At 46.6% G+C, this 144,179-nt stretch overlaps 4 protein-coding genes across 5 annotated transcripts in view; 2 read left to right on the top strand and 2 right to left on the bottom strand.

Annotated features, from left to right (window-relative positions):
* LOC135827614 (fibulin-1-like) overlaps positions 1-17,300 on the bottom strand; it is a 41,501-nt gene extending 24,201 nt beyond the window's left edge. The window contains exons 1-3 of the mRNA XM_065340080.1: positions 17,039-17,300; positions 9,197-9,282; positions 5,412-5,543 (exon numbers count right to left, since the gene is read on the bottom strand). Of these exons, the coding sequence (XP_065196152.1) occupies positions 5,412-5,543; positions 9,197-9,275 (211 nt within the window). The 5' untranslated portion in view covers positions 9,276-9,282; positions 17,039-17,300. The remainder of the gene's footprint in view (positions 1-5,411; positions 5,544-9,196; positions 9,283-17,038) is intronic.
* Positions 17,301-45,672: 28,372 nt separating this feature from the next.
* Positions 45,673-102,046, bottom strand: LOC135827417 (fibulin-1-like). 2 transcript variants are annotated; one of them, XM_065339905.1, is made up of 12 exons: positions 101,796-102,046; positions 101,393-101,478; positions 98,334-98,438; positions 94,015-94,284; positions 87,812-88,102; positions 80,983-81,144; positions 78,708-78,836; positions 74,134-74,277; positions 71,555-71,683; positions 63,926-64,051; positions 54,428-54,544; positions 45,673-46,371 (listed from the first exon to the last, which is right to left on the bottom strand). In XM_065339905.1, exons 2-12 carry the CDS (start codon positions 101,469-101,471, stop codon positions 46,244-46,246), a joined length of 1,680 nt encoding a protein of 559 aa, XP_065195977.1. In that variant the 5' UTR covers positions 101,472-101,478; positions 101,796-102,046; the 3' UTR covers positions 45,673-46,243. The 2 variants fall into 2 exon arrangements, with proteins under 2 accessions (XP_065195977.1, XP_065195975.1); XM_065339903.1 differs by having other exon boundaries at positions 101,393-101,481.
* Positions 102,047-105,631: 3,585 nt separating this feature from the next.
* LOC135827545 (uncharacterized) lies at positions 105,632-111,091 on the top strand. The gene is made up of 7 exons (XM_065340024.1): positions 105,632-106,492; positions 106,665-107,310; positions 107,502-107,746; positions 107,954-108,471; positions 108,690-108,834; positions 108,995-109,668; positions 109,838-111,091. The coding sequence occupies exons 1-7, from the start codon at positions 106,066-106,068 to the stop codon at positions 110,597-110,599; spliced, it is 3,417 nt and encodes a 1,138-aa protein (XP_065196096.1). The 5' UTR covers positions 105,632-106,065; the 3' UTR covers positions 110,600-111,091.
* A 12,601-nt stretch (positions 111,092-123,692) lies between these two features.
* Positions 123,693-144,179, top strand: part of LOC135827712 (uncharacterized) — a 35,437-nt gene continuing 14,950 nt past the window's right edge. The window contains exons 1-9 of the mRNA XM_065340166.1: positions 123,693-124,336; positions 128,681-128,841; positions 131,157-131,228; positions 133,039-133,110; positions 133,986-134,057; positions 137,679-137,750; positions 138,280-138,392; positions 138,801-139,145; positions 143,398-143,643. Coding sequence (XP_065196238.1) covers positions 124,274-124,336; positions 128,681-128,841; positions 131,157-131,228; positions 133,039-133,110; positions 133,986-134,057; positions 137,679-137,750; positions 138,280-138,392; positions 138,801-139,145; positions 143,398-143,643 — 1,216 coding nt within the window. The 5' untranslated portion in view covers positions 123,693-124,273. The remainder of the gene's footprint in view (positions 124,337-128,680; positions 128,842-131,156; positions 131,229-133,038; positions 133,111-133,985; positions 134,058-137,678; positions 137,751-138,279; positions 138,393-138,800; positions 139,146-143,397; positions 143,644-144,179) is intronic.

A 144,179-nucleotide genomic window follows, 5' to 3' on the forward strand; every position in this document is an offset into this window, starting at 1 on the left:
TAATCGCCACGTGCACGAGTACATTTACACCAAAAAGCGCGAAACAAGACTTGATTTTTTACGCGGCTCTTTAGAGCATCATAATAACATCGTATGTGTGTTTTGAAAATTTGAAATACCCATGGCTACTGGTCGGTGAAGCATTCAAAAATGCAAAACGTGCCTGTCGTCGAGTGCAGCTGTGTGAATCCACACAGTCACTTTTCTTGTATGTCACTCCCTGTAGACCGTGCAAGTCCCTGTCGTGTGAATACCCCATAAGAACCAGGTCTCACAGTATTTGCGTAGAACTGTCGGTGCACGAAAAAAAAAACGGTCGTTAAGAGCAGGTGGTCGTTAAACGCAGAGGTCGCTTACACCACGTACTACTTACGGTAATGCGTAGATATGACAGAAAGGAGAGAGATATGAAAAGTGAAGAGTTAAAAACAGCATGCAAACCACCAGGTGACAAACAAATGAAAAAAAGAAGAGAAAACGTCAAGAATTCAGGGAACCTAGGGCACCGTTAGGCGCTGCATCTGTCGCTAGGGTTTATCGGGTGTTAGCGGCCGTCGTGAGTTCCCTTCGGGAACGCGAGTTCCCTTCGGGAATGGATACGATAATTTACTTTTTACTTTTCTATTGAATGAACCTGCAGAAGCTTGTCCGTACTAGATAAACCTTGTGTTGTAGAAACTCGTGTTTAGTTTGACAGCATAATTACAAGCTTTGTGCAAGCATTGTACGTCCGCAAGTTAGATCCAGACCTTTGTGTTCATAAGGAAGTTGTTGTTGTCTTTCTTGTTGTTGTTTCAAATCTGTATTCTCACGATAGCCAGTGGCCAATAAGAGATAATAGTGTCAGAGAGGAGAAAGAGTGAGGAAGAATCGGGTGGGCAGGGCCTAGGGATTAATGACTACTTAAGGTGGCTCCTACCCCTCGGGTCCAAATTTTTTTTGTTTGAAACGTGGCTACAAACGATTGCACTTTGTTCCGTTGGATATCTAGTGTACGGAGACAAATTTTTATCAAGTTCTACCGGCCGGTTTCACTCGAGGGAGGGGCCAAACATAGCATACTCACAATTGCCAATTTAGGCCAAAAAATACCGGAAAACCACTTTTTTGGCCGTAGCACCGGTAGTTACCCCCTTTTTCTTGATGTCCAACATCAGGACAGTAGTATACTTGCTAAATATCAGCATAAGCTGTAGAAGTGGGTAGAATTCTGCGAGAAGGTGACCTTTTTTCTCTTTTCGGAATCATCCCATTTCAGCGCACACGTCCCACATATTAGCCCCGCCCACAAGTATTTGACACTGGACTTGCCCTGTATTCGATGGTTATGCTATCATAACCTAATAATGGTACTGTGTAACAAGTTTGAGCAGGTTCTACCGAAGGTAACTCGTGAAATAAAACTTTGAAGTTTCAAGTGATGCCGTATTTCAAGAATCAGCACATTGCACTGGGACATTGTCCAACGCCTTAGAACCCCTGACTCCACCATATGACAGATACGTGTCTTACAATAATTGATTGCAACATCTTCCGAACATAGTAGTAGAGCTTTGGATCATGTTTTAGCAGTTTCCACCGAAGCTAACTACCAAAATAGTACTTTGAAGTCGCCCACATACTAAATGCCATAGCTGAGCTTGTGCATTGAGTGTATGGTCTAAAGGTTTTCACAACTGGCTCCAATGCGGCAGATACGTGTCTTACATTACTTGATTGCAACATCTTCAGAACATAGTAGTAGAGCTTTGGATCAAGTTTTAGCAGTTTCCACCGAAGCTAACTACCAAAATAGAACTTTGAAGTCGCCCACATACTTAATGCCATAGCTGAGCATGTGCATTGAGTGTATGGTCTAAAGGTTTTCACAACTAGCTCCAATGCGGCAGATACGTGTCTTACATTACTTGATTGCAACATCTTCAGAACATAGTAGTAGAGCTTTGGATCAAGTTTAGACAGTTTCTACTGAAGCAAACTACCAAAATAGAACTTTGAAGTCGCCCACATACTAAATGCCATACATGTAGCTGAGCATGTGTATTGAGTGTACATGTATGCTCTAGTGTTTTTCACAACTTTCTCCAACATGAAGCCGATAGTGATGTGGAATTTGTTGACTGCTTTGTCCAAAACATAGTGCTAAAGCAATGCACATTGGGCACTTTCTACTGGTAATGTAATTATTATAATACAGTGTTTGCTGCCAACATAGCAAGACATACTTCTATACTAAATGCGTATTCCACGGGGTACGGTCCAATGGCTTTTCACTTCACATCTAGCCACTGTTCTTCGTGCATTACTTGAATGCTTAGCCGGTCTCCGTGGTAATGAAGCTAAGAGCCACACTGGAGAAGTTTCTACTGAAGCTAACTATCAAAAATATAAAATTTCCAAGATGCTACTATTACATCAAGTAGCTGTGTGCAATGCCACTCTGTTGAACACAGTAAGCAAAATCGAGTCACTAAAACCCTATTTGCCAGATACAAGCTGTTGAGACTGATAGCAGCTGTATGATCTGATATGGATGGCGGTTCCACACTGACCAGCACATGTACACGCGCACAGGCAGAAGAACACACAAGTAATACACCTAACGTTACTTCGAAGTACACTGTGTACATCATGTAAATACAAGCGTATATACAAGCATAACTCCTGTTCTCCACAACTGGCAGTCCTGGGCCACTCCAGCTGGTCAGAGTGCAATACTTTCTGCAGCAGGCTTGACTTGGAAAGCTACTCACAACTGCCATGGCTGCAACATAAGACTTAGTATTACCAGCGCTTTTACAGTGCTACTTGTATTATATTATTGTCAATCCATTGTGGTGCGGCATGGCACTCGTTTTCAACAACCGAGTTTATGTCATTAGTTGCATATCCAACACCAGCAGAAAAAAAGAGGGGTGGGGGGCAAATTACCACAGTTCAACACTAGTCATACTGAACGGCGTTATGCCATGCCAGGCGCGCACACAAAACGCCCGCGCGAGCGCGCATGCATGTACACACCCGGGTGACACACATTGATGCGACTTTACATAGCCTGCACTGTCGTTCTATGTCATAGGAGTGAGTGCACACACATATATGTACATATAGATTGCCTAATTTTGCATACGTAATAAAATTGTATATGTATAGTATACACTGTCACACATGTGCGTGCACATATAGATAAACTCAACGGCATACGCATGAGTGTGTGCCAGTAGGGCCACATGCCAATTATCGGATTAGTCTGTGAAAGTTGCACGGCACGACAAACTTTCGGACAGTCTAAAGATATGACACAATGAATGTGGAATACCCTCCAGCGTGTAAGACCATTTCATATCTATTTCGCAGCGTTTGTGATTTTCGGAGCGTCCCTGTTGATATTTGATGTCCTCACTTGGTTGATGACACAGTCACAAATTATCAAATTCACCTCCAATGCCATCCAATCTGCCGCACGGTTCCGCGATACATGTACAGCGAACGGTGTTGAGGAAAGCCATGCAGCAATAAAACAGTCGAGACTCCCAAGCAGAGGATACAATTCTCGCAACAGCGTATTGAAGTACGAATTGTTCTAAACAATTTTCAAGACACAATTACAAAAATTGAAGTGCGTCTTGAAACGTGTTTGAAGTGCTTCGATGTATTTACCTTCGATCTCCCTGAATCGATCCATCCACAGCTACCTGACGAATTTGCTAGTCAGTGCGGGAGATGATCGAGCAAGTTATAATTATTTGAAGGTCGCGAGATGTCAGTGGCACTGGCAGGAAATCTACACAAGCGTGTTCTGAAATAATTTTCTAATACTCAGGCATGATTCAAGAGCGGACTTTGATTTCTCCCTTCTTATGGTACGAGCACCAGTCGACATTGCATTCTTGGAAAATCTTCTGCGAGTGCTGCCTTCCCCTTTCAGAGAAAGAACGAGTGAAGAGGGACACTAGCAGCAGGTTCTAGCTAGGTCGCCAGAATTGCAGAAAAGCGAGAAGACGTTTCCTACAACGATTGATCGCACAAAAATCATCGCTACCGAAAAATTTACTGAAAATCTACACTTTTCAAACGATGCGCGCGCAGAGGGTGTGAGCCACCTTAAGTGTACGGGAAGGGGTGGTCGCTACACGAGCATACAGAGTTGTGCAACAGCAGAGATATCTGTTGTTGTTGGTGTTTGGCATCGTTGGTAGTGAAGGTGTACAACTAGGTTCCTTGAGCTCTTGACATTTTTTAACTTTCTTTTCTTTTCAAGTGTTTCTCTCCTAGCCAAGGGCTTTCTTTGAACTTTTATCTCTATAGTTGTAGTCCCTTACTTCTCTCCATCATTCCCTGGTATGTAGTATTTTGAGAAAAACGGAACGAAAGCGTTCAGTACTTATGAGACACACACACACACACACAAACACACATGCATACACACACATGCAAATACACACACATGCACACACACCAACACACACACACACAAACACACACACAAACACACACACACACACACACACACACGCATACACACTTGTTGCTTACTGCCGAAACGGGTCACCTGGGTCTCCCCGGGAGAGGGGAGAGAGACTCAAAAGGAATCTTCAAAAGATGACTCAATTGGCTATTGAACCGCCCAACGGCCGACACCCCTGAAATGTCCAAAACTCTGAGTGGACTTGAAAATGATCCCACTTATGGGCTCACCAAACCTCAGTAAGGGGTGAGGATGAGGTGCAGAAAAAAAAAGGATTGACGGCATCAGGGTATCCGTCCCGGGATCCAACTGCAGTTAACCCTGCCCCCTGTGAAGGTAATACTTGCTACTAGGGTGGGTGGCTAAATCAGAGTGGATGTGATAAAGGCTTCACTAGCACCGTTGATTACACAAGAGTTAATCTAGCCAGAGCAGTTCATGGTTAACAGGTATGTAAACTTCAAAAAGACCGTTTATGAACACTGGAACCAACGAAGGTGGCAGGTACAACATTACACCTTCAAGCAGCCGAGCCCGTTGCCAACAGACCCAACAAAACCAGGCATAAGTGACCCACCAACCGAACTAGCTGACACACATACACACACACACACACACACACACACACACACGCAAACACACACACACATGCAAACACACACACACACACACATACACATACACACACACACACACACACACACACACACACACACACGCACACTCAGACATGCCCATCGCGGAAGCGATGATGGCGAATGTTAGACACTGCAACTTGTGCTGGGATTACACCATTCAACAGCTTGCACACATACACACACACAAACAAAAACACACACACACACACACATGCACACATTCTCAGCATGAACACTCAATCATTAAGTGCCGGCCATGGGATTGGCATGACGACAACACAGATTCATCATGGTACACCACTGACCTTGACATTCATATCTCGTTCGGTTGAAAGCATACCCATTTAGGCAGCTACATAAGTAGGAATCACCATTGCTTAAACACATCGTTTTAAAACCACAGGGATATGGGTTGCATTTATTCGGGGTAGCCTGAACTGAGCACATAAGATACAACCAAAAATCAGAAGAACACAAAATATCAGTGTATTGCATTTCTTCAAGTTTCAAACGATCCGTCGGGGAAGTGGACGACTGCGTGAAAAGAGAAGAAAAAATGCCAGGCCCACCAGGACCGTCAGGCGAAATAGCACGTCATCGTATATTTGAGACCAGCGGGAAGAAGATGACGACATCCACTCATTTAGTATCTGTGTACACAAATGTGCTGTGGGTGTGACTTTGTTTGTCAGTTTTGACATCAAACCCTGTGGTTCCATGCCTAGCATGTAGGTCAGAAACATCCTGCAAAGTTTGAATGATGTAGGTAGAACGATCGCGCCGCCAACCGTACATTTTGAAATACTGTTCGTAGTATACCTTCCACCATTGAAATTTCGAATTTCTTGCTGAGAGGGGTAGCTTGGAACCTCGATATGGCTTGTTCCAGGCATGCTGTGAAGCGAAACCCTGTTGAAGTAGTGGTGGGGATCTGCCCTGCAACTGCTACAAAAAAAATGATTTGACCTGAAAAAGCGTGAGACCGCGAATCTCGGTTGAATATTAAGTATTTCAAACCTTTTTAGATGAAGATGGAGTTCTTTTTGGACATGGATGTCGCGGCAAAGACATGGTTTCCGACTTCTGGCGTCTGGTGAAGCCAGGGATCATTAACGACCTGACTGGACAAAATTTGTCCAGACAAAATTTGTCCAGTCAGGTAAGCTTGTGTTTGGATCGCGTTCTGCTCGATGTGGTAGATCACAAACAATTTTGATATCGCACAAAATGAACTCTGCATCGCACGTACGGTATTTATATTCAGAAAATCGCAAAAAGTGTCTCTGACTCTCTGTGTGGCCATCCTATGCCACAAGAAACTCCAATCAGGCTCCTATGTCTTCTGCCTTTTTGATTGAATGTCCACTTTGTTTGAACAACGAACACAACAATCGAGGACGGCTTTGCAATGAAAAATACAGCTATACTGGAGCTGAAAAAAAGAAAAGAAAAAACGTCCCCAGGATGAGATTCGAGTACACGAGTCTCTCCCGGCAGGTTCTGTGGATGTCGTTCATAGATGCGTAATTTCGCGTGACGTCGATCCCGGGACCTCGCTTGCCAAGAGCAATGCTCTAACCAACTGAGCTATGGGACCAGGCCGAACCTAGAAGACGCCCTTTTTTTTGTGTTTCTTTATTTGAATTCGCTAGTACACACCATGTGGCATCATTTATGATCCACAGCAAGAAGGCAGCAATGCCTGTACCTATGGTGAAGTAAAATAAAAGGCAACATAACATAACACCGGCTACAAAACCAATTACATGGAAAGCGAATGTGAGGATGGAATGGGGAGATGGAGGAGAGGGGTCAATGCTCTAAATAACTTGTTCAGCAGTGTGCACAGTGTACAGTACCTCCCACACAAAGGACAAGAATCACACAAGTTATTTTGCCTTGTCAAAGTCAATCGTCGAAAAAAATACGTTTTGGCGGTCCGAATACGTCCTGCTTTCATGTGCCATTACGGGCTAAACAATTCTTTTTTTACAAGGAACGCTCTTTGCATGATTCACAATTACAAGCTGATTTTAAGAGTACATATCCAGGAGATATAGAGCGGGCAGGACCTGTGAAGCTGCTCAGCCGACCTGGAGGTCTCGGCGTCATGGCTCGCCAGATGCACAGGAGATATAGAGCGGGCAGGACCTGTGAAGCTGCTCAGCCGACCTGGAGGTCTCGGCGTCATGGCTCGCCAGATGCACAGGAGATATAGAGCGGGCAGGACCTGTGAAGCTGCTCAGCCGACCTGGAGGTCTCGGCGTCATGGCTCGCCAGATGCACAGGAGATATAGAGCGGGCAGGACCTGTGAAGCTGCTCAGCCGACCTGGAGGTCTCGGCGTCATGGCTCGCCAGATGCACAGGAGATATAGAGCGGGCAGGACCTGTGAAGCTGCTCAGCCGACCTGGAGGTCTCGGCGTCATGGCTCGCCAGATGCACAGGAGATATAGAGCGGGCAGGACCTGTGAAGCTGCTCAGCCGACCTGGAGGTCTCGGCGTCATGGCTCGCCAGATGCACAGGAGATATAGAGCGGGCAGGACCTGTGAAGCTGCTCAGCCGACCTGGAGGTCTCGGCGTCATGGCTCGCCAGATGCACAGGAGATATAGAGCGGGCAGGACCTGTGAAGCTGCTCAGCCGACCTGGAGGTCTCGGCGTCATGGCTCGCCAGATGCACAGGAGATATAGAGCGGGCAGGACCTGTGAAGCTGCTCAGCCGACCTGGAGGTCTCGGCGTCATGGCTCGCCAGATGCACAGGAGATATAGAGCGGGCAGGACCTGTGAAGCTGCTCAGCCGACCTGGAGGTCTCGGCGTCATGGCTCGCCAGATGCACAGGAGATATAGAGCGGGCAGGACCTGTGAAGCTGCTCAGCCGACCTGGAGGTCTCGGCGTCATGGCTCGCCAGATGCACAGGAGATATAGAGCGGGCAGGACCTGTGAAGCTGCTCAGCCGACCTGGAGGTCTCGGCGTCATGGCTCGCCAGATGCACCTTGGTGTGCATGTGCCGGGATGGGGGTGCTGAAGGACGTTCTACCAACCCTTCAACAGAGCCGCTTGGTTTGCCAACTCGAATGCCGGAATTGGGCCAGCCGGTATGTCGGTCAACCTGCTCAGCACCTGAGCGCACGCATCCAGCAACATGTCCCGCTGTGGATTTTGTCGGCGTCATCTAAACACTCGGGGCATGTTCGTTTGCGCGAATCCGTGGGCCCCGGATCCGAATTCGCCAAATTTCTACACGTTCGATAGTACGAATCCGGATCCCGGTCCCACTGAATCGGATCCAGTCAACCCAGCACACAGATCCAGGTTCGACGGGTTCATTTGCATTGTTCCTACCATAGTGTCTTGCATTAAAGCCTATCTCGAATAGAATCCTGTTTTGAATAGAAACCTGATTTCAAGATGCGCTCTCAGCATGTAAGCTTGGTTTTAGTGTTGACACATATAGAAATACCTGGTTTTAGTGTTGACACGCATAGAAATACCTGGTTTGAATAGAAGCCTGATGTGAATAGAAGCCTAGCCCTGGCATCGGTTTCTACAGGAATACGCCCGGCTTTAAGCAAGAGTATGTCTCATTGGAGTATGTGCTGAGCAAGAGTACCGTAGAATCCCGCCAGGCCAGAGCGCCCCGTCTCTCCCATGCGCCCCTTATCCCCGACTTCCTGCCGGGGAAGTGAGAATCCTCGTATGGCTCCGTGAAGTAAACAACATGTGTGAGGCCGTACAACACTGCAGAACCGTGCTCAACCTGGTTGGAAATGTCCGCAGTACTTCACACAATCTTGACCAGGGATCGCACACACCCTGAGTTTTGACGGGTCTGTACGACCCCGGGGCTCTTAAACCTTTGGTCAGTGTACGAGATGCACGAACAGTTTTCGCACGGTGAGTACGTTTTCATGTGGTACAGAATGCGGCAGGTAGGACACTCCCATCCGCCCCTCCCCACCTAAACCTACTCGAAGGGTGGCGGAGGTGGGGGCACTCTGGCGCGATTCTACGGTATGTGTCATCGGAGTATTGTATCATTATTAAAAGCGAGTTGCACTGTGAAAGCAAAAACCACATGTGCTTACCCAGTGTCGTTGTCATCGCCAACGCCTCGACGAGGACAATAACGGCGAAGAGTGCACGTCGTGCCATGGCCTGCACCATCGGTGAGCTGCAGAGGGTGCAAAAGAAAACACGGGAAGCAAAACGACTCGCCAACGGCTTCCCACGCGGAATAAACACTGATTGAGCCCATTGCGCATTGCCAAATATGGGAGGTACGAGTAATGCATGTGAGTACACTGGGATCAGGAATGTACTGGAGTGGTAAACACCCCAGACGACCATGCCCAGGTTGCTGTGTGGGGTGTTGATGGTACAAATTACGTCATTGCAAAATGGGCTTATTGCTCAGCAAAGAAAGCCATAAATAGGTACATGTAGTTTAGAGCAGAGCTCTATGATTGAACAAATGTTATAGGGTGTTCACACGACGTGAAAATGAACGAAAACATGTTTTGTGTAAAAGTGGACAAGCTGCCCATCGGATTCACACGGACAACAGACCCGTGCAAATCTCGCATGCGTCTGCAGATCTGTGTACTCATGTACTTGAGTACCATACTCAAGTACGTTAGCTGTTTTTACACGCGTGCAAAGGACAAACGTGGGCCTAGGACCCACGAGCAAGTTTATCAAGATTTTGCACGCGCTTGGGTCACACGAGTAAAAAGAGCACCACACACGTGAGTTTGCGCATCGTGTGAATCCCCTATAAGCTTGCAGAACTGGGTTAATAAATTATGGAAAGTGTGTCAGAGATGAAAGAAAGACTCTCCCCTAGTGAAATGTTATCGGTGCTCTGTGCACGCACTAGAACTTCGGACTTGGGTCCGGTTCATGATTCATTCAGCGGGGCGTAGCTTGTCCCCTGTTAAGGGGGTGCACGGCCGCATATGTGCAGGATGGCTGCATGTTATTCATGGTCATCATGCGCATTCTAAACCTAGGTCGAAATTCTTGGGGGGGGGGGGGGGGGGGGCGGCATGTGCCCCCCCCCCCCCCCCCCCCCCGTGCCCCATGCGGGCGACACGCCTGCTCATCATTCTCAATAACCCTGCCAGGATGTTTTGCTTTTCATCAGTGCGTGACCCGCCTAGCATTCTCCCCTCCCCCCCCCCTTTCCTCTTCTTTATAAAAAAAAATAGACGATACGCATGCATGTGGGTGCGTGTGTGTGGCTGTGTCATGGAGGCTTAGTTTTCCGCATCGGTAGGAAAGCCACCACCCTTCAAGGATCAATTCACAATGAGTGAGTAAGTTGTGTTATATTTTGAAGTGCACCCGTAGGTTGGGATTTAGGGGTTGTCAGCCGTTGGGCACCAAATGAGTTACCGTATTATCTTCAACAAAAGCCCAGGTCTCCAATAATAGCTCAGTCTCCAATAATGACTCGGGTTGAGTGTTGTTTGAAATATTAAAAGGGAACTTCTCCCAAAAATCAAAACGTCATGGTCCGTAGAGTTTTGGACGCTGAGTCGAATGGTGAAGGTCCCACTTCGATCCGAGCAAGCGTTCCCGAGATGTCTTCGGTTGAAATTGTACTTAACAACCATATGTTTGGTTATTTGAAGAAACATTATCTCGAACCCAGTTTGAAATGTCTGTGTAAAGATGCGCATACAGGTGGGTGGCCAGGTAGCCATCGTTAAACTTTCTGCACGTTATCATGCCAAAATTACAAAAACGTTTTGGTTGTTAGACTTTCCGGTTTTACAGTGCTTCGAAGTACGCAACAAGTATATTGATTGCATATGTAAACGCAGCACAACATGCCGCCGCCCGCGCGCGCATTTGTAACGGTGTTTATCGGTCTACTGCTTCCTTCCTGGTGCCCATGCTATTGCAAAACATCAGTCATGACAATATTACCGAGGTCGGGGTTTCGAAAATCAGTGTTGGTATGGTCAGTTTATGCCTACATTGCATATAAACTGGAATTGGCTGGATAGTGGGGCATTGAAAACATAGAACCACAGCCTCGAATAATAGCACAGTCTCTAATAGTAGCGCGGGTAGAGCTGTCACTGAAATAATAAGAACCCTGGGCTCTTATTAGAGAAAAAATGTGTCTTTCCAAGATTTCTTTTGGATTTCTCTCCTGTCATCGCGGGGAAAATCACGATTCCGTGGGTGCAACGTTTTCTGCAATTTTGACGACTTCTTATATAAGTCCCACGATTTTCGCAAATTCTCTGCAATTTAAAAAGTTCTGTTGCATTAAAAACAAACGTCGAAAGCCTTTGCTTGTGTCACATGATCTTGGTCTTGCTACTCCATAGTCTGTACATGTGATTAGCAAGCACAATTACTTGAGGACTGAAGGGCATGTGTAGTATCCCTGCCCGACCACTACGGAAGCAGTACGGAACTAATACGGAGCTTGCCTGATGTATATTTAGTGTATCTCCGTATGTAAGCGTACGTCGTCTGCTGCATAAAAGCGGCTGCGCATTTCTGTTTTGATAAAGAGAAGATTAGATTAGATTAGATTGGATAGCAATGAAAGCTAACTCGAAGAATAAGGATTCAGCCTCTAGGTGAGCACCGGAGAGAAAGTTAGTTATTTTGCCGCTTCTTCTTTCACGAACGATTATATCTCAGGTGTGTACCTGAAAGTAGAATAAAAGTACTTCGAAGTAATTCTTCTTGATTTCACCGCGCCTACCACTCGGCGACCTATTACATTGTTGGCAGCGGTGTAGTTTTAAATAGAACAACGTGATTCGACCCCAGACCCCCACGGCTCAACCCGCTGCAGCTCCCTGCGACGAATCAAGATGAGAATCATGTTTCGTGCCGTCCTGGGCTTGGCCCTACTTATTAGCCTGCAGCTCAGTCAGGGTGCTAGCGTGGATCACCCTTCTCTCCGCACGGCACTCACTGGAGACTCCGATGGCGATTCCAAGCGACCCGCTACCTACATGTATACTACCGGTGGTGATGGCGAAGCTGATGAGGACGACGACATGCAGGCTGCTGACCAAGACAAGGAGGGTATTCCCCAAGACCAGCAGCGTTTGATTTTCGCCGGCACGCAGTTGGCAGACGGCCGAACCCTGAGTGACTACAACGTTCAGCAGGAGTCCACTATTCACTTGGTACTTCGTCTCCGTGGTGGGATGCAGATTTTCGTCAACACTCTTCCTGGCTAGACCATCACTCTTTACGTCGCGCAAAGCGATGTTCTCGACAATGTGAAGACCATGATTCAAGACGAGGAGGGAGGTCATTTGTCTGACGCCGAGCTAGCCGCTCTGGGTGACCGGCTCAACCAAGATGAAGATAAAACCTGGCTCGCCCTCCGCCATAGCTCCAGCCGCCGCCGTGGTTACTAACGCTGATTCCAGGTATGGCATTTTCTTTCCTGTCTTCCTTCAGTCTACCTGTTCTCTTCAGTCTTCCTTTATGCGAGTGTGTGAATCCAGTTTAGTTTGGTAGGCGTCTGATCATGGTGAGCCACGGCTTACCCAGCTAACGTGGGACAATGTGTGTGACAACGCCCCTTATAGTTATAGTGTATTCAGTTCGGTTTTTGAACTGCGATGTTCCTGGCGGGTTGTGCCAGCGTAGTGCAGCAAGAGTGCTGTGGTTTCAGGTCCTATTTGGAGAACAGTTCTTTCCCTTTTGACCCCGTGAGATCGTGTGAACCTGGTGTGCTTTTACTTCTATTTTATGATTTGTTATCAGTTCATTTCTTCTGTCTACTCTAAACGTTATCATTTCCGATATAATTTGCCATCTTCCGGTTGACGCTGTTGTTCGTAACTCCTCACTAATTTTTGAAAATCACGAGGGCGTGATTATCTGTAGGAAGGGAGGGTGTAGTATCCCTGCCCGACCACTACGGAAGCAGTACGGAACTAATACGGAGCTTGCCTGATGTATATTTAGTGTATCTCCGTATGTAAGCGTACGTCGTCTGCTGCATAAAAGCGGCTGCGCATTTCTGTTTTGATAAAGAGAAGATTAGATTAGATTAGATTGGATAGCAATGAAAGCTAACTCGAAGAATAAGGATTCAGCCTCTAGGTGAGCACCGGAGAGAAAGTTAGTTATTTTGCCGCTTCTTCTTTCACGAACGATTATATCTCAGGTGTGTACCTGAAAGTAGAATAAAAGTACTTCGAAGTAATTCTTCTTGATTTCACCGCGCCTACCACTCGGCGACCTATTACACATGCATTTCATGATGTAAATTTCCTCGCTCAGTACTGTTTGATAAACCAAACATGGATACGTTGAACGAGGAATTTGTCTAATAATTCAATCCGTCACTGAACGAATCAGGAGCGTCGGACACGGCACGATCACTACGGTATTGACAGTACTACTTTGTGCCCCCAGCTACCCCGTCAATAAAATAAAATACACTGACTTGGGCAGGGAAATTTCAAAAATTTCAAAAATTTCAAAAATTTCCCTCACCCCTGTAGCGACCTCGCCGCATGACGTCAACTCCCTCACTACTTGTACGCATGCGCATGAAACATTTCATCCTCTTTGTTCTAAACTAAACAACAACTATTAGACAAAGTTGCCCTCTCCTCGGAGTTGTAATTATTAGGCCCCAGGGTGGTATGTCCCTGTATTCATCTGTCTCCCCCGTGAACAGATCCGACCTCTGTCACCTTTTGGTTACCTAACCCCCCCCCCCCCCCCACGAGTAAATTGTATTATTTTCAGGTGGCTCACCGTACCACACTAAAAACCCTTTGAGTTTCCGACGCCCCTGTGAATATTCTATAAATCCAACACAATCAAGTCACACAGGCATGCATGTTGCAGCGAGCGGAAGCTGACAAGTCGCGAGCTTAGGGCTATCCGACGTTATCGATAATTTTAACGAAACGAAAAAGTGTAGTTAGGACCCCCCCCCCCTGAACGAAAAATAGATTGACTTGACAGCAAGAATGTCTTTAAGTCTTACATATCAATATTTTCCAAAACGAAACTCCCCTTGACCCACCCACCCATATACGAAATTTTTTCTCTTCATGTGAAAGATAGATAATTATGGACGGCCCCTTACAGCTAGCCACCCACCTAAGCAGTGCAGTACACAAATGGCACTACAAGTGCTGCAGAGACACACCGGATGCGAGCGAGATCTTGTACAGATACCGTACGGGCAGAAATTTTCGTCGGTCAATAATTTCGTTCAACTCCAAGCTATGAATTTGAGCGAGGTTTGACCGAGTTATGACCTGTTGAAGTTTCACAAACAAATGTGCAGAATTCTACACATTCAAGTATGGGTCGGCTTGCTGTTGTAAATTCCCTGCATTTTTGGGGTTTTTCTTTCGGGATTTCCCCACAGTCAGGGACAGTCTCTCCATTCTTCGGGGATACTCACTTGGCCAGTTTATGGTAGTGAGCAATTACAAACATGGCAGTGAGCGCTCGCGTAGATGGATGTGTGCGCGCGTGTGTGTGTGTGTGTGTGTGTGTGTGTGTGTGTGTGTGTGTGTGTGTGTGTGTGTGTGCGCATGTGTGCGTGTGTGTGTATGTGTGTGTGTGGGTGTGTATGTGTGGGTGTGGGGGGGGGGGGGGGGGGCGTGTGTGTGTGTATGTGTGTGTGTGTGTGTTTGTGTGTGTGTGCGTTTGTGTGTGTGTGTGTGTGTGCGTGTGCGTGTGTGTGTGTGCTTCATCCCAGGTTTTCACAGCGTCAATACCCAAGCAAATGTTCCGCTACAGTAGGCACGCAACCCTACAGTGCTCTAGAAGTGGACTTTTGTCGGCACATCAGTAATCTACTCGGGTCAAACATTTTTCATGTAAATTTGTATTTTTTTGTATTTTAGTATATTTAAGGATTTCCCAAAGGCTTTGGGCCTGTCGAGGGGATCTCCTGCAAGAAGAATGAAATGACAACTTTATGTAGAGGGAGCAGTTAATCGAGGATAGGCTAAGGAAATAGATCGAGGCATACAAAATCTGGTAATTAAGGAGTTGGGATACCGTCAGTGTAATGAATATATCGGCGAAAATGCTGATAGAGAGAATGCTTGAATTCGGGGAGGCTGGTTATAGCGGTAAGAGAAGGCGGTAGGCAATTCCATAGCATTGCAGCTTTGTTGGAAAAGAGGGAAGAAAAACGCACACCGTGATAATTGATGTTAAGTTTGTTTGGTCTTCTTGGACTTGAAGACAATGAAAGGTGAACATGTTGGAGGTGTTCTGGAGATATATGTATAAGTTTAAATAGAGTAACAAGAGCTGATACTTGCGTAAATGCTCACCTTTTTCATCATTTACAGAGGCTGTGCGTCTTCTAGAGTGCTCAATTCACAATCCATCATTTACTTGGACACGGATAGAGAGCCAAGGATACATTTAAAGCAAAGAAAAAAGAAGTCTGAAGAAAATGTTGAACGGCCTCTGCTGGGATGACGACTACACCATAGCTCAGTGGTTAGAGCATCGCTGGCTACAAGCGAGGGTCCCTGGTTCGAGTCCTGGTGGTGACAGTCAATTTTTTCTTCAGACTTTTCCCGTTTGTCTCTTTCCCTCAAACCAGTTAATATTTTAAAGAAAAAAGGACCAAGAAACTACAAGTTACACTATTAAGTCCACAGATGTGCTAGAGCTGTTAGCCAGCTACCGTAAAATCCCTCCAGAGCGCTCCGCCGCTCTCATCCGCCCCTCCCTGACTTCTTGTCAGGGAAGTGATTGATTGTATCCTCGTATGACTCTGTGTTACCGCGCTCTACTGCAGACGCGTCCTCGACCCGGTTGGAAATGTACGCAACAGTGCCCACCCTCTTGACCAGGGATCGCACAAACCTTGAGTTTTGACGGGTCTGTACTACTCCTGGCTCTTGACCTTCGGTCGGTGTACGAGATGCACGACCAGTTTTCGTAGGGGGAGTACTTTTTCATGTAGTACTGAATGCGGCAAGTAGGACTCGCCCATCCGCCCCTCCCCACCTGAAGCGTCGAGGAGGTAGGGGCGCTCTGGCGGGATTTTACGGTAGTTTTAGAACGTCAGTACCGTCGGTCAGTGCCGTGCAATGTTTTCGGATGAGCTGATTGTTTAGTAACGGGTGGTGTTAGTGGACATTATAGGGTAACTTGTAGTTTCTTGGTCCTTTTCTTTATTAGGGCGATAAATAGTATAAGCGAAGCAGACATTACGAAATGATCAATGAGAATACATGTATGTTAAAATTGATTTTCCCCTGATGATAGTCTCAAGAAAATCGATTAGGAACATCAATTTTTACATACATGTATTCTCATTGATCATTTCGTAATGTCCGCTTCGCTTATACTATTTATCGCCTTAATAAAGTTATTGTCTCCTCGTCGCCTATTCATTTTTTCTTTATCATAATTATTATTATTCTAGACTTTCAACCTAGGTTGATTTGAGAGTGCCCATGCAAACGCAACCTTGCAGTTACCGCATAATAATTATGTACTTTTGCTGATGGCGGACACTCACATCATAACTATGTTCCAATTACAATCGAAACGTAGTACGACTGAAATGCAACGATTACACTCTGTGGGGTCATACTACGTGCCATCCGGACCAGGGGCAGGCCAGCTCGCGCCCACTTCGGATGTCTACTGTTGTCATCCGATAGGCGATAAGGCCACTGATTCGCATAACAGCTGCTTGTGATATTGTTCAGCTGAGTAGGGCTCTTTCAGTGAACGCAGGTTTACCACTCACAGCACAATATGTCATAGAGTCATACTACGTGATACTACGTGACCTTACTTGAACTGCACGGAGCGAGGCGATGCGAGTCTTCGCCGACGCCCTCGCCAATCCATGCTGCAGCACACGCTGGGCGAGCCTATGCTCTCCCGACACCTGCCCACGGGCCATTTATGATTAACACAGCCAATACACTTACACAGAAATCCAGTTACTGAGGGGGCACAAGTACGCCGGATGTCGTCAACCTGGTCGTCAGGAGTCTTTTCGCCAATCCCACGATCCAAAATAAATTCAGCGAGCCGCCTCCGAGATTACGGCAGATACCGGGCTTCGTCCACACCGCCAGCGGCCAGAACGTTCTTACAGGCAACTAATACTTCCACGAAATTCGCCAGCTAATGGTTGCTGCAGTTAGTTTGCTTAGACGATTCTAAAAACAAGAAAGCACATCTCCTTTATCAAAGACCAACTATTCGATTCCTCGGTCACCGAATCAAAATATCAAAATCTAGTCAGTCGTGCCACAGATAGCTATTGCTTGATTTATACACTGGTTTCGTATTAGAGAAATTCGTCGGCATATGCTGCCAAATAAGTCACTCGATCCCCATAGTATTGCGTTCGATGTCGACGGAAGTGGACGAGCAACAATGTTACATTGCAATAGACGGCTTGCAGCGCCTCTCGGGGGATGCCGTACAGGTACGCACGACTGGCGAGTCGCAAAATAGCGCAGTACATGATTGCACCTGACGTATTTCGAAGACTCTCTGACTCTGGCCTAGCCCTGTGCCATACCTGTGTGCCTGTGAATGTGTGTGGTGCATGCATGTGCATGCGCATATGCACCCAGTCGATCCAAGAACGCGAATTTCCCGTGGGATGTTGACTGACATGACCTACTTTATACTCTAATAATACGCTGCGATCAACCACTCTGTGTTTTGTATTCGTATTTTTAGATCCACCACGGGCCTTAGCCTAAATCCAGGGAGTCTCCGTCAACAGCAGAAGAAGAAGCTGAGGAGAGAAATAAAAATAAAAGATAGAATGATGCGGGCGGGGTGGTGGTAATTTTAAAACACGGACCACAGTGCACTAGTGCTCTATGCCATCGCTACTCTACGAGGAATGAATCGGTCGTACAGTCTTCGACTACTACGTGCATGTTACATGCAACTATGAATGACTATGACTTGTATCTAGTAGTACTGAGTAGACTACCTCACGTACACCTCTCCCCCTGACCTCGTGTACTACTACTACTACTACTACTACTACTACTAATAAAGCACCTCATCAGTGCAATGATTACGTCAAGGTGTGTTGTTGGTGTAGAGGTGAAATTCTCACATGCCGGTATATCCCACTTCCCAGGCCAAGGATAGTAACAGTTACGTGCTACTTTCACAGTTTAAAAGTTGCGTTTTCATTCCTTTCGCTCGCTCCCCCCCCCCCCCCCCCCCCACACACACAGCAAGCAATCCCTTCACTGTCTGGCTTCAGGCAACATTGCGCAGACCTACTAGACGTGAGCAGGAGAAGCGGCGACGATGACCGAAGAGGGCTTTGCCGGCAAGGCAGCTGGTGTTTCGTACTTCCGGTAGCCTCAGTAGAGAGGTTTTGCATTCCGAATTTCGGAATTATTTTCGGAATGTGGCGGCAGGAGTCGAAAAAGTAGTCGAACTTTCGGAAGTGTGGTGGCGAAAGTGCATGGTTTTCCGAAAATAGATTTTCGGCTCTTTCATGTTTGGGAGTGCATATTTGAATACAAAAAAGTGTATTTTTCATGTTTGTATTTTTGCTTTCTGCTGCTCTCGATTATTTGAAAAATTTCCACGTATGTAGTTTTGATTTTTGCTGGTTTTGCTGCTCTCGCTGATCTCGCCATGTTGTTGTCTTCTCACACTTCATCACACTCTATCTTCCTTTGCCCTGGAGCCTACTAACAGTACAAGACAGTAGTTCGCCAACCTCGTCTTCAGCTGTTGGATCACTTGGTCCACCATCAGTCCGTCCTCGTCTTCGAACCGCACCCAAATAAATTTTAATTCAGTTTGACCTGCGCACATGGATTTGATCCTGCTCAACCCCTTCGACGCTCTCCATTTTGGAAAACGAAGTCGAATCAGATTTTCGGAATGCAAAACACTGAAAATACCGTTTTTCGGAACGCGCTTTTTTCGGAAAAGCACAGTCGAAAATCATTCCGAAATTCGGAATGCAATGTTCGCGGAGAAGTGGTCCTGTGGAGCGAACCGCACAGAATGATAGTGCATGTATTGTACTGGGTTGGGATTTTATTTATAGTGGTGACTATAACAGACAACTGCCTAATAACAATAGACCCACTGGAGGGAAAGATGTAAAAAGATAAGAATAATTAATATATGTAGAAGAGAAAAGGACATATGGATACGAGTTAAGAGTAACTCTCCATCACTGTAACATGTAGTAGTAGTAGTAGTATTTTTTTATTTTCCATCGGAAGCCTCAACAGTGATGAACACAACTCTTGAGAGGGCCCATAACAGAGTAGAGGGGTGTGGGGTGAGAAAAAATAATAAAAATAATAAGAGATATTTAAACTAAACTAAACTGATACTTGGAACAATAAAGCAGCAGTAAGCAGTAAGCAGTAAACACAGGTATACAATACAAGCGATGCAGATCAATGAGGCCGTTTGCTGAAAAGAAGATCAAAATACTTCTGAAAAGACGCTGCGTCTTTAAGCATGGTCATAATGGGATAATGCAAGAATTAAAGAGATGTTTTTAAAAACGAATTTAAACTAGGAACGCAGTAAACACAGTTATACAATACAGGCGGTCATGATACTATATACAGTCAGAAAGTGCAATAACTAGGCACAAAACTGACAGAGTACTGAAACATTCAATTAATAATGCAAGGAAAAAATTGAAGGCGTATCCGATTTCGAAAGAAAAGGTGACAGCACCGACGCAATCCACACAGTCAAGTTAAAGCCAATTTCCTAACCGAACGTTTTCAGCAATCGGCGATCAAGAGTCATCTGTCGGTTAGTGATAGTTGTCGTGAGTTGTACAGAGATGATGTTTTCTCAGTTTTGGCCCGTGGCACATCTGTATTACATTTGTCTGTTTTGGAAGCGTTATAATTATTATATTCGCAAGTTGTCCACTGAACTGTGCGTCGAGAAGGAAAATGTTTTGTCGCTTCAGTTGTTTGGCGCTAATCCTCGTGAAAGTGTCAGGAATGCTTCTTCTCATTGATGTTTTCATTATGTTTTAGTCATTTCTTCCCCTTCACCCTGTTGTTGACTTGTTCAGCTGAATTTTATTTTTCTACACGTATAGCGTGGGTTCTCAATCTATGCTTTTTCTCTATAAGTTGCTGTATTTGACATTTTTCCATTATTCCCTGTATTTACCCATGATGAGAAGGGAACGAAAACGTTCGGTTACGAAATTGGCTTACTTGACTGTGTGGATTGCGTCGGTGCTGTCACCTTTTCTTTCGAAATTATAATAGACTATTGGATAGGTGATCATGTCCGCGATAGAACGAATGGTTGAGGCAACAGAAGATGGGCGCCCAACCTTTGCATACATTTTGCATAGCTGAATGTCATAAGTACTAGCGTGAACAAGCAAGGCATTGGGGTAACAATTTCTTAAAACGGGCGGAGTTATCCACACAGTGAGCTAGAGGGTGTAAATCATTCCACAGCAGGGAGTCGTAAAATACGTATTTTACGACTCCCTGTTCCACAGCTTAGCACATTGGAAGGAAGCGCCATGCATGACGGGCAAAGGCAGTTTTTTAAAATATTTTTTTACTATTGAACACTCACTGCATGATTTATTATTATTATTTTAAAAAATTATTATTCTTTTTAATACTAGGGAATTCCCAACAGGCGTCAACGCCTTTTTACAGGGAACCCTAGGTATGATTTGATGGATGAGCGAAATTCAGCTGGTGAACTAGACATACGGCAAGCCGGTGGAAGTGTATTTCACCTGGCAGCGCCCAAATAAGAAATTGCACGAAAGCCATGTCGGGTGTTAGCGGGGGGCAGAACAAGAGCAGCAGAGACTTGGCCACGGGTGGTGGCTGCAGTGCGAGCACCATGGGCGCGCAAGGTAAAGCGATATCGCAGAAGAGGACTAGCAAGTAGGCCTTGACGGATTATGCTAGCATAATTTTTCGCATAATTCCTACCAAAATCGAATAATCGCATAATTCGAGGCTAATTGCATACGAATCGCATACATTGGAATAATCCGCGTGTTCGCATCAAATTCCATACAGTTGTACATGTTCTACAAGTACAAGGACAAGTAGATGCACCAGGAAGTCGGAGGTTTACGACTCCCTTGATAATATGTCCAGTCCATTACAATCAGTGACGTTCGTAGCTAGGTCGGACGGTGCGATGACCTCGTTGAACTTTTGCTACTGCAGTACAACGCCCTCTACAAAAGACTCCCCTGTTATTTTGCACAGAACCATCATGTACATTAGCAGCATATGTGAGCATAATGCGGCATAACATGATAACTTTTAGCATAAAAATAGCATAATTCGGGAATTTTTTCAGCAATGCGAAAAGCATAATTTCACGAAAATATTAGCATAATCCGTCAAGGCCTACTAGCAAGTCCATTCAGGCAGCGGTAAACAAATACAATCATAGGTTTTGAAGTTCAGGCGTTTCTCAAGGGCGTACAAGTTAGTATGACTGTATAGAAGAGTGGTGGGAGTCATTCTATCCAACGAAAATATTCTCTTTAATGCTACGCGGCTGGTAGTAAGAAGCTTGTCATAATTATAGAGTTTGTGATAAGCAATGAATATATGCAGTGCTGCCAAACTCAAATGTGGACTGAATGATCGATAAATAGAAAAGTCGTTTTCCAAAAATGCTGATATTCTGCTTTGCATGGACAAAATGCTCCGACCTTCCTATTGACATTTGCACATACTGCATCCACTTGGGTTGAGAAAGACAGATGTTCGTCAACCAGTATTCCTAAGTACCGAGCGTAAGCAGATGGGACTATGGAAGTGCCCCGGCAGTTGACTGCGGTGCCAGGTGGCAGCTCCGTGCCCGGTCGCCGGAGCAGAACTGAGTCTTGGACGGGTTTAACACCAGTCCCTTCCGATCTAGGTAGCGATCCAGAGCGGCAAGGTCATCACTCAGCTGGGTTGTGATGATCTGGATGGACTTGTGCCTGATATAGAGTGTGATATCATCGGCATAAAGTTGACTCAATCCATGTTGGAAGCACTGCGGTGCATCACGGGTGTAAATGCAAAATAGCAATTGGGCGAGCACGGAGCCTTGTGGGACGCCTCTTGTGCAAGGGCGGGCCCCACCTAGCTGTGTCCTACTCTTAATCGCTGGACGCGTCTGGTTAGGTAGCTTGCAAACCAAGCCAGTGCAGTGTCAGCAATGCCAAGCATCTTCAACTCGTCGATGAGTTCTTGATCAAAAGCTTTGCTCATATCTGCAAACACTATGCCACAGTACTCGTTGTTATCAAGGGCTTTGAGCCATTCGTCACGAGCGCTAGGCAGTCCTTACACGAGCTGTTGGTACGGTAGGCAAATTGATTGTCAGGCACGTACATGATGTTGTGTAACTTAAAGAATGCAATCAGCTGCTCCAAGACAACTCGTTCTAATATCTTGCTGCATATGGGCAATAATGAGACTGGTCTGTAATTAGTAGAGCTTTCTGCATCGCCTGATTTGAAAACTGGGCTGACTGTGGCATTCTTGAAAATATCTGGTATGCACCCTGTGCTCAGAGATTTATTGATAATATCAGTGAGAGAAACTGCTATGGAATCACGACCATGCTTCAGTACGGCTGGTAAGACGTTGTCAAAGCCAGGTGACTTACTTGTGTTTGTTGCTTTGAGCAGTGTGGTGATGTGCGCCACAGTTACGAGTCTAAAATGGGACAGTCGAGCAGCAGTATTTGGCTGTTGGGTGTCTGGGCGTAAACAAATGTCAGCAGGCCGGCTTGGATCGTGCACTATGTTAGCAAATGTCTCTGTCCTAAAATCAAATTTTCACCAGTTGTAGTCTTCTGGGTGCTGAGTCGAATGGTCTTGGTCCGAGGAAGCTGCGACGCTCCCTTCCTACTTAAATCCCAATCGAACTCGCGCACTTCCACAGAAACTGGGTGACTGCGCCCTACTAGATGGGGATTTGTATGCAAAAAGTCACTAAAAGCGCCATTTCGTTCTTATAAAAGCACGGATGACCGCGATTGGCCCATATGTTGTAGTCTTTTGGACGCTGAGTCGACTGGTTTTGGTCCGAAAAGGCTGCGATGCAGCGTTCCTCCTTTATTCCCAATCGAACATGGTTGAACAAGCGGTCACGTACTCCTGGGCGCCCAAATCACCTGGTCACCGCGCCAGCAGGCGACAACTTTCACACCAAGGTTCAACTCGAGTTCAACTCGAGTGACAGGACTGCACCCAAAAAAGGTCAAACAGGCTAGTAAGTTGTACCCTGCAGGCACGGTGACCAGGTGACTGGTGTACGCAGGAGCACTTGACAGCTTGTTCAACCATGTTCGATTGGGAATAAAGGAGGAACGCTGCATCGCAGCCTTTTCGGACCCAAACCAGTCGACTCAGCGTCCAAAAGACTACAACATATGGGCCAATCGCGGTCATCCGTGCTTTTATAAGAACAAAATGGCGCTTTTAGTGACATTTTGCATACAAATCCCCATCTAGTAGGGCGCAGTCACCCAGTTTCGGTGGAAGTGCGCGAGTTCGATTGGGAATAAAGGAGGAAGGGAGCGTCTCAGCTTTCTTGGACCAAGACCATTCGACTCAGCACCCCGAAGACTACAACTGGTGAAAATTTGATTTTAGGGTAAACTTCCCCTGACATCTTATTCAGTTGTCATTGGAGTATGCAAGTAGCGCATACGTCCACACCCTCAGTTCTTACTATTTTGATAAGTATGTCCGGCTATTTAACAGGTGTCTAAGAATAGTTTTTCGTTTCGATAACTTTACCAGTGCCTCTCATATTCTTAGCCTATACAATCTCTCTCACATTTCTGTCCGAGTCAATTTGAAGCTTTTTATTCTTGTATTTCGCTCTGTCCATAGCGGCACATGTAGCTCCCTCCTAAAAGAAATTTTCCATGCCCGCTCCTCCAGTGCACATACTACTGCCGTCACTAGGTCCCAAATCTCTTTTTCTCTGGCCTTGCCTTCTGCCCACACTAAAGCTGGTTTTTCTCGTCTTGGCTACATAGGTTCTGATCGGTGGAATATGCTGCCTTCCACTGTTCGCTCTTGTACAGATTATCGCCCATTTGTTCGTTCATGCTTAACCTTTCTAGGGGCTCCTGTAAGAAGACCATAGGTCTGTGGGAAACACCCTAGTAAAATAAATAAAATAATAATAATTAGTGTTGAAACGATCTCACCGGATACTCGTTAGCTCGCTCGCCAGAAACTCGGCTCGTTTGTGAGGCCAGCTCGTTTGCACTAACGAACACCGTACACCGTACTCCGTACACATGACAGTACATGTCGACCGGGGAATCGTAAAATATTTTTCGACTCCATGGTCGATCGAGAGTCCAGTCCCGCGCAAAGTGAAAATCACTCGCAGTTACAGGTGACTGTATGCCTGCACGACACTTGAGTTGTTTCAGTTGTCGTTGCAGCTTTGGTGGACTCTACTGATGTCTTGTTCCGCATCTGCTGACCTGTCGCAGGATATGCTTCCATCACCTCTCCATTCGAGTGAAAGTAAAAATTAATAATAGTTACGCTCAGCCGTTTGGAAGTTTTCTCCCGCGATGCAGCGAAGACCAGGGCTACTTGCAATCTTTGCAAAACGGTATATTCTTACAAAGGCTACTCGACGACGGCGCTGAAAAGACATCTCGACACCAAACAGCAGTCCGAAGTGAAGCAGCAGCAACCCCAAATGCCGGCGGTGATAATTATTATTTGAACCAGCTGAAAAAAATCGAACTTAGAAAAAAAATCATTCAAAAAATTCATATTTGCCACATCATTGAAACTCGTTAGCTCGCTCGATAGCTAGCTCGTTAGTGGAACTGATCGCTCGTTTGTTATAGATACGCTCGTTTCAACACTAGTAATAATAATAATAATAATAATCTAGGATTTCGTCGGAGTGCCGAGAACTGGTGCATCAGGAAACGGGATTTCAGTCTCCTACTCAGAAGCGTCCCCTCGCGTCTGACAGAGCGATACTGTTGCTTAAGAACCATATTCCCAGGCTGCGAAAGGACTCTACGATGCAGAGTAGTTCTGCGCTGCAGCAGTTTCCGTAACTCTGTTGTTGCCCACGGTTGAGGCTTAGGTTTGGGACAGAGGGATAGTCTAACCTGTGTACATGGAGCATGCGTATCAGTAACAGCAGCTATAGACGCTAGAAGATGGCAAGTTTGACTGTCCAATGTTGAAAATGAGGACGAGTCCTCGAGCATAATTATCATTCAGGTCAGCATTAAACTGAGAGTAGTTGACAGTAGCTATTCCTGGTTTTCTCACAACCTTAGTTCTTTGGGGTGCTGGGGGCTTCCATTCCGGTATTACAATATCAAGGCGGACTAGGTCTAGGTGGTGATCAGTAAGATCAAGAGTACATAACGCCCCAGAGTGTGCAACGCCTGATCCAGCTCTGCATAGGGTCTTGGTCGAGCGGAATCGGATCTTTGCGTCATAATACCGAGGGGAACCCGGGGAGTCGCAGGTACTCTCGGATCAAAAACAATGGTGCCCTGCCTCGAGACCGGCCTTGCGCTGGTGTGGAGTGTACGCATGACATCAGAAGATCCGATTCCGCTCGACCAAGACCCTATGCAGAGCTGGATCCGAGTTGCACACTCTGGGGGGGGGGGGGGGGGGGGTTATGTACTCTTGGTAAGATCTGACATGGGAATGATCGTTGGATTGGGCAATGGAAAGGTAATGTTCAACAGAGCCAGGTCAAGGCAAGTGTTTGACGGTGCTCTAGTTGGTGCGTGGACAATGTTCTGCAGCTGGTGTTCTGCACAAAGCTTAAGTAGATGATGATTATGATGTAGAGTCGGTTGTAAGATGCCCGTGTTCAAATCTCCCAGAACTAGCAGGTCAGAGCTGTCCACGAAAATGCCATCCAACTGGGCACTGTACTGCTCCCAGAATTCTGTACCAGAGCTCCGTGGGCGGTAGACTGAACTCACGAGGAGCTTACACGCATCTGGCTCCCGTGCAATGCGAACTGACACAAACAACGACTCCAGATGTGTGTTGGGTGCGGGCATGATGAGACGAGCGCGGAGACTGGACATGACGAAAAAGCACACACCTCCGCCCCTCAAGTTCCTGTCTTTCCGATATCCAGGGATGTTCAGCAGGGAATCTGATACTGAGCTGTCTAGCCAGGTTTCATTAATTGACATGATGTGAATTTTATTGGCATGCAGGATATGATGGATTTCATGATGAACTAAAATGAGGAGAAGAACTCGACACAATGGTACTTATCCAGCAGGACGGAGTGGGTGGGACCTGTGAAGCTCAGCCGACCAAGTTCTGAGTTAGTAAGCTTGTGTGCCGCCTGGCTTACCAGTTACTAGTACGACGCACTACTGCAGTCTGCAATCGCTAGTTTGTAGTATGGACATCCGTCATCGACAGCGGGCACTGCCATCCGAGGTAGGGGTAAGCGGATTATGCTCGGGAAATGACCAGATTATGCTCTAGCGGATGCTCGCAGGATACTCGAGAAAACAGCCAATTATGCTTTTATTATGCTTCACCAAAAGACCAAAAGAACAGATAATCGTCATGAAAAAAGGACTCAGTCCATTGTCATGATGTGGACTGGGAGCTATGTGGAAGTACAAGACAATAATATGCAAGAGGAATACCAAGTTTTCGCTACCCTGTTATTGAGCACTCCTGCTCGTTTGGTCTCGCGAATCCAAATAAAATCAATCAATCAATCAAGTTCACAAGCTTACGCTGAACTTTTGGGAGATGTCTTATAGTGGCTGCTAAAATATTTGTCCAAATCGACTAAGTTAGGAGCGCTATGTATGGTCCTTCAATAGCAGGTGTGTAGATAACAGCCTCATTGGCCATTGGGCATCTGACCTTGTTTTTCGGATACCATTTTATGCTCCTTCTCAAAAAGGACCTGATTATAGCCATGAGCGGATAATGCTAGCATAATGGCTGGCATTATAACACCATTTTGCACGGAAAATTGGCATTACAAGCATAATTGAGGGTCGACAACGGTGTCATGCATGAAGCTGGCTAGGTCCAGTTCCGAAAATCGTGCATCTGAGCCCGTCCGGCTTCGTCAGGAGACTTGACGTTGCAAATCAACCTTCTCATCAGCTCAGTGGATTGTTTCAGACAACATGCTCACTGCTCTTTAAGGTTTTTGTACGCTTTGCCCTTGATCCAAGACTAGGGTCCAGTGGATTCTGCCGGCAGAAAAATTGTCAGAATTCAGTACTTTTTCTGGTAAGTTTCATGCACGTTTGGTATGTGCATAAAGAAATGGAGCAGAATTCGAGGAATTGCCCGCCGTAAGGTTTGTATGGTTCTGCCAATTTTACTGCTTTTCGAGCAGAATCTGCCACCTTTTGGAGCAGAATCCGCCGGTCCCTATGGACCAAGACGGCCTTCTTAAATCGACTTTTCCAACTTTCAAACTGGCATTATGGAGTAGTGTGAGCATTATAAGTGGCATTATATCCTCATTATTATGAGCATTGCCTTTAGCATTATCGCAGCAAATAACTAGCATTACCCGCCAATGCCTACCTGATTATGCCAAAAATTACGCATTCAATTTTGTCTTCAATAGCAGGTGTGTACCGGTATAACAGCCTCAATAGGCATCTGCCCTTGTTTTTCGGATGCCATTTTTGGCTCCTTCTCAAAAAGGACCTGATTATGCCAAAATTTATGCCGCGTAATCCGCTTACCCCTAATCCGAGTCCAGTTCAGCACTGTCGTCAACATGTGTTGGCTAGACCGCCGCCTGTTGTCACCGTCCTCTTCCGCCCTGAGTAGAGTCCCTGACCAACGGTACCGTTGGTCAGTGTCATGCTATTATGTTATCGCATGAGCTGATTGTAAAGTGACAGGTTGTGTTAGTGGATAATATAGCGTCACTTGTAGCTCATTGGTCCTTTTTTCTTATTATAAATTAATCCTTGGCTCTCCACCCGTGTCTTTTTACCCTAGGCTCGCTCCCGCTATGGTCTTTTTGCCCGAAGCGTTCTCTCTTCTGACCACTGGCATGCTCTCCCTGCTGATAATTTTGAATGGGGGAATCCCCACAGGCCCAGGGGCTCCTCACAGGGTAGAAGGGTGTCCTATATGAATATGAAGAGCGTGACAAAACTGCAAAAAAGAGTAGCAGGAGCGAATATCAGCAGGCAGAGAATGCCAGTGGTCGGAAGAGAGAGAAAGCTTAGGGCAACAAGACCTTAGCGGGAGCGAGCCTAGGGCAAAACAAGTGAAGTAGTGGAGTGAGAGCGTGTTTGTGAGGCAGTGTGCGTAGAGCAGGAACAAGGGCGGAAGCATTCAGTAAGCAGAGTGCTAAAGGCCTCTTTTACGGGCAGACAGAATACAATTGACAGTGGCATGGCGAATGATTAGAACACAACAGCAAAAAATGAAAACAATTGTATGTGTGAAAAAACGCAAAAAAAACGAGAGAAAAGCAGAAAAAAACAGGAAAATGCAAGGGCATTGTAGGCAGAGTACATACTGCATCTGCCATAAAGGGCACGAAAAACAAGAATACACTGTATTATAATCTGAGCTGGTAACGCAGTGCAATGAATGGGACCAAGCGAGTGTGTAGCTGGAATGACTTAGACCACGTCTTGATATCGGGAAAAACCAAAAACAATTCGGAGAGCGCGGCCAGTAATATGTGTACTAAACTTGCAACTGAAAAATGAACAAAGAAGAGAAAGGGAGAAAGTGATAACAAAGAACAGCAGTACATAACACCTAGAAAATTAACGGACAAGCTTGGCCGCACAAAACATGACACTTTACTTGAACAATTTCAACCCAATTATACTATCCTTCTGTATTTTTCAGTTGCAAGTTTAGTGTTAGTACACGCATTCGTTATTGCTCTCGCTTTCACTGATAAAATTCACACCTGTAAATTTCACTGCTGTTGTTCTTAGTGTTATTTCTTTAACCTAGATTTTCTATAAAAGTTCAATTTTGTTTTCATTGTCCTTTAGTACAACGAAGATTCCTGATGAGTGTTGCACGAAAACTTGTTTGAATCCTCACTTTCTCTACACCATTTCTTCACATTTTCATCGTTGTATCGCACATTGTCTCCACAGTTTTACATTACATGAATATAGTGTACACAAATGTCGATCCAGCTTGTATTACTGATTGCGATTATATTATAATTATTATTCTTATTCGATGGACTTCTCGTGTGCTCTGGATGGCAGTCGTGAGTCAGTCAAGTGTCAAGAAAAGTCGGCGGAATAGCGCGAGCTCCGGTGTGGGGAGCAAACCTTTCTTACAAATCATCGCCGAAGTCGCAACCACTACTTCGTATTATTCTTATTCTTATATTAATTTTAGAAGTATTACAAAATAATTGAGAGGCTTTGAATCGGTTTTATCAAAATCTAAATATTTGCCGGATTGGAAGGTGGGAATCAAAAAATACATAAATAAATAAAAAATGAATTGCGTCTTCGTGTCATTGAGCGTAAGGCCTCGCTCTCGAATAGGTGTGTCTTAATGATGGAGAAGTCTGCACTGAGGTCATTTGTCATTTGCTGTAGGTCTGCTCCAGCCTTGTATAGCGAGACGTCATCTGCGAATTGGCGAACCTTGCTTGTAAATTGAGCAGGTCGGTAATGAACGCACGGACAGGTTAAACAGCAGCGGACCACGCGTGCACCCTTGGGGGACACCTCTGGTTGGTGTGTAGGGTGCTCCACGCTGGAATATCGTAACAACTTGTTGCTGCCGATCATGTAAGAAGCTGGCTAGCCATTGAAGTGCTGTGCCTCCAATTCTGATGGCGAACAGCTCGTGCAGGAGGGACGTCGTGCTTGACAGTGTCGAGGGCCTGCTGAGGTCTAGGAAAGCTACAGCAACGTATTGGTCTCGGTCCAGGCACTCTGCCAGTCATTTCGTCGCAATACTTATTGTTAGAAGGTCTTCGCACGAGCGTTGTCTGCGATAGGCAAACTGCTCTGTTGATAGTTTATTTTTTATTTTTTTACTATGTTGACATAACCAGCTCGAAAAGAATAAGGAAAGACAGTGATGGTACGGAGACTAGGACACACTGACAAGTAATGAGCAGGCGCTGTGCCGAGACGCAGCAGTGGGGCATTGATGACTCTGCAGTGCATCCGATTCATCGCATAAGTAGGTCATGAGCTGCTCGTACACACACCGGTCCGTTCTAGCAGTTTGGAAGCAATGGGCAGCAGGGAGATGGGATGATAACTGCCATGCTCATGTGCATGTCCGCGCTTGAGGATTGGCCGAACGATCTTGTATAAGGACCGGAAGGTACCAGATGTGAAGGAAAGAGTAAACAAGTGAGGTAGACTAGGAGATAACTGCTCTAAGAACAGTTTGTAGATTGCTGCAAGAATGTTGTCAGGGCCGCAGGCTTTGTCACTACTTAGACGTTTCAGGAGAAGACGTATACTTTCTGCTGTGACAGGCTCAAATGCAACAAGAGATGACTCAGTCCGTCATACGCCTATCGCTCCTGTCATTCATGCCGTGACGCACTGGCGCTATGCATTGACAGTTGGCAGCGGTCCCTGGACTCTGGCAACGTGGTTGCTGTAGCATTCCTCGACCTCAGCAAAGCCTTTGACTGTGTCCTACATGGCGAGCTCCTTCTGGAGCTGCAGCGCTGTGGAGTAGGAGGCACTGTTCGGCAATGGTTCTCCAGCTATCTGTCCAGCCGACCACAGCAAGTGAAATGCCTCCGTCAACCACCTGGAACCCCGTACACGGCCAATCGCGGTGTCCCTCAGGGCTCGGTCCTGGGACCGGCACTGTTCACGGTGTACACCAGGCGCCTACCAGCCTGCCTCCAGTCATCCCTCTGCCTCCTGTATGCAGATGACACCAACATCTACGCTGCCGACCCGTCCCCTTCCACTGCCACATAGACCTTGGGACATGATCTGACCCGTGTGAGCAGCTTTCTGGAGGCCCGTGGACTACAGCTGAACCCATCCAAGACGCAATTCCTGCTGCTACGGAAACCCAATGTACATGCAGACTGTGCCCTACAGTTTTGCAACAGCCGTATACAGCAATCGCAGCAAGCCAAGTACCTGGGCATCATCATAGATGAGCATCTGTCGTTTCAACAGCAAGTAAGTAACATTAGAAGTAAAGTTAGTGCCAAGGTCAATGCATTTCGCCGTTGCCGCCACCTTCTCAGTGCTAGAGCCAAGCGAACTTTCTATCTTGCATTTGTCCAATCTACCCTGGAGTACGCGAGCAATGCGTACGTGCACTGCCTGGGACAGACCACCTATAACGCTCTTATTAGCATCGCGAATCAGGCGATCCGCACTGTCTTTGGCTTCCCTCCCTCTGCCTCCATCCAACCCATCTTAGCTAGACAGCACCTAACACCGTTAAATATTCGCTATGCTGTCAACCTCTATGTGTTTCTACATAGATGCATAAATGCTCGTGCTAGTCCCCTACTTTGCCGACTTTTCACTCCTCGTGCTGTCTCATCATCCCGCACTGCTAGAATTACCCGTTCCCAGGAATTGCTCGGCCTGGTACTGCCCCATGCCAGATTGTATTTTGGCAATCACTCTGTATCTTATCTTGGAGCTGACCGATGGAATGCCCTCCCTGCCGCGATTCGCACCATATCCCTACCTGCTGCATTTCGATCCGCTATCTTCACGTGGCTAGGGCACCCTGTAAGAAGACCATAGGTCTGTGGGGACTGCCCTAGTAAAATATGAATAAATATGAGAACTCTGAAACTTTGCAGCACTGTGGATTATATGTGGATACAACATTTATGGAAGGAAAAGTGGAATAATTTCTAACACATTGTTCAAATAATTATAGCACTGGATTGTTGAGATTATGAGCACATTCCAATCAGCACTCTACATAATTATTTATAAGCGGTGGAAATCGTTAGGAATAGGCCGGGAGTTGTCAGAGTGCTCTAGTATTATGAGAGAATGTTTTGTTTGTTTAATCGACGGCTCGTTTGAAGCCAGAGTTGTTTGAACTTGTTTCAGTTGACTTGATTCTAGACAGTAGTCGAAGGAGTACTATGAAGTATACACCAGACGTAGTCCGTAAGCTATCTCGTGAGAATTCTGTCGGTACACATCAGGTGTCAGCTTGCAAAGATGGCTCCTCTCTGTTTCTTGAAAGCCGGTCTAGTTGGACTGTGGCTCCAGCGATTCCCTTCTCAGAGCAGATACCATACCCAATACGGTCAATGCATATTGGACAGACCTGTGTGCACAACATAAATAGTGGAGAGAAATCTCTCAGCTCATAAACACATCAGTGAAGTTTGAACTGCCGTTGTTTGTGCCCATCAGTATAAACCTATCGACTATAAGAATAATGTGCAAAAAACCTCTATAACTACAGCTAGGGCCATGGAATTATAAAGCATCTAACTTAGGGAACTGCCAATTCTGGTCTGAGTTGCGTTCGAGGCGTGCAATTCATGATGGCCATCGTATGTTGCATTGACCAGAGATCATAAAACTTCCAAATGCCACATTGAAACACGCACCACTTTCGAGTACTTTGGTATCCCCCACCAAATGGGCATTCGTTCCTGGGTGACAGGCGTCACCATTCGTTATGCCTGGATCAGATTTCATTGACCCCAACTGTCATGAAGAATCATTTTCACTTTGACTGGATTTCAGTACAAGTTGTAGAACTGCAAAATCAATTTTGTTGTATTCGGGCAACCATTTCTCTACAAACGCTCTATTTGGAAAATAGAATTTTTTATAAAATGCATATCCAAATTCCACATCTACCCAAATCGGAATACTTGATCACGTATTCAGTACTACACGGAACATTTAGAAAATGCCAGGGAATAGGAATTTGCTACCGACAACTCCAGGCCTGGGTTCTAGCATACGAACAAAACAAGATAAAAACTCACCAGTATACTTGTAATTGTAGTAATTCATGTCGGTGTAATATTCACGATAAGCAACGAGGCACCCTCCGATTTGGTCAAGCTGCTTTGAAGTCTGGTTGTTCAGGTGATACAAACGGGCTCCCCGTTGTTACTTCCAGCAGCTTCACTCTCCCTGCGACAGCGGCTATCAGCCTCTCTCTCCATTGTCGACAATTATCACAGATTCAACATTCTACATTTATCAGCACTGCACTGGGTGAATATGTCTCGAGACGAATTTAGCGGATCAACAACGCTTTGCTGAAGATAAATTCTCCTCTGGAGGACCTTCAGGGTACCTGGAAGGGTATAGAAGACGGGATCGCTCACGACGTTGAAAGAACATAGAAAACAACCTCCTCTTCGATTGAAAATTGGCCAAAAAGTGTGTGAAATGTATGTGCGCAGATGCATTTCCACTGGCAAGCTAATCCCTCATTACGTCATCAGCGCTCGCTCGGCGAAATTCAAAAGTCGTCTTCCTGCTCGACTTGATCGCTTCTGGAGACTCGTTCTTGTTCGAGGGGTCTTCTCTTTCACCTACATTCGTCTTGGCATCGAAAACTCGGCGTCGAAAATGAAGCCGGAGTGCCCCTTTAATAATAGCCGTCTGGCATGGTACAAGACCCTTTTTTCTTTTTTCTTTTCTTTATAATGGCTTTCTCTTCTACCTCGAATGGTTTACAATCTGTATCACAATTATTTGTGGGTTCAGCAGTAAAGGATGTAACTACCACTGTATAAGACTGTTCTTTCGTCTCCTTTGTTTATCCCCGAACATGGGACCTGCATGCAGTGCACGGGTAGATCTACACACAAAGCCCTTCAAGTTCAAAGCGCACAAAAACTACAATCACACATACTCATAATATACCGGTACATACTCAGACATACATACGCTCACACAACAATAATACCGGGAAACTAATAATGATTATTCGGATGCGCTTGCGGCGATCGGTTGGACTTTTGGCTGCTCTGGTTGGAGGAAGAAGCTTGCTGAGCTGCTTGATTGCTGTTTGGTCTGGAGTTGACTGGAGCAGCTGTTATATCTTCAAGTTGGCTAGGCTGGCAGTGTCCTGCCATTGGATGAAGTCTCCTGGTCCAGGTCTGGTCGAATCCTTAGCGCAAGGGCTGAGTCGTGCGTTGCGCCAAGCTGGATTAGCTACATCGCTGCATCACGCTGCATCACGCGCTGAGGTGAAGTGCTTGCGCCACTCATGGGCGCCGCTTATTAGTGACGGATGTTTCTCCTGCTGTTGCTGGTCCAGGTCGTGGCACTTGCCTTGCCGGGCTGTCACCAGGGGTCTGCGCTATCCGTGTTCCGCGCTGACTGGGTGGTTGACCTGATGCCTTGCTGTAGGTGCCAGACGGGCAGAGCTGCTCAGCATGTACACGATGTTCGTGTGTGAAGGCTGGGAGAGTTTGTAGCGATTGCTACCCGAGTAGGTCTACGCCCAGCACTTGCTGTAATGTGTCTGCAGCTGCCAGAGTGCTACGCAGCCAACCACCGCCTATCGCCAGTGCTGGTGTGGACCCAGCTCTCTCTTGTGGTGTGGATGGTGCAAGTCTACAGTCGCGGCCTCCGGTTATTCATTCTGTCTCTCGGGATTTGGCACCTCCTCTCACCGTGGCAAGTGCTTTTGATGCCTCTGTTAATAGCAGCCAGGAAGGTGATGGCGGCTCTAGTGAGAATGCCTCCGGCTCTAGTGAGAATGGCGAGGAGGGTGATGAGTGCTCCCCACACCTTGCCACGGTCAATCGAAGTGCGACCCCTGATCGTCCTCACGGAATAGATGTGACATCACCAACTCCTGCCAATATCTCTGCGGTCGGGGCAGAGCATGAATCTCCTGGAGGTGATACATTGTTCTTGGCTGGTCTTGCTGACAGTCAACGCCCAGTGAATGCAACATCGCGCTTGGAGGATGCAAGTGTAAGGGACCATTTCGTGCAGTCGGTGAAGGCAGCATATGAGGTAGTGGTCACGTGGAGGCGCAACCTATTCATTGTTCCTCATGGCTCGGCTGGCATTCTATTTTGTTGGGGAATTGTCTCGGCTCATTAATTGTTTTGCTGATGGCTCAGATATACGATGTGTGGCCTGGAGAGCTGTATCAGTTGCCTGCCACCTCCTGCTACAGCAGCCACACGACTCGAGACTGCAATGCAATCAGGCGGATCATCTGCGCCGCCGTATGGGTCTATGGCAACGAGGAGCCATCAAGGAACTAGTCGAGGAGTGTGCCTGCATTCAGGCTCATCTTCCCAGGCGTGTCCCTACGGCACCGGACCGCCCAGAGGAACTGGATGACGTCAAGTTCAGCAGGCTGGTGTTCTCGGGACGCATCCATTCAGCCATCAGGTATCTGGACCCGGCATCCTCTGGAAGGGTTCTGGGAATGGATGAAATTGGGAATCCGTTCACAGGTGCTACAGTTCGTGAGGTATTGCTGGAGAAGCACCCCATCGCGACTCAGCCTTCCGAAGATGTCCTCCTTCCTGGTGAGTCGGCCGAAGCCAACAACATCTTGTTCAAGAGAATCACACCGGAGCTGATTCGTAAATTAAGCCGGCGGATGCACGGATCGTCCGGCCCGTCCGGCCTGGATTCTGATGCATGGTGTAGAATGCTGACGTGATTTAAGAAGGCTTCAGATACTCTCTGCTCTGCATTGGCTGCTGCCGCACAATGTCTGTGCACGGTGACCGTGGAGCCAGAATCAATGTTGGGGTTTACATCGGCTCGCCTGATTCCACTCGACAAACAACCAGGTGTGCGCCCAATCGCGGTCGGTGAGGTGCATAGGAGACTGATCTGCAGAGCTATTGCGAGGATCACGGAACACGACGTCCTCCGCGTAACTGCCCCCCACCAGACATGTGTTGGTGTTCCATCAGCCTGCGAAGCCTCAGTTCACGCAATGACGTCCATGTTCGCTGGACCAAATACGGAAGGAGTATTGTTGGTCGACGCATCAAATGCATTCAACTCGCTTAATCGTCAGGCCGCACTCCATAACGTTCCCCGCATTTGCCCTGCTCTAGGCAAAGTGTTTGCCAACACCTACAGCTCGCCAATTCGCCTTTTCGTTGCTGGTGGCAGTGAGATATTGTCACAGGAAGGGACATGCCAAGGGGACCCATTGGCAATGGCAGTGTATGCTGTTGCCACAGCACCTCTGGTGAAGCACCTGGCAGCGGCTTGCCCGTCGGTCGTCCAGTCCTGGTATGCAGATGACGATGCGGCGGCGGATAGACTCCTGCAGCTCCGACAGTACTGGGATACTCTGGAACAGGCTGGCCGCGGATATGGTTACCACGCCAATGCAGCCAAGACCATCCTCGTTACGAAGCCAGAGCACCTCGATCGAGCGAGAGAGGTGTTTGACGGTACCGGGGTGACTATATCAGCCGAAGGAGCCCGATACTTGGGCGGTGTGCTGTTGATCGGCCAGGTATACCGAAGAATGTATATCCGCAAAGTCGCGTTGCAGGGCACAAGAACTCAAGTCTCTGGCTGGACTGGCGAGGACCCAGCCACACGCGGCATACGTGGTGTTAACCAAGGGTCTGGCTGGCCGGTGGCAATACCATCTCCGTGCCACACAGCACAGCCCTGAGGTTCTTCAGGTACCTGGCCAGGTTATCGATTCGGAGCTTTTGCCAGCTCCCCTGGGCCATGAGTTCGACCCCAATAGCTCACAGCGGGAGCTTCTGTCTCTGCCAACGAGATGTGGTGGTCTTGCTGTGCCGATTCTGCCTTCCCTGGCGCCTGTGGAGTATGCGGCCTCAACAAAGATCACTGAGCCGTTCGTGCGCCTGATTGTACCGCCAGATACATTAACGCCTCCAGAAGAGGCACCTGCTGCTCCATACCAGTCCTCCACACAGCCTCTGACCGTTGCGGGCGCGAAACAGCCTCACAACGTTCGGGGCCATTCTCCCGGGTTGATTTTATTGTCATCTCTACCCGATGATTTCCGCCTACATCCTGTACCACGGCCGGGGATCACTAGCCTGGATGACGCAGCCGGAGGCTCGGGCGCAGATGTTACCCTTGATGCCATCGGGGATGTTCGGCAGCGGGCACGTCAGTCACGTCAGCAGCGGCAAAAGAAACAGGATGAAAGAGTGGCACAGTTGCGCCCCATGCTACCGCCGGCGCAACAGCTTTTGTTGGAAACGGCTGGTGAGAAGGGTGTTTCAAATTGGTTATCCTCCATGCCGTCTTTCATAACGCCCAGTTCAATCCTGAACAAATCGGATTTTCGTGATGCTGTTTGTATTCGATATGGTTTGTCATTGGAGGGAGTGTCCAGTTCCTGTATTTGTGGGCAAGACATGACAATAGATCATGCCATGAGTTGCCCGGCGGGTGGTTACCCAATTGCAAGACATAACGAGATCCGGGACATTCTGTCAGAAGCTATTCGGGAAATACTACCAGATGTGGAGAAGGAGCTTCTTCTCAAGCCGTTCGAAGGAGAAACACTACCACATCGAACTGCGAACCGGTCTTTGGAGGCGCGTCTGGATATCAGGGCGCGGGGCTTCTGGACCCGGCAGCAGGATGCCTTTTTTGATGTACGGGTAACACACCCGAAGGCAAGCCTGCTGTCGCGTACAGACGTCCTGCGTCAGCTGAAGACCCATGAACAGGCCAAAAAGAGAGAATATTGTGCCCGTGTAAATATTGTAGAGAGAGCATCATTTACACCGTTAGTTTTTTCAACTTCAGGCATGTGTGGGCCAGAGGGGTCTCGTTTTTTGAAAAATTTGGTATCGCTTGTTGTTGAGAAAAATCCTGAGTTACATTATTCTGTAGTCATGGGACAACTTCGATCTGTATTGTCGCTGTGTTTGCTCCGCTGGTGTATTACCTGCATACGTGGTTCGCGGGCATCATACAAGCGCCAGCGCCACAGCTTTTTAACAAGCTGCCATACCCTTAGAGCACGTTGATGTGTACGGGTGTCTTATGTTTGTTCTTTTATTTTCCATTATGAGCTGATCTTCTCCGATTGGTGGCCCCATGCCCCATTTAGAAAAGCGATCCTGTCAGCTTTTCTATTATTGTGTTCACATGGCAGAAAAAACGACATCGCTATGCTACGTAGGTTTCTACGTAAGGTGCTCGGTATTTCACTTAGGCTACGTAGGTTTCTACGTTAGGTGCTCGGTATTAGATCTACCAACGAGTGGTAGCCGCGTGCTGTGCACGTGCACGGCAGACATGGTGCATGCAGTGCAGTCCGTTTTCCGATGTGCATGCGCGAGGAACTTCCTTCTTTGGAACTGCTTCTTGCATGAGCTGTTTCGGATATTTCGTGTCCTGGCTTATTTCGATTCGGCTCTGCTGAGACCTCCTTTCACGGAATATTACTCAATGACAGGTGAGTTGACCAGTTCCCTTTGATTCATTTGCTTGTGTTGACTCTTTCATTTACGAAAAGTGTGCTGAGTTTAGGTGGAATACAATAAATAAAGCTGACAGGATCTCTTTTCTAAATTTAGCTTTTCAGCTGTCGAGGCCTCCTTTTACGGAATACTCAATGACAGGTGATCTCTGAGTTGACCACTTTCCTTCGATTCATTTGCTTATGCCCACCCTTTCATTTACGAAAACGTGTGCTGATTTTATTCGGATTTAGATCCACTCGTATCTCCTTGCCCTTGCCAACAGTGTGCGAAGAACGCGAGTTCTGCTTCTTGACGGTAAGGCTTATGTTGCTGCTGAGGCTTAGATGTGTTGTAGAAATACTCATGTTCATTGTACATTGGTACGTTACAAGTAAGGCACTGGTCATGATTGCTTCCGGCATTCCGTGCTGCGATCATAGGGTAGAATCTGAATTTTGCAGTGGCATAGCATCGTTGGCAGTTCCCAATCTGGAGGGAAAGGTTCAAGGACGCATTGGCCGAGTATTCATAATAAATTCGCATATCAGCGAAAATCTCCATTATGAAGAGGTTCATACATTCAGTGACTTGTTTGCTTCATACGAAACAAGCCAATGGGTGCAGTCTCGTCTCGTGAAAATCTCGTACGATTGGATTTGTTTACTCGAGTCTGGGCTGCGTGCCGGCAGAGCAAGAATTACGATCTGCAATCTGTTTGTAGTACCTGCAAGAATGTGCTGTATATGTATCGTATTTTCTCTGCTGTTGTTTCAGTTGCCGTCATGTTGCTACAGAAAGGTTCAGCGACTCATTTGTTTCATACAAGACGAGTCAATGGTTTGGTCTGGCTTAGAATCTTTCGCTGTAGAAGAAATCTATTCGTGTCTCTATTGGAGAAATAATTGTATTCACTCGTTATAAAATAGGGTTAAGACAAACTCACAGAACAGATACCATCGATCATCGGTCCCTTGATGTTCGTCCTAAAGTAGCCCTTGGCGGATTATGCCGGCAAAATATTAAAATTTTGGCATAATCTTGGGATTTCGTCAAAACATTATGCTCCGGCATAATATACGGATTCCAACGTGTAAGGTCGGCATAATCTTTCGGTTTAGACAAAAATTATGCTCAGGGCATCATACAGCTTTGTCCTCCGGCATAATAATATGGATTTCAACGTGTAAGGTCGGTATAATCTTTCGGTTTAGACAAAAATTATGCTTAGGGCATGGCCGTGTGTGTGTGCGTGGTTTCTCAATCCACTATGTACAGCGTGAATACATAGTGGAACCGAGCATAATTCAGCATAATTGTGGCATAATCAAAAGCATAATTTGACGATTGGCCGAGCATAGTCCGCCAATGGCTATCCTTAAGAGGTTTGACTGGATATCATTCATACTCCCCCAAAGTCGTGTAACATTCTATTATTATGGAGTGCCTTGTTTATCTCTCAGTACCTCCAACCATATATCCTTGCCCCTTATATCCTCAGGATCAGTGTAGTTGTTGGAACGATGTGTCGGACAATGTATTTGTTTACATTTTAATACATGTTTATTGTTCCTACTTTGCTGTGTTGTTTTAGACAATCGTGGACTTGTAACACTTTGAAGTCATTGAACTGCTTCCAAAAGTTTTATTGACATCAACAGGATTACAATTTCAGTACAATATGATGTTGGATGACCTTATCACGACAACCCATGACTACAATTATAAACACAGAATCAACAAAAACATCAGCGGCACGCACCTGGCTACAATTCTCAAGTAAATGTGATTTAGGGTGTGGACATCTGAATTTTCTGAAAGACAAGACAATTTTAAGACAGAGTCATGAAATTCTGCAACAGTAACATCAAGAGTGCATAAACAAGAGTATGCAACTGTGGTTATGGGTCAGTGCGCGGCGCGCTGCCTTCATTACGTAACTTGCCTTCATCACGCTCTGAAAGCATGCATCCAAACTCTCAATTTCTCGCACGAGCCCATCCGTTTTTGCTCGATTCGTTCCAGTACCTACACAATCTCTGAATTCTGGCGCGTGAACTCCAGTTCCGTACGAAAGTTCATTTCAAACTGGAGGGAAAGTGCGGTGTTTGATTTTCCGCAGTGCGCGGACTGCAGCTGAATGATGTAATGCAGGCAGCGCGCCGCGCATCTGGCCCATAGAAAATAGATCACAGTTGCATACTCTTGTTTATGGACTCTTGGTAACATCCACAGAATGACATGCGCATAAAAAAAGTATCACCGCCACGACCCATATGATTCCCCTGCAGAAGAACATGAATATGCAAGACTATAATAAATGTAGTGCCATTTTATGCAAGGAAAGGCTTGCACATCAATGCGTAAAATACGGTGTTGAATTTGATAATGATGCACATGTAGAGGCATTCCATTGGTGACAATTATTATAAATAATATCAAGAGTGCATAAAGTAAACTGTTTACGGACTCTTGGTTCCAGTATCTACCACGATCTCTGAATTCTGGTGCGTGAAGGCCGTGAACTCCAGTTCCGTACGAAAGTTCATTTCAAACCAGAGGGAAAGTGCGGTGTTTGATTTTCCGCAGTGCGCGGACTGCAGCTGAATGATGTAATGAAGGCAGCGCGCCGCGCATCTGGCCCATAGAAAAGAGATCACAGTTGCACACTCTTGTTTATGGACTCTTGTCTAGTCTTGATACAGTCAACTTCGTTTATAACGACACTCGGCGGGGCATCAAAAAAGTGTCCTTATTCGCGAAGTGTCGTTATACCCGAAGTCTCATTATAATATTATGTATTACAGTTGGATGGAGCTTTGCTCTGGGCAAGGACATTCTGTCGTTATTCGCGAATTGTCGTTATATCCGCAGTCGTTATTAGCGAAGTTGACTGTAATATCCTTAGCTAAAAAAACAAAAGAAATTATAGCAATAAAAACTGCTTTATGGCAGTTTTCTAAAAAAAGTTATTGTGTTCTAGTCCATGGACCCCGTCTAAAAAGTAAGAAATTAACGAAATGTGATAGCCGAAAATTAAAATTTCACACAAAACCTCACAATAATCACAACACTTGAGGATCTTAGTTTAAAAAAAAATACTGCTTTCAACACTTGTTTAGTCTGACCAAGAGTCCATCTTGGTCTGACACTTCACGGGTGACTTGTACGAGTACTGCGCCAACATGCATGAATAGGAAAGAGGACCACGAGGGGAAAAGATCTTCTCACTTTTCATCCTGTGTGTGATTATTGTGAGGTTTTGTGTGAAATTTTAATTTTCGGCTATCACATTTCGTTAATTTCTTACTTTTTAGACGGGGTCCATGGACTAGAACACAATAACTTTTTTTAGAAAACTGCCATAAAGCAGTTTTTATTGCTATAATGCTCATTGTGTTCAACTGCACTTTGCGTTCCTTTTTATATTGAGTTCCAGTGCACTTTGTGTTCATTTTCCTCTCTTTTTTCATTCTATTTGAATTTTGATGTATTGCGTTTTTGCTTGCCCGTAGAAGGGGCTGTTCAAATGCACATGCTCACATGTAGTTACTGAGTACTTCACGCACTACTACCACTAGCCTACTGCATTGTAGATCTAGAAGAGTACAGGAACGTACTCTTGGACGCACGTAGGCCATCGTGAGTATGCTCCTGGCCAGTGAACTAATACTTTACTTGAACACTGAAGTGGGGGAGGTCATAGATCTACGACTCGTAGATCTACTCGTGATGGCGTGGGTTCGGATCCGCACCCAGTTTGCAATCTTGCGTGACGTCGACCTTCGGCTGCGTGGATCTCGCCGACGACTCATTGGTTTGTCCCTCCACGGTGGAGCGGGCATCGGAGTTGTGCAATGATTGGGATACTGACTGTCACTCAACAAATGTGTTGGCTTTAAAAAGTAAAAAAAACCGCTTGAACCTCAGGGGCGTAGCCAGGATAGTGATCAAGGGGGGTGCTACGACTTTCCCCACATAAAAGTACATGCACTTATGTTGGTCCTTTCATGCATATTATTCGATCCGTGAATTTGGGGTGGGGGGGGGGGGGGGTGGCAAAATTTGCCTCTAATTCGACGCTGAAGATCAATCAGTGAATGGAAAATCTCCAACCAGGGAGTAGTAATGATTATGGTATTTTACTACACCCTGGCCTGCTTCCAACTAATGATGGACTAAGTCCTGGATGCTGCTCTCTCCAGAATTATCACACTCTCCATCGAACTTTTAAAGTGGGATTTCTCGAGCCATTTTTCCCCTTCGTCATGTTTGATAGTGCAGTAAGGCATCCTTGATCAAACCTACACTATTCCCCACAAAAACTCAAACTGCACTTCAACGTTACTTTCACTCTTCTACTGCTGTATCCACGTTTGCAATGCATGAAAGAAACTTTGCCTTTCCACAACGAGACCAATTAACAGCGAGAACTACATTATACAAAACATAGCGAGAACAAACTGCTATGTCTGACGTGTGCTTTCCAGCCATAGACCGCGTTGCTACTTCCTTGCTTCTACCAATGGCGTGTTTGTATGATTCTTTGCTTCTAACAAAACATGTGGAGTGCGATACAAATCATACGTTGAACCTGCTGAGGCCTGATGTGACACTGCACAACGGCAGGTACGAAGCGGAGTTCCCTTGACTAGAAATCTCATCGCAAAATGGCCAATCATGAGACAAAAATTAATAGTCCACTTCATGTGGATTGGTTTCAGATACAGTGCACTTGCAGGTCTGAACCAGGTACATAGTAGTAGTACCTACTACTCCCTGGTCTAAAACAGGGATGGCTACAGTGTGCGATATGCAGAGTTGTGCATGTGATCAGTGGGTCTGTCTCTCTCGAACCAGCTGTGAACCAAGATCGAACTTTTTGAGGGGGGTGCTCTGGCACCCAAAGCACCCCCCCCCCCCCCCTGCATACGCCCCTGAACCTGGTTGAAGAGTACAATAAACCTTTATGTACTCGTGGTGTATAACGTGTATTCCACCTTCGCCCTTTATCCCATCCACCCCCCCCCCCCCCCCCCCACATGATCGGTGTACCGTCACACACGAACAGCCGACAAGTGCTTAGCAATGGGTTATGCAGTGGGAGTGGTGACTGTGATCTTGTCTACTGGAAGATACTGACGTGCTGTCTGACAAGGGTACGGGATTTGCGCATATCTGCCTGGAGGCAGTTGGAGTCACGTGGAGCAGGAGGAAAAGAAAGGGGACTTTAAGAATAGGGTGGACCTAGCTAGGGGGAGACGAGCTCAGCTTCGGGTGGTACCAAAAAAAAACAATTTCAAAAGCGACTGTAAATGACCAGGGTGCTGGTCAAGAAAATGGAATGTGCCAGGGAAGGTAGTGTTGCAAAGTGGTGGTTGATGCAGCAGCAGCATGTAGACGAGTCTGGATTTCATGCCGGACAATGTTGTTCAGTCTCTCGATCTGTCTTCCCTTCCACTCCTAATCATAATCACGGGTGATTTCAATGGCCACAATTCATCATGGACACGGTGGTGTCCAACCAACCATTCATCAGTCCCCTTTTGAAATCGAGCTAGATCTCCTATTTCGCTGCTACCGGCTACAGCAGCTAATTGACTTTGCAACACACACTGCACCCTCAGGAAAGACATCATGCCTTGACGTACTGCGCACACAGCATAAGCAGTATCGCCTCTGCTCCTCCGCTAGGGGCCTCTGACCATGTCCAGATATGGTGCTCCTTTGAACCGCCCCTCCTGCCCTATGCTCGCGATGAACGTTGCCTGCCTCAAGATGGCCCCGAAGACATCACCTTTACATTGTACGGATACGACCCTGGTACATGGTGCGCTAGCAACTGTGAGTTAAAGCACTCCATTCATCGGAAACCGTCCCGCTGGCTTCTGAAAGTCCGATTTGGGCCGAATTGAGGATCAAAAACCCACTTTAAATATCAAAAATCTGGGTTTGGGGTCTGCTTCTCCATACATTTTCCCATGGCATACCTGTCCTAATTTGGTAAAATTTGGCTGAATTTCTATTTCCCTGTTCTTGGACTTTTCTGGCCTCAAATGTGGCAAGGAGTAATTGCACGGGTCACACAACGCAAGACGTACTGTTGTTTTCACGATATCTATCACTATGTGTGGGAGACACCAAAACGTTAGGGTGCCAGTTTCCAATGAATCGAAGCAGCGGGATTGGAAAGCGTGTTTGGGCGCCACTTGAAGGTGTAACTTTGAAAGTGTATCAACGCGTACAACCTCGCACTCCTTTGGAAAGTCTTTAAACAAAGGCCGATTCATACTTCATTTCGCGTATGGGAAAGTCATCTCGCGATGACTTTCCCGTACGCGAAATAGTTGAGGTCAGATCAACTTTTTCGCGACGCGTTTCCCGTACGCGAAATGAAGTACTGTGAAATGGGTAACGTTTGCGACAATAAATTTAATGTTTGAGTTTTACAAAATTGAGACTGGTTTGCGCTGTTTAATGTTTGCGATTGAATGCAATTTATGTACGACACACATGTACGACACAGTCGAGTCAGTCCTTGCACTGAACTTTACATGGCGCGAGTTTGCGTTATTCAAAGTTTGCGATTCGGGGGCCTCTCGCAAAATCCGCGAACATTTTTACGTCGCAATAGTCATCCGTTTTAGTGTATGAATCGGCCGTAGCGGGATCCACAGAAAGATCTTGCAATGCGACACTCTATGCGATGGTCGCTAAAACCGGGGAAATCCTCAAATCGTAGCCATCTCGCAGCCCATACAACTGCCGGAACTGGGCCATCGCAGAAGTTGAGCTTGGCTCAACTTTTGCGATGCGACGAGTGATGTGGCCTGCGATTTTGACCTTTTCTGCAGCAAAGTCGTAGTTGCCTGTAAATGTGTACAATTTGTACCAAACCACGCGAATACCATGGTGACGTACCCACCTGCATTGAACTTAGCGCCAAATCCACAAGGCGTCGTCGCATCGCTGACTTCTTCTGTGAATGGCGTGCGATGCAAACTCTCGCGAAATACCATTCACAGCGATGCGACGATGCCTTGCTGATTTGGCGCGAAGTAGCCTGCATAGACAGAGCCTGATTCACGCTTCATGTTGCATCTGGAAAACGCGTCACATCGCGACCAAGTCGACTCGCACTCGACCTGTTTGGCCCGCAGCAAGACCCTCGTGTGATACGTTTCCCGTACGAGAAATGAAGCGGTGCACAAAGAGAAAGCGACGAAACGGCGAGTGAAGAATAACTATAATCAACTTCGAAAAATCCACACGGATAATTGCATACAAACTAAATGTATAACACACAGCAACACACAGCAATGACACGACTGCATACAGTAGCAACTCGGCAAGGGAATGTGCAGTCTTGAGATCATGGTTAAGTGAGGTCAGTATGAGTTGCGAGAACACTTTCAATACATACTATAATAACAAGGCAACGACTTCCAAGCTGAGCATAATACATGGATGCTGATTGCCGCCGCACTGATGCACAAATCACTTCTCAATATAAGTGTTGCCGCTGTTTCAAATCGCTACCCCCACAACGACCAGTAGCCACAGCGGCTTTTTTCGTTGTGGCCATTGCTGCTGCTGCTGCCGCTGCTGTTGTTGTTGTTGTTGTTGTCGTCGGCAGCGCCGTCGTTATCGTCTTCGTTGTTCTTGTTGATGATATTGTGGTTGACCTTATCAGAGCTGTCTGCTCTTGCCAAGGCCAGGATGAAAGGGAAATCCGAACCGCATGCTAGTCAGTCACCGAACAGTCACTGCTGCATACTAGTCAGTCTCCGAACAGTCAGTGCCATGAAACCCAGCTTTGCACTCGCAGGAAAAGAAACCGGGGTAGTTTACACACTGTGTGTTAGGTGACATACAGGCTCCTGGTTCAAGACATTCATCAACATCTACAGTTGGAGATAAATAGAGAGAGAAGGAGAGAGAGAGAGAGAGAGAGAGAGAGAGAGAAGGAGAGAGAGAGAGAGAGAGAGAGAGAGAGAGAGAGAGAGAGAGAGAGAGAGGAGAGAGAGAGAGAGAGAGAGAGAGAGAGAGAGAGAGAGAGAGAGAGAGAGAGAGAGAGAGAGAGAGAGAGAGAGAGAGAGAGAGAGAGAGAGAGAGAGAGAGAGAGAGAGAGAGAGAGAGAGAGAGAGAGAGAGAGAAGGAGAGAGAGAAAGCGAGAGAGAGAGAGAGAGAGAGAGAGAGAGAGAGAGAGAGAGAGAGAGAGAGAGAGAGGAGAGAGAGAGGGAGAGACAGGCACCAAGACGTTGCAGATCTATCGTTATGCTGCTTCATTACGTGACCTGTTTTATTATTATGTCTCCTTTATTCACTTCTTTTGAAGGCCATAAGCCAAACCCACTGGGAAATATTTCCATGGGTGGGACAGCAAAAAGAACAGAATAAAAAAGCCAAAACCAAAAGGGAAAAGAAATAGGGGAGGGAAGAGGAAGAAAGGAAAGAAACTCAATCCAAACTCCAACATCAAAACAATAGTACCGTAAAAGTCCGTAAATAAGTACCTGCCCGAAAGAAATACCCCCTTCATTCTTTTGGCTCTGTCTGTTGAAGTCAAGTCAAGTCCGATAAACATACTGCCCGAAATAAGTACCGGTACGATGCGCACATGCAGCACGTAGCATGTACATCGACATGAAAATGACTTCTCCACTACCGTATTTTCCGGAGTAAAGTGCGCACTTTAGATGTGCTATTTTAGGCCCTAAATCGCAGGTGCACACTATGCTCCGAATATGAAATGTATGTACTTCAATTAAGATTGAAGTGCGCACCCCCAATGAAGATTGGGGGTGCGCGTTATACAAAGGTGCGCACTATACTCCGAAAATACGCTACACACAAGTCAGGTCCGAAAGTTAGCTCGTGCCCGAAAGTCAGTACCCCCCCGAAAGTTAGTACCCCCCCCCCGAAAGTTAGTACGGGTGCGGTCACTGACACCTAGCTTCAACAGAATGTCTCAGTACTCTGTCAGTTTTGCGCCTAGTTGTTGCACTTTCTGACTGTATATAGTATCTAGTTACAGTGGTGGAGAGTTACTCTTAACTCGTTTCCATATGTCCTTTTCCTTTCTATGTTTATTATTATTATTATTTTTTTTAAAGAGGTCGGAGGCGGATAATATTTTAAAACGAAGGTAAGTTATGGGTCGCAAGTATCCACGCAAACACACATCCAGTCACAATAAGGCATTTGTTAAAAGTATCCGAACGTTTTCGGTCCCTTGTCATCAAGGATTGTACACGGTTACTTTTTACTAAGGGTAGGTAGAACGTCCTCCTTCACACTGAACGCACGCACTGTCCCAAATATGACGTACAGCTTGACGCACGGATATGATGGACATACGATACCACGAACATCCTTCTCTACGCGCGCAGATCCGGCGCCAACCCAGGGTAAACGGAGCACCACTGGGCAACGGTCAGGTCCAAATTGGATAGGCTTGTCTGTCACTGGTTTTTCGTTGATTAGCTTGGCCAGAAATTCCTTTGGATAGCCGTTGTTCGTAAATATTGATGTCAGTCTGTCTAATTCGTCCTGCAATGGATGAGGGGAACATATTCTATGTGCACGATAAACTAGAGCTTTCACAAGATGTCTCTTCGATTTCGTTGGAGTATAGCTCCCCCACGGAATATAGAGGCCGGTGAAAGTTGGCTTCCTATAGATAGTGGTGTCCAAACTCTTAGTGTTAATGTTACGTGATATTTGTACATCCAAGAAGGATAATCTGCCGTTTTGTTCCGCTTCCGACGTGAATCTCAACGCCGGATGGAGGCTATTCAGAGTTAGTAGAAAAGTCCCACAGACATCCTCATCCTCATCGTGACAGTACACATCGTCTACAAAACGACAGTACATAGAGGGCCACAATGATGGACTAATGGACGCTTCACAGAACCCTACAAATAATTATATAAGCCAATACAGGACCAAGCGGCGAGCCCATGGCAACGCCATCTATTTGTTTAATGTTTATACATAACGTTGCCAAATGAAAACTCAACGCCCGACGTAACCATTAACATGAGTTTCACAAACTCTGTTTCGTTCAAAGACGGCGGAGTAGTGGACTTATTCTGGTACAGTGTTGTTGCAGTGTTGTTGCGCAGATGTCAATTGTCTCCCGTAATGGCACGTTAGTAAATAAGCTCACCACGTCATACGAACACAGGAATTCGCTCGATTCAAAGCTTGCGTCCTTTAGCTTTTCTACAAACTCGAAAGTATCTTTGACGCAGTGGCTATTGTAGAGGTTGAGTACCGGTTGTAGCATGGCACATAGCCACTTGGATGTTTTAAATTGCGGTGACCCAGACATGCTGAGTATTGGTCATAAGGGAATGTTCTTCTTGTAAATTATTATTATTATTATTATTACAAGTGGAATCCTGATAACTCGAACCTCCAAATGCCGGCAAAAAACTTCTAATTATCCGGATATTCTAATTATCTAAACATGAACCCACAACACAATATGTATGTCAAAATGCTCCCATGGTCACGCAGAGTAGCGCTATGGACCTTAGACACAGATTTCACGGATACTGAACTGACCGGCACAGCCTGCTCGTGCAAACTGAACTGATCAGTACAGTGTACAGTGAACTTCGAATTACACTTTGCTAACTTCGAATTACCAACACGGATCCCACGCATTTTCTATGTAAGTGGAATCCGTGGGATTTCTAATTAACTGGACATGTCCAGCTCGAGGTTCAAGTTATCAGAAAAATGTATGTGGGAATTATGTTGATAGAAATTGGTCCTGGAAAAACTTCTATTTAAGCGGCATGTTCGAATTAAGCCACCTTCGAATTATCAGGATTCCACCTGTATTATTATTATTCTACTTTTGGCCCTGGTGTCCTTTCTTTCTACTCGAAACACAGCTAGAATGGGAGGTATACCATGGTACGGTACGGAGGGCCTGTTTTCAGCCAATCAGCGCTCATCTAGCCATGGTTATATTGGCCAGTATAAATCCCGCCCGTGATTTATATCGAATATAAATCCCGGTGCACGGTACGTATGCTAGGGCACTGCCACTGCAAACGTTCACTGCTTGAAAGGCAGTGAACTTGTACGCCGGCAGTACTCCAGCGCACGCACCATTCACAACAGACACTACATACACCACATGCACGTGTACACTCCAAACAGAACAGCATTACTGACGAGGAACAGCACACAAATTCAAAATGGAAAAGAAGAATGACCTGGAATTCGTCTACAGAGTATTCTATTATACTGAATCTGAGGATAAAGAACATTAACCATGAAGTATCCCGAATGGGTCAGCAATGTACATTGTACTTCGAAGAGTTGAAGATCATCAACAGACTGTCTCCTTCGTAACTAAGTTTATAATACAGAGTGTACTTCAAACCGATTGGAAAATGCTAGATTGGATTGAAATGTGACAGAGTGATACAAAACAGTGTATGCAAATGCATCTACTTGCAAGTAGGCAGAACTGATTATAAGATGCCGCATGTGAAAATCAGCGTTGTACCATAATTATAGTAACACTTACTCCCAAAGAGTCCAAACTGTAGTCTAACTAGTGACGGTAGTTTGATTCAACGACAAACTCCAGCACCCCAGCAATTCAGTTGACTTCCGCACCGCTCACTAGGCACCGGCGGATTATGCCGGCATACTCGTTGGCATAATTTGGTGGTTGAAAATTTGGAGCATAATTTGGCATCCTTTCGGAAGTAGGAGCATAACTGCATGATTGTACCACAGTTCTAGTACGTAGGCTACACAATTGTGTACAATGCACCTGATCAGTGCTGGTGGTCTGCATGGTAACGGGTTCGGGGGTCATGCAGATAGTGTTTTCAATGGAAAGCAGGGTAGAACTCATGGCAATACATTGTTGTATGCTCGAACTCGTCTTCTTCAAAGTTCCTTCTCACAAATGAGACTCATGGTTGTATGCTCGAACTCGTCTTCTTCAAAGTTCCTTCTCACAAATGAGACTCATGGTTGTATGCTCGAACTCGTCTTCTTCAAAGTTCCTTCTCACAAATGAGACTCATGGTTGTATGCTCGAACTCGTCTTCTTCAAAGTTCCTTCTCACAAATGAGACTCATGGTTGTATGCTCGAACTTGTCTTCTTCAAAGTTCCTTCTCACAAATGAGACTCATGGTTGTATGCTCGAACTCGTCTTCTTCAAAGTTCCTTCTCACAAATGAGACTCATGGTTGTATGCTCGAACTCGTCTTCTTCAAAGTTCCTTCTCACAAATGAGACTCATGGTTGTATGCTCGAACTTGTCTTCTTCAAAGTTCCTTCTCACAAATGAGACTCATGGTTGTATGCTCGAACTAGTCTTCTTCAAAGTTCCTTCTCACAAATGAGACTCATGGTTGTATGCTCGAACTCGTCTTCTTCAAAGTTCCTTCTCACAAATGAGACTCATGGTTGTATGCTCGAACTCGTCTTCTTCAAAGTTCCTTCTCACAAATGAGACTCATGGTTGTATGCTCGAACTTGTCTTCTTCAAAGTTCCTTCTCACAAATGAGACTCATGGTTGTATGCTCGAACTAGTCTCCTTCAAAGTTCCTTCTCACAAATGAGACTCATGGTTGTATGCTCGAACTCGTCTTCTTCAAAGTTCCTTCTCACAAATGAGACTCATGGTTGTATGCTCGAACTCGTCTTCTTCAAAGTTCCTTCTCACAAATGAGACTCATGGTTGTATGCTCGAACTCGTCTTCTTCAAAGTTCCTTCTCACAAATGAGACTCATGGTTGTATGCTCGAACTCGTCTTCTTCAAAGTTCCTTCTCACAAATGAGACTCATGGTTGTATGCTCGAACTTGTCTTCTTCAAAGTTCCTTCTCACAAATGAGACTCATGGTTGTATGCTCGAACTCGTCTTCTTCAAAGTTCCTTCTCACAAATGAGACTCATGGTTGTATGCTCGAACTCGTCTTCTTCAAAGTTCCTTCTCACAAATGAGACTCATGGTTGTATGCTCGAACTTGTCTTCTTCAAAGTTCCTTCTCACAAATGAGACTCATGGTTGTATGCTCGAACTAGTCTTCTTCAAAGTTCCTTCTCACAAATGAGACTCATGGTTGTATGCTCGAACTCGTCTTCTTCAAAGTTCCTTCTCACAAATGAGACTCATGGTTGTATGCTCGAACTCGTCTTCTTCAAAGTTCCTTCTCACAAATGAGACTCATGGTTGTATGCTCGAACTTGTCTTCTTCAAAGTTCCTTCTCACAAATGAGACTCATGGTTGTATGCTCGAACTAGTCTTCTTCAAAGTTCCTTCTCACAAATGAGACTCATGGTTGTATGCTCGAACTCGTCTTCTTCAAAGTTCCTTCTCACAAATGAGACAGTACATGTAGCAGAAGATGTGAGTGAATCAGCCTTCATCAGGTATCCCGGGGCGGACGAGATAGTGACGGATAGTCTGCAAAACTCCGCGACCATGGACATGTGCGTTATGCATGTTACGAAGTCATGACCTCTGAATTTTAGCAGCCATGACTGTGCAGGCTATGGATATTGCTCTAATAAAAAAAATGAGGTATAGTTGATGTTCGGTCATGATGGAAGGAGAGGTGGAGCTAAGGGAGAGATGAGCTGATTAATCGCAGGGTGAGGGTGGCATCGGTTGGACGAGTATGACGATTACGAAGACAGTTGAATATGATAATTGTCAAAGGTAACTCAAACTAATAATTATTTGGCAATGAAAGAATCTTTTCACAGCTGAAGTCAACTAATGAATAGAAGACATGGGCCTCAACCAGCGAAATCAGCCCTTAGGGTCTAAAGTTTCAAAATTCATTTTTGGTTGGAAATTTGTTGAAACACATCTACTGAAGGACCTCAGCCAAGAAAAAGTTCAATATTCCGATTCAAAATGGGTGTATACACCAAAATACAATATATACTTCAAATTGGTGCAATGTATGTATACGATGTATGTGTACAATGAATATTCAGCATTCTAAGGTGGGTGGGCAGCTTGAATACCTTTGAACTGGTGCAGTAAGCAGCAATATTGACAAAGAATAGCTGATGAGTGCGGAGAAATGATCCACATATTCGCAGCTGCACCCTGCGTGGAGTAGTTCCGCAATCTCGTCTTCCATTTCTTCCTCCACAGCTGAAGACACGACGTCGCTGCCGTCGCTAGCCCCAGACTCAGAATTTATCTCAGGTGACGACTCCTCATCTTCCGACTCTGACAAGTCATCGGCCACCTTGAGCCGCATCGCAGCAGGAGATGACGGCTGCGATTCCGCCTCGCTGTCGACATCGATGTTGGAACCGAAGAACGTCTCATCCTCACTCTGAACTTCAGCGGCTACTTCAGCATCCGCTCCCCACCAGGCTCGAGCTAGCTGTAGAGAATGACTGCCGTGTGTGCTCTGCGAACAGCTCTGGCGTCCGCAGCCATCGCAACAAGATCAAGGAACATTCGAGTCGCCACTCGACACCACTTCTTCAAAATAAATTACTTCAACCAAGGAGTTCAAGAAGAACTCCTTGCGCTGTTTGCAGCGCGATCAAAAAATCGTTGAACGTCGCAAATCGACCATTTTCTCGAAAAAATTACGAAACCTCTAAGGGTCGTTTTCGCTGATCGCGGCTCACATAATGTTTCTTCTTTTCCATGTTGACCTCTAGTATGCATGGACACCTTGGTATGGAGATACTCGTGTCACATTTTGTTGTACGGTACTTGTGGCCACTTGCAAGTACGAAAAGGCACAAGTTTGAGGCTGCATAAGTACAACAAAGTGAATATGCATCCCCACGTTCCAAAGCATAAGATGAGGATAATGTGAGAATCCATGAAAGCATAATTCCATGATTTCGCGAGCATAACCCGCCGGAGCCTACCGCTCACGAGACAAGGATCATGAAGATGCTACACTATCCACTGGAACTGAAAGGAAATCTTATGCCAATCATCCACGGAGGAATCTTCTTCTGATCTTGCTCGACCATTCTTTCAATTGACAACTGATAACCATCAGAAGATGTTCATGTACTGCATGATGTAGGAGATCTCCAAATAGGTTCGTTGTTCTGGAAATGCGTAGGGGTACCTGGCATAAGTAGGATATGACCCTCGTAGTCGGGTTATACCGTACCCTCATATAAATCCCTCCTGCTATCGCAGTCGGGATTTATATTCAGCCGGTATAACCCTCTGACTCGGGTTATATCCTCTACATGTTACATATAACTTACTTGATCTGTCTGATGACAAAATTCGTACTCATCACAGTCAAGGTTATATCCTCTACGTATGCATCTATAATTCAGTAACCTTTTTTCGGGGCAAGTTGCCCCATTTTTGGCAGGTACAACTCGTCCTAGTGTATTTATGAGTATGACATTACAGGGTTCACGACCTTTTATGCGGAGCTGGTATCAAGGTGTGTGCGGTTGCATTGGACTTGCCCCGCAAAACCTAACGACGGGAAATTGATCAAGATTGTGGTATTTGTTTCGCTCTGCGATGACTGGAAGTGGGTGAAAACTTGAAAAGAAGGTGCCCAAAATTGTCCCGAAGTACCGAGTGACGTCACGCCGGACTTGACCTCCACGCGTACATTCGTCGTCAAAAACGAAGTCCAGCCCGTGCGCTGGTCGATCGAGCCAACTGCTCAATGTACGGTGCACGTGTGCCTTCTGAACTCGGACACTGATGTGTACGTTGTACACAATGAGAGCGCCAAAAAGGAGAAAAGAAAAGTTGAACAAGATTCAGTGCCTGGACAGTCCTCCCAAAGTGCTTCCCATTCCACCCCGTCCCCGAGACTCTAGCTGCTACCCCCCCCCCAAATCTAGCTGCTACCCCCCCCCCCCCCCACCCCAGAGACTCTAGCGGCTACCCCCCCCCCCCCCCCGAGAATCTAGCTGCTAGAAAGAAGAAACCTGCTCACGACAGCTCATACCTTTGCATGTGAGGCCGTGGAATCCACGCTTGCAAGCGCAGACGAAACTTCCCTTCTGGTTTGTACACTCCGTATTCGGTGCAGTGCACGCCAAACGCGTAAGACACTCATCAAAATCTGCAAGTACATCATCAAACAAACCCCACGCACAACCCCCCCCCCCCACACACACACACACCAAGCACATACACGCATACCAACACACACACCCGCACGCACACATGTACACAGGCACTGATAAAAGGCCCTTGGCGGGAATGTCGCTGATTGGTCGTTTCCTGGACAACGAGACAGACCTCGTTCTAATGGAATTTTAACCCTTTGCGTGCTGAGTACGAGTTAACTCGCACTTTATGCATGACCCGATCCACTACGTACGAGTTAACTCGCAAAAAATTCGCGCGATATATTGCAGTGCATAGACCAGTGTACAAACTTTCGTAACTTCGTCTAACATAAACGCATCGCGACAATCAATACACCGTTGGAAAGGTCTTGACCTCATCTTTTCAGGGATATAAAGTTCTTCTCGATAGGATAAGAATTCATTGAGCGGCGACAAGATGAACACGGAAATCACGGCACAGAGTGAACGCGAATTTTTTGTTCATGACTTCTTTTTGTTGAGGAGCGTGTCAGGGGATTTCCCTTTGGCACGGCGCATGCGTGATGGACATCAAATGGATTTTTATTATTCAAAATCGATCTTCGTGTTCCGCTCTTAAGTGAATGTTATCGAAACTGAGGGTAATGTATACAATAAAGAACTTTAGTGCGATACTACGACAAACATGGCGTTTCCGCAAGGTTTTGTTCAGAACAACTATCTGTTCACTATTGTATCTTCGCCCAAGGTATATAAAGAGTCGGCGTGGAGAAAGCAATTTTATGAGTGCAATAAAGAGTATAATAGATGCAGACATGGCCACAGTTCCGATAATATCCACTGAAGAGCGGAACATGAAAATCGATTTTGAATAGGTTGTTGCGGTTTACAAGAGCAAAGGCTCCAAGTCACAAGCCAGCAATTACCGTCCTATCTCCTTGTTGTCCTGTGTATCGAAACTATGTGAGCGATTATTCCTTGATAAGCTTTATGCTCATGTGTCGCCGGCCCTTGCCCCAGTCCAATCTGGTTTTCGACGAGGAGACTCAACCACCATGCAGCTGACACGCCTGGTGCAGGACATTGTGGCCCTTCGTCATGACCACCAACATGTTGGTATATGTTTTTTCGACCTAGCAAAGGCGTTTGACACGGTATGGTTCCGTGGACTCCCTAGCTAAATTATCTGCGATATACAATGTTCCCGGAGCGTCTCTGGCGTGGATTACGGACTACCTAACAGATAGAACGCAATCAGTGTCAGTCGAAGGGGTACTCTCAGACCCACTGCCTGTGAAGTCGGGAGTCCCCCAAGGGATCTATACTGGGGCCTCTACTATTCTTGTTGCATATACGATCTACCTGACTGTATAGATGGTTTGTCACCATTTGCTGATGACACAGCCCTCATTTAGTTTGACGCTGACATTGCAAACCTGTGTACGAAGTTTCAGAATGGAATCAATGTTGTTCATAAATGGATGTTGTCATGGCATCTGAAACCCAATATCTTGAAAACAGAAATAGTCTTTCTCCCTCAACTAGACCACCCTCCCACATTTACCCTTCCCGGACTTGATTCGGCTATTAATATTAATATTGTAGATACGCACAGGCATTTGGGTGTTGTATTTGACTCGCAATTGTCCTGGAATTCTCACGTAGATTTTGTTTGCAACAAAGTTAGCAAATCTGTAGGTTGCCTGATGTCTCACTGCTCCCACTTGTCCCCCGAATGTATTCGTCTTTTTTATAAATGCTACCTCCTTCCTATCTTTCTGTATGGCGCCACTACTTGGCATTCCCTGCTTAGTAAATCTGCTGTACAGACACTAGAAATACATCATAAAGATGTGTTGAAAATTATTTTTCGTAAACCCTCTCTTTTCCCCTCTACTGATCTATATAGTTTGGCCTCAACCAGCCCCATCTCTATCCTGTCGCAGAGACAGTCATGCGTTCTGGCCCATCGTATTAAACTGAACATTGTCCCTGAACATCTCACCAAGTATAATTATTGGTTTACTTTCGCACGGGACACTCGCAATGGCATAGTACTTCCCAGAGCTTTGTCAACTATGTTTACCAAATCTCCTATCTTCTCTGCATACTCGTATTCGCTCAAGCTGCCCATGGAAATGAAGACAATATCCAATATTAGACAGTTCATAGACCATGTTAAATGTTATGCCACGTTGTAGGCTCGCTCGCCTCTTTTCCTAGCTTATCTCGCCGCTCTCCACCATGGTCAACATAGTGATACATTTCACCCCGCTGATGCATTATTTTCTTCCGATTATCATCTTCTTTCCTTCTGTTGTGTATCGTGTCGGAGAAAGGTCTTCTGGGGTGTCGCTGAGATCTCGTTGCGACCGTGACTCCTGCTTGTCTCCCTGGCTAGGTGCTGCTTGCTTTGCTTTTTGCGTAGTGTTTTTGATTATTGTTTACTATTGCGTATTGTTAGTGTTCGTTGTGATTTGGTACAGTACTTGTTACGAGATACGACACATTGTGTAGTGTGTGTTTGCAGCACGAAGAAGACTGCACACCAGAACGGTTAGCTCAGGAGCTTGGGCTTACCTTGTGCAATCACAGTTCATCAGCTTGGACATTGCGCTTGGTCCCATGCGAATAACCGACTAGAATAGTAATTATTTCTTCGTTGCATTTTTGAATTGTGTTCTTGCTAGCTCGTTGATTTATTTAGTTGATGTGTTGATTTGTGGTTGATTACTTATTTATTTGATGCGCGATTTATGTGCGCTGATTGCGTGATGGCATGCAATTATGATCATGCTTGCGCCAGCTAGCTAGATGCCTGCGCCGCGCACTGATGTTGAATGAGTTAGTATGCGCCCCGCGCTGTTCATGCATATATGGTACATGGTGTGTAATGTTTGCCGCACACGCGTATACGTGCCTCGCCTCGTACTGCTTATGTGCCGCGCGCCGTACTATTGCTGTCGCTTTGCCGCCAAATTTAGCTTCCGCTTTCCGAGCGCTGTACGCTCTTCTGTACGCTCACGCCAAAGTTGGACGCACGTTGTGGCTGGCCAGCGCTTTACCCCTCATGCGTTGTTCTTTTCCTTGATGCTGTGGTTTGTTTTTCTTTAGTGTTCTAGAGTTCTCTTTCCGATGTAGTTCGTATTTTTCCAGTCTCTTCTTCTCAATGTATTCTACTGTTCATTCATTATAGTCCGTAAAGAATTACGTGACCTTTTGTCTTGTGGCATCTGTGCGATCCTGAAACTTTTGAGGTGTTAGTAGTGAACACAACACCTTCATTCTTTCTTTTTTTCTTCTCTTGCCATGGCTGGCTAACGCCCCGCCCCCTCCTTTGCATTGGCTTCTGCCACTGGACGGTGGAATAATAATAAATAATAATAATAAAAATCCTTTAAAATTCCATTAACTCGTTGTTGTCTGGCCATGTCTGCATCTTTTATACTCTAATATTGAGACGTTTTTTACTAGAGCCACGTAAACCAGTCATGTGTGAGCCATGAATGAGGGGAGTGGTGGCGTGGTCTGGGAGATAGCTCGTACATTTTGTCAGGGGTACATAAATTCAAAAGGTATTAGTATTTAAAGTACTGGCACCATTGGCAGTTTCGCTTTCCTCATCGGAGTCACCAATGACTTCCACCAAAGTAGACGGTTTATTCGAAGCCATTTTGCCACAAAGCAGCAGCAAAATGAAGCAAAAACATCGGAAACGGCAAGGAAATGCCAACCAAACTACAGATAGTAGTCGGGCAAAATTTTGCCGCAAAATATCGAAGCGCCCCGAGAAAATTTCGGCTAGGCCTGGGCCCATCCAAGCAGGGGTAGAGTGGAGTTGGAACGAACATGGCCAACACCATGTGACACATCCAAGTAGGAGTTGAGTGGAGTAGTCAATGCCCGATTTTGCCGGGGAAGCTTCTATATTTTGCTTTCATTTTGCGGGGCCACTCGATATTTTGCTCTCTGGATGGCAGTCGTGAGTCAGTCAAGTGTCAAGTCATCGGCGGAATAGCGCGAGCTCCAGTGTGGGAGCAAACCCATTCCTAAACAAAATCATCGCCGAAGTCGCAACCTCTATTTCGTACTGTTGTGCCCAGCGCGGGCATGGCGACTAGCTGGTTTGGAGGTGACAGCGTTGTGAATGACCGAGTGTTGTCTTCGTCTGTTCTCACCGTCCAGGAGCGATAATTGACTCACGCTGCTATCTGGTGTTCACGAGGTGTTTGTCGCACTAGAAACGGAGTGTCTCTGTAAGTTTGTATCCCTGGTGATGTTTGTGCCTGGACAGCACTATAATTATAGTGCCTGGACAGCACTATATAAGTGGTGCTCTTCAGGCACAATCTTCCTCAGCCTACTCAAGCTCAACTGATGAGGGTGAATTCCCCGAAACACTGTGTGTTGAGCAGGGAGTGGTGCTTTCTTGCAGGTTTTCCGAGTCGAAGGTTCGATGGACTTCTCGTGTTCTCTGGATGGCAGTCGTGAGTCAGTCAAGTGTCAAGTCGTCGGCGGAATAGCGCGAGCTCCAGTGTGGGAGCAAACCCATTCCTAAATTTTTATTTATTTATTTATTTATTTATTTATTCAACTGTATTTTTCAACATCATTCTTATGGCTTCCGATGGCAGCCAAAACGGGAAGATGTGGGTGATAGCCAACCATGGTAAAAGAAGGAGAAGATTATATACATGAAAACCTTTTTGCTTAAAATGTGAGGCAAAATCCGTGTCATGTGTGGGAAAACTGCCCGAAAGTGGGTCACGTGTCGGCAAATTTGAGAAAAAGTCACCCTGCTGTCACGTCACTCCTTGCGCCCTTGTCCGTAGAGGGCGTAGTTTCTGTTCTAGTTGGCTGTTGATCGTCTTGGTTTTTCAATAGTGGGCTTGGATGGTGGTTGAAATTGTTCAAGTAACGTGTCGTGTTTGGTGCGGCCAAGCTTGGTCGTTAATGTTCTAGGTGTAATGTACTGCTGTTATTTGTTATCACTTTGTCCTTCCTTCTTTCTTTCTCTTCTTTGTACATTTTTCAGTTGCAAGTTTATTGTTAGTACACGCATTCGTTATTGCTCTCGCTTTCATTGTTCAAATTCACACTTGTAAATTTCACTGCTGTTGTTCTTAGTGTTATTTCTCTAACTTAGATTTTCTATAAAAGTTCAATTTTTGGTTTCAAGTGTCCTTTAGTACAACGACTATTCCTGATGAGTGTTGTACGAAAACTTGTTTGAATCCTTATTTTCTCTACATCATTTCTTCACATTTTCCTCGTTTTATTGCACATCGTCTCCACAGTTTTACATTGCATGAACAAAGTGTACACAAATGTCGATTCAGCTTGTATTATTGATTGCGGTTATCAAATTATTATTGAATAGATTTTTGGTTGGAAGAAAGCAAATCAGCACACGAAGCACAAAAGCCATAAAAAAATTTCGACTAGGCCTTTCATTCCATTACTCTTCAGGTCGAATACAATGGTGATTAACAAGGTAGTAAGCAAGTCTTTATAACCGGCACTTTTGGCGAGCAGAGCATTGGCAAAAATAGCACTTGAAAAATAGCGCTAGTGGCAACTGTCTCATGACAGTTGCTGGTGGTTTGATCGGTGTTGATTTTCTTCTCCCTTTGTTAACGGAGACGGTCATGTTCTTGACTGCTCGGCTTCTCCCTGTCCTGACCGGTGTTGTTGTTGTTCCTGTACCTGTCCGTACGAGTTTGTTGGGGATGTGCTGCTCTATGCGCTCACCCAATCGTTGTGTTGTCCTGCCAATGTACCTGCGGTCACACTCACAGGTGAATAGATAAATGACATTACTTAAATACGTCATTGGCAGGACATCCTTGTTGGTGGTGGAAAACATCTTCCGGGTAGTGAGACAACAGATTGGGTAGCAGAGTGGAACATAGCGCTGGATAATTTTTTGAATTTTCTGCTTTAACATGGCCGACTGGTCGCCGAGCCACGGGAGTCGCAAGATAGCACGGTTCGACTTGTCCTCAGCTCTGGCGCTCATTGTCAGTGCCTGTGACATTACACGTTGAACTACATGGTCCGCGTCAGCGATATTGTCGCTTATCTTTCAGCTTTGTTTATATGTTATCAATGCTCACTTGGCAGCCCATTTCATCCCAATTTTGGTTAGCAAGTTAGTTTGCTAGTACCTGAAAGGTCTAGCTAGAGTTCGAGTGGATTTCGAGAGCGACAGGTGGGTGATTCTGATTGATACAGCGCCACATAAAATAGATTATCTTGTAACGCTGTGCAGGCAAGAGCAGCGCAAGCCACAAGAAAGTAATCGGCTACTCGGAATAGCTCCATTTTGCTGAACGGCTGAGATCGCTCACCTCAGGGATCGCTCATCAAGCTGAGATCGCAGCTCCCTTACCTCCAGCTCAACGCTCGGAGTATCCAGCGCGTTGTGGAGATTTGCAAGTACTGTACTCGTCGTCGTCGTCGTCGTTCAAAACAAAATCTTGCAAAGAACGGCGTCTGATTTGAACCACACAGGCAGTCGTGCTGCCCAAGCAAAGTCCACTAGAGAAGGTGACCGTCACGGTCGACTTCTCTTTAGAGAATGGCCAGGCAGCGGAGAGGAAGAGAGATGAGCTGGCAAAAGCAAGAGAGTCGATCCCGAGCAAAAATATTTGTCACCAGCGCCGACAGCAGGGACGAGGAGGACCAAAAAAGTAGGAACCCTTCCTTGGACAATAAATTCCTCGCAGCTAGTTGTCATTCAATACCTTACCGTCCATCGTACCAAGTTTTATCACTTCAAGTGCACACGTTCATGTCCAAAGTATAAGTTCAAATTGTCGAAAGATAAGTGACAATATTGCTGACGCGGACCAAGTAGATGCAGGGGATAGCCATTGCGGGAGAAGATGGACTCCAATTTTGAGATCTCTTTGTCAAGATGCTGTGGGGAACAGATACGCTGGGCACGAACTGTCAGCGACTTTATTAGGGCGATCTTCTGTCCGGTTGGGCCATAGCTGTCCCATCGCGCGTATAGTCCGGTGAAGGTGGGTTTGCTGTAGATTGCTGTACTGAAACTGTTTGAATGCCGTGTAACGAGGACATCCAGGAATGATAGTTGATTTTCAGTTTCTTTCTCCATAGTGAACTGGAGCGATGGATGGACAACGTTGAGCCGTTCAAGAAAGGTCAATGCATGATCCTGCTGGGTGAAGAATGAGAACGTGTCATCAACATATCGAGTGTAAAGTTCTGGCCAAAACTCATCTGGTGTTAGCATTTCAAAGTATCCAAGGAAGATATGGGCAAAGACGGGCCAAGGGGAGACCCCATGGCCACTCCGTCTGTCTGTTTGAACATTTTGTTATTGAAACTGAACCCAACGTCTCGTGTTGATTTGTACAGGAGCTTGCGTAGCACTAGCAAGGTCTCTTCAATCTCAGGAGGGTTGATTTGTACAGGAGCTTGCGTAGCAGGGTCTCTTCAATCTCAGGAGCGTTGATTTGTACAGGAGCTTGCGTAGCACTAGCAGGGTCTCTTCAATCTCAGGAGGGTTGATTTGTACAGGAGCTTGCGTAGCACTAGCAGAGTCTCTTCAATCTCAGGAGGGTTGATTTGTACAGGAGCTTGCGTAGCACTAGCAGGGTCTCTTCAATCTCAGGAGGGTTGATGCCACTGTGATATAGAGAGCTTTCAGGCAGATGTCAATTATTTCGATGATAGGTACATTCGTAAAGAGGCTGACTACATCATATTATGAGCACATGAACCCTTCACTACATCCTGAGTCGTACTGCTGGATGGATTTGGCAAATTCAAAGGAGTCCTGGACCACACGCGAAGAATACATGTCAAGGACTGGCTTAAGAATCTCTGCAAGCCACTTAGCCATTGCGTGTTGCGCGCTACCCACCATGGACAGTATGGGGCGGAGCGGAATAGGAGTAGGCTTGTGTGCTTTAGGCACTCCGTAGATGCGCGGTCTGACTGATCCGACAGGTCTGATGCGGCGGTAGACAGCCTCGCTGATTTTATTTTATTTGTACTGTCGTAGTAGAAAGGCCTGGAGGGCTCTTTCATTCAGGCCAGTTCGGTCATACTCGTCGCAACTACCAAGACACTGGAATTTGGATTGATCATCGAGAATGTGCATCATCCTGTCGATGTAATCGGATTTATTCATGAGCACGGCACCTGCGCCTTTGTCGGGTCTGCAAATGATGTCATCTCTATTGCGAAGTTCACGTATAGCGCTCATGTGCTCTCTGCCAAGCGGAAATGCTTTCTTGCTCTGCTCTATGTACCCACTCTAACTTCACACACCGTTCAAGCGCGTGCGCGCAACAAATCTCACCTTGCTGTGCTGGAGGCAGTGTACATTGCCAAGCTGAAGCCTGAACTGTGCGTGCAAAAAAAGTATGTGCGAAAGTTGTCACTGTTTTGACATTGTAGTACCGTGCTCCCCACTGTTGTCTGATACTGGTAATATTCATTGTCTCACTGTGTACTTGGCGCCACTAGCGCTATCTTTTAAAGTGCTATTTGGTCTATGCTCTGACCGCCAAATACGCTGTTGGCACCACTAGTGCTATTTTCAAGTGCTATTTTTGTCAATGCTCTGACCGCCAAAAGTGCCGGTTATAAGGACTTGCTTACTATCTTGTTAATCACCATTGTATTCGACCTGAGGAGTAATGGAATGAAAGGCCCAGTCGAAAAAATTATATGGCTTCTGTGCTTCGTGTGCAAATTATTATTATTATTATTATTATTATTATTTGAACAAACGGCGAGGAGACAACAATTTAATAACTGCAATCAGTAATACAAGGTGGATCGACATTTGTGTACACTTTATTCATGTAATGTAAAACAGTTCTTAGTGTTATTTCTCTAACTTAGATTTTCTATAATAGTTCAATAATGTTTTCAGTGTCCTTTGGTACAACGAAGATTCCTGATGAGTGTTGTACGAAACTTGTTTGAATCCCTTTTTTCTCTACACAATTTCTTCACATTTTCATCGTTCTATTGCACATTGTCTCCACAATTTTACATTACATGAATAAAGTGTACACAAATGTCGATCCAGCTTGTATTATTGATTGCGGTTATCAAATTATTATTTTAGAATTGCGATCAACAGAACGAGCTGAACCGACATTTCACAAATGTTCAAAAAAGGTTCAGCTCGTTCTGTTGATCGCAATTCTAAAACTATTGTCGCCTCGACGCCTATTTACAAATTGTTATTGTTATTATTTATTATTATTTGCCTCTCCGCGTTTGCATCAGGGTGTGGTACTACAAAAATTAACAAATCGACATAGTACACATCCAGCGCTAGCATTCGCTCAGGCCGCGCAGGTCATGTGCTACATACATGTGCACCACCCCTGTATACGACTTACCAATGCATCCACGTCTGTTTGAAATTGTGAATCCAGGTTTGCAAGGACAGCTGTAGCCGCCGATTGTATTTTGGCAGTATGTTTCACCCCAGCAGTTATGTTGTCCACGTTGACATTCGTCGACATCTGAAGCGTGACGCAACACACATACATGCGTGCAACAATGACTAGCAGCGAGCCCCCGAAAGGGAATTTCCCTAGCTCGTATGTTTTTCTTGCGTTCGTCAGGAGGCCAACATGTAACCGCCTGTCAGACTTTGCGGCAAAGGCGGAAAGGAGAGGAGAGGAGGGGGGGGGGGAGGGGGGAGGAAGGGAGGGGGATTTAAGACTAGGGACGCGGGGCATCAACGGGCACTGGTGCGGTTTGTGCGCAGGGCCCCTCCGCACCCTTGGACGATACTGTATAGCAGGAAAATTTCGGACGGAATTTATTCTCGTTCCATTTCGTACACGGCCTCTTTTGTACTAAAATTAATTCCGTGGTAAAATTTGTTCACGCGAAAATATGTACACTATACTTGTGTGCTGCTAGCGAACACGTGAGTTTAGCATGCAGCACTGTACGAAAATATTATCCGTACGCAAGGTGGAAATTCGTCTTTGTCCGAAATTATTTCCGTCCGAACATATCCTGCTGCACAGTATTGGCCGCAGAAACAGGTCTCAGGGAGAATAATGTGCAGGTGTAGCAGGGAAAAGACCGGGACGGGGCCCACTCGTAAGACGTGTTTGGCCATCGCCGCGCCAGTTCTTAACCAAGTCCAGCGGTCATGAAATATTCAGCGCACAATTTCAAATGATGTGCAGCTACTAGTACCCCAGCATCATGTGAACTCCGTTGCTAGAGTCTCTCCCTCCTAAACTGTGCTTTTTGTCCTGAGAGAAACACAACTGAAAGAGTTCGAACAACTTGTACTTACTTAATATTTGTAACATGGAAATGGTGGAATGTCTCAGTACTCCTTGTCAGTTTTGTGCTAGATTGTGCACGTCTGACTGTTCAAAATCTGGTTTAGTCGGTGGACTCGATCGCATAATGTGTGCCCACAATTTCCATGTTACAATTTTTTCTTCCTTCTTCCTCACCGTCTGTGTCTTTAACGTACTTATTACTTGTTTTAATTTAGTTGTCAAACCCTTACTGGCTTCTGGAGGGGTACTGACTTTTGGCCACACGCTAACCTTTGCACCTGACTTAGGTGTAATGGAGACGTCTGTTGTCATGTAGATATGCGTGCTATGCGCTGGATATGCGTGTTGTAATTGTAACACCATGTTGTTATGGTAACAGCATGTTGTTATGGTAACCGTACTTCTCCATCACTGCGTCAGCTCAAACGGCACCGCTGGACTGCCTTTTTTTACACTCTTTTTATTGTAACAAGCAGGACCGCGGAAAACGACTACATCTTGACAAGACGACAGGCCAAAGACCAGCTCACACAGTTTCGCGCATGCGCACACCACCACCAACCAATGGCGCATGTGCACAGCGACCAAGACGACACAAACACGTGACACAACATCTAGCACATGCGAATCGTACCGGTACATATTTCGGGCGGTATGTTTATCGGGCCTATTAAACTTGACTCCAGCAGACTTAGTCAAAAGGATGAAGGGGGTGTTTATTTTGGGCAGGCATTCACGGACCTTTATGGTGTCCGCGTCAACTCCTTGCTAGAGTCTCCCACTCCTAAACTGTGCTGCTTCTTGCCAAGAGAGGAACACTATACTAGCTGCATTTCCGTTGCTACAGGATTGTATGGCTGAATCGGTCTGATATGCTGCAGAGAGCACAAGATATGTGTATCAATGGTGTTTTAAAGCCAGGCTTATTCCCGTAGAAGCCGATGCCAGGGCTAGGCTTCTATTCACACCAGGCTTCCATTCAAACCACGTATTCGTCTATGTGTGCGTCAACACTAAAACCAAGCTCAGCATGCATCTACAGAAGAACGCATCACCAGCCGAGTAGGACATGCCTCGCAAGTATTGGGTGTTTTCGGTCCCTTTTTTTCTTTTTCAAAAACACCACAGTATTCATTGCAATCGTTCTACAGGTACATTAAGCTTGCTGATATTCCTTGTTTTACTCATTGACTTGCTCACTCCCAAGTTTCCTATTCGCCGTGCTATTTCTCCTTCTCTGCTCACTTTGTATTCTCATATCCCCATCCTAACTCTACAGAATGGAGATCACCTCGATAGGCCTAAACGGCCTCTGGGGGAATCCTTTAAAAAAACATATATATACTCAATCTGCGGACAGCATGCTGTTTCGTTCTTTTTGAACTCATCAGCGCAGCACAGAGAAAATGAGGCCGAACCTGATAGCAATGGAAATAAAAATTTCCAATCAGGCCCGAACGTACCTTGCCAGAGTGCTCAAACTGACAAGTCAGTGAGCTCTGCACAATGCAAACAGCAAAGGCACTACCCCACGCAAGAGTGCTCAACTGCTACAAGAGCAGGAGCGAAATACTCATATATATATATATATATAGATTGAGTATTTCGCTCCTGCTCTTGTAGCAGTTGAGCACTCTTGCGTGGGGTAGTGCCTTTGCTGTTTGCGTTATGCAGAGCTCACTGACTTGTCAGTTTGAGCACTCTGGCAAGGTACGTTCGGGCCTGATTGGAAATTTTTATTTCCATTGCTATCAGGTTCGGCCTCATTTCCTCTGTGCTGCGCTGATGAGTTCACAAAGAACGAAACAGCATGCTGTCCGCAGATTGAGTATTTCGCTCCTGCTCTTGTAGCAGTTGAGCACTCTTGCGTGGGGTAGTGCCTTTGCTGTTTGCGTTATGCAGAGCTCACTGACTTGTCAGTTTGAGCACTCTGGCAAGGTACGTTCGGGCCTGATTGGAAATTTTTATTTCCATTGCTATCAGGTTCGGCCTCATTTCCTCTGTGCTGCGCTGATGAGTTCACAAAGAACGAAACAGCATGCTGTCCGCAGATTGAGTATTTCGCTCCTGCTCTTGTAGCAGTTGAGCACTCTTGCGTGGGGTAGTGCCTTTGCTGTTTGCGTTATGCAGAGCTCACTGACTTGTCAGTTTGAGCACTCTGGCAAGGTACGTTCGGGCCTGATTGGAAATTTTTATTTCCATTGCTATCAGGTTCGGCCTCATTTCCTCTGTGCTGCGCTGATGAGTTCACAAAGAACGAAACAGCATGCTGTCCGCAGATTGAGTATTTCGCTCCTGCTCTTGTAGCAGTTGAGCACTCTTGCGTGGGGTAGTGCCTTTGCTGTTTGCGTTATGCAGAGCTCACTGACTTGTCAGTTTGAGCACTCTGGCAAGGTACGTTCGGGCCTGATTGGAAATTTTTATTTCCATTGCTATCAGGTTCGGCCTCATTTCCTCTGTGCTGCGCTGATGAGTTCACAAAGAACGAAACAGCATGCTGTCCGCAGATTGAGTATTTCGCTCCTGCTCTTGTAGCAGTTGAGCACTCTTGCGTGGGGTAGTGCCTTTGCTGTTTGCGTTATGCAGAGCTCACTGACTTGTCAGTTTGAGCACTCTGGCAAGGTACATTCGGGCCTGATTGGAATTTTTATTTCCATTGCTATCAGGTTCGGCCTCATTTCCTCTGTGCTGCGCTGATGAGTTCACAAAGAACGAAACAGCATGCTGTCCGCAGATTGAGTATTTCGCTCCTGCTCTTGTAGCAGTTGAGCACTCTTGCGTGGGGTAGTGCCTTTGCTGTTTGCGTTATGCAGAGCTCACTGACTTGTCAGTTTGAGCACTCTGGCAAGGTACATTCGGGCCTGATTGGAAATTTTTATTTCCATTGCTATCAGGTTCGGCCTCATTTCCTCTGTGCTGCGCTGATGAGTTCACAAAGAACGAAACAGCATGCTGTCCGCAGATTGAGTATTTCGCTCCTGCTCTTGTAGCAGTTGAGCACTCTTGCGTGGGGTAGTGCCTTTGCTGTTTGCGTTATGCAGAGCTCACTGACTTGTCAGTTTGAGCACTCTGGCAAGGTACGTTCGGGCCTGATTGGAAATTTTTATTTCCATTGCTATCAGGTTCGGCCTCATTTCCTCTGTGCTGCGCTGATGAGTTCACAAAGAACGAAACAGCATGCTGTCCGCAGATTGAGTATTTCGCTCCTGCTCTTGTAGCAGTTGAGCACTCTTGCGTGGGGTAGTGCCTTTGCTGTTTGCGTTATGCAGAGCTCACTGACTTGTCAGTTTGAGCACTCTGGCAAGGTACGTTCGGGCCTGATTGGAAATTTTTATTTCCATTGCTATCAGGTTCGGCCTCATTTCCTCTGTGCTGCGCTGATGAGTTCACAAAGAACGAAACAGCATGCTGTCCGCAGATTGAGTATTTCGCTCCTGCTCTTGTAGCAGTTGAGCACTCTTGCGTGGGGTAGTGCCTTTGCTGTTTGCGTTATGCAGAGCTCACTGACTTGTCAGTTTGAGCACTCTGGCAAGGTACGTTCGGGCCTGATTGGAAATTTTTATTTCCATTGCTATCAGGTTCGGCCTCATTTCCTCTGTGCTGCGCTGATGAGTTCACAAAGAACGAAACAGCATGCTGTCCGCAGATTGAGTATTTCGCTCCTGCTCTTGTAGCAGTTGAGCACTCTTGCGTGGGGTAGTGCCTTTGCTGTTTGCGTTATGCAGAGCTCACTGACTTGTCAGTTTGAGCACTCTGGCAAGGTACGTTCGGGCCTGATTGGAAATTTTTATTTCCATTGCTATCAGGTTCGGCCTCATTTCCTCTGTGCTGCGCTGATGAGTTCACAAAGAACGAAACAGCATGCTGTCCGCAGATTGAGTATTTCGCTCCTGCTCTTGTAGCAGTTGAGCACTCTTGCGTGGGGTAGTGCCTTTGCTGTTTGCGTTATGCAGAGCTCACTGACTTGTCAGTTTGAGCACTCTGGCAAGGTACGTTCGGGCCTGATTGGAAATTTTTATTTCCATTGCTATCAGGTTCGGCCTCATTTCCTCTGTGCTGCGCTGATGAGTTCACAAAGAACGAAACAGCATGCTGTCCGCAGATTGAGTATATATATATATATATATATGAAGTTGATTGTTCCAACTAATATACAAATATATTATACAGTATACCGACATATCTGCAGTGCACTTCCCTGTCCGTAGCACAATGACCCTCAGAACTACAGATAGTGAAAACCAAAAAAAAATGGTTCTCACTATCGGGGACAAAATATTTATACAAAAGCCGGAGAAAGACCAAGGAACTACAAGTTACGCTATACTGTCCACTAACACCACCAGTTACTAAACAATCAGCTCATGCGATAACATTGCACGACACTGACCGATGGTACTGACATTCTCCTTCTAACTAGCTAGCAGCTCTAGCACATCTTGGATGCGCACTCCAACAGCCTTCCAACTTGGAAGGTTCTAAGTTATAGAAATAATGCAATGTTATAGCATGAGCTGATTGTTTAGTAACTGGCGGTGTTAGTGGAGAGTATAGCGTAACTTGTATCCTTGGCCTTTCTCTTTTGTATAAATTAAACCTTGGCTTTCCATCTGAAAAAATAATATTTAATATCCAAACAATTTTTTTCTCCGGCCGACCGAGTCAGCTTTTCCTGCGGGGGGGGGGGGGGGGGGGGGGTTGCGGACCTGAGGGAAACAAGCTTATTTCCGGCACGTAACAGGTACTAGGTAGCAATTTGTATAAGACAGTTTTAATAAATTTCGGTCAGAACACTATTTGGTGCAGTCATGTCCCCTGCTGGAGCGGTGTTCAGTGCACTGTTTGGTGCAGTCATGTCCCCTGCTGGAGCGGTGTTCAGTGCACTATTTGGTGCAGTCATGTCCCCTGCTGGAGCGGTGTTCAGTGCACTATTTGGTGCAGTCATGTCCCCTGCTGGAGCGGTGTTCAGTGCACTGTTTGGTGCAGTCATGTCCCCTGCTGGAGCGCTGTTCCATGCACTGTTTGGTGCAGTCATGTCCCCTGCTGGAGCGGTGTTCCGTGCACTGTTTGGTGCAGTCATGTCCCCTGCTGGAGCGGTGAATCAGATTTGTTCATCCACCACCAGTGGCCACATAGGCAACGTGTGCGTAACGCCACCATCCTGTGGGCATGCACATTTCCGGAAGCGTTCAAATTTCAAATTTCGGCCTTCCCGGGGCTAAAACCCATGTCGACCGCATCAAATGCTCGGCCTGTACTGCTGCCGCCTGCATGCACTGTCACACTGAACCTTGCAAAACAAAATTTCTGCAGCCACACATTCTCGGCCAAACCTGGCCACTCCGAAAATAGCCGAAAATAAATATGCGAGTGGATATTAATTTTTTATTTTGTTGACTTACTGTGCTGAGTCTGAGCAAGTGCAATCAAGGCGTGTTTGCTCCTTCTCAAAGTTTCATGCTCTCGCAATCACCAAGGCAACATGCCCTCCCTGCTAGCATTCGTGACGTCTCCTCCTGACCTGCTTTCAAACAAGAAATCTGCTCACTCGGCTGATTAACTCAATCTGCTCCTGCAGCGCTCACCCTCTCCCATACTTGTAAAGTTCAAAGTGATGTAAATCACTTTCCAACTGTTCAACCCACAGCATCTCACCTTCTCATAAATTTATCTCTTATTGGCGATGGTGCCATCGTGAGAATAAAAGATTTCAAACACGAGTCAACTTGAGGATGCCACTGGCCAGGCCGGTATACTCCTCTAAGTCAACAAATTAATATTCGGCGCGTGCGCCGGTGCCCTTCAAGGGGGAGGGAGGGGTGTCCGCCGGGGGAAATTTCAAAAAAATGAAGCAAAATCCTGCATTTTGCCTCGGAGCGAAAAAAGGGGGGGGGGTTCCGGGCACCCTGGAAACAATACGGGGCACGCGCGTGATATTTATTTTCGGCTATTTCGGCCTGGGCTTTTCGTGGCCGAGAATTTGTTGCGGCCGGAATTTTGTTCTGCGAGGTTCAGTGTGACAGTGTATACAGGCGGCAGCAGTACAGGCCGAAAATTTGATGCGGCCGAAATCCCAGGGAAGCTGAAAATTGAATGGGCCAAAAATTTGTATACACCCAGTATATGCCAGGGGAGGGCGGGTCTTTGTAGCGTTGTGTGACCACCGGCATATCATAGTACCCCGGTTCATAATGGGCCCAGTGCATCGTGCACACACACACACATGCATGGACGTACATGCACACACATGCATGCACCCCCCCCCCCCCCCACCCCCTCCCCCCCCCCCCCCTACACACACACATACATCAAGAGTACATAACCACCCAGAGTGTGCAACACCTGATCCAGCTCTGCATAGGGTCTTGGTCGAGCGGAATCGAATCTTTGCGTCATAATACCGTACACATCTGACGGGAACCCGGGGAGTCGCAGGTACTCTCGGATCAAGAACAATGGTGCCCTGCCTCGAGACCGGCCTTGCGCTGGTGTGGAGTGTACGCATGACATCAGAAGATCCGATTCCGCTCGACCAAGACCCTGGGCAGAGCTGGATCGGAGTTGCACACTCTGGGCGGTTATGTACTCTTAATACATGCACACACACATGCACGCACATGCACACACACGTACACACACACGTACACACGCTCACATTCGCCCCAGGAAAGGCTTTATTTCAAGTTATTTTCAACCATCCCGATTCTACAAACTAACCAAAGCATTGACCTCCAGTAGGGCTAAAGTCATACCCAACAGAGCATCTGCAAGAGAATGAGCCGAAGTTGTTTCTGCACTCCAAATTACTGGGACAGCCATGAGTAGCACCAAGACATTCGTCATCATCTGACAACACACCAAAGAACAGACAGTCCCAGGTGACGTGTACTGAACAGCCCCTATACACATTTACGTCGGGTACGAAATCCCGTTGAATCTCTTAGACCCGGCTGGGTGCCGAATGTGCAGGACGCTATTGCATTATCAGTGGTTTCGAGTACGAAACGTTCCCTTCAGGCATTTCACGCAACCATTAATTTTTTTCGAACGAAGATTTAGCTAGCCATTAGTTCTATCCAAACTGACGAAGCTGGAAAAAGCGACTGTCTGCCACTAGGTATTGGGCTGAATTGGTCAAATCGCCCCCTCCTTTGCATTGTCTTCTGCCATTGCACGGTGAAATAAAATAAAAAATAAAATAAATCAGGCACAGTAGGTTGGTCAAAGACCATGATTGAGATACAAGAGGTACCTGGTTCAAGTCCTGCCTGGGAGCGGTTTTTCCAGCCGTGCTGCTACCCACAGTCAACTGGGAACGTGTGGCCAGGCGGTGTGCACGGATGCGGCTAGTGGGGTTTCTCGGCACTTGTGCCAGTGGTTGTGAGACTTATCCACTCACCCCTACCGTTAGGCACTGCATCTGCCGCTTGGGTTAACCGGGTGCTAGCGGCCGTCGTGAGTTCCCTTCGGGAACGGACACGATAAATTACTTTTTTAATTTTGTTAATTGGTCATATGTGCATGTTAGAACACGCACTGAATACCCAAACGTGCATGCACACACCAACCGCATTTACCCGATTGCAAGTCGCCCTTCTTACACAAAGCTTCATGGGCAAAGAAGGGGTTTTCAATATTATTAAACAAACTTGCGACTTACAATCGAGTATATGAAAACCTACTTACGGGAATATTATATATATTTTTTAAACACAGTGGGGCTAAACCTGAAAATGGGTGCGACGAATAACCAAATACGACCCACCTGCCGCCTGCACCCTGGTACCTGCACACCTACCAAATATGCAGGTTTGCCCGGGACAGTCCCGATATCGAGGGTGGTAGTAGGCACCCAAAAGTGCAGTAGTCGCATGCATCACAGCTATGTTTGTACACCTGTTCATACCCAGGTATGTCATTGTGCCGATCTCAGGTTTTCAAAGGTTGGCAGGCATGCATCTGGTGCCGTCAAGCGAGACTGCAACCAAGGATTGGCGGACAACGGCCGACGTGCTGATCACTTGCAACATTGTGACCTGTGGAATTTTTTCAACGGCTCGCACCGCACACGCCCCGTGGAATTCATGGACAGGGAGAACTTTGTTTCGGTGTTGCCATGCCCCTGTCAAACATATCGGCCTAAAGCTGCCTCATGCACACACACGCATACACACACACGCACACACATGCACACACACACACACACACACACACACACACACACACACACACACACACACACACACACACACACACACACACACACACACACACACACACACACACATGCGTGCATGCATGCACACCCGCACATGCACACACACACACACACACACACACACACACACACACACACACACACACACGCACGCACGCACGCACGCACGCATGCACGCACACACACACACACACACACACACACACACACAGACGCACGCGCACACAGACGCACGCGCACACACGAACACGAACACATGCACATGCACACGCACAGACACACACACACACACACACACACACACACACACACACACACACACCTGCCCTGCTTCACACTGATGGTGGCCCCGGCACGGCAACTTGGTGACCATTTCACCAGCTCATTTATCAAGTACAGCAGATTACATTGAGCTGTACGGTGATCTCATCGTTTATTAGTTATGGAGGAAAACAGATGAACATCTATGTAATAATAGTATTCCCGTAGCTATGCAGAAGACGTTACTTCAGTAACGTCTGGCGCTAGCCAGGGTCCACACAGCTTTAATTTGGTATTTGTTTGTTTGTGTGTTTGTTTGTTTGTTTGTGTCACGCCTGGCGCTATCCCGTATCTGACGGCAAAAATAGAATTTGTAACATCCCTATGCTTTTTTTTTTGTCTAGGTCATCAAGGCAAAAAAGCATAGCGTAGGGCCCTGAGCTTCCAAGCTCTCTCGTTACTCGTTCAAACAAAAAGGAACTCAGTAGGGGATGGTGGAAGATCAAGGCGTACTAGTATGTGGTGAAGATACGGCGCATTTGAGTTGAGTGACCCTGGCGTGCAAATGGCTGCAATCGACTCTGCAAGTACAGCGCGGCCCAGAGAAATCCTGCCACCAGCGTCGCTCAAGCTTGCGCCTTGCACCGTTCCCCAGCCCAGCGCCTCTCCATGTGCAGGGCTGCGCAACGTCCGGGGCGTACCTGAGTGACGCTGTGACTTGAGTGACGCGGCTGCATTTCACTGAGCAAACACTGTATGAAGAAAAAACAAACATCGCAAGGGCTTGTTATATAGCAAAGCCCAGACATACCCTTACCTACGCAGCCAACTTTTGTATGTGCCCTATATCCAGTTGGACAGGCCGTAGAGTCGCTGTTGTTTTTAACGCAATGGGCTGTTGTACGGTCGCTGTGCAAGCATTTATGGCCTTCTGGACATCTATCTTGACAAACCCTAGGATCTGCAGGAAGAAACAGAGACGTACAGAAACAGATATGGGTCCGACTTCTAGCCTTATCACACGACAGTACGTGCTCGCGGTTGCACGATGCCATGGTTCTACGATACGCGGCATGACACTCCACACGACGACTAGCTCAGCAGACACAGCGCATGCAGCATAATACACGATTGTGACAAGCCAGTTCATGAATTGCCGACACCGCGCATACAAGCCGCAGTTCACGAAACGCCAAACCGAAATCGAAAACGCACAGCTAGGGGGTCAGGGTGTTGCCTGCTACGATCTCGCGGGCTACGGGCCTACGACTCAAGATTTCAAATAAATCGATGATCACCCTGGTGATCCAGTCGTGAGGCAGAGAATCCGTGATATTCTCCTAGCGTGTGAAAAGCCTATCAAATTGGCTTCCAGTGTTAAAGTTTACAGTTGCAACATGTAGGCTTCGTCAACTTTAACTCGGATACTGAGCCATAACTAAAAAAACAGAAGGTTGAACTCGGATGGTGAGCCAAATAAGTTACGGTGAAAAGGGAGAAGGACAAAATGTTACGAGTTATGACTAACTGTAAACCAACGTAACCAGATCGTATACAGTCAGCGCAGGGGCGTAGCACCCGCTACGACTGGTACTGTCGTACTGGGTACTGTACTCGACTCGACTGCACACTGCGCCAGAAGTGTGCAGAAGTTCCCAGAACGCAGGATTTTGTGTCTTTTTCACAAAATTTTCCCGGGGGAGGTCCTCTGGACCCCCCTCCAACACGGCCTTCGGCCGCACCGACCTTCGGCCGCACCGACCTTCGGTCGTACCACTTCCAAAACCCCTCCTACGCACCTGCAGCGAGTGCGACAAAATGGCACAAAACTGACTAGGAGTACTGAGACATTCAGCGACCTGCCCTTTAGCTCCAACACTTCTCCAAGGTGCAAACCAACAACCTTCCAACTTGGAAAGCTCAGGTTCAGAAAGGTCCAAGAGGGGAAGGAAAGCGCAACGAAGAAGAGCACGAGCTATGCCCACGGCAACAAAGAATGCTGAAAGTTACTGGATGATGACAAAACTAGTAAGACTATTGCACATACTGGACTTACTACAACTCGACGACGCAAAGCAACAGACCACCCAACTTGGGAGGCTCAAGTTTGTGTGATCAACATAGAAAGGGGAAGCTAAGCGAAGACGAGTTGTGACAAACCGAACCGTCAACATCCTACTGAACTTCACTATCATGTACATGTCTGATGGACTAGTTATGTACAATAACATGTAGTTCCACACAATGTAAGTTTTGCCGTATAGGTCCTGACGGCATGAACGTGAGCCTTCCAAGTTGGAAGGTTGTTGGTTTGCGCCTTGGAGAAGTGTTGGAGCTAGGTGTCAGGTCGCCGACTGTCTCAGTACTCCTTGTCAGTTTTGTGCCATTTTGTCGCACTCGCTGACTGTATAAGATCTGGTTACAGTGGTGGATAGTTAGCCATAACTCATAACATTTTGTCCTTCTCCTTTTTCACCATAAAAATTGAAGGAGTCAACTTTGCGAATAACAAAACTCGGCGGGGTATCAGAAAAGTTTCCTAATACGTGAAGTGTCCATACCGTATTTTTCCTAATAAGAGCCCGGGATTCTTATTTTTTCAGTGACAGCTCTCCCCCGCGCTACTATTAGAGACTGTGCTTTTATTCGGGACTGTGCTTTTGTGTGCACGGGAAATAAATTGAAAAATCAGCCTTTTGGAGCCATCTACCGAAACATGTACATGAATATGATCAGGGAATAATTTAACCGGTATCGCATCGCAGCTTGCCGCTCAATTCTTCTGAGGTGCGAAGTAACTTCAGAAATATGTTGCAGAAAACTGCGATGCACGTTGATATTCCACTTTACCCCATGATGCACAGTGTACATGCCAGGTGTGTCTCTTAGGAATGAAAATTAATAGATGCACAAAGCTTCAAGTGTTGAGCTATGCATTCTGGCACTCGTTTAGGTTTGCAACTTTTAAGTTGCAAACCTAAAATTGTTACAGTGTACTTGTGGTCTGAGCTTGCGCTCTGATTAGCTCTGGAGAAAGACAATGTTGTCAAGTGTTGAAGAAAATTGCTACGCAACATTTTCGAATTGCTATTCAAATTCGACTCTGTGTAGCAAAGTTGCTATGCAAAACATTGAAAGTGAATTATTCCCTGAAATCATATCGCTATTCGCGATTTGTCGTTACTCAGATAGTCATCCAAGTCGAATGCATACAGATAGATGGGACTTTGCTCTGGGCATGGAAATTCTGTCGTTATTCGCGAGCACGTCGTGTGCTTCGGATGGCAGTCGTGAGTCAGTCAAGTGTCAAGTTCGGCAAGAAGCGTGTGTTCCTAGTTGGAGCAACCAACTTCATGACTAGTCGCGAATAGTCGCTATATCCGCAGTCGTTATTAGCAAAATTGACTGTATTTTAATTAGGAGCAAAAACTAGTCGTTTAGGGGGAGGGGCGAGCACTTGTTCGTTTCTCCAAAAATATCGATGCACAGTCTGTATGTGAGAGCACGTCCAGGAAAAAACTCAAAAATATCGATACCATAATAATCTGTATGTGTTCACTTTTCAAGGAGGGGGAGGGGGAGGGAAGGGGGGGGGAGGGGGAGGGGAGGGATTGAAGAGAAAGGACAAGTTTTCGTTTCTAAAATAAATATCGGTATTTACGGATGGCCCCTAAAAAGACCGTTTTATAGTTTGAAGCTAGGAAGTGAAGTCTTGCAAATGTGTAGTGGCTGCGTTGGATTTTGCGGACAAGTAGAAATAATCTGAAACTGCTCAAGTGTTGTTTTGTTTGTTGTCTCGGTTTTTGTTGTTGTTTTTTTATTACAAAATACACAACTCACCAGCAAGCACATGGGACCATCATGGGGTGAGATGGTGCTGGTGGGGCTTGCCATGCTCAACCGACCAGAGGTCTCGGCATCTTCACATGGTTGTTTAACACTGATTGGTAGTCCCTGCCCATCCAAATGTTGCTGTTTTCGGTTTGCCTCTTCTCACCGTCAGTGTTAGAAAATAAGAAAACCGTGTCTTGGTTTGGAGCTCAGTACTCAGTACTCAGAGCTATTGTGATTGGTGACAAGCAGTCGCCCGTGAGTCGGCGAGTGAATTTTTGCGAACAAAATCGGTCAATGGGACGTATACAAGCATCACAATGATGTAATTCCTTCGTGCAGGGTGGGCCAAGAACGATTTCAGTAAACGAAAAATGGTGTACAATGCGAACACAGCATCACTGTGATTTGCAACATGACCTAGAACAGGATTCACCAGAACAGTACGTTTGGTTGGGACTGCACTTGTTCCGGGTCGGCCAGGACATGTTCTGCTTGCTGTGGTCTCGAGGCCGGAGCAGACCGAGCAGTTTCACTTTTTCACAGTGAAACCTGGCGGGAACATTGACTTAGGTCCCAAATGATCACATGCATAATTATGCTTTTGGGTCGAACTCGTTGTACCGTACAAAGTGACCATGGCGACCCATACACATTTTGAAGAATGCACCAAGTTTGGGACATTTTTTTCACAAAAGTGTGCTCTATTTCTGGAGTACAGTTTGGTTGGCATGAGGCTGCTCCACGCGCACCAGATGTCCGATCCTGTTCTAGATCGTACCAACCAAACACATCCTGGATAGTTTACCCCCAAATTGCATTAACGTTACTTCACATAAAAGCCCATGACGTCTTAGTTCTTTATTCTGGTATTGTGTGTATTGTAGGGGTGAAACGAAGGTGTCAAAGGTTCGAAGAACCTTCGTTTTAATTTGAAACAAACCTTCGTTTTCAATTCAAAAGAAGGTCAACACACGATTTCTGCACACACAAGCACATACATGCACTGATCTTCCTTGTATACAGGAGGAACTGTACTGTAGTTTGTACAGTCGACTAGTTTTGTGTTCACTTGGCTCCCGGTAGGTGCCACTGCAAGTCCATAGTAGGCCACGGACTGCGCTTGAGCGTGGCCATTCGCGGCCTAGGTGTGCAGAAGTAGTCTTGGGCAGTTTAGGGTGCAAACTGCGCACTGCAAAAGCTATGGGCGTGTGACTGCACATCAAATATGTGCACAGTCATGTACTTTGTAGGGCACATGCACAAAGCGTGCTTCAAGAGGAACTGTGAACTGGTAAAAGAATCATTCGACACCTTCGTTCGTTTCCATGAAGAAGGTTCGTTTGGCAAATTGAGACCTTCGTTTCACCCCTAGTGTATTGCTTTGTGCATCAGTTCCGCTAAGATCACATGGTAGTGACGGGTGGAAGACGTGGTGCAGCGGAGTGCGGCCGAAAGCTCGGTCGCAATATTTAAATCTTCAGGGCATGAACATAATTAGCTGACCGCCGGAGGACAACAAGGAGGCTTCGAGCCGGAATCACCCTTGTAAGGACTTACCCACGCATCTTTTCAGGATTTCGTCAAAAGGTTTGCCCGGTGAGCATCGGCAATTGTAAGATCCGATTGTGTTCACACACTGTTCGGTTTCCGAATAACAATGATGCGAAGTAGTACATTCATCCGCGTCTGTGAAAACACATAACCACCGTGTGTGTGTGTATATGTCAGTACCAATACACATAACGGAGCATTCAATCTCACCACCGCCTCTCCTCTCCTCCCAGAAGAGTATACCCCCTCCTTCCTCCAGGAGAGCATACCCTGCCCCTCCTTCCCCAGAAGAGTATCCCCCCCCCGCTCCTTCCCCCAGACGAGTATAGCAGGACATCTTCGGACAGGATAATTTTTCGGACAAAGCCAAATTTCGACCTTTCGCACGGATTTTATTTTCGTACAGTGCTACATTCTAAATACACGTGTTCGCAAGGAGTATGCATGTATAGTGTACATTATTTTCACATGAACAAATTTTAGTACGGAATTAGTTTTAGCACAAAAATTGTACGAAAATAAATTGTGATGGACTAGTTGACTACAAAACAAGTTGTTTCACACGACGTACGTTTCGCCGTATGGTTCGTGACGGCTCATCAGGTGTGCAATTTGAAACTCGGGTATTGAGCCAATAATAAAAGTAGAAAGGAAAAGGACATATGAAAACGAGTTAAGAGTACCTCTCCACCACTGTAACTAGATACTATATACAGTCAGAAAGTGCAACAACTAGGCAGGTAGTAGGTAGTCAACTAGTCCATCACAATGTCATGCATGAGGAGTACTGTAGGAGTTTAGATTTCGGCTTGTACAATTCGTTCTCGCAAAGCTTCCCCCTTCCTTATCTTTGATATTTTTGACCCACCCAAGTTGAGTGGTGTGCTGCTTTGCTGCTTCGAATTGTAGTTAGACCGCTTTGTCAAATCGCCTACTGGTCTCGTCATCGTCCAGTGACAATCGACATTCTTTGTTCCGTTGGGACTGTAGCTTGTGCTCGTTTTCGTTGCGCTTGCCTTCCCCTCTTTGGTCTTTCCATAACCTTGAACCTTCCAAGTTGGAAGGCTGTCGGTTAGCGCTACGAAGATGTGTTGAAGCTAGGTGTCAGGACGTCGAATGTCTCAGTACTCTGTCAGTTTTGTGCCTAGTTGTTGCACTTTCTGACTGTATATAGTATCTAGTTACAGTGGTGGAGAGTTACTCTTAACTCGTTTTCATTATGTCCTTTTCCTTTCTACTATTATTATTATTATTATTTAATAAGGATGGCGTAACTTCTCTGTAGCCTTGTAGCGATATTGTGGGTAGGTTCTGTTTTTGTTTCTGAATATGTGACATTATCTTCAATGTTAGTCTCAATTCTTAGCACTAGTTATGATGTTCCTGGTATATTGCCACGTTATTGTTATTACCTTTTTTTCTGTAGTTATATTGTTGTTTTGTTCACAGGAGTCACATATCCCTGAAGATGCCCTCTTGGGCGAAAATTTGGAAAGGAGTTTGAAGTTTGGTTTTGAGAGATTTGGAGAGACTTTAATTTTTTTTTTGTAGCCAAGGACTTTGTGCGGCCGTGGGCGGTGAAAGAAAATTAGAAATTATTATTATTATTATTACTATCTATAATTGAGGGGGGACGTAGCCTATCCAGGGGTTCTCCACTTGCGCGATGTTGAATGGGTAGCATAACAGGAGTGGGCGGGGGGGGGGGGGGGGGGGGGTATGCAGTTGGAACGTGATTTGCGACACTTTGAATTTTTGCAAGTATGGTAGAGGGTGAGCGCTGCAGGAGCAGATTGAGTTAATCAGCAGTGAGCAGCCATTTCACCGCTGCATGGGTGTGCCATTCAGCCACTGGACAAAATGCCAAAAGTAATGGCCAGCCCCACAACTTTGTGGTCCTGGCAACTGGGCTTTTGCACTTGTGTAATTGAGACCACGACAACTACAATCGCAGTGACTGTCTTGATATTTGCAGTTTGGAACTGCAGGCGAGTAGCATTGCCGTTGGAGGTGGTCCGGCCAGAGGGGTTCCGGGGGGGGGGGGGGTTATCCCGCGGGGAAATTTTGAAATTAGGGTGCAAAATCCTGCATTGTGGGCATTTTTCGCATCGTGTTAAAAAAAGTGGTCCGGCTTTGGCCGGACCGGCCAGACCGGCTGCTACGCCCCTGAACTGGCCGGACAATACTACACATAAGTTATGCCTGCAGGCGGACATTCGCTGCGGACATTGCGCCACATTAATAATGAAAGTGTTGCAGCAAGCTGCGAGTTGGTCATTACCTGCGCAGAACATATTCGACCCATATTGGGTACGTTGGTACCCCGAAGAACAGGAAGGATTAGTGCTACTTGAAACGCATGTATACCCGCTCTTGAAGGGGTTGGACTCGCACGTGGCGGGGCAACGATTGCCGCGGGCAGAGGTAAAACACTCATCCTGCACTGTACAAAGCAACAGAGAAATGCAGCAACAAACGAGAAGACTATGTATACCCGGCAGGCGTGCATTTACCATCACATGAATCAATCGTGAACGCAGCCGCAGTGGAGCAATCAACTTCACTAATACCGTATTTCCCCGTAAGTTAGTTCTCCCCAATGACTTAGTACCCCCCTATAAAAAATAGGGTTTATCGGGTGTTAGCGGCCGTCGTGAGTTCCCTTCGGGAACGGATACGATAATTTACTTTTTTTATTTTTTATAAAAAATACACTTTCCCCTGCCGAGGTTATCACCCCGAAAGACAGTTCCCCCCGAAAGATAGTAAGTTCGTACCCGTCCTACATGTACAGACACCGTACAGTACATACATCATATGCACGGACACTAGAGTTGCGCAGGCTTCCCACTGCGTGTCATTTACCCCCGATAAAAAATCACTCCCCGAAAGATAGTACCACCCCCGAAAGTTAGTACTCATGTGGCTGCTAAGTTCGAAAGTTAGTACGTACTAACTTACGGGGAAATACGGTATCTAGTTATGGCAAGCTACGCATTAATTACAGTGCTGCTCTGCGAGTTTTCGCTTCTGCGAGTTTTCGCTTCTGCAAATGCTGGAGTGAGAATGACCATGCTGTAGTCACCTGTCTCGCCGAAATCAAACATTCCCTCTTCCGTCACTTTCGCTGACACACACACTACACTGATGACATTCCAACAGCTTTTTAATGTTCTACTCAGGCTCAACTGGTAAAAAAAAAGAGTAAATTATCGTGTCCTTTCCCGAAGGGAACTCACGACGGCCGCTAACACCCGATAAACCCTAGCGGTAGATGCAGCGCCTAACGGAGCTCAACTGGTGAGGGGTGAATTCCCCGAAACACTGTGTATTGTTGAGCAGGGAGTGGACTGGTGCTTTCTCGCAGGTTTGCCGAGTGAACGGTTCGATGGGCTTTCCAGGTGCTCTGGATGGCAGTCGTGGGTCAGTCGAGTGAAAATTCAAGTCGGCAGGAATAGCGAGAGCTCCCCTGTAGGGAGCAACACACAATTCTTTTAATTTTTTTTAATTTTCTCTGTTTCCTTTTTGTCCTCTTGTAGTCTTGGACGCACACATGATATTTCTGTGCCGAGTAGGAGATCCACTCGACAGGCCTGAGCCTCTGGGCAATCCCCCTCCCTCCATATTGGCCTATATTCTCTGGCCACGGGAAGGTGAAATAAATAAATAAATAAATCCTTTTTAATAAATGCAATGAATAAAATCTAATAAATGCAATGAATACAACTACATGCTCACTCATATCACAACTAGGGCTGAAACGAATGCGCAATGAAGCGAACGAATATTCTTTTTTCCGATTACGTGTGAAACGAAGAATATTCCGAATGTTCTAAACCATACAATATCCATGGATAACTAGCTGTATCCATGGTAACCAGAGACCATCAACTGGTGTGTACCCCAATTACAGGAGAGATATTTGGAAAGGGCAATGTTATCATTTGTCTTGCTGATGACAACACATAAAAGGTGGCAATCTTACCCAATTTCTGCACCAAAATAAGCCTGTTCGATATCAAAAAGGCGAGTTTCTGTACACTTACGGACATTCTTACTCTACTCTACAGTTGTTGTTGTTGTTGTAGAAGTTTATTTAACGTCGCACCACAAACAGGCGATTTCGCCTCCTTTGATACATGTGGACGACAGAAGGAATGAGAGAGAGGCAGTCCATTTCAAAACTATAGACGCGTAGGGTTTTTGAAATATTTCAAATTTGGCTGGAACTTTTTGAGAATAGTTTTCGGAATATTGCTCAGGATCGCTCCACAATTACTCTCATATAGTTTCTAAACGGGGCGGAGCTTAATGGGCCCCACCACCACACTCCATCATTCATCCCAGTGTCTGGAGATATGTGGATTTTGTAGAGAGAAAAAAAACAAAAACGATTGGATAACAGACGCCCAATTTGGAACAATTTATGAACAAAGTCATCACAGATTTTATGTGGTATAGATGCTGGCATAACGGTTTTTGCCTAGGTACACGTCTATAGTTTTGAAATGGACTGTAGTCCGTGTTGGTCAGTTGTGCAGTCCGTGTCTGCAAGACTTAGGGCGCGTTTGATTGGTCGGATCCGGAACAGGATCGTTCAGAACAGGGGCGTTTGATTGGTCTGCACTGCTTTTGGAGTATTTGGAGCATGTTTTTTACCTAGGTACGCGTCTATAGTTTTGAAGTGGACTGTAAAGAAGAATATTCTTTTTCCGATCTGCATATTTCGAATATTCGAATAATTCGAATTTTCTTTTCAGCCCTAATCACAACCATAGCAACGAATAAAGTGTCCCAGAACGTTTTCTTGTCACAATTGTCAATGGAATTCGTGACTCTTGGTTCAGGGTTGTTCGTTCTGCAAGCAATTTCAAGCAGTTGAAAGTTCCAGAAGCCGTCTATTTTCGCATTCAGGATCACAATCTTTGTAAACAAAAAGAAAATGTCACCGCACTTACAGTCCTCCAGCAAATTCGCACTCACACACACTTGCACATACATGTACATTGTCACACTGCAGTTGCTGAATTTTCTATCATTTCTCACCTGTATAGTTTTATTACAGTGAAATCTTTACCGAAGTTCGTGCTCTTCTTCTTACTATTGTTGTGTCCTCGTGTTTCTCCCACTTCAAAGTCTATAAATCCTATTGTAGTTTCGTCATTCCTTTTAGTCACGAATTCCATTGATAACTGTGACATCATCGGAACACGTTCTGGAACTTTTTATTCGTTGCTGTGGTTGTGATATGAGTGGACATTATAGTTTTATTCATTGCATTATTAAGATTGTTGTCTCCCACGTCGCCGTTTTACTAAAATCTAGCACGACTTTGTGCAGCGTTGTGCTGGGGAAGCCTCACTCAAGGTTGCGCCCGGCTGCGCCAGCTCGCAGCGCAGCGTTCGCCAGGTCCAGGGCTGTGCAATGCCCGGTGCATACCGGAGTGACGCGACAGGACTTTGCTGAGCGTCACCGTGCGATAGTTACTGGGGTGTTGGCCGCACTTTCAGACGCACAGACAGACTCAAAAATCGCCCCCGCAGCTTAGACTCTGAATGCTGGATACTGTAAATCATGAATATGTAACGAACAAACAAATGGAACGAGTTAACGAGCAAAGATTTGTCGTTATGTTAAAATTCGTTAGCAAAAGTCGTATGCATTTGGGCCTCGAACGATTGAAATCGATCATTTCACATTATGGCATGCAGCGCGTGTTCAACGGATCGTAACTCGGTCAATTCTCAACGGAATTCAACAATTGAAAGATCTAGATGATAGCAGAGATGCTCAGCGGTCGGCTCAAACAACTCCGAAGTCTCTCAGATGAATTTGGGCGTTGCAGCAGGAGATCGAAAAATTTGAATTTTTTATGCTCTTACGCTGGATAAATTTCATTTTCTTTATTCTCCTGAGATCGATGTCTTGCTTCTCAAGACCATGTCACAGCGGCGTTCCTGGTATACTGTGATGGACAACAATGAATGTCCTTGACGAGTTTGGGCTCATTGTAATCTCCTCTCCAAGAACTTTTCAGGAGCCCAAGATGGTCAAATTAATTTTTTGGTAAAGTGGAACCAATGTTATGATGGAACAATTGAACGATGCATACTCAAAATGCAGGAATTATTTTCTTGTTGTAGTCATTTCAGTGGAGGCCCAAAGAGTTGAATGTAGCATTCCTAGTCTTATTGCATCTGTCTGGGAAAATCGTTTTAACTTTTCAAACCGACGAGCTTCGAAAATCAGAAAATCCTTAAAGGGGAAGTATACCCTAAAATCAAATTTTCACCAGTTGTAGTCTTCTGGGTGCTGAGTCGAATGGTCTTGGTCCGAGGAAGCTGCGACGCTCCCTTCCTACTTGAATCCCAATCGAACTCGCGCACTTCCACCGAAACTGGGTGACTGCGCCCTACTAGATGGGGATTTGTATGCAAAATGTCACTAAAAGCGCCATTTCGTTATTATAAAAGCACGGATGACCGCGATTGGCCCATATGTTGTAGTCTTTTGGAAGCTGAGTCGACTGGTTTTGATCCGAAAAGGCTGCGATGCAGCGTTCCTCCTTTATTCCCAATCGAACATGGTTGAACAAGCGGTCACGTGCTCCTGGGTGCCCAAATCACCTGGTCACCGCGCCAGCAGGCGACAACTTTCACACCAAGGTTCAACTCGAGTTCAACTCGTGTGACAGGACTGCACCCAAAAAAGGTCAAACAGGCTAGTAAGTTGTACCCTGCAGGCACGGTGACCAGGTGACTGGTGTACGCAGGAGCACGTGACCGCTTCTTCAACCATGTTCGATTGGGAATAAAGGAGGAACGCTGCATCGCAGCCTTTTCGGACCAAAACCAGTCGACTCAGCGTCCAAAAGACTACAACATATGGGCCAATCGCGGTCATCCGTGCTTTTATAAGAACAAAATGGCGCTTTTAGTGACATTTTGCATACAAATCCCCATCTCGTAGGGCGCAGCCACCCAGTTTCGGTGGAAGTGCGCGAGTTCGATTGGGATTCAAGTAGGAAGGGAGCGTCGCAGCTTCCTCGGACCAAGACCATTCGACTCAGCACCCCGAAGACTACAACTGGTGAAAATTTGATTTTAGGGTATACTTCCCCTTTAACGTTGCGGGTCGTTAAAAATAATATGCACCGTACACCGAGTGTAAAATAAAATCGAAAACGTGATTTCGGTTCGTGGTGCATGCAGTGGGCGCATGCAGCCAACGCGTCACCAAAGCAACAAGGCATGTTTACAAGTCGTAGAGAAATCACGTAGAGCGACACCCAACAGCACTGAATTTTACGTATGAAAATTACGTGCAGTTCCTACTCTATTTTAATACGTAATTCCGTAGAGCGAAACCTCCCTAATATAGGAAATAGAAGCTGAGCAAAAGACTGAGGCGAAGCCGAGGTCTTTTACGAGGTTTTTATTTCCTATACTGACCAAGGTACGAAGTCAAGGTTAGATTTATCATGACAAACAGTCCGTACACGTATTTCAAATTCCAGAACGATAACCTCATGATTTCCGCTTTATGATTGCACGACTGTTGCACCCCCACCTACTAATACAGTGCCCATGCTGCACTAGACACCGCGTACCGCTCAACTGCGCAACCCCTAAGCAGTCAAATATAAGCAGTCAATATAGCCCGAAGGAGTGAAATATGCAGGAATATGTGGCTGCTTAGGTATAGCGAAAATCATTGGGAGTCAATACTAAGAGAGTCATACATTGACCGACGGTACTGACGTTCTACAACTAACTGGCTAACAGCTCTAACACATCTTGGATGCGCACTCCAACAGCCTTCCAACTTGGAAGGTTCTAAGTTATAGAAATAACATATAGAAATAACTAAGGAGTGTTATTTCTATAACTTAGAACCTTTCAAGTTGGAAGGCTGTTGGAGTGCGCATCCAAGATGTGTTAGAGCTGTTAGCCAATTTATTTTTAGAACGTCAGTACCGTCGGTCAGTATCGTGCAATGTTATCGCATGAGCTGATTGTTTAGTAACTGGTGGTGTTGGTGGACATTATAGTGAAACTTGTAGTTCCTTGGTCCTTTTTACTTTTTATAAATTAATCCTTGGCTCTCCATCCGGGTTAAATAGTAAATACAATGTACTCTGAAAAACTGTGTGAACTCGGCTCCGACTTTTTTTTTCTTTTTTTTTTTCGTTCCCGCTCCCTTGTCATCGGGGAAAGAATTTCATGATCAGCAGCACGCGAGACAGGCACTGCAAGTCAAACAAATATTCGCCACATACTTAATTTCGACTAATTTTGGCCTGAGGAGAGGAAGAGTTCTTTATATTTTCGGCCTGGGCATTTTTAGCTGGAATTTTCTTGCGGCCGAAATTCAGCTTCACAAGTTTCAGTGTGACAGTGCATGCCGGCAGCAGCAGTAACTGAGTGTAGGTCGACATTTTAATGCGGCCGAAGTGTGTTTTATTAGTGGGACGCTGAAATTTGTAAGCGGCCAAACATTCATGGACATGGAGCAGACCGTGCCATGGCTGGGCATCGCCCTCATCTCTGAGTTTGCTCCTCACATTAGCAATGCGTCCACATACTACGGGATTGAGTTTAATTAATATTATTAATAAGTAAGTTTCCCGTTTGTCTCTTTCCCTCAAACCAGTCAGTATTTTACGACTTGGGGCTCCCCGCGTGCTAGTTTGTACGTGAAGTGTGTGGGTTACAGTGAGGGCTGCGTCCCACCCGCCTGTGTGGATTCACAGGAAGTGTGAGTTACGAAGTCTGAAGAAAGTGTTGAACGGCCTCTGCTGGGATGACGACTACACCATAGCTCAGTGGTTAGAGCATCGCTGGCTACAAGCGAGGGTCCCTGGTTCGAGTCCTGGTGGTGACAGTCAATTTTTTCTTTAGACTTTTCCCGTTTGTCTCTTTCCCTCAAACCAGTAAGTAAAAGAATAATTAATATTATTAATAAGTAAATAAAAGAACTCAGATGGTGAGCCAAGGAAGAAAAAAATTGTTACATGGAAATTGTGGGCACAAGTTAAGTTATGCGATCGGAGTCCACAAACTAAACCAGAAATGAATAAATGCAAACGGACTTTGTCATTTGAGACTTACTTCTACAGACGACAGCTCCCGGGCTGCTGTCCTCCGTCAGCCACGTCAAGGCAGGGTTCCTTGACCCGGACACTGCACTTCTGAAATTCAAAAGGCATGTCTTCAAGTCGGTAAAATAGCCAGTAGCATTCAGCACCAATTCCACGCTATTCTGTTTGTTACTGGGCACTTGATTTTTGCACTTAGCCAGAGCTGTCTGATTGCCGGTCTTGGACACGGGGTCATATCCCCATGGAAGGTAAAATAAATAATCGCCCACAGAGAGAGTTTTCATATTGCAGATATCAAACACTAAAATCCAGTGGCAGAGCATCGGGGGGGGCACGCGCACGCACACAGGAAAGCAGGATAAGATCATTAGTGGTGTGCCAGGGTAAAACCCCATCAAGAATAACACTGAACACAGAACAGGCAAAAGTTCACTTTAGGGGTCATGGCAAAAGTTTTTTTGTTTTTTTTGTCGTCCCTGAAACGACCGTCATTCATTGTGTGTGTGTGTGTGGGGGGGGGGGGGGGGGGAGCCAAAATCGCAAGTCGACCGTCACTGTACATACTATGCACATGGATGCGACTGTCACTGTCCAGTATAGCAAGCTGCTTTAATTTCGAATGACGGGGAGGGGTTCGAGCACGAAGCGCTCGTTCAGGGACGACGGAAAACGTTTGCGACGACCCCTTATAAGGGCACGTGCTCATAGCTCTACTGGGGGTGAACTCCCTGTGGCTGCTGGAGGGTGCCAGCTTCACCACATGCACACCAGCAGCATGCCTCCAAGTTGTAAATACTTCCTCCGCGTCATCGAAATTGTCGCAGTTTGACTAGTGACTTGTCACTTGTTACTGACAACTCCATAAACTAAGCCATTCAAAACTTATTACACAGTATGATAGTCTGAAGACTAGAGTAACGTTCCAGGACAGTTGGACTGAGAGTTTTCATGCAGAGATGAAGTCCTCGTCGTCGCTCATGTCAATGGATGCAAAAATATCGTTCCTAAATATTTCAAGGACGGTTGAAAGTTGGTCGCGCCTCATCTCAAACGCTTTTACTTTCTCAACAGGACAAGAGCTGCTATGCTTGTCGTCTGCTATCTCTGGATGATTTCTACTTCACCACCAACGAAGCCTAGTAAGAATACACGATCGTTGCGTGGTCGGTTGTAGAGTCTACACGGCTCTTGCAGGTACAATCATGCACTGAGTGTCTCAGCCAGAGCGACACATTTTATCGCTGTTGCAGGCATTTAGTTTGCCGACCCCTCGATGTTTCCCCAAGCGCTGCCACTTGTTCCACGAAGTCATTCTCACCCCAGCTAAGGTAAAACAGTGATGGGGCTTGAGTGAATGGCCATAAGCACAAGAAATGTGCAGGCTGCAACGCCGGACTATCTCTGCGAGTCGAAATTACCATCGCAGCGACATCAGCGAAGAAATTGCGTCTAGTTCAAAAATTCCAGCTTCCAATAACAGAAAATAGAACTTTGCCGTCACCCTATACTGATGACTATCGCCTATGTCCGATTCCTTGCCTCTGGTACGAGTGCTGGTGAGTAAATACCGCGTTTTATATCAAAAGTCAAACTGCGACAATTTCGATGACGCGGAGGAAGTAAATAGATAAAATGTCACGGTTCGCGTGCGACTCGGCTGGACTGAGCAGAATTTTCCGCATCCGTAGAAACGCCACGACCCTCTTGGATCAAAGGCGCAGATGCAGTGCCTAAGCGGTGGGAGGTGAGTAGATCAGACCCACCACAAAGTGGTCAAAGACCGAAATCCCATTACCTGCATGCAAGTAGTTACTGACAAAATGAAAACGTTTTTCAAATGTTTCCACTGGGTACAGAATACGGCTAGGACGAACTCCCGCTATCACAAGCAAGTTCTCCACTAACCCGAACGGTGAGTGAACTACCACTGGAGTCCGTCCTTTTCTGTTTGTTATACTAAAGTTCACATTCTAAACTCGTAAGTGATAGGAATGGACAAGGTCAGCGAAAGACAAGCCCCGCGGCAGTGACAGGGCACCGATCGCAGAAACACCAAATGAAATACAACCAAAAAGAAAAAAAAACGACGGCAGCTGAGTGGGGCCGCACGCAGCAGCAGTGGTGGTGCGGTGTAAGTACAGCACTGGCAACTGAAATCCGACCCCTCAGTTCAGACTGGCGTGAAAAGCAAGCGGAATGTGAAGGTTGCCAAGGTGAATCGCTCAAGTGACTTTCCTGCCAGCGTAAACACGGAAAGGGTTTCCCGCCACTGTGCAGGTCGGTGGAATGCAGATTCCGGCGGCACGCGGAGCACTTTTGATATCCTTGCACCACATGTTCCGTCTTTCCTTTTTATTTCAGCCTCTACTCTTTCAGTCTGACTGCATGCTTTTGAGTTTTGACTTCTAGACTGCCAACTTCTCCCATCATGCTGAAATCTGTGTTCGACTCAGCAATGGAGAGGGAGTTCATGCAGCTGTACGTAGTGATTTTTGGGGCCCTGCAGGCAAAACGTTGACTGCGAGCGAGAAGCATACTCTGATCGCTGAGAGGATGAATGCCACCCAAGCACCAAACACTCCAAAAATCGTATTCTTTCCGTCGACAAGCACAAGCAAAAGCACAATGATCCAGTATCTCAACAGACTTAATTAGTCTACTCTTGTGGGTCATAGTCCCCTTTCCCAGTAGGGATTCACTGGCCAGAAAAAACCACTTCATAGCCGTGTGGTGTAGACCAGGCTGAATAGTGGCGGTCAATTCTTCAGCCTTGCAAGCTGTTGAATGGTGCAATCCCAGCACAAGTTGCTACAGCTTCTGCTGTAGCATCGCTATCATCGCCTCCGTCGATGGGCGTCCAATGGTCCAATGGTGTGTGCATGATTGTAACACACCCGTGATCAAGTGGTGTGCTTCACGGTCCGCAGAGTGCTCAATACAAATGTAGGGCAGAGCCTTGTACACAAGAGAGATTGGAAGCTCTCTCTCTCTCTCTCTCTCTCTCTCTCTCAAGAGTTGTGACAAAGCTTCCAATCTCTCTTGTGTATAACACATGCACAGAAGAATCCATCCATTCTAGAACTACGACGATAGATCGATTAAGCAGAGTGTTCGAACGTCGTCAGGCGAAATAGCACGTCATAGTACATTTGAGATCAGCGGGAAGAAGATGACGACGTCCACTAATTTAGTATCTGTGCACACGAATCTGCTGTGTGTGTGACTCTGTGTGTCAGCTATGATATTATCATCTTCTGTGGTTCCATGCCTAGCATGTACGTCTGAACCATCCTTCAAAGTTTGAATGACGTAGGTTGAGCAATCGCTCCGCGAAACATACTTTTTGAAATTCTCTTCATAGTATATCTTCCACCATTGAAATTTCGAATTTCTTCAAAAAAAGTGCTGAGAGGGGTGGCTTGCAACCTCGATATGGCTTGTTCCAGGCATGCTTTGGAGCCATCTTCTGTTGAAGTAGTGGCGGGGATCTGCCCTGCAACTGCTACAACAAAAAATGATTCGATCTGAGAAAGGGTGAGACCGCGAATCTCGGTTGAATATTGAGTATTTCAAGCCTTTTCACGACGAAGATGGAGTTCTTTTTGGAGATGGACGTCGCGGCAAAGGACATGGTGTCCTACTTCTGGCGTCTGGTGAAGCCAGGGATCATTTGTCCAGTCAGGTCGGCAGCCTAACCATCGGTAAGCTTGTGTTTGGATCCCGTTCTGCTCGATGTGGTAGATCACAAACAATTTGATATCGCACAAATTGATCTGGGTGTCATGACCCGGATCAGACTCGTCGTGAAAGCGACCATGCATTGAGCTCAGCAGCCAAAAGCTGGGCTCCGAAATATTCTAGAGTTCTGTAAGAACCATGATTAGTCCCGCGAAGGATTTGGCACTTTCGTTAGTTGAGCAATCATGGCTTACAACTAGTGGCCTCGAGTCACAAGTGTTGTCGTACGGCGGCTACACCTTCAGTACAAGTCGTCAGCATTGTACTCACTACACTGTTGAGCTTGAGGGGACCCTGCTTAGTCCTGCAAGGGAGCTGATACCTTTGTTAGTCGAGCAAGCATGGCACCTCTTCTCGCGTCGTACGACGTAAAGGGTCCTGCAAGTGCTTCGCGCACTGCGGACTCCGTTATCCCTTTTTGGGAGAGGTCACGGCTTGACCGTGAAGCACCCTACGGGGTAATGAGAGGGAAGATCCTACGGGCAGGAGATGAAGGGTGACCAACGACCAAGGCAGCGTACGGAGGCGGCGTGCTCTAGCTGCAGCAACTTCCGACAGCATACTCCAGGCCCCGTCGCACGAAGAGCCTCGGAGTCCTTTCATGTAATGTGGGTGAGCAAGCTCCCCGTATTGATTTATCATTCTTTGTACTATATTCTAGTTTGGCTGATTGCACATATTGCACCACTGTTTGTAATATAGAAATAATCCTTACGCATTCTTGCCACTGTATACTTTTGATCACATAATGTAGAATATATAAGGAGCTGTTTTGCTAACATTCATCCTCGATTCTCGGGGAGCTCACTACTCCTCTCGATTCTGAGAGAGTCACTCCGACTCTCTCCTGCTTTGGTCTTTTGACTCTACACACTTGATCTTTCGATCTAGTACTGCAATGGTTCAAATAAACACTGTTCAAGTGGAATTAGAAACCTGTCGTTCTATGTGAGCTAGCAACTTGGATGGCGACTATATTGGTCGTCTACCTGGGTAGCCACTAGACTGATCTAAGCCAAGTCACAAACCCGCCAAGCGCGGCCATGACATCAGCATCGTGCGTACGGTATTTTGTATTCAGAAAATCCAAAAGTGTCTCTGTGTGGCCGTCCAATGCCACAAGAAACTCCAATCAGGCTCCTATGTCCTCTGCCTTCATGATTGAATGTCCACTTTGTTTGAACAACAAACACAACAATCGAGGACGGCTTTGCAATGAAAAATACAGCTATACTGGAGCTGAGAAAAAGAAGAAAAAAACGTGCTCAGGATGAGACTCGAGTACACGCATACTCTCCCAGCAGGTGAAACGCAAATTTTTGTGAAAAATGCGTGTCGCCGACTGACCAGTAATTTCGCCTGACGGCCACAACGCCCATACAACCGTAGATCGACACATTAACAAACTTATCCAAACACTTCCTTGAAGCGAATATTTCAAAGGGGAAATATTCCTTCCATTTCGTTTCCAAACGAATATCAATTGAATATTCCTTGCAACCATACTTTTGGGCGTCCATTACCATCTCTCTCTCTCTCTCTCTCTCTCTCTCTCTCTCTCTCTCTCTCTCTCTCTCTCTCTCTCTCTCTCTCTCTCGCTCTCTCTCTCTCGCTCTCTCTCTCTCTCTCTCTCTCTCTCTCTCTCTCTCTCTCTCTCTCTCTCTCTCTCTCTCTCTCTCTCTCTCTCTCTCTCTCTCTCTCTCTCTCTCTCTCTCTCTCTCTCTCTCTCTCTCTCTCTCTCTCTCTCTCTCTCTCTCTCTCTCTCTCTCTCTCTCTCTATCTCTCTCTGTCTCTCTCTCTGTCTCTCTCTGTCTCTCTCTGTCTCTCTCTGTGTCTCTCTGTGTCTCTCTGTGTCTCTCTGTGTCTCTCTGTGTCTCTCTATCTCTCTCTGTCTCTCTCTGTCTCTCTCTCTCTGTCTCTCTCTCTCTCTGTCTCTCTCTCTCTGTCTCTCTCTCTCTCTCTCTCTCTCTCTCTCTCTCTCTCTCTGTCTCTCTCTCTGTCTCTCTCTCTCTCTCTCTCTCTCTCACACACACACACACACACACACACACACACACACACACACACACACACACAAATGCATGCACAAATTCACATGCACAAACGAGCACACACACACACACACACACACACACACACACACACACACACAAAATAAATATAAATAAATTTCACAGTTCGCGTGAGACTCGGCTGGTAGCCGAGTTTTCCGCATCCGCCGTGGGAACGCCACCGCCCTCTAGGATCAAGGCGCACAAACACACAAATGCATGCACAAATTCAAATGCACACACGAGCACACGCACGCACGCACGCACGCACACACACACAAATGCATACACAAATTCACATGCACACACGAGCACACACACACACACACACCGCACCTCCCTGAAAACCAGACCAGTCGTTCCTCCGCCGAATGGTCCGGACAAATGGTGAACACACAGGCACAGAGCAAAGCAGTGTTCCTACCTGGTTTCACACAGGTAGCCAGGACGTTGTCAAGCCCCACAACTGTAGGATTCACCTTGAATAAGTGTTCATCACCCTTCCACGATGCGCGATTCTGTTCAGCGGGGTAAACTTTCTCTAGGAGGCTCCTGATGCACGTGTCGAAGGAGGCAGGTGGAAGGTAACCGCCAGTTTCGGCGCAAAGCTTGCGGGAAGCCTGGAATGAGGAATTATCTAAAGAACCCTTTGGAACATAGACTTTGGTGAGATTACTGTGACAAGTAACGTATGCTGCAGATCCGCAGCAAATACACGAACACAAAAAAGAACACAGAAAGATTAGCGACGGAAACTGGCTCGAGAAGCGGACAAGATCGAGCTTCACGAACCTGACAAACAACTGCAAACAGCTTTCCGCAAACGCACCGACTAAAGCCCCCCTCCCCGGCCCGGCCCAGCAAAAATAGTCCCATGTGTAGCAGAGAAAGGCACTGCAAAATTTGTCGCCCGAAGCGAGCATGGACGACAGACCAGATCAACGGGGTTTAGATGGCAGGGATTGGACTACTCCCTGGTCTCAAACGTACTGTAAATCAGGCCTAGATGTTCTTCTCCGCATCTATTTGCTGCTTAAAGCACTTTCAGGCCTAACATCGCAGGCCGTTGTTGGAAACTGGTGGCCGCTGCACCTGGAGATGGTGCACAAGGCCGCTTTGGAAAACACTCACCGTACGAAAAACAGTTGCACAATTTTCAAATACGCGACGAGACGTTGCGAACGAAATGTTTTAAAAACCCATCATGATCATCGAACGCAGAGCCTGAAGCCTGTGAAGGGCGAATTTTCGAAAGCGGAAAGAAAAGGAAAGGGGACGCCGCTGTAAAGTGTGAACCAGCCATAGGCAAATTTCGGTTCAAACCTGGCGGAATTTTCGGGAATCTCATCTTAAAGTTAAGAGATTGAATTGCACGTTCCATCCAATTGGGCCTGTGTAGAAAAAATAAACTACTGGTCTCTTCTAGAAAAGAAAATGGACCAAGGAGCTACAATTTACGCTATAATGTCCACTAACACCACCAGTTACTAAACAATCAGCTCATGCGATAACATTGCACTACACTGGCCTTCCCCTCTTATGTTATTTCTATAACTTAGAACCTTGCAAGTTGCAAGGCTGTTGGAGTGCGCATCCAAGGCGTGCTAGAGCTGTCAGCCAGTCAGGTGTAGAATGTCAGTACCGCCGGTCAATGTCGTGCAATGTTATCGCACGAGCTGATTGTTTAGTAACTGGTGGTGTTAGAAGACAGTATAGCGTAACTTTTAGTTCCTTGGTCTTTTTTCTCTTCTATAAATGTATCCTCGGCTCTCCATCCGAGTCCATACCGGCCTTTACCAGAATAAATTGGAAGCATCTCCAATTCTTTAATTTATAGTCTGTGCATCTGCGCAACCCACTCCAGTTCAAATGAACACTAGGAAATTTTAGAACCGAATATTTTCGTTCCCCTCCTTCATGGGCTTTCCTACATGAGCGAGCGAAGAGGAGGGAGCGGAAACATTCGGTTCTAAAATTTCCTGCTGTTCATTTGGACTGGAGTGGGTTGCACAGATGCATGTACACAAGAGTACATAACCCCCCCCCAAGAGTGTGCAACGCCTGATCCAGCTCTGCATAGGGTCTTGGTCGAGCGGAATCGGATCTTTGCGTCATAATACCGAACACATCTGAGGGGAACCCGGGGAGTCGCGGGTACTCTTGGATCAAAAACAATGGTGCCCTGCCTCGAGACCGGTCTTGCGCTGGTGTGGAGTGTACGCATGACATCAGAAGATCCGATTCCGCTCGACCAAGACCCTATGCAGAGCTGGATCGGCGTTGCACACTCTGGGGGGTTATGTACTCTTGTGTACATGTACATGTAGTGCATTAAAGTGCCGGTCTTCTAGTGCATTTACTGTGATGTGAAGATCTAGATTCATAATTACAGTCAGTTTCAAAAAGATTAGCAATCCTGGCGATCGCCCGGGGAGTTTGCCGTCTTACCGTATGCGCGCTCGAGAGCTGGCTGGAAAAACTCACTGTGAACTCGAAGAAATAATCCGTGCGAAAGCATGAAAAATGACAACTCACTCACGTCGGTACATGAACGTCTGGTTTACAACAAACGAGTTCTTCCTCGTATCGAGTCAGAGAGGACAAGTCGAAAGTGTGGTAAATGTTGACGAGCGGGATGGGTCCCAATTCGTTTCTTGCCCAATTTCTTTGAGCTGCGATGCAATTTGCTCTCACGATGTGACGAAAACGACATCGACACAGACTCATTCCCAAGGCCATGACTTGGCAAAGCTATCCGTGTGACTTCGACGATATTTTGAGAAAAGCAGACGCCTGTGAAAGCTGATAGAAGACGGCGTTGACTCCTAAATTCAAATAAAAAATTGGCGATCTTGAAGTACTAAAATAATTCTCAAAGAGAAATCGATCGATGTGGCGTTGTATTCAACAACACGTAGCTACAGCGCAATGACTTCCGTGTTCACTCACACCGTTTCAGTGTTGTGGGTGTGTTCACATGGCGTGAACCAGTCAAGTGTCAGTAAGTTAGGCAGGAAACTCGAGTTCCAACAACAACAAGTCGTTTGACGCAGCCACCTTCTTTGGCTTGTACTTTTTGTACCAGCGTGATCACCAAAACAATGAAAAAAAGGTTTGACTTGAAGATAGTTTGGGATTTGAACTCACAACTTCATGGTCAGCAGACAGCATTCATAACCACAAGGCCAAAAAGGAAAGGATAAATCGTGGTTTTTGATAAAAAAATCGATACTGACATCCACGGCAAATTGTAAACCATGGGAAAAGGCCGGAAACCTGGCCGAAATTCTAACTCCTTAACGGCTGGTCCAATTGTTCCGAAACCTTCACAGAACAATTTGCCGTGTCCTAACAAGCCATTCTATGTACTTTGTTGTCCAAATTTCCCTTATCTTCATACTTTTTAAGACCAAAACCTGATTGCTAATCTTTTTGAAATGGACTATAGTGATAACATTTGTTTGTAGATCGTGACCATGGCTTGTGGACGGTGGAACTAGCAGCATGCTTGACACAATGTGACCTAGAAAAATGCTAGGGTTTTGAGTGGATTTTGCAGGCCAGAAGTGCTATATAACATAGAGTGAAATGATTACAGTCGACTCCGCTTGCAACGAACTCGCATATAGCGAAATTCGTGATGGAGCGAACCATTGCCCATGACCCTATTGTTGTTGTTATTGATTTTTATTTTACTTTGCAAGGCCTAACAGGCAATGGTGACCAATTCTATGGAAGCGAATTAACCTTCTGTTCCGGTTAGAGCCCTTACACGCTTCCTGTGACTCCATACAGGCTGCTGGGACGCAGGCCTCAATAACAATATTAACTTTTTGACCACCCTTGCCCGTACACTTAAGTAGTCATTAACCCCTAGGCTCTGCCCACCCAATTCTTCCTCACTCTTTCTCCTTTCTTACACTATTATCTCTTATTGGCCACTGGCTATCGTGAGAATAAAAGATTTGAAACTTGGCATTTGCCACGTGCAAGCACCGGCTGCTCCCTGGGTTCCCTGGTTGAATAAATTCCTCCATTGTTTCAATGGCCTCTCATCAACGTTACGCGATATTCAATCACCGGATTTGTTTAAGCAAAAGATATCAACCCTGCTGCTACATTCCAAGTGCTCATGCACGAGCCACGCTCACCCGTACATCTAGTCTGATCACTGCCAGCCAGGAATTTTCCTCATCATACTAATCTCACTAGAATTATGAACTTTTATTGGCCACAGGTCATGGCGAGAGCAAAGATTTGAATAAATACAAATGCACTAGGGGTGAAACGAGTACTAGTATATCGAATACTCGAGCGCTCGCTCGAAAATTCGAAAGGAGCGAGTACTCGTTTCGCAAAATACTCTAAAGTATCTTATGCACAGTGTACTGTATGCATACATCAAGCACTTCTGTTACTCTGACCAGTACTGATAACCCATGCAAGCGTGAAATTATTGCTTGTCCCTACTTACCAACAAAAGACGGTAGTTCAGACTATTTCCTGCACTAGGCTGCATGCAAGGCTACATCATGTGTATCAGGTGTAGTACGTTCGGTGTTACGAGAGTGTGTGCAGTACATTGTTTTACGTTGTCAGTTAAATACGCGTACTGGCTCGAATACTCGCTCGTTTTTTCGAAGTGTACTCGAGTCCTCAATTTTGGCACTCGTTCACCCCTAAAATGCACTCACATGGATGCAACAATGTACGGAGTGGCATCGGTAACGTCATCTCGCTTACCACACTCTGGTGTTAACACTCCTTTGACGTCACTCTCAATGCACTGAACTCCACTGTCGCAGTTGTTATCACCAAAACTAGTGCAGTTCAGGCGCACCTGGCCCCCTGCGTTAAGGAACATATTCGCGTGTTCGCATGTGCGTACGTGACCATGCGTACACGCGTACACAACACACACACACACACACACACACACACAAACATACGCACGCAGGCACCCTCACACCCTCGGGTACACATGCACATGCACACACAATCATGCATGCAAACACACACACACACACAAGCAAACACATGCAAACACACACACACACACACACACACACACACACAAACACACACAAACACACACACGCAAACACACACGCAAACACACACGCAAACACACACACACGCAAACACACACGCAAACACACACACACACACACACACGCAAACACACACACACACACACACACACACACACACACGCGCAAACACACACACACACACACACACACACACACAAATGCATCAGAATTTGGCTCAGCACCCCATTTCTATTTCTGCAGTCCCAGTTACATCATTCTATATGAGCAGAATCCAAATAATTAAAAAAATCACGGCTCGCATGAGACTTGGCTAGAGGCCGAGTAGTCCGCATCCGTAGGAACGCCAATAGGCTCAAGGATCGACCACATTAGAAAAAGAATGGAGACTCTCTACAGTCCATTTATTTGGAAGCTGGCACCCTCACTTTTTAGCGTCTCCCGCACATACCGTAAAGTCTTGTATAAAAGCCGCGGCTTCTATGACTTTCTTGGTGAAATTCTGCAGGCTTCTATATGAGACAGGCTTCTATACAAGACAGGTATTTCTATGTATGTCAACACTAAAACCAGGCTTATGTGTGATTTGATGGGCCCAAAATTGCGGCTTCTATTCGAGGGCGGCTTCTATTCAAGTGCGGCTTTTATACAAGACTTTACGGTAGTTGTGCAATCATGTAGATGTAGATATCGTGAAAACAACAGTGCGTCCTGCATTGTGTGACCCGTGCACTCACTCCTTGCCACATTTGAGGCCAGAAAAACCCAAGAACAGGGAAATAGAAATACAAATACAAAATTCGGACAGACATACCATGGCAAAATGTATGGAGAAGTAGATCCCAAACCCAGATGTTCGAGGTTTAAAGTGGGTTTTTGATCCTCAATTCGGCCCAAGTCGGACTATCGGACTTTCAAAAGCCAGTGGGACTGTTTTCGATGAACGGACTGTAGTTCTAGTTCAACCACATACTGTAGAAGCGGAAAACTTCGCTGGAGATGTATTTTCAGTAACTTCAGCATAAAAATGTTTTTCACAAAATAATCTATTTAATTGGCTCGCCATCCAAGTTGAACTTCAGTATAGGTAATTTTTTTACGAAGAATAAAACGCGGCCTAAAATTCAACCACGCCATGTCGCACAGTGTGCAAATTGCACGTTTGGATCTGGAAAACTGGTTTAACGAAATTTTCGCGTTACCTAGCCGTCGATTTCGGGAAATACCGAATTTAATCACACCAATGAAAATTCCCAGATTTGCAGTAGTTCTAGTTCAATCACATGAGAAAAAGGATATCGGGTCTCTAGTTACGAGAACGGAACACCAAGAAAGCCATGAGAACGTAGTTGTAACGCTGATACTGAGCCAGAAAGAAAATAAAATTTAAAGAGAAGAAGTAGCCAGTCAGTTTTGTGCCCTGTTATCGCACTTTCTGACTGTTTATCATCTTGTTACAGTCGTGGATAGTTGCTGCAGAACTCGTTCTCATGAGAATGTAATCGGCTGTATACACGCTTTCCTAAAGCACTGCACAATGAATTATCATGCTATGATTCTTTTCAGTTGTTCTTTCTCTCATCAGCCATAACATTTTATTCGTTCTTAGTAGGAAACGGACGTTTTCCTCTGGTCAGGAGGCAGAATTGCCTGTTCTCTAAACGAATTCGAACAAGGGGAAGAAAGAAGGAAAGAAACAAACATCACCGAACCAATGGTCTCCGCAGAACGTTTCATCAATTTTGCCATCGTCGGGTACGAATGAAACAATCATGCAGGGGAGTCGGACACGGTACGGTCACTACGGTACTGACCGTACCACCTTTTGCCCCGGGTACCCCGTGAACCAATAAAATACACTGATCTGGGCTCTAATTATCCAAACTCTTCGGCTCAACCTCCCCTCCTCCACGCATAAATTTTACTTCAGGTGGCTGACCGTACCACACTAAAATATCTTCCGCGCCCCCTGTGATGTCACTCCTTCTCACAGAGCGCCTTTCTGCCTTTATCCAGGCAAACGTAAATGCTGTAGTGGCTTGTATTAAAGCCTGTCTCATAATAAGAATTATTTTAAAAGAAGCCTGTTTTGAATGCAAGCCTGATTTTTAAAGATACACTTCCGGCACATAAGCCCTGTTCTAGCGTTGACACCTGGTTTGAATAAAAGCCTGATGTAAAAGTGCATGCGGAGCTGCGTAGCGGGCTTGTAGCGCACTCCAGTTTCGAAGGGTCCAGGTCATGCCTATGACCCGATCAGTACGGACAAGAGTACATCCCCCCCCCCCCCCCCCCCCCAGAGTGTGCAACTCCCACATACCCTGCTGTCCCGACAGAATTTCAAGTTGACGTCATTACTTATGACGCAATGCTCCTTGCACCAGTGATTTACAACATGTGTACGGGTGTCAACGCATCACACGTTTTTCTTTGCAATAATTTGTACAGGATCGATCGGCTTCGGTCAACCACAGGTTCCGGATTCGTCTGATAATCCGTGTACAGTGCGCATTGCATCATCAAAATGACGTCAACTTGAAATTGTGTCGGGACAGCACCCATAGTGGAGTTGCACACTCTGGGGGGTTATGTACTCTTGGTACAGATCAGGTTCAACTTTCTCTGCCTCGAACATAGGGGGTTCCTTGTGAGGTAACATGTCCAGTTATGTAACAGGCAAGAGCTACCGTAATACGCGACATTATGACATTGTAGTGTGTTAACAGTTTCCAGCAGAGAATCTAGACTTACTTGCTGTTGTCACCACCAGGGTCTCAATGAGGGCGATGAGGAGGATGAGCACAGCATGGCGTTGCATTCTCTGCATCATTCCGAACCTGCTGCAAAGCGCAAACAAACCGGGAGGGAGGAGAACACACGGAGAGAGACACGCTACAATGTACACTGCAGTCGGAACACGATTCGTTGATCCGTCTCAGGATTCAGGACGGTCATAAAGTTACTACGTCGTGTGGCCTGGGCACAGTCATGTACGACCTATGGTCGAAGTCATGCAAGCGTGAATTCAGTTCGCTACTGCTCGCCACAATGCGATTTCCGCCACTGCCTTCGACATGCATCTCAGGATCTGAGTGCGAACTTGAACTCAAAGGCGAAAGTCGTCTTGCAAAACCTCCGTAGTAGCAGTACTTACTTCCAAAAGCAACTTCCCAGTAGCTTGATCCAACGTCGACAAGCAACACACCTGCAGTTCGGCTGGTTTCGTCCCGGTCGCGAGGCCACACACTTCAGGACTCGGTTTATTCAAAAGGAAATCTGAAGAAAGTAAACTGCTGCACAGGGAGAAAGCTCGTCTTGATCTCTCTCCACCTTTCCTCAGTTCAAAGCTGATTAGCAAGAAATAACAAATTCGTGTTTGCTTTGTGCTGCACGCGGCAGGATATCTACGGGTGGAGTCCTTCTAGATTTGTGTGCTTGTGTGAGCGGGCGAGGGATCTCCGAGATTATTGGTTACGGTTATGTGCGATTCGTACAGCATGACCGCACGTTCCCCAATAAGGTCCCACCAAACATTTTCTTCGCCTTGTTTAGGAGCACACTTTTGGCTTCCTGTCGCAGGTCGCACATAACACTGCACAAAGTGATTTGGGAATGGGCACGGAAGGGGACGAGTGGAGCCACGAAGTGACCCTCATGTACGCGCATTGTACGCTGGCGCCATGGCGTGGCTTTTGGCCTCCCTGCGTCCCTTTTTAGCATTTCTTATTCTCCCTCTAAAGACTCGTGTTTCCTTTTCAGCTCTCCTTCCTACACACATCTTTCTACAATTAATTTTGTGTTTCTTTCCCTTTCTCCTCGAATAGTACCATGCGCCACTTGCACCGTACATGCATCCTGCTTTTTTGTGCTGACTCTTTGCTAGTTCTACAAATTCCTGGAATATGATACGTCTCTGACAGCCACAAACAAGTTTGTTTGTTTAGCTTAATTTTACTTCACCAGAAGCACAAGCAAAATCTGCCTTCTCACTGGGCGTATTGCCACAGTTCTCGCAAAATGATGAAGGTGGTGAAGAAAAGGAGGAAGAGGAAAATACAATCATGAACAAGGCACAAAGAGAAGACGGAAACAAATCAATGAGGGAGTACTACTGAAGTACAAGTAACGAATTGGAATTTGATGAATTTTTCATGAAAATACTGCAACGGATCCAAAGGTTCCAGGGTTGAGGGAATGTTGACAGTTATGCGTCTTTGAGATCTTAGGAGAGGGTAAGAGAGTTTAAGATATCGTTTGTAATTGCTTTCTTAAATCCAGAAGTGATGGACCGGACATCAAGCGGCAGGCAGTTCCAGTACACTACCAATGACCTGAACAGTGGATCGACCGGCAGGACCCGGCAAAAACGGGACACGAAGCAGACGTGAAGCCTACTACCTCACTCTCGTCGTTAGCCGCTGCAGCCGCCGCCGCGCCCTGGCAGAAGCAGACATGAGGGTGGCCTGGCACGAGCGAAACTTCTCTATGCTGGTCAAGGCACTGCGCCTGTTGGGAATTCCCTAGTAAAAGAAGAATAAAAATAATAATAAGGTGTTTCCCAACACAATTGTAAGCCGGTGGTGTGCGTACTACGGTAACTTTACTTATGTCTTTTGTTTACACCGGTAGGTCTCGTTCCAACACCTGCCGATCTTGACTTACCGTCTGTATAAGACTTGCGCTGACTCCGCGGTTCCGAGCATGAAACCTTCGTCGAAGCTTCCTATAATTATTTTAGGTGATGGCATTCCGCGCGGAAAAAGTTCTCATCCCGAAATTAATATCTGCTGCCAGCACTGTCCACCAGTGCATCGCCTCCAGGTCCGAAGAGAGAACACTGACCTACAAGTATGAGTATGAGCGCATCGCTCCTGTTCGACAAGAAACGCAGAGCATTTCTAATGACCATCTCCCACCAGCAACGGAGCAAAGATTGAGTTCCACCAGTCACTCAGTTGGCTGTAAGGAAGAGCCGCTAGAACTCACCGCAACAGTTTGAAAGTGCTACTCACTGAGGGACCTGGTGTGATACATCGACTTAAGTTTACCAGGCAAGGCATGAAGCTATCCGGCTGGGGCGAAGCACACCCCTACACGATGCCGCTCATCTAAGACGATATTATCAGAAGTGCTCCACACCGCGAGGGCGGTGGGTAACTTTCAACTCACACTACAGCTACTGTTGGGCAAGTGACGTAAGTTCGCAGCTTACCCATACTCCATAGCAAACTTGTGTACTACTGTAGCGGACATGTAATGGTACAATGCAGACAGTCCGCCCTCGGTATTAGACTGTTTTCACAGGCATTTTAGCGTCCTCGGTATTCATGGTATTAGGCTGCCATTTTTAGCTCATTTTCTTGAATCTTCCTGTTGAGGTCGCTCTTGTGTTTATTTTGCCCGTATGCAGACAGTCAGGTCACTCAGGTGCCATGTCCAACGGACTGGAAAGCGCTCGTATAGCTCTAGTGTGCATGGTATGGGGATTTTGGCAACAACAACCTTTCCTGCTCAATCTGCGGACAGAACTGTTTCGTTTGTTTGTTTGAAGTTTTATTTTACATCGCAAACCAAACGGGCATTGATGCCCAATATTATGATGGCGATAGAATAAAAAGTGTAGCTCGATAAAGCTTCACTTGCGAAAATGAGAAAACAGTCAAAAGTAAGTATTTGTACCGGTAATTACAAGTCAAGTTCGAACGAAGTAACAATCAGGGAGAAATAGGAAGATGAGGACCTATGCCAGAGGGAGGTGCTATTCGGCCATATTAACCGTAGAAAAACACTTTCAGCAATCTTTTAAACGGGGTTGGACGACGAGCGGACGTGAGTTCCTGTGGCAGGGTGTTCCAAAGCTTCACGGCGGAAACCAATGGTCGGCTGTCGCCAGATGTTCGCCGAGTTAGCGGAACAACGTATTTGCAATTGTCATTGCCACGGGTGTTACTGGGAGGTTGGAGGGCTACTCTATCTTTCAGAAGAGGGCTGATGCTGCTGGTGTGGACACGGTGCATAAGGAAACGGAGTTTGCATTTGGCACGTTCAATTACAGGGGTCAGGGAAAGGCGAGTGTATATAGGAGTGGTATGGGACGGGAAGGGCAGATTGGCTACGCAGCGAACACATCGCTTGTCGAGGACAGTGAGCTGGTGCCGCTGCTGAGCCGTGAGGGCAGAGAAGAACGCGTTTGATCCATAAAGCATGTCAGGAAGTATAAGGGCAGAATAGAAGAGGAGCGACTGGCGTTCAGATAGCGACGGGCGGATGGTTCTCAGGGTGGTTAGCTTCTGGGAAGTTTTACGTACTATGCTGGAGACCTGCGCGTCCCACCGAAGACAGGAATCGATCTGTAGGCCCAGAAAGCGAGCAGTGGTGGTCTGGGTGAGAGGCGTCCCGTTGCAGTTAACGTTGAGTTCCAGGGTACTACGGCGTGATGCCTCAATGGCTAAGACCTGCGTCTTGTCAGGGTTTAAAACCAGGCCTTTCCCGTGTAGGTAGTCAGCCAAGTTTGACACAGCAACTGATAAGACTTGATTTAGGGTTGCTACGGATCTGCTTGCGGTGTCGAGAAGGATGTCATCCGCAAACAGCTGGGAGTGTGCTGGGCTGGTGACGCTATGGACGTCCATGGTATATAGTGAAAACAGCAAAGGACCCAGTACACTACCCTGAGGGACTCCACACTCGCATGCAGTTAGGCCCGAGCACTGCCCACTCGCCAGAACTACTCTCTGTCGACGGTCCGTGAAGTAGCTCGCAAACCAACGCAAAACAGTCGAAGATACACCCAAAGCAAACAAATCTTGGATCATGAGCTGGTGCCGTACTTTATCGAATGCCTTGCTCATGTCCACTAGTACTGCGCCAGTATGTAGCTGGTGGTCTGCTGACGACAGATAGCGGTCCATAGTAGTAAGTGCGGGGCGGGTTCTGGCCCACTTTTTGACCTTTGACCTTTGGGCCAAATAAGGCACACTGTGTCGGTCGTGCTTGGTCTGGCCCCGGGACTCCCCCAGGGTTTGACCTTTGACCTTTGGGTTGAATAAGGCACACTGTATCGGGCGCGCTTGGTCTGGCCTCGGGACCCCCTAGGGTTTGACCTTTGGCCCTGCCATGTCATAAATGTCATCATGTTCTTTTCCGTGGCGACCGTGCACTTGTGCACGTTCGGTGCATTCGCACCGGGGAGTAGTAAAATACGTACTACTCCCTGATTTGCACATCGTAGATGTGCAGTGACATATTGCGCATGCGCGCATAAGCACGCGGAGCGTGCGACCTTCAGTGGCCCTGCGGAAAAGACGTATACACAAGGTGGACTAGTACACGTGTCATTGTAGGGTGATAGCCGACCTCATATACGCTGTACGGGGAGATTATTTCCTCAGTATGTTGTAGGCAGTGCTGGAGGTTACGTGACGATGGCGGAGCCAAGTGCAAAACGATCTAGGCAGCCCAGATTGCCCACCTCGAGTGCCGTGCGTGGTTTTTTGAAAAAGTTTTCTTTGCCAGGTTCAGGCACTGATCCTCTCGTCTTTTTCAGCAGCCATCATGACGAGCTCCGACAGGTTCTGCTCGAGGAGCTTCAGTCTCACCCGTTCAAGGTGGTTTTAGTTTTGAGGGTGGAGATGACACGAGAGTCGGCCACGGGTAGTACGTCTGCCGTCCCGTTTTTTAGAAGTAGACCGGCTCGGATCCTCAGCGAAGGGGATATTGATAGTGCAGTCAAGACGATGGTGGCGAGGATCACTGGTCTTATTGATAAGTGGGTGCAGAACGGATCCAACTGGACCGTTTCTCGAGTGAGACAGCTGGATGTGTCGACAGCAAAGTACACTCCTCTTCGAGGTGAGTTTCTGTTCATCCGGCAGTGTTTGTTCGAAGCCTGTCGAATTTCTTGTGGAAAGTTGTAGATGTTTTGTACTAGATGTACAGTCTTTCGTGATTGTCGAGAGGGTGTAGTTGTAATGTGGTGTAACTCTGAGAAAAACCTTCGTTGTATTTTTGTGGTGTTCTGTAGGTGGTGCAGCTGATATCCCGCCCAAATTAGAAAAAAAGAAGGCCATCATTAACGTAAAGAACAACGATGACAGGTGTTTGATGTGGGCGTTATTGTCAGCGATGCATCCCATCGACAACAACCCACAGCGTGTATCCAGGTACACCCAGTATGTTGATGAGCTGCGGTTCGATGGTGTGATGTTCCCTGCAACGCTCAGTGATGTACCCAAAGTGGAGTTACAGAATGGTCTTGCAATCAATGTGTTTGGCTACGAGGGGAATCTGTACCCACTGTATCTCAGCGAGCGACAGGAGACTCCAATCAACCTGCTTCTACATGACAACCACTTCACATGGATAAAAAACTTCAGTCGTGCATGTGAGAATAAGAACAAGCGGGCAACACACTATTGCTTCCGATGCCTCTCCGCACACAAAACAGCAGACTCCCTGCAGCATCACAGCGAGAGATGTCAGGTGATGAAGCCTGTGCCAGTAGTCATGCCCACAGCAAAGGACAGCATCCTCAAATATACAAATTTGAAGCACAGGATGGTGGCTCCATATATCATTTACGCTGATACGGAGGCCATCATTGAGCCGATGGAGGAACAGCATGGCAGCAGCACTGTACGCACAGCCCGTCATGTACCATGCAGCATCAGGTATGTTTTGTTGTTGGTGTTGTTTTTGACTAATTTTTGCTGTACTCATGCCTGCACAGTGCTTCCTGTTATTTCTTCTTGTCTTGTTCTCCCCTGATTGTGTTCGTATTGTAGTATGTGCATTTTGTGTGATTCCATTTTTTCAAAAAATCACTTATTCTTACTTTCCCTCTTCTTTTATGCTCTTGTAGATATGCTGCCATCCGATCCAACGGTGAAGTCCGTGGCGAGTTTGACGACTGCAGTGAGAATGCCATTCACAACTTTTTCGACAGTCTCAAAGAGTTGGAAGGCAGTATCCAGGAGGATTTGGCTGATATCAGGCCAATTCGCATGACGGCAGAACTGGAGCTTGAGTTTCAGAACGCAGTCAACTGCTGGATATGTGATGAAGTACTTGGAGAAGATCGTGTTCGTGATCATGATCATCTCACTGGTAAGTATTATAATTTTTTGTTTATTTTTGTTGTTTTGCAGTTGTGTGTAGATATGCGCATGATGTGTATAGTGCATTTTCATGTCTTTGTAGCTGTTTGCATCTGTGTGTTATCATGGTGTATTGAATTGTATTGTCTGTGGTATCACCTTCACTGTAGATGTTTACTATGTTTGTGTTTTCCCCTCTTTCTGAATATCTGCACAGGCAACTACCGTGGTGCTGCACACTACCAGTGTAATATTCAGCTGAGTATCTACCCAGATCGCCAGATCATTCCGGTTGTGTTTCACAACCTGAAAGGGTACGATGCTCACCACCTCATCGCCCACATTGGTATGACCGAGGTTGAAGAGGTGGAGTACGAGGACTCTAACCAGCGTAAGCGGATTAAGAAGGTTGGTGAGATCAGTGTCATCGCCAACAACATGGAGAAATATATTTCATTCAAGTGGCGCCAGTACCGCTTTATCGACTCCATGGCCTTCTTGAACTCCTCTCTGGACTCGTTGGTGAGCAACACTCCGGAAGACGCCTTCAAGCTTACTCGTACATTGGCCCATCATGACCTTCTCCTGCGTAAGGGTGTCTACCCCTACGAGTACATGGACTCCTTTGCTCGGTTTGATGAGACACAGCTGCCGCCTAAATCAGCATTTGAGTCTAGTTTGACTGGAGAAGGTATCAGTGATGCCGACTATGCCCATGCTCAGAACGTATGGCAGGTAAGCAGCTTGTGCCTTGCCCCTCAGAATTTCCCTGATGCCATGCTTTTTGCATTATTGTGCTCTACTTAATAAATATGACTTTTGAATGCTGTTGTGATGTGCTCTACTCATTTTTTTTTGTACTCATTGCTCTCCATCTGTGGATGTGTGGATGCTTGTGTGTATGGATGTGTGCGTTTGTGTGTGTGCGTTGATGTTTTTTGTTTTTTTTGCAGACATTTGAGTGCAGTACAATGGAGGCCTATCATGACCTCTATTTGCAAACAGATGTCTATCTTCTAGCAGATGTCTTTGAGCATTTCCGCAAGACGGCATACAAGACGTATGGGCTGGATCCAGCCCATTACCTTACTCTCCCAGGTATGTTCATCAGTCTTTGTTGTTGTCCAATGTATTCTCTCCTTTAGATGGTGTTCTCTGTTAGTATTCTTGTGCTTTCTTGTCGGTGTATTTTTATACTTGTTGCATGGTGTATTGACTTTCGTGTTTGTGTTCTGGTGTGTTGTATGGTGTTATGTAGGATATGCATGGGATGCTCTACTACGGTTCACCCAGATTGAACTGCAGCTGCTCACGGATGTAGACATGCATCTGTTTGTCGAAGCCGGTCTACGTGGGGGCATCTCAATGGCGTCGCAGCGGTACGGCAAGGCCAACAACCCAACGATGGATCAGTACAATCCTGCCGAGCCCACATCATACCTGCTATACCTTGATGCCAACAACCTGTATGGCTGGGCTATGTGCCAGAGTATGCCGACATCTGAGTTTGCCTGGTGTGACAAGAACCTGTCCGAAATACTGGCACACCCTGTAGATTCGAGCACTGGGTTCATTGTGGAGTGTGATCTTGAGGTACCCTCTTCGCTGCACCACTACTTCAATGATTATCCACTCGCACCGGAAGTGATGAGAACATTCTCGGATAAGCTATCACCATACCAACAAGCACTTGTGGAGGAGCTCAAAGTGTCAGCCGTAGATGGAGTCAAGTTGACACCCAGTCTCCTACCCAAGTCCAAGTATGTGTTACACTACCGTACACTGCAGCTGTATTCGCGTCTGGGTATGGTGGTGACCGCTGTTCACAAGGTGTTGGGATTTCAGCAGAGTGCCTGGATGGCCCCCTACATCAATCTGAACACTGCACTTCGCACGAGGGCTACAACCGACTTTGAGAAGAGCTTTTACAAGGTAAATGCAACCGTTGTGTGCAGTCTTGTATGTTGTTGTTGTTGTTTTTTTTGTTGTTGCATGTATGGTGCAAGTGTGACGTGGAGTATGCTAATTGAAAATATGCTGATGTGAAGGAATGGCATGATATGATTCTCATGTGTCATGTTTGCCTGTTTGTATGCTGCAGCTGATGAACAACTCAGTCTTTGGCAAGACGATGGAGAACGTTCGTAATCGAGCACGCATCGATCTCTTGCGAGAAGAAAGTGAGGAGCAGGTACTGAGGGCAGTGAGCAAGCCTACATATGTGCGGCATGACATTTTCCCGAACGGGCTTGTCGGAATAGAAAAGCAGTACACTGAGATCAAGCTCAACAAGCCGGTCTATGTGGGTATGTCGATACTAGACCTGTCAAAGGTGCACATGTACTCCTTCTACTACGATGTGCTGAAGGAGCAGTATGGTAGCAGAATCCGGCTGTTGTACACCGACACCGACTCTGTTATTGTGCACATAACCACCGGTGATGTCTATGCAGAGATGGATCTGTCTCTGTATGACACCAGCAACTTTCCCACTGACCATCCTCAGTACACTTCTGCCAATAAGAAAGTGGTTGGCAAATTCAAAGATGAGCTTGGTGGGAAATCCATGGTGGAGTTTGTAGGTCTAAGATCGAAGATGTACTCCTACATCGGACAGGAATCGGCCAAACGGGCCAAGGGTGTGCGAAAGGCAGTCCTGGCAAATACCATCACCCACAAGGACTATGTAGATGCACTGCTCAGTCATCGTGTGTCTTCCAGGCCTATGACGGGTCTCCGATCACATTGCCACACAGTGTATGAGGAGGTAACCACCAAGGTGGCATTGTCTCCATTCGACTGCAAGCGGTACATACTGGATGATGGCATGGCCACACTTGCATATGGTCACAAGGACATTTAATGGGCAGGACCCCACATTGAACATGTTTCATCATTTTCATGCAAAACTCCCCGCCATTCTTCTGTCTAATATTCCTCCTTTCTTGACGTGTGGAGCTGGCTCCAACACTCTACATTTTTGTTAAATATTTCAGGCTTGTGCCTCAATTATATTGCAGGATATAGTGCATTGTGCGGTATAATAATCTTCATCGCATCATAAAATATTACCCTACATACTTTGGTTTGCAGTGTGTGCGCAGCATAGTCCATATGTCATCAAATTGATCAAGTTCAGTATCTGCGGGCATATATTTCCCCAGCTTGAGAAAATGCTTATATACTTGGGTAAATTTATGCTCACAATGATGACATAAAAATGAGATTAAAGTCCATATGATGGCCAGTATGAATGTAGTTATGATGCTTGTTCTTTCGGCTGGTGAGGTTTGAGTGGATTTCTCTGCCACCACATTGCTGGCTCCGAACAACACTGGTGCAAGCAGGAGTAGTTGTTGAGTAAGTTTAACTTTATTCAAACGCCCCTTCACTTTCTCATAGGCTTCGCTGTTGCTCGCAGTTAATGGCTCGGCTGATGGGGTGGCATTGCTTGAGGAGTCCATCTTGATCTTACTGTACCGGGAATTTTTTCTCACATCCATTCAACCATTAGTATGAGAAAAATTATGGCCAAAAAGGCTGAACGGGGATGAGTCCATACTGAGCGATTTGACCAGTTGAAGTCGTGTGTAAGGGTGTTTTCAAAACTTTGCCAACCTCCTTTTTCCGCCAACCAGGGCGAAACATTGGTGGTCATGTAATCTAAGTGCCAGGTCATGACATGATGTACATAGTGCAATCCCAGTTCCGTTGAATTCTCCATACAGATGTTCGCTAACTCGCTGCTGAATAAGTACAGGGCCACAATTTTAACATGGCTGATACCGTTTTTAAATAGTTCTTTTGCAAATGTAAGAAATTGCGTACGACCCGTTCTGGAGTTGAAACACAGTTGCTGCATCAGCACCTGAAATCTCGATCCACTGCACCTGACTAAGCGACACACTCGTACCAAAACTCTAGAAAGCCGAGATGGTTTCGACTCCGGCGACGATACACATTGTGGTAGGTCTACATGACCTTGTTCTGCCAGTCGATCAGCAATAACAGCAGAAAGCAGATTTCTTGCAGTAGTCTGCATTGTGCACTGCATCATCGCTTCCCTCTACTACTATCCTTGGAAATATACCTCATTTCTTTCTGCGATACCCATTGGTTGAACTTTTCGGGGTATCCCTTCCACTTGACCAGCAAACTACCCTTACGTCTTTTCAACACTTTATCGATTCGAAATGTAGCTTGCGCAGTCTTCATGAGCTGCTGTTTGTAGAAGCTTCCTGTGATGGGTTCATCGGCAAGGTCTTTCACTTTGTAGGTGACCGGATAAGTGGGGAGAACCTTACGAATCACAAATACCTCTTCGGTCCAGTTGGGTGTGTATCCCTTCGCAAACATTCTTTTTTCCACTGTAATGCGAACTTTATCTCCGACTTGAAAGACAGGCTCATCCGCAATGGGCTCATACAGTTGCTCAATCGGTTTCCCTAGGGAGGCTTCCATGGGGGTCATCCCAATTGTACTGTGTTTACTATTGTTGTAGTTGTCGACAAGTTTTTGCAGCACATCGATGTAGACGTTGGTCGAGCGAGCGGTGAAGTGCTTCCACATACGAGATTTTAGCGTTCTGTTGAAACGTTCAACGACGACGGCTTTTCCTTCATTCTCTGTACTGTACATGTGAATGTCGTTTTTCTTCAACCACTCCTTGAACGTTTTGTTATAAAATTCCGAGCCATGGTCCACCCATAGTAGCTTAGGTTTCCGATTGGTTGTGACGGTTTTAAAGGCTGAGACAACACTATCCCCGGTTTTGCTCTTAAGTGGCACACTCCAAGCATACTTCGTGTATATGTCTATAACATTGAGAATATATCTAATTCCTTCGTTATATTCGCTAAAGGGCTGCATTTCTACGAGATCAGCACTCCATACATCGTCCTTGCCGTAAACGTCCACTTTTCTGCGTGGGAAATGTACTCGCTTAGGTTTATGTAGCTCATCGGCAAGATCATCTTGCCAATCCCCACCAACCATGACTTGATCGTTGTGAAGGGTATCGTGAGAGAACGTACAGGAGAGGAATTCCAATACTCCGTCTATACCAGTCTTTGAGAAGACTTTCGCTACCAGGATGGCATAACGTCCGCAGACCGCTGTGCTTCTATCTTGAATGACTTGCGTATTGGTGTACAGGTTGCAGCCGGAATAAACATTAAGAAAACATTGTTTTAGTTCCGGTTCTTTATAGTCTTCGGCCATCTGCATCAATGCACGCCCGAAGCTGTCAAATATCAGAACATTATCGCCTTCCCTACACACCGTCAGCCAATGGTGTCCCCCTTCGGGTTTGTCCAATATCGGGAGTATGTTGTCCGTGTTACACACACAAAACTCGCCATGGTTTAAGGCAGGCAGGAGATCATAGCTAGTCACACCTCGGAACCCGCGAATGTGTTTCAGCGCAGACTCGATGTCCACGTTGCTCAGCTCCACATCCATACCTAGTATACCAGGGATTTTCCTTTCAGAATAGCAAGTGTTCGGTAATAGGGACTCCTTGTATTGCTAGCCACTTGCCGATTCTTGAAGACACTTTTGATAAAGGTGGCATCATCAGCCATGTACTCTTTGAGACCTAACATAAATTGTTCTGCGTTGATAAGTTTTGCTTCTTTGGTTCGAGTGTAGGCGTTGATCATATCTCCTATACCGGAATATTTGTCTGCGGATCCTGGTATGGCTAGAAGCTGAGTTCTTATTGCAGCCAATTTCACATTACTCCTCGAGTGGTTTGGAAGCGTATTAAGGTTGGCTGCTGCTGCAATCTGCTGGAATGGATAACGCGACAGGTGAAACTGATTGATTTGGTTGACCAGAGTAGCATAGTCTTTGAGGATTTGAAATTCGAGGGTATCTCTAGTGTTTTCCATTCTACCTCTGAGCCCCTGCTCATCCTCCTGATAGACTTGGTGTAGTTGCGGCCTTGCACTGAAGTGGCTGCTTTGCAGAAAGGCTTCCGGTATCTTATGGTCTACTAGAAGTTTACCAAATGTATTTATCACTATTCTATCAAACTTTGGCTCCATGGCGGTTTGCAGTGGGATACTAGCGGCAGAGATGTTTCGCCTCATTCTAGCCTCTGCTATGGACCCTCTTGCCATTCCAGAACTCTGATCATAATCGAGGAGATTCGATGCAACAGCATTAGTAACCGAGGATGGGTTTATCAGATCCGGATTGTTCTTAAATGTTCTATCATACATAGCCTTTACTCGAGGGTTTGATTTCACTTGGGAGATAGGAAATGGGCGATCTTCTTCGGGGATATAGGCCAGTGCTTCTCTCACTTGCCCGGAAAATTTCTTATAATCTCCACCTCGTACTGGAGGAGTACCTTGAACCTCCCACACGGTGTCACCTTTACTCAGGATATCCTGGGGGTTTTGTAATATCATCTTCATGGTCTCGTCTCTCTTCTCTGGTGGTATTGGGTGAGTACGGCCGTTGCACTCGATGCAGATAGGTTGGAAGTGCACCCGTATTCGCTCCATTTCTGTACAACGGGCTTAATCAATCTCATCCACTCCTACCCCCCGTGCTTCACAGCCAGCAATCCACTCAAAACTATCAACTTCGGATTCGATTTGGACAATTAGTTTTACTCTAGGGAATGTGACCTCCCAGGTGTCTCCAATCTTAGTGACGGTAACCGCATCCCACTCACTGTGGGTGGGTATAATGCGAACACTGACACCATCCATACTTACTATAGGCAGAAAATATTTTATTCAAACACAACCTTCGATGTTATAGAATCACAGTGAGTATAAAACTCATTGCGTGATGCATCGACCGCTAGAAAGGGTCTCCAACAAGCTTCTAATAGTTTTTCATAGAGTTTATAGACAAGATTAGCTTTCAAACAGGATCCGCCAAATAAAGTATGAAGATAGCGTTTGATGTTGGATTTATCTGTAAAGCGAAAAAGATAGAGGAAGTTGGTATTTATCTTCATATCTTTGATGTTATCAAAGCTTTGAGAGAGAAAGAACACATTAAGTTCATAATGATGGCTATACATGGTGAAAAACTTGTAAAGACATTCCCTCTGACTGCCATGCTTCAGTCCCATGACACGTATATCATCTATAATGACAAAGGACTTGGGCTGAATGTCCGTCTCTTCGATACACTCAGGCATTGCACTGTAATGTTTCAACTCCGTGCCTTCCTGCCTGTATTGCTCCGGTGAAGTATTGGAGATGACGTAAAGTCGTTCCGGCTTTACCTCTCGAAGTATTTCCTTGAGGTAATGGGATTTCCCCATGCTGCTCTGACCCAGAAATAGCACATTTTGTCCCCATGTTTGGAGGGAGGGGAGAATCTCAGAGTACTTGGGTTGAGATCGTAGAGACAGACCTGCTACGCGGAGTAAAGAGGCAGACCCTCCTTTCAGAGACAGCAGTGATGAAAAGTCCATACTTACTATAACGAGAAAAAATTAAATGTTAAAGCTCTGAGGTATAAACGAAGGGTTATGGGTATTTTCTATGCGAGTTCGGATACGGTCAGTAATGGTTTCTGGAGGGTTTGAGGATCGTCGTCTTCTACCTCTCTTCTTAGCTCCTGACTTGATGCCGGACTGTACTCTCGACTTTGCATGTTCCAACAGCTGCCTTCCCAGACCTTCAACCTCCCTCTTCAAACCGTCTCCTTTGCGCTTCCTTGCACGTTGCCCCCTGGAGAATTTGTTAGTGGGTGGTAGCTTCGATCGTCTTTTCTGAGATCGTCTCTTGCTTGCTCGAGTACTGCTTTTTCTACTATTTCCCTTTCGACCCCGGCCAAATACCTTGTCCACCAGATTGTCACCGACGGACGCTAGCGCCCCCATAGCTAAGGGTGCACCAACGGTTTTCAATATGGGTAGGGCTTTAGCCACGAGTCCCGGTGGAATGCTCAGTCCGCCTCGCTGCATCATGGGTTCACGGCCGGCTACCATCTGACGTCTGATGGACTCGCCGTCTTGACCTCGACCCAAGAGCATGGGAAGAAGCGACATGCCTAACATCGCCCCCATCCCAAGCCCACCCCTCTGGGTGAGCTTTTGGCCTTGTTCGGGGTCTTGCATTCTTTTTCGAAGCTCCTCAGCCTGTGCACCTCCAAAGATGTTTTTGATGAAGCCCCAGATACCAGACCCGTATTGTCTTTCCAAAGTCTGTAGATCACCTCCCCACGCTCGGGGTGTGGTTTCCAAATCTCCTCCCTGCATTGTTACTATAACGTGGAAATATTTACACAGTCTCCCACTTGATGCCTTCTTCCTTGCTCATGGTATACATATGCTGGTCGAGACATAATAAATTGACCTTGATCGATGTGCTTGCGTGACTGGGTACATTGATCGGGGCGTTGGCCACATTGGCGAATTGATAATCGAGTGACATGTTACCCCTGACCTTTTCATTGTCCAGCATCCTGTCTAGATTGAGGTTGATTGGTATCATAAAGTAATGGTTACAGTAATCCGAGGCTGTGATAGGTATTTCAGCCCCATAGGTCTTTCCAAAGAACTCTTGAACCAAGTTGTATCCACGTAAATAGCTCGACTTGTTATAGTCATAATAGTGCTTGGCATCACTGTTTTCGGAACACTCCCATCTGAACTTCAGCGGACTGTCGAACACAGATTCATCATTAATGGTTACTCTGAGTTGGGAAAGATTCGCATGTACCATGGCCAGGCGATTGCTGAAATTACTGGCAGCGCCGCCACCCAAGACAGCATCTTCTCCGAGTTTCAGATCAGAAAAGAACAGGATCATCCTCCTAGGAATATCTGAATTGTGGAGTAGCTCCAGAGTACCTGCATCGTCTGTCAAACTCTTCTGTACAAGCCGAGGGCACCAGGTATGGAAATATAGTTCTTTAGGCAGACGCACTTGATCTACGTATGCCTTATCCATTCTATAGGTAGGGTAAACAAAGTCCAGCTGCAGCAGATCAATGTTGACAGGCCCAACACCTGTTAGACTGTTTCCTCCTCCGCCTCTATCCGAGACAATCATATATCTAGAGAGCTGGGTTTGCGGTAAATCAAACCGTATTTTGATTTGTGTTCCTGGAGGCAACCACGCATCATCCACATTGAAGAAGGGAAGGAATGGTCTCATTTTGAACTGGAAATGCCCTGATGTCACACGGGCAACGTTTTCCAGAACAGTATTACTGAAGTTCTCCTCATTCGACAGGTGGACAGTGGGCCGTCTTTTCAGTGTCGTACCATCGAAATCATCTTCGCCATCTGTGTTTGTTGCAAACGCATAGGCGTGCGAGCGTTTTACACCATACCGATAATTCCCTAGAGGTATATCTTTAACACACTTCTGGGGGTCGAGTTTCTGAAGTCCGTACAGATCAGAATCGGAATATTGGAGTTTAGCCACGTCACTCTCCATAAGGCTAAGAATGTGTTGCACACTCTGCATATCTTGCACCTTGCTAGATTGCGTCACCTCCGTGCCATTTAGTTCCACGCGGATATTCTTGAACCATGAAAATGCAGGGGAGGTGGTACACACCCAGTGTGGATATGATCTGGCTCCATTAGCCCGACTATCACTAACTTCATACCGGAGTTTGACGATAAAGTAACTTTCACTCAAGGCAATGAAATTTGGTGATGATATATCCAATTCGCTGTTCAGAGAGGGTGGTGAACCATTTCGAGAATACAGTCTTACAAAGTTTCTCCCCTCTAGGAGTGATATCTTCTTTTCGGTTCGCTCTAGGATGCTATTCTGCACCACTTTAGTTTTCGACAGCAGCCCCTTAAAGGGGTCTGGGATCTGAGTGGCCACGACGTGCTGCGCCATTCTTACTTGTACGTGGAAAAATTTACTCGATTCTCAGATCCAATAACGCCGGGTACCCCGTGGTGATAAACTCTCCAGTGTTGTACTTCAGCCAAAATGATATTTCCGTAACGCTTGAGTGCGGAAGTAGAGCGCGTTTGTCTCTCTCTCCAAATATGTAATTGTTGATACCGTTGTGAGTTTGAATGGGGAACGTCTTCAAAATCCTCGAGTCCTGATTGTCTTCATATTCCACGGCCTGGGCGATCAGGTCTGTATACAACAACACAAACCTTCTCCCTCTAGTCAGATCAACTGCATACGGTGATGTGAAAAGACCAGGTTGTATGGTCACGGATTCTGCAATCGATCCCAAGCCCAGAACGACACTGGGGGAGTCGGGTTTCAGGATAATTTTTTTCCCGACAGGTACGCTGATGCTCGCTCGGCTTGTATAGCGGGAATAGGAAAACACAATATCTGGGTGATTTGCACTTTTTCAGTGCCTCGTTAATGACTGTAATGAGATCTGCAATATCCGTGTGAGTTCCTGTTAGGATGGAGAGTTGAACTTCCCCTTCTTGCGTCTCCACGTACAATTTGTTACTCTCCGTATCAACGTTTTCAGAATGAAGTTCGAACTGGGCAGTGTCCAAACTGATGTGTTTCCCTATGGTATTCAAAGACCTGATACGCAGTGTAAAATGAGGCGTGAACGCACCGGCTATAACGGCAGAAGCGTTGTTTACTGCAGACAGTACCACCGCCATACCTACTGTACAGGGGAAATATTTCCCCATAATAACAAGGATGGCGTTTTGGAGCATGCATTTCCACAAGAGCCCGTCTGAGGAAACCTCCAGCCGAACAATAAGAACCTTGAAGGATGATATTGCGCAACTCAAAACTCTGGTGGGTAACGATAACACCAAAAACACCCTGATGTACAATGTCGGGGCACTACAGAACAGCAAGTTGAATAAAACAGATGCTGAGATCATGGAGGGTCGAATCAAAGAATTCGCGGAGTCAACGGTGATAGATGACGAAACCCATTTGAAAACGGATGGCAGCGTGAGGATGAGAGGAAATCTGCACATGAATGGCAAACGTTTATGCTGGCTGGATTACGACGGTGTGTCGGACACCTGTGCTGTACCTGCTGGGTGGGTGAAGAAGGAATTAGCCCAAATCCGCAAAATGAAAGGTCCTAAAGGTGATCCAGGATTTGGTTGGTATAGCGGAGCAGACCCTCCGTCGCCACCCATCGGCAGACAGGGTGACTTCTATTTGGATGCTACCACCCTCGTTGTATATAAAAAACTCATTGCGGGTTGGACTGCATTCGGATCACTTAAAGGACATCGAGGAAGACCAGGGGTTCCTGGACCAAAAGGAAGTCCTGGCCCGACTGGGGAATCTGGATTGCAAGGTTTAAGGGGCCACACAGGACTGCAAGGACCCCAAGGGCCATCAGGACACATAGGTGCTACAGGGCCGCAAGGACCCCCAGGAAACATAGGGCCCCAAGGACCTGAAGGATCGCCAGGCCCTCAGGGTGACGTGGGACCGCCGGGGCCCAGAGGTCCTCGGGGCCACAGTGCAAAGAGTCTTCCAATACTTTTTCCATAATACGAAAAACCAGAGTGAGATTATAGAAATGTTTCCTTTCTTTTCAATTCAACGAATTCATGCAATGGATGGTTTGATTACGGTTGAAATTGACTGTATGATTCATAAAGAACAATATTCTCCAAGCAAGTGATGATACGTGCACCTTAAATCAGTTTAGAATGCCTGCACAATGGTGGATAGTATATAGATCAATGCATCTGGATAGTCATCATAAGCCAGTGAGGCAGCAAGTGGTAGCTTCGGTTCAACTCCATAATGTTGGATGAGTTCAATCATTAGCTGTTCTTCTTGCTCTGTCATATCCACCGTCCTCTCAATAAACCGTTCAAAGTGAGCCTTACGTAGTTTCTTTGGGGTTATGACCTTCATCCACATTTTGAAGAACACTGGGGAAGTCTTGAATAGGGAAGCATTTCTCATCCATGCATCTTTGCTTCTGGGGAGATGAAGACTGAGTATCTGCACCATCTCTTCATCTTCATAGTAAATGCATGACAGGGCGATGGCATAATTCAGAGCTCTATACTCACTGCCCTTCTTCATAGCGTAGAGGCGTTGCCGAGTTTCAAAAAGCGATGGGTATAGCGGCTTACACACTCCCACCTTCTCGATAAAAGCCCCCAGACTTTTATCCACTGATTCCAGTCGCTGCACATCTGTGTAAGGCTTACTGGGCAGCATTACACGCTCTGCTACATTTGCCTCTGGCGCAAACAAAGAGCCCAAGACTAGACCACATTTCATGCAAACGACAGCTTCTTCCGTTTCTATTTCTTCATGGTTACACCCATCACAAAATTCAACTTCCTCCTGAAACTCCATGGTGCCAAATGCAACTGTAATGATCCTGACGCATTACTTTATCCCTTCCACTAATTGTTATCGACCAATCAGCATACTCTCGTCACCTCACATCCAATCAGCATACCCCACGACACACTAAGGTTACACACACTTGTGTCATATATGCGAAAAAATGGTACTGGATCATAGCAAAATCCTCCTGGATAATGAACAAAATAACGATTAAAACACAATACACAATAACGACAACAACCGACAACAACAACCAACAACAACCGACAACAACCGACAACATCCGACAACAACAACCAACAACAACCAACAACAGCCAACAACAACCAACAACAACCAACAACAACCAACAACAACCAACAACAACCAACAACAACCAACAACAACCAACAACAACCAACAACAACAACCAACAACAACCAACAACAACCAACAACAACCAACAACAACACCAGCATTATAATGCATGGATAGTGCATGCAGGGTCAGGGACTGAAAGTCGCACGCTAAGTAAGGGCAACTTGTCAGTGCACATCTACGATGTGCGAATAAAACGAATGCAAGGAAAGTGAACTTGTTGCTGCACATCTACGAAGTGCGAATCAGGGATTAGTATAATGACACGTGTACTAGTCCACCTTGTGTATACGTCTTTTCCGCAGGGCCACTGAAGGTCGCACGCTCCGCGTGCTTATGCGCGCATGCGCAATATGTCACTGCACATCTACGATGTGCAAATCAGGGAGTAGTACGTATTTTACTACTCCCCGGTGCGAATGCACCGAACGTGCACAAGTGCACGGTCGCCACGGAAAAGAACATGATGACATTTATGACATGGCAGGGCCAAAGGTCAAACCCTAGGAGGTCCCGAGGCCAGACCAAGCGCGCCCGATACAGTGTGCCTTATTCAACCCAAAGGTCAAAGGTCAAACCCTGGGGGAGTCCCGGGGCCAGACCAAGCACGACCGACACAGTGTGCCTTATTTGGCCCAAAGGTCAAAGGTCAAAAAGTGGGCCAGAACCCGCCCCGCACTTACTACTGTCCATGGCCAAGGTCAAGGCATCTTCCGTGGAGTGTTGTGGCCGGTACGCAAACTGATTGGCGGGCAAAAGTGAATGGGTTTGTAAGAAGTCACACAGGCGTTTGTGGACTATCTTCTCCAAGATCTTCGATGCTATTGGCAGCAAAGATATGGGACGGTAATTGCGAGATGCGTTCTTGTCACCAGACTTAAATAGGGGTCGAACATTTGCAATCTTCAGGGAGACGGGCACAATGCCAGACGAAAGGGATGCATTAATTAATATGGATAGCGACGGGGCGAGGGCTGCTGCACAATGCTTCAGGATGAATGCCGGAATACTGTCGCTGCCCTCAGCTTTACGAGCATCGAGTCTCACGAGAAAGGTGAATACCTCCTCAACACTAGTGGCCTGGAATTCCCGCAAAGGTTCCCGTGGTGACGGACCACAAGGTAAGGATAGCTGCACAGGTCTACTTGGATCGGAGACTACTCCACTGAATTGCTCGCTGAGTGCTGCTATACTGACAGAGGGTGGAGTGGGAGTTTTGGTCCGGCCGCTGAGCTCGTTTATTGTCTTCCAAGTGAGGCGCGCATTTGCCTGACTCCGTGTGAGAAGATTCTTGTAATACTGGGCCCTGAGGCGTCGGGACATTCGCTTAGCCTCGGCTCGTGCTGATGTGAATACAGTTCGTAGATCCATGTCAGTCGGCGAGGCTCGCCAGCGACGATGTGCTGCGTTGCGAAGTAGAATAGCGTCGTGGAGGGCAGGTAATTTCCAAGGACAGGGCGTGCGGGAGGAAGATTTAGGCCGATACGTTCGGACAGGAGCGTGCTCGTCCAAAACGGAAACAATCTTGTCAGTCCAAGAATACCACATGGCATCCACAGTCTGAGCGGTTGAAAAATTCTCCAGGTCACAATGATGCAAGTCATGAGCGAATTGGTTCATATCGATCCTTGCAAGGTTACGACCGCACTTGACAGCAGGAGGTTCCATAGTGCACTTGAAAGGTAGGTCAATTACGGTCGTCCTTTGTGGACTGGCGTGCCAGAGTGCTCAAACTGACAAGTCAGTGAGCTCTGCGTGGAACAACCTTTCCTATAAAATTATCGCCCCAAGCCGCTTCCATTGATTCATACTGCTGTGGCCAGCGCGGCCTGGCGACTAGCTGGCTTGGAGGTGACAACGTTGCGAATGAAACTGCAAACTTCGGAGTCAAGGTCTGGTTAACCTATCCATGAGCAACACTGACTCGCGCTGCCATCTGGTGTTCACGATGCTAGGCGTTTGTCGCGCTGGAAACGGAGAGTCTCTGGAAGTTTGTATTCCTGGTGATGGTTTGGCATGGAGAGCATCACGTGTAAGTGGTACTCTTCAGACACAATCAGTATGACAGTAGTTCAGTTGACTCTTCCTCAGCCCACTCAAGCTCAACTGATGAGGAGTGAATTCCCCCGAAACACTGTGTACTGAGCAGGGAGTGGTGCTTTCTTGCTGCAGGTGTGCCGAAACGAAGGTTCGAAGGACTTCTTGTGTGCTCTGGATGGCAGGCGTAAGTCGGTCACGTGTCATTCAAGCTGGCGGCAGAGCACAACCTTCAGTGCGAGGAGCAACCAGCTTTCCTATAAACTTATCGCCGACTGAGTCATTTATACCACTAGTATTTTCGTACCCACCGTGGTCCTGGTGGACTCTTGAGTAAGTAGAAATTATGCATACACGCACTGCAAAGCAATCATGCACCTAATGTATACCTGCCAAGTACACTTCAGTACTTGCCAGGTATTATGTATGCATGAGGTGCATGATGGCTTTCCGGAGCCAAAACCCTGGATTTTCCTCGGGGTTTCGTGAAATCGGGATACTTGGCAGGTGCTCGGACTTCGAAGTATACGTAGATCTACGTAGGTCTATGCTCATGAATTATTTTTGTGAAACGATCAGACTGGGCACGCACTGAGTCTGTATCAATGTACAGTAAAACCTGTAATGGCGACCACTCGGATATGGCGACCACTCGACCATGGCGACCACTTTTCCTTGTCACGGACGCATTCACATTCAAAACACCTCGGATAAGGCGACCACTCGCTCAACGCGACCGGCGACCACCCACCCGCGACCGCTTTGTACAGTGCTAGTCATGTAAATGTATGCATTGCATGGTGCACCAGGCATGGTAGATCTACACATCAGTGCAGGAAGTGTAGATGTACATGGTGCATGCACGACATTTCAATGATTTGACAGGCCTGAGGACCCCATGGCCCAGGCACATGAGTCGTGCTAGACTAGCATAGGTCAGTGACTTAGGTGTGTGCTGCACTGATCATTAATGATGTATCACATGTGGATAATATGGTCACGTGACCCACTGAACCTGGGTAAGAAGACCACCTGGCCACGGCGACCACTTTTTCTCGTCCCTTGAGGGGTCGGTCGCCTTAGACAGGTTTCACTGTATGTGGCCGAGTCTGTGCAGAGTCCGACTGTACTTAGTCAGTAAATGCATGCGCTATCACGCACCTCATGCATTTTGATACTCGGCTGCACGAGTCCGGCAGGGTCAAGCAGGAGCTAGCTGGTCCACGTTTTTATTAGTATTACTATTAGCCTAGCCCAGCCAGGTATGTAGTGACAGTAGAATCCCTGATGTAAAGCCTAAAAAAGGTGACAAGGGCAGTTGAAAGTAGGTCTACAGCTACTATTTTTAGCGCCGCCCGCGCTGTATTTGACAATAGCAGCTGGCATAGATCTAAACACTAAAACAGGTAGCTACCCAATCATCGCAAACATCTCGTTTTCGCCCAATATCGCCAAACATGACTGGCCGCTACCCATTCGCTTGACGTCGTTTACATTCGTGCTCTGCCGAATAATGATCCTCTGCCCAAGATGGAAGATGCAAGCCAAACCTTGGAGACTTGAGTTCGTTCAAGTACAGTGCAGTACAGTACCTTTCTTGCCCTTGCTTCGGATGCGTATACGCTTGGAAAACAATAATAAACCAACCCAGACCTGACCTGGCCCGCGGCGAAGAAGCAGGCGTTCTTGCAGCCGCTCCGTGCCAAGACAACTACTAGTGAACTACTTGCGACTTGCCGCGGAAGATTAGCCTGCGCGCTGCTAGCTGAACTGGAAATAATTATAATATTATACACCAGTAGCCCCGCTGTTCACCTGCTTGAGGTCCCTGTGCGGCTCGATTCGTCCAGGACCGCAGGAGCTGGTGTTCCGTGCACCGGATGCTCAGGCAAGCGAGCCCTCTGGCAGTGGACAGGATGGGCCCTCGAACAGCTATGCACTGGGTAAGACTACTAAAGTAAAGTAGTTCCGTGGCTGGGCGCTGGGTTCATTCATTCATTCATTCATCGCACGCAGTTTGGTTGGTTTGGTTGGTTTAGTAAACTTCCTAGATCTACCTAACGCATTCCTGCATGGCCAGAGAAACTCGACCTCGTGAAAAAGATCACTTCTGGCACTATGCAGTCCCAGCATCACAAACACTACCTTCCACACTTGATCCCATAGTTACTGTCCATAACTGCATAAGATCGAATTTCTCTAGCCAGAACTGTATGGGCGATTTCATAGTTTGGTCCAGCCAGTGTTTACAGCAAACTACAGTCGTACAGTGGTTCATTACTCATCCCTTTCTTGTTCTTTGCATCTGCTCTCTCCTCTTCTCCCCCACCCCTGTGCCGCAAACATGCAGCTGTTATGTCGAGACAATGATCAGAAGCGGATCCAGGGGGTGCGAAAGGTGCTCGCGAACTCCTCCGGTTCTCAAAAAATATATAAAGGAGAAATGGAAGAAAACTGTAACGGGGTTATTTTCTTCTTTTCGTATTATGGTGGCAGGCCCTCATGGCAGGCCCTCATGGCATGCCCTCATGGAACAGTCTACTTTACATGATGTATCTTCCTGTGAGTGGCTGGGAGAAGACCTTGGCTAGTCAAGTACCAGTAATGCTAAGATTCTGATCGAAAAGCATTGAAATTCGTAGAGCCCTACAACGATTATGGCAAGAAGTTCCTCGAATTCTTCGTTCCCTTTCTTTTTCCGGACACCAAAAATACTTGCAACGCACCAGACAAAATGCCACATTCTGCCGTTTTTCTGCCCGTACAATCCGGTATTACTCTAGACAGGGCAGGGCGCGAAATAACGGTCGGACATCGGACAATTTCCGACCGTTTACGGTCAGTTTCCGGATGTTTTTGTACACATCCGGACAAAGTGTCCGCACACTTTTTTTGCAAAGTACAAAAAAGAAAAGGCACGTCAATCCTTTGTCTCATAGTCATTAGTGATGTCGTCTGGCAAGAGAAAGCCAAGCACGGCTGACTCCGGGTGCTCAGCTTGGAAAGAAGCCCAGAGCAGTCAAGACGACCACTTGTGACAAGTGGGTTGCTGAGTATGATAGGGAGCTTTCAATTTACTTCTGTTTGGCTGAGCTATGAGTATGAGCGCAGTCCCTCAGATCGTAGCGTTGTCGAAAATTTGAAGTGTAAGATGTGTTCCCGTTTTGCTGATAAAATTTGCAGTATCAAGAATTTTTCTGACTCCTTCGTCGTTGGCTCAAGGCACCTGAAAACATCAGCCTACAAAGATCATGCTGCTTCTGAAATGCATCGCCATGCCATGGCATTGTTTGGCAAGGAGCCGTGAGTCAAGCGGAAACCCAATAGAGTATGCGCCAATCGCTCGAGCCTTGTGCAAACTTGACGACGCAGCAGCAGCCAAGGTCGGACTCTTTTCACATCATGATAACATTTTGATGGTATTAATTCTACACTGAACACTGTGCGATTTGATGTGAAAATTTGCATTTCCGGACATGTCCGGCCATTTTTGCAACTGGCAGGACATTGTGTCTGAGCACATTTTAATCCTTAGCGCATGCCTTGCAGGGGAGTCGGAACCGGCGATCACTCCACAGAAACAAAAACCCACAGAAAATAGTGCTTTCACCAGGGGAGTCCCAACTGGCTACATCATTCCATTGTTTCCTTTTAGTAGTAGTAGTAGTAGTATTTATTATTCCCGTAGCTATGCAGAAGACGTTACTTCAGTAACGTCTGGCGCTAGCCAGGGTCCACACAGCTTTAATTTGGTGTTTGTTTGTTTGTGTCACGCCTGGCGCTATCCCGTATCTGTCCCGTACTGTACCGTACCAGCAAAGACAGCTGGCCACAATATTTTTGTTTGTTTGTGCCATCGACATGCCTGGCGCTATCCTGTACCTGTCCCGTACCATCAAGAGTACGGTACCATCAAGAGAATGAGTATATATGCGAAGTGTATCGGGGAGAATGCATTCAGTGCAGTAACATTTTGTGTGGATTTGTGTGCGAGGCCGAGATCCCACTAGCAGGCTGGCTGGGCCGCCTGTCGACCAGCCCGGGAATCGCATGTAGGCCGATAGCATAATAATTATAACGTATATACAGTCATGTAGATGTATAGCAGGGAGCCATATTATGTAAACGACTCTCTGCTGTATGGGGAGATTTTCTGGAAAGAAATACGAAGTAGGGAGACGAGTAAATGCAATCAGAATGGATGTTAGTTGCCGTCAGTATAATAATAAGAAGAAGAAGAACGCCCGTGATCGGCAGAGTCAGCGCCGGTCACAGGAAACGTCAGGACAGACATCCCGTCGACTCCAGAACGCCCGTGATCGGCAGAGTCATCGCCGGTCCCATAGCTATGCAGAAGACGTTACTTCAGTATCTCATTGAAACGTTTTTGCAATACAATGATGTAGCTAATCAATGGAAAAAGCATTTCCATCAGTTCTAACAACATGCACGATGAGCTAGGCAACAAAGCATAGCGCAGGGACCTGAGCTTCCAAGCTCTCTCGTTTGACTAGGGGAGTCCCAACAGGCATGGCCTTGTTACAGGGAACCCTAGGTGAATCTTTGTGAGGTGAGCAAACTGAGTACCAGCAGATTGTGCTTGATGACGACAGTTTGGAGGAAGAGCGTTCTTTGAGCACTGGGTGAAGTTTTTAAACAATGTCGATGAGCAGTGCAAGAGACTGGGCCTGTCGACAGTCATGCATGCAGCTGGAAAGAGTGTCTGCTCTGGGATTTCAAGCCAACAGGGTAGATACGGGTACCTGGCACAACTCTCGCAGGCCAGGTCAGAGCCGGGTGCGTTCACGTGCGACTCCTGTACGTACATCATGGAGCCGTAAAACAGAGGTTTCAGGCTGTCCAAAAAAGAGTTCAATACCGAAAGGCAGGGCTAGTTCCAACAAGAACAAGGGGATGAAAAAAAGTGTAGTGCTTCTGATTTCACGCACTAGGTGATCATGGGAAAACAGGGAGTCGTATAGTAATATTTTTACGACTCTCTGTTTTGGAATGGACTCGGATACCCCCCCCCCCCCCCTTATGTTATTTCTATAACTTAGAACCTCCCAAGTTGGAAGGCGGGTTGGAGTGCGCATCCAAGACGTGCCAGAGCTGCTAGCCAGTTGTAGAACGTCAGTACCGTCGGTCAGTGTCGTGCAATGTTATCGCATGAGCTGATTGTTTAGCAACTTCTGGTGTTTATAGTGGGCATTTTAGCGAAGCTTGTAGTTCCTTGGTCCTTTTCCTTTTCTAAAAATTACTCCCAGTTTTACATGTGTAAAAAATTCGCACTGGGAACTCTGTCTGCGGCTGTCTGCAGCCTGTCAACCAGGGGGTCATCAAATACCAAATGTTTCAAGACTCCCTACTGTCAAGGTGTCAGTGGGTGCAGTACTCCCTCCACCCCCCCCCCCCCCCACCCACACACACACACACTCCCCCATTTCCTTGAAGTGCAAAGAAAAGTAGTCAATGGGCGCTTTCGATTACACGTTTACACAATTCTGCAACTGGTTTTTTTAATGACCAGAATGAGCGGATTCCGGCCTTGTAAACGAACGACTGGAATTCACAACGCATTTTGTTCATGTCACAAACAAAATTGATGAATCGTAAAAAGAGATCACGACACCCTCGCGCGCACGTGGACCCAGCATCGCACACATGCCGGCCAGGGAGACTCTTCGCGCGCTTGAGTCATGACCAGACCGACCGGTAACACACCGACTGTGCAATTCTGGCGCCAGAATTAGAGAAATTCCGCCCTCTCTTCAGAATTGACGGATTCGACGGAATTGGATGAAATCAATTCTAACGACAATAACTAATTCTAGAATTGACCGAAATGCGAGTAATCGAAAGCGCCCAATATATCCCCAAAACTGGGTCACAAGTAACCCAGAGGTAATTGTCCAAAGGGGACAAGTACCTCCCCTCCCCTCCCCCACCTTGCCCTGCCTTGATTACTGACCTGGCCGACCAAGCCCTGGAAAAGACGCAGCTTGCAAGCGCATACCATCGGCCCGTCGCCGGAAACTGAGAAATAGAGCGACTGCCGAATGTGCATAGCAACAGTGGGGATGAGACTGGAGTCTGGTTCTGTTCGAATCAGACTTCAAGGGACTCCTCCTCCCTATCTCATTGACGTGCCATTTCTGATCTGTTCTTTTTTTGAAACTCGGATGTTGAGCCAATAATAAATGTAAAAAGGAAAAGGAAATATAGATACGAGTTGAGAGTAACTCTCCATCAAATCAAAAATAATTGTTCTTTCTTTTTTTCTTCAGGCACAGACGTGTATCATGTGGCTGCTCCTCTCTACTGTTGCGCAACATTACGCAATAGCATGTCCAAGTGGGTGCACCTGTAGGTGGCCTCAGACTGTCAATTGCTATGATCGGCAGCTGAATGTGGTACCGGACAACCTGCCCGTGGAAACAACCGTGCTGTATGCTCTCAGTTACTAGTATACGGTGTTGCCTGCCTAGTTCTGTGTGTATGTCGGGTGAAGGTGTGAGGGTGTGTGTGTGTTTTTATTTTATATTTTTTTACTATGTTTGTGTGTGTGTGTGTGCGTGTGTGTTTGTGTGTGTGTGTGTGTGTGTGTGTGTGTGTGTGTGTGTGTGTGTGCGTGTGTGTTTGTGTGTGTGTGTGTGTGTGTGTGTGTATGGGTATGCACGCGTGTGCGTACATTTCTGTGTAGGCCCCCGCGTAATATGTCGGCATTTTTTTGAGCATTTTCGGTACAATCCGCGAACCCAGCACTTTCGGCTTGTGATGCAGCATTTTGGGGGAAACGGAGCACTTGGCCGTTGTGTATCAAAATTGAGAGAAGAAAACTTCCCAAACAAGAACGTTCCGCATTCCGTGGGTTAGCTTCTTGTTGAGTAGTTTATGAATTGTTTACCATGGCAGACTCGAGCCAGTCTCTTATTGAGTGTGTTTCGGATGACAGTGATGAAGATGAAGATATTGTAGAGAGCGATTCTTGCCATGGCATTTCGAAAATATGGTTTTGACCAGGGAGTCGTAAAATACCGGTATTTTCTGACTCCCTGGTTTTGACGGCGTGTGCTGAGGATTACAAAAAAGTGAGCATTTTCCGGGGGGATAGTGCCAGTGCATGGTGGTGGTGGTGTGTGTGTGTGTGTGTGTGTGTGTGTGTGTGTGTGTGTGTGTGTGTGTGTGCGTGTGCGTGCGCACGTATGCAGGCTAAAAAATAGTGATCGTGAATGCATCAGCCATGCAAGCCGTTCAATGGTGAAATCCTAGCACACGTTGCTATGTCTAACATAGCTTGTTTGCTATCGTTGCTTAAGTGTTGGGCATTTGTAAGCAGCAAGCCGTGCGTGGGAGTGGATGCATGCATGAGTGTGTCTGCTCACATGCGTGTGTAGCGCTTGGCACTTTTTGCAATGTAAACACGCCACTTCGAATAAGAGACACACACCCGTCTAATACCGATGGGCTTCGTGCACTGTCTGCTTACCTAATCCTATGACTACTCAGTGAGACTCGGGTGGAGAGCCAAGGATTAGATTATGCTCAGTAGTTGTCACGTTTGTCCTAGTCTCAGTACCATTGTCTTTCTTTATTATTTTCGAGCTGGGTATGTGAACATAGTAAAAAAAGAAAAAAATTAAGAAGAAAGGACCGAAATGTGTTCGATGCTATCCGTAGTTTGTGTCCAACACGAACAGTTATAAGTAAGATGTTGTGTAGTCAGAAGGTGCAACACTGAGAGAGCACAACACTGACTGATGTGACTACTTACTCATGTAATGTAACTGAACATCGTCACACGAGAACATTCTTAGAACCAACAAATTGTTCTTTGATGGTGTGAACATGCACGATTCTCTACAAAGACTGTGCAAGTTTTCTCAAAGTGCGAAGACTCCACTCACTGTAGCCCGCATCCATTACAGTGATGTGTGTCGGCGAAAACAGGGGGTCAGCCTCCTAGCCTGGACCGTTGTTATTTCATCTATTCCAGTCTGCTTGTTTGCTTGTTTTGTTTATTTACGGATTCTCCAGAGGTAAATGGATACCTATCGTGGGAGTCTCACCAAACCAATAAAAAATAATGAAAATAAAATTATGTATGGAGTGCAAAAAACTCAAAATCTGAGATTTTTTAAGTCACAGGAGAGGAAGAACAATAGATTGGGAACCAGTCTATGCACAGTTGAGTCACAGTGTATACATCGGTATGCCGTGCTCGGTGAAATTCTAGCCTGGTCGTTCTTCGGCGCTCTGTTCTTCGGCGCTCTGTTCTTCGGCGCTCTGTTCTTCAGCGCTCAATAGTACTGTGCACCCATACATTTTCACACAGCACTCTCCAAACGGTGCTATCTGGGCTACACCAAGCAATACTTGTAGAAGAAAAATTATTCGAATTTTCGGGCAAGGCCCATCTTCAGGTTGGTTGTTTGGTAGGGATATATTTTTTTTACTTCGCCAGAATGAACAGGCATTGCTGCCTTCTTGCCTGGACAAGTGGATTGTCCAAGCTCTCACAAAAAGTTGAAGGAGGTTCATTTAGTGATTGGCGTAGCCCAGAAGAGTGCTGTGAAGATGTATGGGGCTGTGCAACTTAAATTCTATTGTCATTCTAGTCCTGAACCCACATGTTGACAGTTTCTGCAGCACGTCTGTCAAGAGAAGGATAGATTCACGGTTCGAGTGAGACTCGGCTAATAGAAAACTTCCTTTTTAAAACGTGCCTCATTCTTTTTGTTCTGTACGGACACGCTGTGCTAGGGACCTTGGCAAGAACAGGATCAGTACGCTGAATGCAACATCGTTCCACAACATCACCCAGCTCTTTCAACTGTAAGTTGCAAGAGTGCCAGATGGATCCAATTGTTAAATTAGTTCCTACATACCTGCAATGATTCTTGACAAAAACAAAAGGAACTGTAAATGCTCCATTTCTAGCACATGAGCGTAAGGAACGGCCATTTTGGCTTCGGCCGTATCAAAAGGGTCCGATGATGTCGGACATGTTAGTCCCAATTTTCAATCAATCCCTCCATCAATAGTTTGCGAGATCAACTATGTCGCTTTCAGCTCTTCCGATTTCTACATCAATGGGTCGCATAATGTGAGCCGTGTTCCTTCCAACTCCAGGAAATCCCTGCACTGGTGAGTCACATGACTAGAACTCTTTTTGGCTACGGCTGTCCACACGCTGTCCACGTTGTACAGGCCTGGAGTCACAGCCATGCCGGGCTGAATGGCTGGCAAAGTGGTCGGTTGAGCTGCTCTAGCGCCGCCTCCACTGCTTCGGCTGCCATCGCTATGTGCATCTCTGTGCGTTTTTGCCGGCGTTTGCACCATGATGGTTTGTGGTTGTCTTGTAAAAAAAGAAAGAAAAAAGTTGTGAGCACGGGTCTACTGATTGGTCAAAGGACACCCGCATAACAAGAAAATAATAACTCACGGTCTGCGTGAGGCTCGGCTAGAAGCCGAGTTTTTTGCATCCGCAGGAACGCCACCACCCTCTTGGATAAAGCGCAGGTGCTGCTCCTGAAGCGCATAACACAAAGGCAGTGCGGTAGTAAAGCCAGTGCCTGTGTACGGGCGATTTACATCATCTCCTGGTGTGTCACATGACTGCTCATGATTGTGATAAGAGACAAAGAGCAAGAGCCATGTGGGTACCATAACCCCCCCCCCCCGACCTGCGTGAAACAAATAGAAAGCATGCGTTTAAATCAATGACGTCTAGCCTCATTCTATCATCCATATGCTCCTGTAGTAGCTCACAATGTACCCCATCGTAACCCCATCCCCCTGCAATGTGTTTGTTTCCTTACTTGCTAGACTGATTTTATATGATTCTGGACTGATTTGAATCATATTATCTTCCTTATTGGCCATGGGCCATAGTGGAAATAAAGAATAATCTCTAATCTCCATAAAGTCGGGTATAAAAGCCGCGTCTTATATTATAACTTTTTGGGAGAATTTTGCAGGCTTCTATATGAGACAGGCTTCTATACAAGACAGGTATTTCTATGCATGTCAACACTAAAACCAGGCTTATGTACTGCCAGTGCATCTTAAAAATCAGGCTTCTATTCAAATCAGGCTTCTATAAGAGACAGGCTCTAATGCAAGACACTACGGTATATGGCTGCAAAAACACCATGCTGCATGTAACAACATTTGGTTCTGTGGTACCAGAGGATCACTGGAACTGTCCCAGGTTATTGTTCTGCGGATGTGTTTGGATTTTTGAGACCGTTGTGCATCCTCTCTCTCTCTCTCTCTCTCTCTCTCTCTCTCTCTCTCTCTCTCTCTCTCTCTCTCTCTCTCTCTCTCTCTCTCTCTCTCTCTCTCTCTCTCTCTCTCTCTCTCTCTCTCTCTCTCTCTCTCTCTCTCTTCTCTCTCTCTCTCTCTCTCTCTCTCTCTCTCTCTCTCTCTCTCTCTCTCTCTCTCTCTCTCTCTCTCTCTCTCTCTCTCTCTCTCTCTCTCTCTCTCTCTCTCTCTCTCTCTCTCTCTCTCTCTCTCTCTCTCTCTCTCTCTTTCTCTCTCTCTCTCTGTTTCTCTCTCTCTCTGTTTCTCACTCTCTCTCTCTCTCTCTCTCTCTCTCTCTCTCTCTCTCTCTCTCTTTCGATATCTCTCTTTGTGTATGCAGGTCGCTGGATAACAACAGCGTTGAGAGTTTACCGGACGGAGTGTTTGACACGACGACATCCCTACAGTATTTGTAAGTTCAGTACAGTCAGACCTCGTTTATCCGGTCCTCTTTTATCCGGATCCCTCGCCATTCGGAAAAAAATTGTTGGTTACCGATTTACAGCATACGCCATGCATACATACAGCATGCGTGTTCGATTATCCGGTTCCCTCGCCTATCCGGATAATTTTGTGGAAAATAGATGTGTGCGGTTATGCGCAGTCTGACTGTACTGCCGCTGCTGGTGCTGGTGCTGCTCAACTACAGTCAGTATTGCGAGTAACAACCCTCATGAGGAAAGTGCCGTTATTCGCCAGTTGTCTTTGTTTGTGAGGCTGCACGCATGGCTACCATGTAAGGTCCTGACCTTAAACAGCTCTGAAAGTTGTTCTGGTATTCGCTATTTGATGTTACTGTATATTTTGTTTGCAAGGTTCAGTGTGACAGTGCATACAGACGGCAGCAGTACAGGCCGAACATTTGATGCGGTCGAAATGGGTTTTAGCCCTGGGAGGCCGAAGTTTTAATGGCCCGAAAATCTGTAGACTTACGGTATCCCAGAGATTACTTTTTATTTTTTTTATTTTTCTAGCAAACACAGCCCTACAAATAATCAGGGGAAGAGGACAACTGAAGTGACACTGGACAACAAGACAAAGGGGAGTAGGGGCGATGTGCTGATGTGGTTGCTATTCGTGAGGCTGACTAGAACATTGCCTGCGTTTATGTTATGGTGAGGTGTGTGTATTCGTGTGTGTGTGTGTGTGTGCGTGTGTATGTGTGTATTCGTGTGTGTGTGTGTTTGCATGCATTTGTGTGCATGTGTGTATTGTATGTGTGTATGTGCATGTCCGTGTGCATGTATGTATATCTGTGCGTATGTGTGCATGTGTGCGTGCGAGCAGATATTTATCACACAACCGACTGCAGACGCTGCAATCCGGAATATTCGACAAGCTCACCAACCTGAAAGTTCTGTGAGTGTCCTGTCCTTTCAACGTCTTCTGCTGTTTCTTGCTAGCCTCAGCTGGCTATAAAAAAAACCTGCAATCGCCATGCAGAGTTGTCATTGGCTATCCCAGCCATGTATTGCTTAGACCATCCCCCCCCCCCCCCCCACCCACCCCCACTGGTATGCATGAGGAAAGCAAAAGGAAATTGAGATGGAGCAGACACTCGAGAGAGTAGGCATGCGGTGTTGATGCAAGAGTAACCGCAGCACAAGCCCAAACTTCTCGGCATCAATGCTGCAAGTAGTAATAAATTTCACCCCGCTGATGTGTTCTTTTCGTCGATTATTATGTTTTCTTTTTTTTCTTCTTTTTTTCCTTCCCTTGCCATGGATGGCTAACGCCCCGCCCCCTCCTTGCATTGGCTTCTGCCATTAGACGGTGAAGTGAAATAAAAATACTTGGTCCGGCTCATCGCAATTGTCGCTTATCTATCGCCACTAAGAACATGAGTGTTGTTGCCGCTCTGCAAAATTTTCCGCAATAGGCATAGTGAGGAAGCATGATACATGAATACTCTCCGCCACAAGAAAAAAATTCAGCCATGGAATACGGTGAAGCGAGTCATAGAAGGGAAGCAAGGTAAGCAAAATGCACGAAATAAACCAGCGAAGGAGCGCGTTGTTGAACTCACACTCTTACAGGGCCAGAGTTCATTCTACTCTCCATCACTGAGCTGCCGCCGTTACATGAGCTGACATTAAAAATAATTGCAGGTGTCTAGCTGCTGGCGTAGACTGGTAGAGTATCTCTTGCTTTCTCAGCCTGTCGTATGGCAGCAATGGGAAAGGAACTGTTTTGGCTGTCACTTCGGTGCTTGAAGGAACCGTGGGCAGTGTGACCTGTGTCTCACCACCGTGTGTTTCAACAGAGCCTTCGAATGAGGCATACAGGCCTCTCCAGACAGCTGTCATACGCTCCGCTGGATACGCTGACCACGACTATTGTAATGCTGCTGCCAGGTCCACGAAGGAACAAAAGGAACAACCAAAATGTCCCTCACATGCGCGCATCGCACATCGAAAACAACTTTCTTCTTCAGCATGACGCTCATACTCCTCTGCCGTGCACGCGTGCCTGTCACACTCTCCACTGACTCCAGGCTAGGATGTCAGTTGCCCCTGCTACAGTTCCGGTCTTCGGGTCGCTGCGCTTGGCTTTTGGCAACACAGACAGTGAATGGCCAGATTTCCACTTCCCCAAAAAGTCGAACACATCGCGATTCAAAGCGCTAGTCGCGATCATTTTTCTTTGGTGCCTCATTTGATCTTGCCATTACAACCTCCCAAGCAAAAGTAAGTTAGATATCGTGATTGGACTGGGTTTTACCTGTCAAAAAGTGCGTGGGAGATAAGCGACAATTGCGATGAGCCGGACCAAGTAATAAAATAAATTGATGCATGGAATGAAATGATAGAGGTCGGAGAGCAAATCTAGAGCTTAGACAGCAAAGCTTTGTTCAAAATTCCACAAGCTATGCAAAAGATCTCACTTTAGTAGTGTCTGGCGCTCGCCAGGGTCCACAGCGCTTCAAGTAATTTGGCATGTGTGCCGTAGGCCGCGTAGGGCCTCGTGTGACACTGCAGGCTTGACGCCTGGCACGCTATCCCGCACTTGTCCCGTATATATCTTCAAAGACAGCTGGCCACCATATTCAAATATGGATTTCAACGGCAGGATTTTGTACTTTTTTGTTAACAATCATAAGGCTGTGGAAGAGAAAAGACATATGGATACGAGTTAAGAGTAACTCTCCATCATGATACTATATACAGTCAGAAAGTGCAATAACTAGGCACAAAACTGACAGAGTACTGAAACATTTGACGTCCCGACACCTAGCTTCAACACATCTCCGTAGCGCTAACCGACAGCCTTCCAACTTGGAAGGTTCAAGGTTATGGAAAAGACCAAAGAGGGGAAGGCAAGCGCAACGAAAACGAGCAAAAGCTACAGTCCCAACGGAACAAAGAATGTCGATTGTTACTGGACGATGACGAGACCAGTACGATATTTGACAAAGCGGTCTAACTACAATTCGAAGCAGCAAAGCAGCACACCACCCAACTTGGGTGGGTCATAAATATCAAAGATAAGTAAAGAAAGGGAAGCTTTGCGAAAACGAATTGTACAAGCCGAACGCCAAACTCCTACAGTACTCCTCATGCATGATAATGTGATGGACTAGTTGACTACAAAACAAGTTGTTTCACACGACGTACGTTTCGCCGTATGGTTCGTGACGGCTCATCAGGTGTGCAATTTGAAACTCGGATGTAGCTTTTGCTCGTTTTCGTTGCGCTTGCCTTCCCCTCTTTGGTCTTTTCCATAACCTTGAACCTTCCAAGTTGGAAGGCTGTCGGTTAGCGCTACGGGGATGTGTTGAAGCTAGGTGTCGGGACGTCGAATGTTTTAGTACTCTGTCAGTTTTGTGCCTAGTTATTGCACTTTCTGACTGTATATAGTATCATGTTACAGTGATGGAGAGTTACTCTTAACTCGTATCCATATGTCTTTTCTCTTCCACATTTATTTATGGCTCAACATCCGAGTTTCAAATCATAAGGCTGTGTTGCATTTTCCTTTGAATATTAAGGAAGTCTGATGAGCGCATGATGACCTAGGTGAAGACGAAGCCTAGAGAGGGATTCTGGGCTTCCAATCCCTCTTGTTTGTCTTCCGGTCTAGCACAAGCCTGCCTATCGAAGACATCTGCAATGTTTTCAAACCATACAACCACATCAGGTGCATGAGACTGTTTCAGAACTATCCTTTTTTTTTTTAGAAAAGAAAAAGGACCAAGGAACTACAAGTTACGCTGTAATGTCCACTAATCACTGTCGGCTCCTGAACAATCAGCTCATGCGATGATAACATTGCCCGACAAAGTTGTAGAACGTCAGTACCGTCGGTCAGTGTTGTGCAAAGTTATCGCATGAGCTGATTGTCAAGTAACTGGTGGTGTTAGTGGACATTATAGCGTAACTTTTAGTTCCCTGATCATTTTTTCTTTTCTGTAAATTTATCCTTGGCTCTCCATCCGAGTCCATCCTTTTTTTACTACATTTTTTTGCCCAAGCTCTTGTGTCCGACTACTGATGTACGTAAAAAATATGTTTACTTGTGTGCGGTAAGTACATGTATGTATGTTCAGAGTTACAGCGGGGGTGTCGGAACATAATCGGCATTGGTGTGGCCATGAATGGGGGTAGAGGGTCCTGAGGTCCTCCTGCGGGAAAAATTCTGGAAAACTGGGCTCAAATAGCCCCTAATTTCATTGCTTCAAAAATCACAATATGGCAGGGTGCGACAGAGCTCTTGGCCATTGACGAAAATGTTGAGCAGGAGAGAGACTGAGAGCGCAGTGTAGTGGTGGAGGTGATGCTAAAAAAATTAAAATCACAAGATGAAATTACTGATGCGGCTTTGGCTGTACCTGGCTCACCGGTTCCGACACCCCCTTGGTTACAGGCAGTTCCTAGTTACGGACGGGACGGTGTTCGGTCGCAATCCACCCCGATTAGGGGGAGTTGTACTGCATATTTGAGGCTAAAATAGCTTCTGCGTGTGGTTGTCCTCTCTGTACAGCTATCTGAATAACAATGATCTGTCACAGCTTGGTGTTGCGGTGTTTTCAAATCTACTGGCTCTTCGTCAACTGTAAGACAATGGACAACGGTTTAATTGGTTCTCATCGCTAGTTTGGGGTGGCACTCTGTAGATGCTGCAGTGGTGATGTTTTTTCTATGGAGTGTGTGTGTTTGTTGGGGGGGGGGGAGGGGTCGGTGTCCGTTCGTGTGTGTGTGTGCGTGTGTGCATGCTTTTGTGTGCCCCCCCCCCCCCTCCACCACCACATGCATCACTGCTACTGTTGGCCATTGTCACACATGTCGAACCCGTCATTATTCGAGGTAAGTGTCAACAGTGTTAGGTGAGTTTTTAGATTTGCAGTGTCCCATGTCCAGTTTGAATTCACACCTATCTCCAACGCCTCCCATATTCACTGGTCTGAGGGAAAGACGCAAACGGGAAAAGTCTGAAGAAAAAAATGCCTGCCACCACCAGGACTCGACCCAGGGACCTTCGCTTGAGGCCAGCAATGCTCTAAACACTGAGCAATGATGTAGCTGTCATCCAAGACTTGTTCTGTCTCCCATATTTCTCTTTCTTTGGCATCAACCATTTTCAGGAACATGTTTAGCAATCGGCTGACGAACAACTCACACTTGTGCAATCTCGTCAACACGTATAAGAGCGGCGCAGCGCAAGTCGACAACAACATCACCTCCGCCATCTTACGGAGTAAGCTTGTTGTTGAGCACGTCTCTTTGACATCTCTATAGGGGTTAGGCTGATGATGTCGTGGTGGTGACTCTGTGGAGCAGCTTATATGCGCCACGAGGGGAAGGGGGGGGGGGGGTAATTTGGTGTGCATGTGCATACATGTGTGTGTGTGGGGGGGGGGGGGGACGCGCATGGGTGTGTGTGTGTGTGTGTGTGTGTGTGTGCGTGTGTGTGTGTGTGTGTGTGATGGTGCATTTGTAGGGACACACGAGTGTGTTCTCGCTTCGCTCCCAGCTGGTTGTGTGTTCTCAACACAACCGCATAGTCGGGGTAACGCGGGTGTGCAAACTTTACTTCACATACACGTGTGTGCACGTGCACATTTTGTTTTCTCTGCCGTGCACCGTGGCTATTTCTGTGCTCCAGTGTTGGCCGACTGTCCCGGCGCCGACGTGCAATGCCTCGTTGACAGCGGCAGTGGCGACGGCGGCGACGGTTCAAACCAAACGCAGCACGTCTGCACTTGCCCCTCGCTCCAGCTCTACAACGGCAGAGGCTGCCAGGCGAACACCACGTGCAATCCGCGAAACCCGCGCGACGCCTGTTCGGGTTTCCCCGTCTGTTCCGGTGCTGGCGCGGGTCTCGTGTGTTCGTGCGCCAGCGACTTCACCCTGACTGAACAGACGTGTACATTACGGTACGGCTTCAGCGGAGCGGTGGCAAGTTTCCGCGGTTACCCGATCGCACTGAATTTCATAGAAGCTACGAACAGTAAGTGCATTGGGTTGTTTTACCGGTTTTGCGTTGCCAGGGAAACATGTTTTTTTAAATGTTCGGTTAATGTAGGAGTTAACCGTTGTTAACAGTCACGTACCATTGCTTCGCTGTTGGCCTTTATAACGGGTTGCATAACCCTCCTTACGTGTGTGCACGATCTTGCTCTCTCTACATACTGCTGTGTATCATAGACATCACATGCCCACGCTCTGCGCATGCGCATATTTTTTTGAGTTTTTGAGTTTGATAGGCCATTCTGCTGCTATATCTGGTGTTCATAGTTCTCCCAATCACCTGTCGGCTATCCGTAATATGCAGTATGTTTCTTCCTATTTGACCGAATGTTGTGAAGCTGGGCAAACAGCAGGTCCATTTCCGGAGCCACCCTTTCTGTGCATGCAGACATCTGGTCTGGGTGTTGTGCCGAAGTCCAATGGAAAACTTCGTGTGATACATGACCTGTCGTCTCCCGATGGCAGCAGTGTCAACGATGCTATACCACGCGGGCAGTTCAGCCTGCATTACGACTCCGTGGACACCGCAATTGCCGCCATTATGCGCCTCGGCAAGGGCTCCCTCTTGACAAAGGTAGATATCCGTAATGCATTTCGCCTGTGTCCCGTCGCCCCCTCGGACTGGCATCTTCTCGGGATCCGTTGGAACGGCATGTACTATTACGAGAAGGTCCTTCCATTTGGTCTCCGCTCCTCACCATTCATCTTCAACCAGCTGGCAACGGCTATCAACTGGGTCCTTGTCCATGTCGGCTCCTTGCCCGACGTAATGCACTACCTCGATGACTTCCTCGACATCTGCCCACCAAGCTCCTCCCTGGCGGCCAAGCACAAGGCCATCATCTTGGACTTGTTCCAGTTCTTGAACATACCTGTCGCCACAGAGAAAGTCGAGGGCCCTTCCACTGTCCTCACCTTCCTCAGTTTGGAACTGGACACCGATCGCTTGGAAGTGCGTCTGCCTCAGTCCAAGCTTCTGGCCCTACGTCGTTTAGTCTCTGCCACCCTCGACAAGGGTTGCGTTCTCAAACGCGAACTCGCCTCACTCCTGGGCCACCTCTCGTTCGCTTCCAGAGCAATTCCTGCCGCCCGTACATTCTTACGCCGCCTGTATGACCTCGACAAGGCCACATCTGAGATGTCATCTCACCGAATGCTGCAGCTCTCAGCCTCAGCCAAGGGCGACCTGAGCTGGTGGCACCAGACTCTGTCAACATGGAACGGAAAGTCATTTTTCCTGCTGGAGAAGTGGATGCCCAGCGCCGACCTCTAGTTGCAAACCGACGCAAGTGGCACCATTGGATTTGGAGCCTTCTTCAATGGTCGCTGGTTCAGAGGTGACTGGTCTCCGCAGCAACTGGAACTAAGCATTACCTACAAGGAGCTCTTCGCCATTGTCGCGGCCTGCGCCACATGGGGGATCGAGTGGCTGCGGCTGCGTGTGGAGTTTCAGTGCGACAACCAAGCTGTCGTGGAGTGCCTTAAGACGGGCACGAGCCGGTCTCCTGCAGTCATGGCACTCATCCGCACCCTGTACTCAATCTGTGTGAAGCACAATTTCCTGATCCGAGCATCGCACCTGCCAGGAATTTCCAATACCATCGCTGATGCCCTGTCCCGGAACAAGATGGATGCCTTCAGGACCTTTGCTCCTACAGCTGCGGAGCGGCCTGACACCATGGTCCAGCTGATCACCGAGTAAGTGCAAAGACATTCACTTAGGATGCAGATAGCGTTCTCTGTCGATCCTACTCCACAATATCAGTCTGTCTTTATGCCTCGAGAACAACACTGAGTCTTGTGCAATACATACTTACCATCTATATTGGTTATCACCCGCTATCTCCTCTGGCCCTAATGGGAATGTCGGCATGGGCACTCCTCCGTAACTGGCCTCTCGCGCACTACTATTAAACTCGCATGGGTCATAAACCGCTCCTGCTCAACGCAGGCCGACCCACAAACTCGCATGGGTCACAAACCGCTCCTGCTCAGCGCAGGCCGACCCACTTGGTCATATACAGCTCCTGCCCTCGGTAGGCCGACCACACGATTCGTTAACGCGCACTCAATTGAGGCCAGCTACTCTGCCCGACATTCCCATTCTTCCAAACTCACTCTCTTGTCTTTTGGTGTGTCGCGTCCTGCACGCGTGTGTGTCTACTCTATACTCTAGCATGGGGAGTAGAATGTTAAATGTTCGGTTAATGTAGGAGTTAACTGTTGTTAACAGTCACGTACCATTGCTTCGCTGTTGGCCTTTATAACGGGTTGCATAACCCTCCTTACGTGTGTGCACGATCTTGGTCTCTCTACATACTGCTGTGTATCATAGACATCACATGCCCACGCTCTGCGCATGCGCAGATTTCCTGTGCGCACAACAGAGCTTGCTGTCTTTCCAGTTTCCTTGCCTGCAGTCAGCTTTCAAATTCTGACCCACCCTCCTCATCCCATTTCTTACTCTTACACTCCACTCCATATATTTTGAAACACATGGATGCGGGCACTCCTCCGTAACTGGCCTCTCGCGCACTACTATTAAACTCGCATGGGTCATAAACCGCTCCTGCTCAACGCAGGCCGACCCACAAACTCGCGTGGGTCACAAACCGCTCCTGCTCAGCGCAGGCCGACCCACTTGGTCATATACAGCTCCTGCCCTCGGTAGGCCGACCACACGATTCGTTAACGCGCACTCAATTGAGGCCAGCTACTCTGCCCGACATTCCCATTCTTCCAAACTCACTCTCTTGTCTTTTGGTGTGTCGCGTCCTGCACGCGTGTGTGTCTACTCTATACTCTAGCATGGGGAGTAGAATGTTAAAGGGGAAGTGCATCGATTTTTCAAGTAGGGTCCAGAAGAAAGACAATTTGATATCGGTTCGAATGGCATATCTCTCACTTCCATACGATAAGCCAAACTTGCCAAATCGCCAATTGTATGCTCACGTTGCCATAGCGACCAGCGGAGTGATGACGTACGAAAGGCTTAGCTCCTCCACAGAGAAGGTCGATCACTGCATAAATTGGTCATTTTCAATTGTCTTATTGTATTCACGATGTGAAAGAAGTGCTTTGGTCAATGCTGTTAGTGCCGTGAACTATTTGTCGCCCTTCTCGTGCATTTCCCTAGGCTGACTGTGCCTTGGAAATGGTTTCCAGGCTTGGAATTCGCCGTCTCTCCTGAGACATTTTCAGCAAACTTTCAAACCTACGACATTATTTCATTCGTCAATCTTCACCACCCGTCGTCTCACCTGGCTTCAGAAGATGTTACGAGAGATAGGAGAGTCGCCAGGAAGCATCACATTCATCTTCAGGAAGTGGAAAGAGCAAACGGCATGGTCCTTGGTTGGGGGAAATGCTGAACGTCTGATTTGTCCCAACCAAGATTTCAGCATTTTGTTCGTCACTATTTTCGCTTGTCTGCTGGTGTCTCCGCGCTCCAGCTTTCTCCTATCGGTGTCACGTCCCAGTACACAACCGAGAGGACTACTAACAAACAGTTCACTGCACTTACAGCATTGAACACAGCCCTTCTTTCACTTCGTGAATACAATAAACCAATTGAAAATGACGAAATTCTGCAGTGATCGACCTTCTCTGTGGTGGAGCTAAGCCTTTCGTACGTCATCACTGCGCTGGTCGCTATGGCAACGTCAGTATACAATTGGCGATTTGGCAAGTTTGGCTTATCGTATGGAAGAGAGAGATATGCCATTCGAACCGATATCAAATTGTCTTTCTTCTGGACCATACTCGAAAAATCGATGCACTTCCCCTTTAAATAAACGGTTTGCGTCACACTCGGCTGAAGGGCGAGTTTTCCGTATCCGTAGGAACGCCACCACCCTCTATGGGTCAAGACATGTTTAAAGTTTTTTCTCATCCTCTAGACCTCAATGGGTATCAGCACGTACCTCGGTGATTAACAGGCTTCTTTTACACTATGCTCTGTGGACAGTGACACAGACAGATGCGCGCGCATACAAACACGCACGCACACGCACACATACACACGCATGTACACACACGTACACACACATACACACACATGTGCACACACGTACACACGCACACACACACACACACACACACACACACTCACACATGTGCACACACACACGCACACACACGCACACACACACACACACACGTGCACACACGTACACACACACGTTTACTAGTGCCCTAGTTTGATCCACCCATTTCCCTCTCCACCTCAACAGGTCTGGAGTTCAACTGTTCCGGCAGGAACGCCGTATGCTTCGAACGCAATCTACAGCCATACTGTCTGTGCACGTGCCCGGACACACAAGCATACAACGGATCCGGCTGCGCCGACGCAGCCTCGTGTAATCCCGGCAACCCGGAGCACGTGTGCTCGCAGTACGCCGTCTGCAACGTGAGTGCTGCAGAGGAGAGGTGCACGTGCGAGTACGGCTTCACACTGCACAGTGACTCTACATGTAAAGGTAAGTGCAAAGAGTTGGTGGACAGGCCATTGATTAGCCACTCTCGTAGCAATATCAAAAAAGTATTCTTTCTAGACCAAAGAGTAGTATAATATATTTTTGGATAAATAAAGATAGAAATATTTACGATACTTTTCCAGACGTTTCGTTGTTCTGAACAGCACCGTCAGTGGATAAAGAAAAGTTCTTTATCCACTGACTATGTACATGTATAGACCACTCTTTGGTCTAGAAGGAATACTTTTTTGAAAAAAAGTAAGTGCATCACCACTCACAGTTCATTTTAACATCTACACGCACACACACATACCCATGGTGCTCGCACTGCAGCCACCACCCGTGGCCAAGTCTCTGCAGCTCTTGTTCTGCCCCCCCCCCCCCCCCCCCCGCTAACACCCGATATGGCTTTAGTGCAATTTCTTATTTGGGCGCTGCCAGGTGGAATACACTTCCACCGGCTTGCCGCATGTCTAGTTCACCAGCTGAATTTCGCTCATCCATCAAATTATACCTAGGGTTCCCTGTAAAAAGGCGCT

The sequence above is a fragment of the Sycon ciliatum genome, chromosome 11, assembly GCF_964019385.1.
Source record: "Sycon ciliatum chromosome 11, ocSycCili1.1, whole genome shotgun sequence".
In the NCBI taxonomy this organism is placed as follows: Eukaryota; Metazoa; Porifera; class Calcarea; order Leucosolenida; family Sycettidae; genus Sycon; species Sycon ciliatum.

Excerpts from the sequence above, each read along its gene's own strand:
- LOC135827417 (XM_065339905.1), bottom strand. The coding sequence starts at position 101,471 with ATGATGCAGAGAATGCAACGCCATGCTGTGCTCATCCTCCTCATCGCC. Across the intron at positions 94,285-98,333 it reads AGTGTTAACACCAGAGTGTG|CATACGTTACTTGTCACAGT; the intron begins GTAAGCGAGATG and ends GCGGATCTGCAG. Across the intron at positions 46,372-54,427 it reads CCACGGCCTCACATGCAAAG|ATGTTGATGAATGTCTTGAA; the intron begins GTATGAGCTGTC and ends CTCCAACTGTAG.
- LOC135827545 (XM_065340024.1), top strand. The coding sequence starts at position 106,066 with ATGGCGGAGCCAAGTGCAAAACGATCTAGGCAGCCCAGATTGCCCACC. Across the intron at positions 108,472-108,689 it reads ATGCTCAGAACGTATGGCAG|ACATTTGAGTGCAGTACAAT; the intron begins GTAAGCAGCTTG and ends TTTTTTTTGCAG. Across the intron at positions 108,835-108,994 it reads CCATTACCTTACTCTCCCAG|GATATGCATGGGATGCTCTA; the intron begins GTATGTTCATCA and ends GGTGTTATGTAG.